Genomic DNA, 121,896 nt, shown 5'->3' with positions numbered 1-121,896 from the left:
GACAGTTTCTCTTCATTGTCAAAACGTTTGCCTACCCAAGGGTAAAACTTATGTTTATTTTCTTTTAAATGACAAACATATATCAAAATAATAAAAAATAATATTAAAATGTATTCTTAAAAAAAAGACTTCTGACAATCAGGTGATAGTTTGTCATTTAAATAAAATACATACTTCAAAGCGGTTGTAAGAGTTGATGATCACTTCATTAAGTGAAAAAGAAGTCCTGTGTTTTCTACTGCAGCTGGAAGATTCATGATTCACTTGGGTTAGTTTGTTCTTCATTAAGAATTCATAGGAATAAACAGAGTTCTAGCCAGAGTAGATAATCTTACTTCCTTCACCTCAGCATATCTCGTCTCCGAAATTGCTTCCACAGATCTCTGAGATGTTCACTGGTTACAGTCATCACACAAGAGTAATATTCCTTCCAACCATACCTTGGAGTCTCCTGTGAAAAGTAAAACATACAATTGGAAAGACATCGTTCACTAAATTCCTTAATACTACATTAAATTTTACTCCGATGTATACACACTAGATATATGCTTTAATATTAAAATCATGAAAGATCAAATACTTCTGTGGCTCAGAAGTACTTCTGTAAAATGAGGGTTATAAATCCACACACAGGTTAACTATTCAAAATGCATCCTCACCTCACAGCACACAGTTAGCATTCAACAAACAGCCTATGTATATTAAAAGCTGTAAGAAAGGATTTCCTCTTTATTCAGGTGTGTCCTGCTCTCTCTCTAGTTTCGTTTCTTGTTTCTCCGTGTTGACACTGTACTAAAAAATTTACCTCCAACACCATATGAGAAGCACAGAAAATTACTAATGTTCATGAAACTGAAGCATTGGCAAAAGCTAAATACAAAATAGGCGGATGATATGAAAGCTGCTTTATACTAGGTTACTTTAACCCTAAACTGCACTGTAGTTCATTTTAATAAGTGTCCACTGAGTCGAGAGGAATATTGTCCAAAGGCTGGCCTGAGAGATTCACTAGAATCTACGCTGTCTGCAGTTATCACCGGATCTCATTATTTCTTCAGCTAGTCTCAACCTCACAAGCGTATTTTGAGAGTAAGTACAGAAAGATGGAAAGGGGCTAAGTATTACATCAACTGGGGAAAGAGGCTAAGTAAGGAACAGGAATTGTAATTGTAGGTAAGTTAGAAGCATTTACAAGTAATTTTAAATTGTAATCCACCTTAGAAATTTAAGTCCAGTATCTGGAGGTAAATGGTTACAGTGCCAAGGTAGGAGATTGTCTGATAGCTTATTTTGTTGAACTGACTGAAAAAGTTAAAAATATTGCAACTGCAGAATATTAAAACCAACCACTAGACAGTGAAGCCTACATTTTATTTATTCTTGTTACTCATCTTGTTTAATTAAAAAGCATATAACATTATGCAGAAGATGTAAATATTCAGGAAACAATCTGATCCACAGCAGTACATAATCCAGACTTTAAATGAAATACTAGAAATGATACTTACATGAATGCATAATTTAGTTGAGATTTATGGTCAATCTCACGAAAAAAAAGCATTACTTGCAAAATGCATTGCATTATTTAAGAAAAGCACATTCAGTTGATTAACCAGTGCTTTGAGATATGCATTTATTTTTTATTTTATGAAACAGGTTCAGAGAAATGTTCAAGAAAATCAGTAAAATAAACTGAAGTACATTAACTGTTCATCTACTTATTTCTAATGTAGGCATTGTTGCTGTATCTACCCTCAGTGTACCAAATCCATAGAAAGAACATTTTGTCCACATACTCTGCAATGCTTTCACATTTCACTGGAACATTTTCCTCCCACTGTACCCAGGTATGTTATAAGGTTCTGTTCAATTTTAGGATCAAAAGTTAGGATCTGGGTTCTGTAATTTCCAGTTACTTTTGTAAGAGGAGTCAGTAAGGCGTGCCTATCATACATTTTCCACTTTATTTGCTTTAGAGCAGAGGTAAGCAACAGTCTCTTCAACTAGTAAGCAACAGCCTCTTCAGGTTTGTTTTTGTTTTTTTTTTTAAGTTATCTCTTATGATAGATATATTCAATTGCTGTATATTAGGCAAGAATGGAAATTAAAAGCTTTCAAAGTATTAACTACATGACACATCTTAATGTTGCTTGACTGCAATTTATTGTTGAAACATGACTAGCAATGAGGTTCTGAATCCATGCTTAAGTCTTTCATGTCTTTCTCAAAATGACATTTCCTTCTACAACCCAATCAGTCTCAAGACTATTACTTCCTAAATCTTTTAATCAGAAATTTAGAAGCCCCACAAAATGCAGAACATCTGTACAACTTCTTCTAATGCAAAAATCTTAAGATTTTCAAGAAATTACTGTGACTTACAACTTACTTTCTAGATTTACAATTGTGACATATAATATTTATTTTCAATACTTCAGAAGTGAAAAAAATTGGAATTATAGTTCAAGTATTTATTACAGGTTCTGAGCCACACAAATAGTTTAGCCAACAGTACTTTCTGATGGACTTGAATCCTTCCTGCATTTGGCCTCTAGCATCCATCTTCAGAAATTAACTCTGAAAAGGTTTTGTTAGAAATTTCCTAGATAACCCTTCCACAACGCATTCGAAGAAGAGCTCTCCTCTCAGCTCTGTTTGGCAGTTCTGTACTGACATATCTTTTCTGCCCTCCCTACAGTATACGCGAAGGAGTACCTGCCGATGCCAAGTCAGGCTGTGTGCCCTGCAGGGAGAGCAATGCAGAAAGACAAGCTCTCCCAGAACACTGCCAGCTGTTTGGACCACACAGAGCTTGTACAGTTGTTCCCCAAGGAGAGATTTTCATTATTTATTATAAGGGTATAACGTTTTTTACGCTGTGAAGTAAATTGCATTAGTGCAATTTAGAGAGACATAATGTACAGCATAATGTGCTGTTTATCCCTTTTCAAGGTGCAGATTCAAAGTACGGTATAATTTGTGGTACTTATGCCAAGTATCTTAATCTTTTTTATCAGAGTTCTATGTTTGCCACAGAAAGTATATCAAAGCACAGACAATGATCTGTACATTTATATTTGGAACCAAGTAAAATTAAGAGTTACTGTATTGCACCTAAGTTTAGGACATACATTTCACATACATCTATGTGTTTCTTTGTATATTAGACTGAAATTTAATTACCCAATTGAAATTGTTCAGTTTCACTAGGTCACCTCTGCACTATGTCAGTGGGGCTGCCTGTAGCCAGGTCAGTGCACCGAGAACTAACCTGGTTTCTCTGTACTGTCTCCCAGTGCGTTGTGGAGACATACTATCACTCGACGTTAAATTTTTTTATTGAGAATGACTATACAGAGTGAACAAAAATCTCCCTGTGTAATCTCCACTGTATTTTTTTACTCACTTTACTTCATCTCAACAGATTTAATTTATTGCCTGAGTTCAGATGTCTGTCAAGGTGTCCAGGTATATAAACTTGACGCTTTTACCACAGTCTTTCTTTTTGTCACCAAGCTAATTTTATTTGCCTCAATTATTTGACATTGAATTCTTTTCTGTCAAACTGCATTTTGAGCCAGTTGGTCACATACTCTTCACTGAAATTATCAGGAAAGCATCGTGACTGTGTAACATTTTGCCAGTTTTCCTGTAAAAGCTGTTCCCTATCTTGGAAAGTTTATGCCATACTTGATATGCAACTATAATATAAGCTGTGGCAGAATTAGTGGGGACAAAAAGACAAAGTAAGTACTCCTAATAGAATGATTTATAAAAGACATGGGAAAGGAAGAAAGGAAGAGCCAAAAGTTTCAAAGAGATTAAATTACATAAAATTAGTCTAAAGCCATGAATTTCTTCTTATGTGACTGGTGAGTTGGGATTACTGAAATGTTAACTATTTAATTAGTCGTTTACACTTCCCCTTAATCAGGTAGAGAAACCAGATGCTTTGTTAAGATCAAATTTCCTTTTCTGTTCTTCACATAATAATACAATGCTTCAGTATGTGGGTTATACTCATAAAGAGGAAGTATAATTAAAAAAATATTAATAGTTAAAATAAAAAAGAAATAATCTATGGATGCTAAATTTTAGAAGAGAAGAGTATATGCAGATCAAACAGAACTCTCATCTCCTTCCTAGGAGGACAAATCAGCTGCGTAAGCCTGGACGTGCCCCAAGCTATCTTTACTGCTGAATGTCAAAGAACGAGACTGTTCAAAAGATGTGATGCTTCACTGAAAAAAAAAACGGTATGAAGAATCCCGAAGAACATAATTTAGGATACATGACATGCTGTGCCACAGGAATAGATCAACAGTTTACATATATTCCCTCTACCTTACTGATCTTGCACAGAAGTCTACAAAAGAAAAACATCAGTGCAGCTGGTGGGCTCCCAGTCTGAGTAAACGGACCCACCTCTCATCCTTAGAGACTTAACATTTTCGACTGTGCTAGAAGCCAACCATCACCTCAAATAAACAAGGTACAAGAAACTTCTGCTTAGCATACCTACATTCCTATCCTGCTGTGCTGTTTCACAGTTAGGGAAGGAAGATTTAAACCAGCGCCCCAGCACGCTCACCGGCATACAAGTGCTCAGAGAGGTCTGTGATAGAAACAGGGAGGACCCAGAAGGCCAGATAGCAATATGTTGATGTATGGAGGCATCTGAGGATGTTACTTGTCAAGAAAACACAGCTTAATATTGTCCCTCAGAATTAAAAACAGGAGCATTAATTCTGGCCCAGGAGCATGAGGTATGCTGGCTACTCCATGGTGTCCACCCATACCAGACCACCGGCTACAGGGCTGTTTGTCATGGCATACACCTCTTTGTTCCTCCCCGCTGCAAAATAATACATCTGGGACATACCTTAGCTGTTAACAGCCTCTGCAGCAACTACTGCAAAGTCTGGAAATATAGACATGAAAAAAGGGCTGGACCAAAACCTTAAATTGCTGAGGAGCAAGGTCTTGCTTTATGTAAGAAGAGAAAAGTCCACTAATGCATTTCTGCTGTGTCCATTGTGTGACAAACAGTTTCACAATATGGCCACAGAATATGCACGCCTCAGTTTTTACACTGAAATCCACAATACAATCTAATTGTAAGAATGAATATTCATGTAGCGGATACTCAGAAACAGCCATAGTGGTCATGTGTGGGCACAGGTTCGATTTTTGAAAATTTCTGGTATAGCATTAATCAAGCCAAAACCACATTACTGTTTGCAAAAGTGTAACTGTATAAATCAAAGTAGAATCAAGTTACTAACAGTCTCTCAGGAAGAAAAAAATCTGCCTCTACAATCTGCACTGGTAAATAATTACTAGCTATAGGTACCTGCGGAATTACTTCAAAAGTGTCACAGGACAGACAGAAAACAGCAACAGAAACTATGAAAGAATACTTTTCCTTATTTCCAACACCGTACAAAATCACAGCTGACTTACAAAACAGTGACAGTGCGAGTCAATCATTGCCAACTCCAGAATAAAATCCTATTGCTTCAGTCAGAAACACAACGTGACGCTTTGAGCTACTACATTGCTTACAGTCAGATAACCTGTTCCTGAATTTTGGAACGGGAAACAAAGCAGCGACAGTTTAACACTCAGCCATTCCTGCAAGCATGCCAGCACACTCAGACTGGGTGGCTAACACATACCGTCATTTATCTGCTATAGAGTTCCTTCCTCACGCAGGATTTGAAAGTAGTATACCTCTGTATAGGTTTGTAGCCCTGTGGAGCAGAAGATGGAGAAGAGCGCAGATGCAGACAACACGTGAAGGCAGCCAGAGGTAAGCGTAAGACAACGGCATCATGAAAATACAAAAAAATGTCTTTAAGTGACGAATAGCTAGAAGATACAGTATAGTATGTGCTAGGTAAAATGTTTATAATTTAGTCATTAAGTTCCAAATCTTTCAGTTTAAAAATGGAATTTATAAAGGAAAGGGAATCTTCTTATATATTTTTCAATTAAAAAAAAAAGAAAGAAAGGAAATAACTACTTTAAACCAAACAGCAAGCAAAAATAAAGCTATTAATGTCTGAACATCGTAATAAGTTTAATGGCAATACTCTGACTGACCACTTGATGGCGGCTTAATATGCTAGTTTGTTTCAAACTACTAAAACCAAAAAAGGTTTCAGGTTGTAATACTATGTTCCAGAAAGAGAGAAATTTAATTTGATAAGCTCTTTAAGACATTTACTTTTCAAAAAAATATCTAAAATATATGTTAAATTGAGTATTTGTTATGTTCCTATAAGGGGTAGTACCCAACCTTCCTCAAGTTGCTAAGTTAAGCTTTTAAATAGGACAAAGCTGGTAGATACTGACTGACCTTTCAGAACTCCAGTTTTATTGGACTTGTGTAACTCTTTGCTCTTAAATATGTTTGCTTTAATCAGACAACGTAACTACAAAATGCTCTTTTCTAAAATACATGGTCCTAGTACCAAGTGCAGTGATGCCCTCGAGATTCTTCTGGGCAAACAGGTTAGTAAAATAACTTTTAAAAAAGCTGAATTACTAAGTACAAGATGTTAATTGTAAAATCGTACTTCAAATAACAGGCCTATTTTAAACTGTTATTTTTAGATGTTTTTAGAGTGATAATCAGAGACTATACTGATTTGGTCAGGCGAATTAATATTAAAATGAGGCATTTACACTTTATAAAACAGGCTCAAATCTCTTACGGCAAAAACTTCCATGTTGCTACAAAACACTACATACACAGAAGCTATAATGTTTTTTTATCTGTATAATAGACTGGACTAAATCTTAATATGGATTCAAAACATAGTTATTAACAAAGAAACGGTTAGAGATTTGTTAGTTTTGATTTAGCACAAGACAACATTTGAGCCCTCCACATTGTAGGAGCAAGAGGGTAAATTTTTACTTGTTCTGGCCACACTAAATACCGTGTAACTTCTAATGTACAAACAATAGGAAACAATTAATGACACTTTTCGCCAATTTGTTCTGAGCAAAACATTCTTATGTGTTTTCTTCTTTTCATTTTAAACCACGATTGGGGTGGGTGGGTGGGGGGTATTTATTAACTCTGCAAATATTTACAGATTTTTACTACTACCCACTCTTGGAAAAATCTGGTTTGTGGGACATGAAAACTTACTGGAAATTTTAATTCCCAAGTTTGGTACTGTAATTGTCTTGGGATACTAATGATTAGTGAAGAGAATGCATTTTTCTGAATAATTTAACAAGTCTGCATGTAGGCATGTCTGAATATAACTGAATTATTGGACCAAATCATGATTATCTGCTATGCAACCCAGGCGATACTGCATATCTGATTAAAATTAGACGTATCATTTATGAATGATGGTGCTATTCTTCTGAACATCCTTGGCTATTCTTTATAGTTCTTTTACAGTCCACTGGAATATTTTATAGTGGCCTAGGCAAAAGAAAGATACATGCATAAGACTGAATAGTGCTGGACGATACAGATTCTTAAAGATTATATGTGATTTCTGTCATGCATTTTGTGAAATAGAGACATGTAATACATTTACAAGAATTACTTAGTAAGCAGACTGTTTTCTGGTAAAATTAACATACACCGCACACTTACAATTAGTAAACAATTAAAACATATAGCTGAACATCTTGAAACAGTTATGAAACAATCATCATTCCCACACCATAATAAAAGGAATTGAGGACCAACAAGGAAATAAGTTTGTTACAAAGGTAGTGGTTTGAACGCATTCAATCATAGTATTACAAAATTAACAAGTAAACTATTAGACTCAACACCACTCACAGAAAGTTCTAAAATGGCATTTAGGAAGCTAACTAAAACCGACTAAAATTATAATACATACCGAAATGCGAATTTAGGAACCATAATAAAGTTTAAAATTTATGTCTAAGGGAGTACGTGGTCAGTAAGAACATAATTTTACATTGAGTTAAAAATGTTAACACCTGACCTATGAAGAAAATGGTGACTTTTATTGATCATACTTGGAAAAAAAATTTTTCTTCTACTATAAAATTCTCCTGTACCACACAGAACCTGAAGAGGGCAGCAAGGCCTATACATTCACCTAAAAGGCAAAGCATGATTTACAAGCTTGTTCGCTGTGAAAATTTTCTGCAAGTAATTTCCTGCCCTCTAGCTTCTCGTAATTTAAGATATTAGATGCAGGGTTAAATTATCAAAAGCAACTTTGAACTAGAATATAGCATTGTTCAGCACCACTTCACTTCACTTAACAGCTACCCTTGTTAAAATTCTTAATGCCAATTTATCAATCACACGATACAGAAGAAATGGCAGTATGCAGAGGATTTCTCCAATTCGGTTTGTGTACTATAAAGGTATGTTATGTCCTCTATGTATTACCTTCTAATAAAAACCCCAAGAATATAAGAAGAATTTATCTAACAAACTGCTTCAGGATTTCTATAAAATACATGTCTTTAAACATACTCACTGTCAGTTTACAACCTACTGGTGCTACAGGTGCTAAAGTAAGTAGTGGTAAGTAGTAAAGTCAACTAAGATAGCTATAAAAATTAGAATTCTTACCCTAAACCCTCGATTGAGTCTGTCTTTCATAATGCCGATAAATTCTTTATAACTCAACTGGTCATCTCTGTCGACATCAAAAATCTTGAACACTGTGTTCACCAAATGCGGTGAAAGTTTCACACCTGTGGCTACATACACAGCACGTTTGAATTCATCTGCATAAAGAGAACATCAGAAGAAAAAACAGAATACATGAATTTAACCCTACTTCATGGACAACATATTATGAAATACAAGTAAACTTTTAACTTGAGTTTTCACATTTAAACACTCAAAAAATAAAACTGAATATCAGGATTACATTTCACAGTTCTAAAACAAGTAGTTCTCAACTGATAAAGAATGATACTGTTTAATTAGTATCAATTATTTTACATAAAAGATAACATTTTATATACTATACTATGTGTAACAATAAAATTAGAAAATCATTCTATAATTAAACCTATGTTACATATATACTGATGGCATCTACTTAATTGACACGAAACAGAACCTAAGAAATAAAGCACAGAGAGAACAGTATACTCCTTTGGTAAGGCCAGATGAGGTAGGACTATGCAGGTGTTACTGTGTCAGACCCCTGAAGATGCTACTTGAGGAGAGCACACAAGTCTGACCACTTCACATATTCTTTACCCTGCACTTCCTAAGCATCTCAACTGCCGTATTAAGGATTTTAGTGAGTACATACCGGCCTAATTCTTTCAGCACCCACTTAGTGATTTGTTCAAAAATCTGTCTAATCCCTTTTTGGGCCTTCTTACACTGTTTCCTTCTACAACCTTTGTAGAAGGCCAGATTCCAGATGCCCACTGTGTAAAGAAATGCTTTTGTTTACTTTAAACTGATCTCTTACTGGTGTCATCAAGTGTCTTTTAACTCTTGTATTCTAGGATTTGGTGACAAATTATTCCGCATTCAGCTTATCCACCACTTGTATGACTTTGCAAAGCTTTATTGTATCTCTTATGATACGACCGAGCCTTCTCCTCTCAAAGCTGGAGTCCTAGCCTTTTTAGCCTTTTACCCGAGACATTAAAACTACAAACTAGGAATTACAAAACATTTTTGTACTTTTGTCAACAGTTCTGTGTCTTTATCAACTGAATTCCATAAATATGTAAAGACTTACCTTGACCTATGGAACGACTTGCAAAATTATACATTTGCATTGCAATCGTAAAGTCTTCTAGGTTGTTCAAGAATTGGAAAAATGATCTAAACTCATCAAATGTGATACCCTAAAAAAGAGAACAATATGCACCATAAGAATTATCAGTAGTGATGATAACTGAATAAATAAACCTTGCAGCTACATATGTTGACTTCATTTAAGAATAGATACTGCACTCATTTTAAAAAGCAGAGATTTTTACTGAAAGTCAATAAAGAATTGGAGTCTCCTGAGGAATCCAAGATGTCTTTCCTCTTTGCCACTGCAACGGATAGTAATTCTCACCCAAAAAGCAGACAAAAATATTGTTCCATTGCTTAAGGCAATCTTTTAAATTCCAGGATTATTATGATATAAAGTTAACACTGAGAATTAGTCTAGGTTTGTATGAATATTGGAATATGTTTACTACTGAAAATCTGCAAACCATTATTATATGCTCCATCCCTGGAGACGTTCAAGGCCAGGTTGGACGAGGCCCTGAGCAACCTGATCTAGTTGGAGATATCCCTGTTCCTTGCAGGGGGGTTGGAACTAGATGACCTTTGAAGGTCCCTTCCAGCCCTAACCATTCTATGATTCTATGATTCTATATATATTTGAGCATGTGTGCTCACACAAATACATTGAATGAATACATAAATACATGTTATGATATAACTTAAACTCTGTGCTTTAAAATATATCCAGATTTAGACACCAAATTTTCTTCAGCTGATACTCCTATGTACCAAGTATTGCAGAGTTTGTCCAGCTTTTAAAAAAATCCTCTGCATGTTGACCAGATTTCAGGATATCTTCTGTAAAAGGTTCTCTGAAACTGCTGTTAAAAGAGCTTGTTTTTTTCTTCTTTCCTTATGATATTTGTTCTGCTTTTCCCTCATTTTAGCTACAAATCAAAAGACCCAATCTTTTAGACTATCTCTAAATCAATTCTGAAAGAGACCTTAGACAGAGACTTTGAATTAAGCCAGGACGATTGCCTGTATCTCACTCTCCATGGTCTGTCCACCATTCTGAACACGGGATGGCATTCTTTGTCAAACCTTGGTCTTCCTAGCCTCCTTTAAGTATCATTCCTGGCTGTTCTTCTGCCTGCTTTTATCCTTTTATTCTGTTTAACTACTTCTCTCTGAAAAAAACCCTGAAGTTTCTGTTCAAACTAAAATCTTGACCTATGTCTCTCCTCAAAGACATACATATCATTATGGTATGGTAGAACACAAAAAACATACTGAAATAGGCTTGTGGCAGAGGAGAAAATGGCAGAGGTTGGATGTAAACCCATATGAAACAGCAAGTACTGTCATAAATGTGGTCATCAACATAACATTGTTAAAATAAAAGACTTTAATAGGCGTCCATCCACTTGAGATATAAACCTCTGCTTAAGTGATCCTACCTGACCTCTAGCTAAGAGTTACAAACTGTTTCAGTGGAGAGCTTGACCCATCTCCGTCATGAACTGCTCTACTCAACAAGCATATTTGTTCTCTGTTTCATCCTTTGCATTTGGGAGGAAACTCTCGTAGACACAAGCAGAACCACCTCTTTATTCTCCTTTAAATTTTTATCTTAAAAGTTTAATTTACTAATACTAACCAATGCTGTCTTCTTGTTTTATTGCATTTGACATCTAATAGTTTATGTCCAAGTTCTGTTTCTTGCACTCTGTTGAGACTGGAAACTCTCTGGGACTGTGTGGGAAAATGACTGAAATCGATGGGGAATGGGAGAACATTGTTCCCCAGAATTCAGCTAATATTAGAGCAGCTCTGACATGAAGCACAGCTCCTGCTCTCAGGAACAAACAAGGCCTCAATATCCTTGAAATGGGGAGGAGAGTGATACGAAGGTATCATGGCTCAGCCCTGTTATCGGGGACAAGAAACAACGAACAAGGCCCACGCAATACCCTTGAAATGGGGAGTAGAGTGGTACGGAGGTATCACGGCTCATCCCTGTTATCAGGGATGAGAGGTGCCTGGTAAAGATAACCATAAAAATGCCATTGAGGGAAGTGAATCACAACCGCTGCCTCAGCAGTGATGGCGAAATGGTGTCCTTCAGCTACTAAGTCACACCTCCACCCGCCTCCGAGCTGCGACCGCCCCTCAAACGAGAAATTTACACCAATCCTAGTAAAAGTTATGTATGACTAGAGTCACTCGAGCTCCACCTAAAAGATATGAAAAAAGTATAAAATAGCGGCAAACAAAGGGGATGTTAGGGAGAAGCCCCCCCATTGGAACGTCTGGGATCAGTCGACGGGCTGAACCTCTCTTCTCCCCCCCATAGGGATGCCTATTGGGTAAGAACTCTGTGTTATGTGCACTTACTTAATTACTTACTAACATCTTGCTAGCTATTTAGTATTATCACTGATCAGTAATCATTTTATATTATCACTGCAGTATTTCAATTAAAGTTGTTTTTGTAGTCAGTCACTATCACCGGCTATCCTTGAACCTGTATTCTGTCACAAATAAAATATATATGCATGTTTCCAGAAACTTTTGAATTATTATAAGGAGTTGGCCCATAGTATTACTAGTGACGATCCCTTAATAAGTGGGTGAATCACCCTCCAACCTACTGAGCTGCCAAGAGAAGGCAGGGGGAGTCAGACCCAAGGGTCTCGCCTAACTTGGGAGCTGGTATACTGGCCAAATTACCTCCTGTTTGTCTATTAGTGATGGATCCCACGATAAGTCAGACGAATCACCCTCCGACCTACTGAGCTGCCAAGAGAAGGCAGGGGGAGTCGGACCCAAGGGTCTCGCCCGACTTGGGAGCTAATAGACTGGTCTTTTGACCTCAAAACGTGACAGACTGGAATAATTTTGTCACATATTTGTGAAATACCTAGATTGGCGAAACTTCAGTCCCCAGCTAGGACCTTCAGGTACTATAGCAATAACAGAAAAAGGCCATCAAAGTCTTGAGCTGACATTGTTAGATTCACAAGGATTTTAAAAAAAAATCTTTAATTTGCACCAATTAGTCTGTAAACATTCTGAATGTGGAAGATACTGTAAGAGGTCAGGCTACTGCAAAAGTCGTGGCTCCTTCCATGTAACTAGACAGGAGATGATCAACTTAGATGGAAAGTAACCCTTGTGCAGGAAAGGCTGAGAACCACTGGTCTACAAACAAGTCTTTTTGGAGCTTCTGTGTTTCCAGTAGTGGTGAAAACTGCTGCCATGAGTTGACGCTGGAGATGAAGCAGGGAGATAAAGGAGCTACACCTGCAGTCCATGGCTAAACTGTTCATACTCCACAACATTTTAGCAATGAGAAAAATATCTGGGTTCATTTAAGCGTTCTACAATTTCTGCTGAAATCATCTGCAATCATCCATGTTTATTTCCTCTCAAGGAAAAACAGCAAAGGACAGACAAGAGGCAGAAGGGTAGGCAAAATAACACTCAAAGAGAGTTGAGTATACAGCATTCTACTGTCTCTCTCCTTTCCTAGGACCATATTTTGTTCAACCAGTAATCGTAATAACATTTCGTATTTGCCATACGTTTTGCATTTTGACATAGGAAATTGCCTACTTGTAGGTATTCCAGAATTTTCCTACTGGAAACTATTTATTTTCTATGTAAAAGAAAGCTAACTTTTTTATTTATTTGGACAGATTATATTTTGCTACAGCAAAGAAAACTGCTATATTAATGCACTAATGCTGTTAAAAATGTCTAGACTTTCTTAAGGAGCTGATATTTGTAGTAATTCAAGATACCAGTTTAAATGAATCACTGCTTGGCATCTAGTTAGTAAAAGGAGGAAAACATCCTCTGAGCAGGCAGCATGCCAGCTGAACATTTTAACGTGACTACAGTATGCCAAATGATCATCATGTTGCTTTAGAGGCTTCTACATACAGCGCCATGGAAGCAGCTGCCTAATGCTTTACAGGCTAGACTAATTTTTCTTCCAAATGGAATCCTCTGGTTTGTATTAGTATTGCAGCATACCACTAATAAAATAGAAAGTACATTTTATAATTTTCAAATTAAAATGTTACTACAAGTGTAAAAAAGTGCAAACATATGAACAATGCCTCCATGGCAATAAGAGGCAAAGTCCCGTTCTCAAAAGCCTGTGGTCAGCACGAGAAGTTACAGGGATTTACTTCTTCCACTGTACTGATAGCACATTTACCAAGCCACTGATATGGAGCTATGGAAAACGGCAATGTCTTGTTTTACTTAATGGAGGTATAGTGTACAACATACAGATATACGGCATTGGTTAAGTGCCAGGATATTCCCAGAACGCAGCATAAGCAAACCTGTAACTACGTGACACGGCTTTCTACATGGAAGTTTTCCTTAGCTGATAGTCCCACCACAGATCAAGAAGAGGAAACTACTGTGGAAGACTCGCTATCAGAACAGTGGCACTGGAAGACATAGATATGAACTTCAAAGAATACTTCCTTGTGTTTAAAAGAAAGTGTCTGTATTTATATTTACTTAATTAACTTCACCTTTGCCATTCAAAGACGTATTTCTCTATACCGACAACTGTCATTATTTCCATATATATGGAAATCTTCATTTCACCCTAAACAAAAAGCATCTGGGAACCATGCAAAAAGAGCTTTATACCATTTCTGTTGCACTGTCTTGGCTTTGAATATTGAAAGCTGCGCATATCTTTTAGAGTAGTTAGAACTGAGCACCTCAGTGTTTAGACTGGGAACTCAGACAGGGTCAGTAAGCAGGAATGCTGATTCCAATCTTACCGCTTCCCTTTTACACCTTAGCTGGTGCAAAAGAGCCAGCCCTGCTTTCCTTTTCCACTGCCCAGCTATATTTATCTCTTAGTAGACCTAAGTGCTGTACAACCACAGGAAGACTCAGATAATCCACATATTTGAACGGAAAACTGTTCATTTTTGGAGTGTGTTTCTATCAGGTCAGCTGACTGATCTTACTTACTCTGTAGACTGAAATGACAATATAATTTCTCAATTAAAACAAACAAACAAACTGTCCAATCCTATTTCTTTTCTTCACAAGCTCTGCTGTCAATGCTACTAAAATACATAGCTATTGAAAGAGTTAGATTAACAGGAAAGATTAATCTGATATCCTTCTGTAAACATGAACAGAAGGAGTATATCCAAAACATCCCTTACTTGAGGGGCTACTTTTAATGTTATCCTATTGATTACCATCGATGCATAGATGCCACTACATTTCTCTCAGATACACTTCTGACAACACATTTGTTGTTACACAAATGAAGGACTATCTATCTCATGACCTTTACTGTTTTTATTATATTTTCTGTCTCTTCAGGCCTTAATAAGAACTACATATCCATCAATAATTATATACAAGTGATCCACTAGTAAGACTATAAAACAAGTAGATAAAGGATGTAATGTTATTTCTGAAAAGGTGCTGTTCCAGTGACAGTGCAAAAGAGAAGTAAGAAAAAAAGGGCTTTTTAATGCCTCATTGCTAGAAAATTGTTGTTTTTCAAGTCTTATGTTTTTTGCTGTTTAAACTGAATTTTTATGTAATATAAAGCTTTATAGAATCATAGAATCATAGAATGGTTAGGGCTGGAAGGGACCTTCAAAGGTCATCTAGTCCAACCCCCCTGCAAGGAACAGGGATATCTCCAACTAGATCAGGTTGCTCAGGGCCTCGTCCAACCTGGCCTTGAACGTCTCCTGGGATGGAGCATCCACCACCTCTCTGGGCAACCTGTTCCAGTGTTCTACAACTCTCATGGTAAAAAATTTTTTCCTAATATCCAATCTGAATCTACCTCCCTCTATTTTAAAACCATTACCCCTTGTCCTATCACAACAGGCCCTCCTGAACAGCCTCTCCCCATCTTTCCTGTAGGCCCCCTTGAGGTACTGGAAGACCGCTATAAGGTCACCCCGGAGCCTCCTCTTCTCCAGGCTGAACAGCCCCAACTCTTTCAGCCTGTCCTCATAGGAAAGGTGCTCCAGCCCTCTGATCATCTTCGTGGCCCTCCTCTGGACCCTCTCCAACTGGTCCATGTCCTTCTTATGTTGGGGGCTCCAGAACTGGACGCAATACTCCAGGTGAGGTCTCACGAGGGCAGAGTAGAGGGGAAGAATCACCTCTCTCGACCTGCTGGCCACGCTCCTCTTGATGCAGCCCAGGATGCGGTTGGCCTTCTGGGCCGCAAGAGCACATTGCCGGCTCATATTGAGCTTCTCGTCCACCAGTACTCCCAAGTCCTTCTCCTCAGGGCTGCTCTCGATCCATTCACCACCCAGTCTGTATTTGTGCCTGGGATTGCCACAACCCAGATGTAGGACCTTGCATTTGGTTTCTGTAAATCCTACAGAACATAATTCTATGCTGCTTACTCTACTGCTTTTTATTCAGCAAGTAATCTGAAAAATATCAGACACACACCTTATGATCAAAATAAAATCCTGGTAATAATTAATTCAGTGACAGAATCTCATTCAGTCCAACAAGGCTACGTTTTCATCCTGATGACACTGGGATTGGATGCTGTGGCCCACTTTTGTCCTAGCTAAACAATTACCTTTTCTTCGGGAATCCTGCAGCGCATGTTTTCCAGGTAACTTGATGTATTTTCCACATTTGTATACCTCAAAAGAATATGGGCAAAGTCTTCCTCACTTATGGTGTTCATCCCATTAGAGTAGGAAAGGAATTCTATCTCTAGAACTTCAGTTTGTAGGTTATCCATAAATCTAAAACACAAACATAAATATGAAGAAATAGTAATATATTTCTACTATTCATATCCTTAAAAGACTCATAGAACATACAGACAAATAGCATTATACAAATTAGTTCTCTTTTTGTAGCACCGATGGTAAATTTGGTAAATCTCTTATCTATGTTGACATATTTTCTAATCAACACAACAATCTTAACTCAAAGATGAAGTGTTTTAGTAAGGATTAAAATTACTTAATACTTAAATTTCTAATTTACTTCTAGCTTGTATTTCCTTAATTTTCTTCTTCAGTGGGTCACTGATCTTTATTTTTATATGCTAGACTGAAAATTCAATCATGGTACTAAATGAATTCCCCAAATTTATTCCCCATATAGTTACTTACAGATTGCGATTAAACCTTACCTTTCTCTTTTTAACAAACTATGTATGATGAGCTCTTGCAGTCTCTCAATCAAAACTTTTTAATACTTCACTATTCTTGTGATATTTCTATAAACTCTTCCCAACTTAACAACATATTTAATATATTCTGGACACTAAAACTGGATAAAGTATAAACCCAGCTACATATAAAAAGGAAATACAACTTCCCCAATTCTGCTTGATGTCTTAGTTACACAACCAAGGATGAAATTAGCTCACTGGCCACAGTACTGCACTGAGAGCTCATGTTCATCTGACTGTCAACCACAATCTGTAACACTTCCCTGTTACAGGTTCCCAAAAGTTCCCATCCTGTAGACATTGTCTGCAACACTCCTTCCTAATACATAACTTAACTTCTAAGAACTATGAGGATCTCAAATCAAAAGAATGTCTAGGCAACAGTGTAAGCACAAGGTAAACATACAGTAATATTTCTCTCACCAGTCCATACTTCAATGATTTTCTGAGCTGGTAAAGTAGTGTTGAATAAAACTTGATGGATCCCTTTTTCATTAATATGTCTACTAGGATTTGACCTCTTTAGCATTCACAACACCTTACAGCAAGAGATGGACATTTTAACTAGGTGCCTTTTGAAAAAGTACCTTCTTTTCTGGTTCTTGTTTTGAACTCACATCATGATTTCACTTGATGACATGGTTTTTATATTATGTGAAACACTAAATACTCTTCATGACATACATAATTTTAAGACAAAATATTTTCCAAACATCTGAGTGATTAGAACGCATAAAAGCAATAGGTATTGGGAGTATTTACTGAGGAAACAATAACCAAACACTGTATCTCTTTTAATCACACAGAACATACAGTTTTGTGGCTCTGTTTTTATGGCACTCTCTCTGTATTTTAAAATTCTATTTTAACTGGCATAATAATTAAGACAATAGCTTCCACTGTTTTTTTCAGTGTGCCTACATGGTATCTTCAGAAAAATCTTTACATTTGAGTATGTCCCTAAGAGCAAAGATATACACGAAAAATTTTTTTTAAAGCACTGACAAACAAGGTTAAAAAATAAAAATAATTCAAAACCAAGAAAAAAGCTCCTACATACCAGTAAGGACAGGGTTGGGGTTTAACCCCTCCATCTCAAACCAACTACACACCCAAAAGTGCTAACAAAATTTGCAAATGCAGCAGCAATAGTACAGGACTTTTTATTGTTGATCCATTTACTCCTTTATTTTGCTCTTTGTATATATAATACACACGAAGGTAATTTAAATTTCATATACATGTCTGCATAAACTGTGTGTATAGTAATATAATACACATTAATTAAACAAGCATGCAAGGATTTTTTTACAAGGAATTAATACAGTTGAGACTCACCTATAAAAATCTTCAAAGTTCAGTTCAGCTTTTCCTTTCTTGCCGAAAAAGTGTACAAGCAGTGTAGTATCTGACAGTGAACTTGAAATATCATCGGCACGCTTAAATATTAGAAGAAAAAAAATTAAAGGCCATGATCGGATCAATTACAGAAGTATAATCTGTGAATTCCTATCATCACAATAGACGTTTCTATTAAAAGACTTTGTGTTTAATGTTCACAGTTTTAAAAAGCATTACAATCCATTAAATTAATTTAGTCATGCAATTTTCACATGAAATAGCATTAGGCTGTTAATTGCATTTAGTAGAAAAGACTTAAAACAACAATATAATATAATGGAAGCTGCAATGAAGGAGGAAAAAGCATGAAAAATAAAACCAGAAACTCTTGTGGAAAAAAAATGGTTCTAGTCAGTTGAGGTAAACCATAAAAATAACTCCCTTTGTCCACAATCTCCTTTCGCTTCCACTATTCAACTACAAAGAAATTAAAGGATGTTACTTCATATACTCTTATTTTATATTTCAAAATTATTAAGTATGAGATTGTATTCCAAAACCACTCACATCAGTCAGGTCTACTTTATATGATTCTTTTCTCTAAGTAGCAGATGACTACGGTTTAATTGCCCAGATATATTTAAAACAAGAGAATTGTAAGAAAATTTGAAATCATGAAGTAATATTTTGACTCGTTCTCTTAAAGAACGTTCCTCATCTACCGAGTATGTGGTTTTTGCATCAGACAGGAGTCTTTGAACATATACTAACATGTTTTCCTTAATAACTAACTATAAACTTTGAAGGCACAGCATTAGAACAGTAAAACCAACTAATTTTGATCATTTCAAATAGCAAGAGTTGTAAATAGGAAGACAGGCATTATCTGCCATGGCAATACCCTTCTGCCATTAATGTGCATCTGCCAACATTTGAAATTAAAAATTTAGCCTCCTTGCTGCACCTGCCTAGGGAGAACCTTATGTCCGAGCTCTCATTTTTCTTACAAAGACAAGATCTTATGAAAAGCAATGAGTGGGAGCCAGTAATCTCTGCTCTTCCTAGGCAAGCTACCATCCATCAGCAACACCGTATTTTTGTTGAAGTGTGTCTGCCAACTCTACTGTTCAAATAAAAACAGAATACACAGTACAGAAATCTAGTAAGTATTTGGGAGATGCAACAGTACTAATTTATCACCATAATGACAGATTATAAACCTATAGGATTTACTGCAAATATAGAAAACGGTTTATACAGATCTATCAAGATCTGCATGCACACACCTGCAAGCTGCATCGAGTCCTTTAAGTCTGACTTTATTTCATAACTGAAGAGGCTATAAATTTGTAACAGATGGAGAAACTAAAGGAAAAAACTAGCAAGAAATTTTGAACAGTAGGCAGTAGTTCAGTATCGTGTACCAAGAAAAACCATTTTGTATCTACATTCTCTGAAATATACTGTATTAATTTCAAATTTACATACTGATTTGTGAAAAATGTAAAATGCAATATCCAGTAAGAGTATTTATGTATCAACAAGAAGGAACAACATGAGGCAGTAACAACACAAATCCTTTCTTTTCAACGTCCAAGAACTAAAGAAATGAGAGACTTCTCTGTACTTCAGTACAATCAGTTTAGGATTTTCAAGATTGTATTTCATGTACTCTACCTTCCTCTTTATTCTCACATTCTTCTCCAGGGAGAAGTAAGATGGCATAGTGTATATATAGGTAAGAGATATTTCATGTCCTTCAATTAAGACAGCTCTGCTCTTCAAGTGAGCAAACTAATTCAGAAAAGTAATCACTATTTGTCTTTTAATATTGTTATCCTCCACTACAGGACACAATATACTGAAATGCAGATACCCTGATTTCTTATGTCTTTTAAGCAATTAAATCCCTAAGCAGATTCAAACAATTTCCCTCAAGTACACTGAAAAGATATCAAATGTTAAATTACAGCCTTTCATCTTGCAAAAACATTTCAGAACCTTAGACTTAGGTTGCATTCACCCATATCTAAAGAACCATTTAAAAAAAATACAATCTGAAAGTCTTTTCACAATTCCCATTTGGTCAGCCTCACTAAATGAAAAAACCCCAAACAAAAACCTCAACCTAGAAACTCAACCCAGTATGCTTCTCTGCAGAGTTGCAGGCAACTGAAAACTACTCCTGTGCTCCTGCGTTGATAGCATTAAATAAATTCTCTCTTCAGGGGTAAGGATAAAAACGAAAGAGTTAGTAATTTAAAACTATTATTTGGTGTTTGTAATAAAATGAGTTTTGTATTTTAGATCAGTGAAAATTAACTTCTTTCCACATATACAAATGAGAGACTCTATTTTCATCTAATATGTTTTGCAGTCATTTAAACGAGAATAAAACCCTGCCTCGTTTCTCTTTACACTAACTGTAATACAAACCCAGGCAAAGAGACAAACAGGAGAGACAAGTGTTTCAGCCACGTTACTGGCTTGCTGCATAACCGCAACATCTTTTCCTCTCAATTTCCTATCCTGAAGAGCAGAAAATCTTTTTTTCTAATATTCTGCAAAATTAATTTCAAGCTTTTGATTAAAGAGGCTTGACTGAAAGTAAGTTCCACTCATGAGTGATGGTCCACTTGTAGCAACATATTCTGAGAATGAAGTATGCACATTATGTTTTGAATTAATAAGAGCTTTCTTACTGCAAGTCCTTGATTTTTCAATAGTGATAATAAATCTACTGATTTCCAGTTTCATTTAGTAATTTAAGAATAAACTCACAAACTGAATTCAGTGATAACCACCATACTCCAACAGGATGGTGTAGTTGCTAAATCAGGAATAGCAGCAACAGTACTGTAAACTGTCCTGGAAAGAAACTGGATGCGATGAATAACTTCCTTCCCCCCTAAAGAGGACTTGTAAATTGATTCCCACTACAATGAACCTTATTTACTCTCCTTTTCAACTTACACAAGGCCTTCTCAAAAGGCTATGAAACAACACAGACTCCAGTGTCACCTAGCCTTATGTCACTTTCTTAGTACAGATGGCTATAATATTATTTGGATGTGAGAGTACCTGGGAGAGATAAGAATATGGACAAAAGCCAGCTGGCTCAAACTTAACCCAAGTAAGATAAAGATGATTATGGTGAGAAGTGGGGAAACAGTCACTGGAGCAAAGGCAGGACATGATTTTTCTTCATAAAATGATTTACAAGTGAGCGGCGAGACTTTTTTGTACTTTTTACAGACAATTTAAATCAATGTTTAGTATAGCTGCTCTTAAGCTTCAATTACGTTGTAGTTACACATACTAGTCTGAGGCATCAGATGTAAAAAACATCTGCATTGGGAAATGCAGGTTCTACCTTCAGAGAAAAATCAAAGACCTTGTTTTGTTTAGCCTACGATATAAACTGAGGGCTATGAATGAGTTTATAAACACAACCATAAGTAAGAAGAAAAAGCCTTAGGAAAACGAAGAGACAACAGACTGGTATAAAGGGACCGTGAGTAAATTTAGCCTGGAAACTAGAAAAAGTCCATCCAAGTCCTTGGGTTATTCAATAGCTTCTGCAGAGGAACAGCAGGGACAAAACACTAATTACTTTTAATATTAAGCATACATTGCTTACAAAGCAAAGAAAAACATTGTTTTACCCTGGAGATCCATTTCAGTTCCTTGTTCATTTCTCATTATGATCCTGCTTATGAAGCATGGGACTTGAGACCAGAGAGTCAGTGGGGAGTTGCTCTATGTCCTTTAATGCCACAACCAGCAGAGAAATCACCCTCACTGTATGGGGCACAGAAAAGCCTAAATGATCTAGTTTTCTGACCCTCTTAAATGATCAATACAAATAAATGTCTTAATTATCTGTAAACAGTATCTGTTTATATTCGTATATCGGTATTCATATATTCGGTATCTGTAAACAGATAATTAAACAAGAATCTTATTAGAATTTAAAGAACTATGGAAATTAATTTGATGGCTTGGTGATATTGCCAGTCCTCCTTACTGATTGTGTTAATATTAAAAGATTGACTAATGTTTTGGTTACCTTAAAACATTCCTAGTTTGATCCACCAATTAAAATAATCTTTGCATGATACTGTTTTTGTGAAGATAAGCTCTGATAACTTACATTAAAAACACATTAAGGACCTAAAGATTAAAAGCTTAAAAAGCTGCAACTCTCATTAAAATTGTCATACAACTGGACCAAGCCTAAATGACAAAGGTTTCCTGAATTACTTCTCTAAACGTGAAATATTGTCACTATCAGTGTTAGAAAGTAAGGACTGAAGAGGACTTGATTTTCTCACTTTTTCAAAAAGTAACTTCGTTTTTACTTGGAAATGACAACTTTGAATTATCACACTGCATGGAAGCAAATCCATTTAATCTGAGAACTTCAGGTTCAAAAAAAAAAGTAATTAAAAGGAAGAAAAGAAACAAAGTGTACAAACAGGAAAACAATCAGAACAGAAACAAATAAAATGGCAGTCTGTTTACGGACCAGAGACAGAGGTTGTCTTATACCTCTGCAAGGTCGGAAAAGAGCACTTGGCTTGTGCTACGTCTCAAAGTATCCCAATAGCTTCTGGGGACAAGGTCCTCTCCTTCTGTTTTAAGAACCTGCAGAAGTTTCAAGAAGCACAATTGTTTGAATATCAAAGAATAATAAAACAACTGCTTACAGATTTTAAAGTCTTTTCCAGCTGATCTTCAAAAGCATGGCTTTTGCATCTACAGAGATAAATTTCTACCCAGTTACATGATATTTTGTAAATGAAAGGAACACTGGTCTATTACAGCTATTCGCCTATTACTCATAACTTGGCTGTGCCAAAAGTATCACCAGACTCCCAATTTCCCAAACAAAATAGAGAAAGCATAAGTTCAAAATATTTATTAAAACTACATGTGAAAATGTCCATATAAATTCAGTACTTTGCTATTGTTTTTTCTAACAATTCTGTTTTGCCAAAAAGATGTCAATTTATGTACTTAGGAAATTTGTTTTCTCATTGGTCAAAATATAAATATCACCATACAACTAGTTCTATAAAATTAATTTCATCCAATAATCATAATGACATCCTTCCATCAATAAAGAAATGCAAAAACCAAGCCCAATAAGTCCAACTTCAACTGTAACATCCTTATCAAGAAAACACTGTGCACGTCTGATGATCAAACTTACCTTCTTTAATCTGAAAAAAAGTGTTTAATCTCTCCAAGGAAAATATGCTTACCTTTTTGCTCTGAAATATTTCATTTTTGGAAGCCTGAAAAATCCTCCCTTATTAAAACAGGCCTTCCTTTAACTTGCAACTAGTCTTGGAAGATGTATGCATTTCTTTTTTTTTTCTCCCCAAAGAATCTAGTGGAGGTGATCCTAAAGACAGCAGAAGGCTATCTGAACTTGGTTAAGTTTTATTGCAAATTAATGAATTTTCCCCTTTCTCTCCACAAGTTAATCTAAACTAGGTCTCCTACTTTCACAGCTCCCCGCTCATGTCCATCTGGGCACACGGGACAAAGATAGAATAAGTTTAATTTCTCACTACAAATGAAAACAATTTTTTTTTTGTCTCAGCACATACTGTTCTCTGAGAAGATTTACGCTGATATGACTGCTGCACAATACATAAAATCACATTGTTATCATAAAAAATACCGTACGGAGTTGAAGGTTTATCATCTCTATGTATTACACAACACATTACGTTTAATGCTTCTACAAATTCTATTCTACAAGTACTTCCTCCACTAACCAATTCAACTCAGCTCTTTCTGTAAACTGTCATCAAAGAAACATGACAAACTACCAGGAATTATTCCAATGCTTAATGTATATAATATTTTTGTTTCCTTTTTGAAAAATTCTGGTTTTATCTTTCTTATATTATGGAGTAACAGTTCCTATGTTGCGGTCACAGTATTCTCATATAACTCCATTTAGTCCTAAAGTGCTAAACTCAGATAAATTTGTTTACTTCGGTATGTACAGAATTAGGTCCTCAGCAGTTTCTCTCGCACTTATTTATCCCTTTGATGTTTACTGGGTCATGTGAATGAACAACACCTCATTCTTTTATGCATACAATCTGTATTCACTGTATTTGTTCTCTTACTGAGGATTTACTTTAGCCAATGGAATTAGTACTTCGGGGCATGCACGTTTTATTTTCCTAACATGCATCTCATCATAATTAACATGTTCCGATTGGCATTTGTCCAGTGAAAGCACTCATGCAACACATGCTGAAGCAGTCCTAATACTGCAGTATGCACCAGAACAGGACTTGAAAAAATCAACCTATGCAAATGAAAAGACAAAAATACTTATGTAAAACATCATTGTATGCACTCTATGGCTTACAGATCTTGACACTTCTCAAAAAATTAAAACTTTCAAATGATGAAGTGAGGAGAAGGGCACAGCACTTTGGACTACCCCAGACATTTCAGGGCTGCATCTCCTTGGTCTTGAGTATCTTCAACTCCCCTGGACATCAACGGAAACTGAAAAGGCTGCTACACTTCTTGTTTCAGTAGGACAAAGAGAAACCCAAAATACTAGTTTTCTGTGGTGGGGTATTTGGTAGATACTGTGAATTCCTATACATCTGACTTTACTTTGTGCAGAGGTCTCCATTCAGGTAGCAGGAGGGCAGAAAAGGACGATGCGCACCTGGGCACCATTCTGATAAAGAGTTTGGATGTGGCTAGAGACTAGAAGGAGATTTTTTACTAAAGCTGAGAATTATTATATGAGTAAGAAAGCCTAACTAGTTTGGTTTCAGTTTAAACAGGAGACAGCACAAGGATATGGCAACCACTGCACAGCATCTTTCACTGATGTAAAATCCTGATCTACCAGCCTGATCTAAAATCCCTTGAATCTTAAGGCCTCCTATTTCCTACTACATTATTCTCGCAACATTGCAGCATCTAGATCATGTCACTGCACCTTTTCATTCAATTGCCCAAATTTTATGTGCTAACTTCACAGGAAAGAAATCTGTGCATTCCCATGAATTATTATATAAAGAAACAGACTTTAAAACTGGAATTTCACTAGTCATCTAATTCTTGTAGGTTCCCTCCCTTCACTTTGAATATCACAATAATCATACCAAAACAAGTTTAATTCTTCTATTTTAACAGCAAATCAGTCTTTTTTTTTACAATAGTTTTACTTCTGCTGTAAAACTCCTCAAAAATTATTGAAAATAAGTTTACTGTCATCTACATAATACAGGGACTATTTTCTCCAAAATTCTATTCTAGTTCTTATTTATTTGTTCTGTAAGTGAAGCAGAAAAATACAAATGCTCTCTTCTGGTTTCTTTTTTTTTGGGAGGGGAGGGGAACGCGGCGCAAAGAGGTGAAGGATTCATTTGACTAATTATTTCTTCACGTTTTACACGAGGGGAGAAGACAGACCTGGATCAAATGACTTATGCAGGATGACTTAATTTACATATGTTAATGAAAATAAGTCTATAATTTCTTAAGATATATTTTGTCCTTTCCCCTAAAAATACCGTTTCCTTCATTTTACAAAAATAGAGAAACCGTTTCTCCTGGTAGAATTGCCTGTTTCACAACACACACAACAAGCATGCACAACCTTTACGCAAGTAAAGATTCATCACATTTTTACTGATTAGCAAAAGTAATTTACTTGATGAAAAAGATAAATATAGTAAATTTCTTATAGCATATTATTTCATCTCACTGGTGAAGACTGCATAAATTGAAAATTAATTAACAGAGTACATACACTGTTAGTAGAAGTATGATATCCATAAAGTTGAAGACGCTGACATACAGCAAAAACGGGCCAAGCCAAGTATCACATGTCAGAATGAAGTCAAAAGGAAGGAGGAGGAGGGGGGAAAAGACAACAGAATAGGTTAAGACAAGCAAATCTTTCTTTTCTATATTATTAGAGTTTATTTGTTTGCTTTTAAAATGACAGTGAAGAAAAAATGGTTTATATTCAATCTCATTTTTCAAATTTTCAAAAGAGAAGTAAAGAGCTGCAGAGATTACTCTGAGGAGAAATGTTCCATGTTGTAATCTTTACTTTTTCCAAAAGCTCTTCCTTTGTGTCTAAGTTTCCTTTGTTAAGAATAAACAGTGTGTGATAGATTCAACAATTGACCTACAGTTTTGAAAAGCTGAGAAGGATAGGTCTTTCTGGATGGGAAGAAAAGGTCCCTTTTATGCTCAGCAAAGGCTTAAAAAGTATTAATTCTTGAAATTCAAACTTCCTATGGTTTCAGGGACAAAGATGTGAGATCAAGCATCTACGGTCCCAAAGGATAATGAGCACTATGAGAAGCTTTGCAGAGATGTCAAAATATTTCTTACAATAAGGAATTTTTGGCATAAATACACAAATGAACCTTTTTTTTTCTGCTGTGGGCTTGACCAAGATCTGATTTTAACAGTAAAAGAAGTTCCTGCTACTGCTGCCATCCTCCAGACAAACTACCACAGACTTGTCTATTTCTGACTTACCTTTCTTACGCATATAAGAAATGCAAATTTGACATTATATAAGAATGAGTATTCAATATTCTGCAAAAATCTATTCGGATAATATAAACAACTAAAAACATTTTGCATTATTATTATTATTATTATTATTATTATTATTATTATTATTATTATTATTATTATTATTTCACAGCCTTACAGAGGGCTGGAACACCTCTGCTATGAAGACAGGCTGAGAGAGTTGGGACTGTTCAGCCTGGAGAAGAGAAGGCTCTGGAGCAATCTTATAGCAGCCTTCCAGTACCTAAAGGGGGCCTACAGGAAAGCTGGAGAGGGGCTTTTTACAAGGGCATGTAGTGATAGGACAAGGGGCAATGGATTTAAACTGAAAGAGGGCAGATTTAGATTAGATATAAGGAAGAAATTTTTCACTCAGAGGGTGGTGAGGTACTGGAACAGGTTGCCCAGAGAAGTTGTAGATGCCCCATCCCTGGAAGTGTTCAAGGCCAGGTTGGATGAGGCTTTGGGCAACCTGGTGTAGTGGAGGGTGTCACTGCCCATGGCAGGGGGGTTGGAACTAGATGATCTTTGAGGTCCCTTCCAACTCTAACCATTCTATGGTTCTGTGATACTACTCTAACAATAACACTGGGTCATTACTATTCACTTTTTCCTAGATTTATAGATTCCAAATGGAATCAATGCTACTGTCATAATATGTGATACAATATTTAAACATTAATTTTTCCTTTCTATAGACCACTTAACTATTTTTTTTCAACAGCTGCAGTTTAGGTTAAACACTTTTTTTCTATATATAAAGTAATGCATACTCTTTTAATGATACAAGTGTATTGTTTAAAAAAAAATTGGAAGTGATTAGTGAAATATATACACACACAATTTTGTCCTGCATCAAAGAAAACAAACCAACTACAAACTGCAACTGTTTTTAATTTTTCTCACCAGCATTGCACGTTTTTCTTCGTCTCCTTTTCTTTCTCTCTTCTCATTTTTTTTCCTGAAAATCTCTTGCAGCTAAAAAAAAAGAAGTCTTTTCGTTCTTACTTAGTTTTCAGGCTATTTCACATGCATAACAATCATTCATTGTGAGCAACACTGCAAACAGTATTAAAATGTAGTTCTTTACTAAAATATCAGTTTCAATGATGCTTTATTGTTTCAATGATGCTTTATTGTTCATATTCATGCCTTCATGTTCCTTCTGTGACCTTAACCATCACATTAAAGGGAAAAAGGAAATATTTTTTCCACAAAGTAAGGCTAATAATTCTATTTGGCAGCACAATACTAAGAACATCCTATTTAGCTTTACATTTTAGCCAATCCAGCCTATACAAAAATGGGGAGTTCCAGCCTTTTTCACCACCTCAAGGCACATCCTTTCTTGCAGGGTACTAATTAGTATCTGTGTGGCTATGTGGTCAGCTGGATCAATCTTTTTTTCATACTGTTACCTTCCAACCACATCAGTTCATACTCCTGCTGGCGCAAGGGAGGGGTAGAAACACCTGGTGGGGGTGAAACATTCCCCTTTATCAGCAACAAACTACTATTCAAGAGTAATTTATCAAGTACCCTTTTTTTTTTCCCCCAAGTCTGTTCAAAGAATACCTTCAGGTCTTGTAAAATACCGCTTTCACAACTTTCACTACATTAAGAGCTTTAAACATGACTTCTGAGAAAACCTCAAATACAAGATTTAAAACATACAGATTCTTGAGCATATTTATTTTTGGAAATTATAAAGTCTTCAGAGTAAGAACAGGTCTGTACTTATCTTTTTTGTAAGTATCTGTTTTATATATATTTTTTTATTTATAGTAATATTTATTAATATTCCAAAACCATTAGAAAAAAGTGTCACTGTTATTTTTCACAGCAAGAGAGAGCAGTATGAACTATGATGCCATCTACATCTCTACACTGATCTTCAGTTTTTCAAAAATTGCATGTGAAAATATTGTGCTGCAACTTGTAGCATTTGGTAATATCAAAGTGGGCTGGAAAAAGAATAAACACTATGGCTGACAAATTTGTCCAATCTAGTATATGGTATTTTCAGAACCAAATATCATGGCATTCAGACACAATTGTGTCAGTCACTTCAGAGACCTGATTTTACCTACTAGAAGCCTGATAAAAACCTGATACTGTAATGACATGCACAGAGAACTCCCTGGGGATCAGAATGGGAAAGACAGAACGTGTGTGATAAATTTTGCAAGTAAATTTTCCAAATTTAATTTCAGAATACCATATTTCAGAGAAGGCAGATGACTAAGACAAAGGGATCAGCAAACTCTACTGTTAAAGTATAACAACATTGGAATAAATGAACACAGTCTAGCAATTAAATAGCAAATTCATTTATAGATAACGTTTTACGAATTTCCAAAATTGACTACTGTGTTCTGGAATTGCCTATAAGGCAAATACAGACCAGAATATCGTGTGTTTCACTGTATCTATTTTTGAGTACAGGATCAATTCACAAACCTTGGTATGTTTTTTCTAATTTTTAAAAATCTACAGGCATAAATTACTGTAACCTATGCTGACAAGAAGAGTCATGATAGGACATCTAGCTGGACGGCCTAGAGTACTACGCAGTTTGCAACCCAATACTAGGGAAAGAAGAAAGGTAAATGAAGAGAGAAAAGTAGAAAGAAAATACCTTGTGAAAAGTAAAGTGACAAGGCATCAAAAGGGAGAGAAGAGTGGCAGTAACTGAAAAATCGAAAAAGACTGGTAAAAAGCAAGGCATCCTTGGATGTATTTCCCCTGCCACAGAGGCAAAGGGAGTAGGTTTCTGTTGCATTCATCATTAAAGCACTTGCTAAACTGGAAATGGATCTTTTGTTCAGAGGGAGTGCTATAGGATACCAGTGAGTAGAAAAGTGAATGCAAAAAGGATCTAGGAGTACTTTCATAGGAACATTGTTTGAAATAAGATAATGAGACTGACTGCTGAAAGCAGTGAAAACAAGATCTCCTGCAACAAGGGAAAATAATCCCTCTGTTCTCTGACCTCACCCTTATGACATAAGCAAAGAGGAAAGCACAAACACCATGGAATTAGTTTACAAAAACGCTAAAGCTGTTATCAGAAAAATTAAGTATTTTTCAACTCTTCACTACACGTACTCTTCAATAATCACATAGGTGATCCCTACATCAATCTCTTCAAGGTCTCTTTATTTGCAAAACTGAATAGTATTAGCAATACTTCCAATTTTATGATAGATGACTGTAATCAGTGGAGAAGCATTTTGCAAATGCTGGATATAGTTCAGCTGGAACATTTACAGTCTCCTGCTTCCAGGCAAACAGGAGATGAAGCATAACCAAGCAAGGTGAGTATAGATGCCAAATGTATGTTCTGGGGCCAGGTCTATCACAGCTGCAGGATCACTGACTCAACTTTTATTTTCGTTATGTACTTTTACTTAAACTGGCATTATCTATCTGCCTACCTACCTATCTATTTTAGTCCTTCTCACTTCAGATCTAGCATTCTGACTTATGGGTTTTGATCTAATTTTTGAAGGGTAGTAATCAAGCAGACTTAGGGTCAGGTTTAATCTATACAAATTTGTTAAATACAATAATTGGTGGAGAACAGTGTATCTAATGTTTGAAAATTCTCCTTTTTTTCTTCTATCCACCATGTCTGGTAACAGGAAAAGAATAAGAAGGAAAACTTTTTATCAGGGACCATGACAGAGAACAAATAAAAAGCAGCACGTGAAGAAGACTATAAAAGCATAGTTAGAAAGAAAGGTGCAATATCCATAGTTAAATGTTGTCCTTGCTTCCTGCCTTATACTCTTATTTGATTTCATTTGAAGCATCAGTTTCTGAAAGACAAAGCTTCCTGCTTCAATTTCCTCCCACTTAGCAGTTGCGTTGGACGTTGTCGATCTATTCCACCACATTCTGTTTTATGAAATCATGAAAGACTTTTTTTTTCCTGTTTCTTTTTTCCTCCTTCTTCTATTTTTCTTTTGACTAATTAATCCAATCTTTGCTGGCTTCTTCCCCTAACCGTAGGAGATGCAAATATAAGAATGTGAACATTTAATATCAGAATACAAAAATGATGTCACAATTTGCAAGTGGTGACAGCTTCAAAAATAAATGAGACCTGTCCTGCTTAAGCTATGCTACCAGAAAACAAGTCCCCCAGATCTCAGATATCACTCACTTGGTTGTGTATCAGTTCTTTGAAAAGAAGAACTGAGGAAAGTTCAGTGAAGAAGAATTCACAGAACTTCTTTTTTCAAGCAATAAACTGAGTAATGCTCTAGTCTGAAAAATACTGTAACTCAGATTTGTAATGTAACAAAATCTTTGATGCAACAAAACTACTGCCAAGTTCTAGGTGTCCCATCAACTGTTCCAAAGCACATGAAAATTACTCAGCTCAAAGTCAATTTTGCTATCAGGAATATTCTCCTTAACAAGAAATCACTGAACCCCAACTCAGAAAACTGCTTCAGCATATTGATTTCATGGGCTGAACTAGATATATGTACAGTACATTTTATTTCGTTACAAATCTTGTCCAAAACAGATGATAGTGTTACATTATGTCGGTCAATATTTTCAGGTCATCTGGGATTATAAGATGACTGACTGACAAAATGAAGTGGTCTCCCAGGAAAAGATTCTTTCACAAGCCCCTCCATCATTATGGCAATTAAGTAATTCTGTTGACCATTGATATAGCCATATTGCTTTAACGGCCTAATTATCTGTGAAGGCAGCAGCAATTAAAAAGATCCAGAATAAAAACTGGACTTAAGATTCAAATATCGTTATATAAAACACACCCATGCACTGCAGTAAGGAGATATTATTTACACTACATTTACTATTTACATTAAATAAGGCAAATAAACAACTATAGTCAGTGAAGAATAGCTCGCGTTCTCATGATTATTGACATCATCATGAGTCTCAATTTAGACAAAAAAATGAATTTCAAGATTACATCAAAATATTCAAAGACTGAAAATATACGTACCACTAAGAATTCCTTTTTGTCCACCATCTCATTGCCATCAGTATCAAACATGTTGAAAGCGATTCTAAAACCTGCATGAGGCTCTGTCAAAAAAAACCCCTGCTATTCAATCATTTATTTGCTTGGAAAGAAAGCAAATACAAAACTGTAAGAAGTTATTTGGTTTCTGTTTATAAAAGCCATATCCTCAACTAATTTAAATTAGTACATTTGTATATACAGTAAATGCAAATCATAACATCTGTAAAACAATTTTATCCATCTTATGAAAACAGAAGGCATGCTAACAAATTCATAGGTTAGGGGAAACAGACAGTAGAAATAGAACGTAAAATATCCAAGAAAAATATCTCACAGTAATGGCTGGTTGGGTAGTTAAAAGTGTTTGTTCATAACTAGAGTCCTTTTTATGTTAAAGCCCACAAATTTGTAGAAAATAAATTTTCCTTGAAAACACAGTGTTCTAAAAGACATTTTTAAAAGTTTTGCAAAAAAGGTAGAGGATGCAGCTATGATGAAAACAAATGATGTGTTGAAGGAAACTCAGAATTTTCTTGTTTATATGCTTAGAGTCACTGAAATCAGGTTAGAATTTCAAATTATTTCTGAAACATGGAGACTCTGAAGCTAACTGTAGAAGAAGCCTTTAGGCGACATTTTGGTGATACTCAATGATTTGCAACATGAACGAATTATGGACAAAAGGTAGTCCAGATAACAAAGAAATGATGGAGGAATATCCACTGATCCAGCAGTTAGGGACTGTAAAGGTCCAGGGTCAAATTCCTGCTCCGATTCACAATAAGAATCCAAACCATATCTGGAAAAAAAACTAATGAATCCAACAAAAATGTTTTAATTACATACAAAGAAAAGACAAAATAAAACACTTCGCTCCTTCCCAAGAAACACCCCTTAAAATATCAAAACAAAGTCTCTATCAGGCTTAGTTTACTCTAGCTATAAGTTCTTCAACTTTGTTTTTATGAGTGGTAGAAGAATTCAATTTATTCAATTTTGTTAATGTTTCCTAACAAACATTTACTCTAATTTGACAGATTTTATAGTTTATCATTGTCTCATTGATGTCACCCATTATGCATGAATAGGTAAAACAAACTAGTAATAATGTTTATCTTTCTCTACTCCCTCTATCCAATGTCCTTTATGAACTTCGGTAAATTCAGCTAGAAATTTTGTAGGAATTTCCAAGAAGAAAATAAAGTTAAGCTCTTAACTGGGGTTTAGGTGAAGTGTATGGCTCAACTTTCTCAACAGTCAGTAAAAGGTGTTCTAGATAATAAAGCACTTAAATAAAACATAACACAAGATTCCAGGAGGATGGGAGAGGTTCAAATGGACATGATACATTTTCTTCCGTATTGGGATATACAGGAAAGCAGAAAAAAAAAACAGAGTATTGTAACGTAGAGTAACACATTTAGAGCTTTGAAATTTGTAAGGAAGTTTTGTTTGGGTTTTTTTTTTTCTCCAAAACCACTTACTTGTTAAAATACATAAGAGGAATAAATATTCTGTGTAAGATATCACACCTGAAGACAAAAAAAAAGAAAAAAAAGGTTATGTCATATTAGTTTCACCTTGTCTTCACATCCTAAACCTGGAAACATGAAATCTATGTGTAAGGAGAATTTTTGTACATTTGCATATGCATATTCGTATTTGTGTGCATGTGACTGTATTCAACCTGGTCAATGAGTTATTTGTCTAAAACACTGATCTGTGGGGTATTTTTTTTTGTTCGGGTTTGGTTTTGAGTATTTTAGGGGAGGAATACAATAAATATGGCAAATAAACAACTACAGTCAGTGGAGAATGGCTCATTAAACAGAAGCTGGCTAGATTCTTAGAAGCTAATATAAACGATTTATTCAATTTTCTTTCTGAAAATCTCACCAATAATTCATGACAACACTCTCTAACAGTATGAGAACGTTAATAGTGCTCCCTCCTGATACATACCATTTGAATACAATTCTTAACTTTAATATGTGCTTTGTAAGTGCATGTCCTATATTAATTGAAAACTTGGCCTCATGTTACTTATGAAAGCATAGATTTGGGCTTTTGAGTTGTCTTTATATGCACATTTTCATAATCACCACCTGAAATTTATATTAAAACTCTTTCTAAACAAATGTGTAAATTTTGTTAAATATTTTTAAAGCCTGTTAAGAGACATTTGTACTGTCTCTTCTTCTACATTCAGAAGATCTGTAAGGAATATATTCTAAGCTTTTCATCTTTTGTTACATGTCAAAAGGCAATAATGGCGTGGAATGGTACTTCCTTTTCTCTTCAGAAGTGATTGAAGCAAAATTTAAACCAGCGCTGAAGCCAATATCCAGGATAGTGTGTCTGGTACCCTAAGCTGTATTTCTGCTTTACTAGCTCTGGGGTGAAGAGATAACCTTGTAGAATGCCCTTAGTACCACAGAAGAGAAGCATCTTATAGTTCAGTAAGAACTGAAAACAATGACTCGCAGCTCTCCCAAAGGCCCTTAGCTCTAATAATCTCCAAGGCTAAACTAGCAAAACTGGTTCCTGATTTCTGACCAACTGATTTTGTCTGTCCTGCAAAACCAAAAATGTTAAGCCAGTCCACAGTGTTAGACTGTTTCAAAAGAGTTAAAAAAAAATACTTAGATGACTAAGAGTAAAGATGTCTATCAGCTGTGATTTCCAAAAGTTGCTGGCTGTCTCCTTGATTTCAGTCCAAGTCAGGTGCAAAAGTTTTCCTAACAACAGCTACATCTTTGGATGTTTAAATACCCTTAAAAATCTGACTTAACTGAGTATGTGACAAATTGTGTGAATAGTAATCTCTTTTTTTTTTCACTGAAAACCTATAAAATTAAAACTCAAACATTGTATCATCCATTTAGATGTTATATTTATTGAATACATTTAACATCAACACTTCTAACACTGCCAAAGTAAGAAACTTTGGCATTTTCTACTAATATTTACAGCACAAAAAGTTCTAAATTAATTATGTCCTGAAATAATACTCAAGAGAACTTTCTCTCCTCTTGAATAGCTGAAATATGAAAATCTCAACTGTATTTCTCTTAGATACCACTGTCCAAATGCCTCCCCAAACATTCTGCCATACAATACTTGTCCCTAAGAGCCAATTGTCCTTAAAGCGGAGAAGAATGTCTCCCATCCTCAAAAATAAAAGTAAAAAATAGCTAACCACAGAGATCTTCACAGATATTCCATAGACTGGAATGTTAATACAATACAGAAGACCGATAGTTAACTAAATTGTCTTTGGAACCTAATCACACACTAGAAAGAATCACTAAACCCCTTAACCTTTACTAGCTGAAATGCTGCCCTACCAATGTCCACTTCACTCATTAAAAAAAAAAAGTATTTTCCCATCTTCTGATTCAAGAGAAAATTTAAGTCTCTAGAACTAAGATTTTACTACTGCTAGTAGATCTAGTTAGGAAGGCTACTAAGTATTTTTAATATCACCCCTACTCTTTTCCTCAATTTACACATGGCTACACACCAAAGATTAGCAAAGATTAAATGCAGGCATTTAAGTAAATAAATAAAGCTCTATGCTTTATCTTCTTGATTTTATACAGCAGCTTGCAGAAATTAGTTTTCAAAGGCCTAGTTGAATCTGTTTTGACAAGTAGCTATCAAGAAATCAGATACCTCAAAGGTTCTCATGCAGTGATGCAACATGTTCTTTAATAGCCAGTCAATAAGCGTAAATATGTATTTTTGTTTGTTTGATGACACCTTCTTTGTTGTAAAATGGAGGAAGGAAGTGCAATTGTCAAGTGGTCTGTCACAGGTATGAAGACAGCAATACAAAAGGCCTTGAAAGCTTTCTTTCCTGTTGTTTGTACTGGTATATTGTAGCTGTAGACAGATATTTCTGGTTGATTGCTCTGAGTGTTATGGGAGAGAGGCTCTGAAATTATGATTGAAGAGAAAGAAAAGCTTACACCAAGATCAGAAAGAAGAGATGGAGCTCACTCAAGGGTAAAACAAAAATAAGACTTAAGGACAACTAGTATAAACCTATGTACCTCATCTGATTTAAATGAATCTATAGCAAAATAAATGGACATAGGCCTTTGTTACTTGCTCCGTATCAAAATGTGCATGTTTTAAAGAAAACGAGTAAACTAATCTTGGAGTATGCATGTCATGTACTAAATAAGCACTAAATCAGAATGAAGGAGACATGAATTCAATTCCCACCCCATGTCACTGGCTTACTGAATGACCTTATCAGTCTTAAGACTCATCATCTCTTCTTATATTATCTATAAAATAACAGAACTCACTTTTTTGTAAAGCATGTCAAAAAGCTGTGTAAGTGCTGAAGTTTATTACCAATTTTACCAACTTATTCTGCCAGTTTTGAGTCCTCTTAATTCCATCAACTTCTGTAGAATTTCACTGGCAGAAAACTGCAATAAGATATTGCTGAATCAAGACTGCCATTAAGACAAATTGAACTTGAATCATTCAAACATTAGCTTAACATACTCTGAGATACCAATTCCCTTGCAGAGGCTAGCTGTAAGATGGCATGATTAAAACACTGTAGAGACTAAAGGGAACATTTTCCTCCGTAAAATGGAAACAAACACTTTTTATCTGCTTGAAGATGTGACTCAGATTAAAGTACATTACTTCAGTAACAACAGATTATTACAAGCAATAATTTGGTTCAGGAAAATAAATTCTTATCCCCTACCTTTCTCATTAAGATTACGGAAAAGTTTGGATGACCCTTTCCAAACTGGTGGCGTCTCCATAAGGATCTGATTCAGTTCCTAAAAAAAAAAAAGATTTGGAAAAGACAAAAGATATATATCTAAATATTTAATGAAGTAGTTATCAGATTATGAGTAAATGCTAGGAAATCAAGACAAAAGACAAGGAACTGCATGCAAATCTACCAGTTAATTTAACTTCAGTCTACCACAGTGACTTTGGAATTACTCAAGCACATATATAAATTTTGCACACATGATTAATCCAAGAATTGCTCATCTGAGTAAATCTCCATGAATACTAAGTGTTTGCAGAGTTGAAGAGAGACATGTAACATATTTTTTGCTGAAATTACTCACCATGCCCATATTCACTGAAGCCAAGGATAAGTCCCCCTGGATTTCAGTAAGGTTTTCATACAAACTCCAAGCAATTGTTCTTTTAAAACACTCAACCTGAACTAAAGCAAACTTCACCCATGAATATGAATGTACTTAAAACACAGGGATACAGACAGAGTCCTCTTGCAGTTATACAAATGTAAAAAAAATAAAATGTAAGAGGCACTTCAACATCACAAATGGTAGAGAGTGGCATGAGTATTTCAGGTAGCTTTGGATACACCTGTTACATTGAGGCACTAGTGAAATTCAGTCAGATACGGGCTGAGGAAGGAATCGACAGAGGCTTGAGAAAGTCAGTAAATCCAACATAACAGGCACAGCTGCTCAAGTATCTTTGAGCTTCTGAGTCTAAGTTTCATTCAACTGTGTCTGAAGTGGCAAAAAGAAGAAATTAAAGCGTTTGGGGTGTTTTTTCTAATAAGGATAAACTCTACTTTCTGTTGTGACCCCAAGATTACATCATGTAAGAAAGTAACTGGAGCCAGATCTATGGTTATAAGATAGCACAGGAATTATTGCCCACCTGCTTTGAAAGGGATCGCCACTTTTTAGCATCTGCAACAAAAGACAAAGTTATGAATGTACAGAATTCAGTTATGCCAATGTGGTGTCATAAAAAATAAAGTGCATCTATACTGTGTTTTCTAGCCAAAGAAGAAATATTTTCCCTGCTTTGCACCAGGCTAATCTTTAACCTAGTTCCAAAAATTCTCTTTATGTTATTAAAAAAACAGTTAGCTTAATACATACCTAAACTCCTAACTTTAAAGAACCAATTCAGATGTACAGTTTTAAATCCAGCTCCACTTCAGTGAGAGAAAAGACTTTCTACCTCCAAAATACACCACTAAAACACTAAACAGGAAATAGAGGGCATTCATGCTAACCTGTGGTATCAATATTCTGAAACAATTATATAGAATCAGTGGTATTACAATGCAGATTGTAGGGAGACCTGGATTCTGGCCCCTGCTTCAGGGACCACTCATACTTTTTAAAGCCAATACAGAAAAAAATCCTTGAAACTCCACCAGATGCTAAGATTCTTTTCAGCTATTCCTAATAACTCAGATTGATGTTCCCTTTTACAGCATTTGACAGGCTCAATTTTTTTAAGTAATTTTAACAGAGGAGCTGAAGAGGGCCTCCAGTTCAGAGCTGGAACTGCTCGTTAACACTGCAAACTGATGATGAGTAAGACTGAACAGTTGCTTTCTTCCTAACACCTTACTTGACAGACTCCAGGAGCAGAAAGAGATACTGGCATTCAACAACAATTGTTCACATCCATCCAGGGATTCAAAACTTGAGATTTGTCACCACCCTCTCCAGACAGATTTGCACAGATTCAATATTAAGATAAAGCACTGTGAATATCAGAATTCACAAAGGTACAAACATGTTATGTGTTCATAACATTTTGGTTGGTAAAGGCTCATTTTTATAGAGCAAAAGACCGTGTGGTATTAGAAATCCCTTTCTCATTATGAACTTCATGCTCCGTTAAATAATTGTGATGATACAGAAGCTACTCACTGTGGTCTTTCATGAATTCATGGTTAGAAACTCACCGAAATTCTAGTTTTACATCTTGGTAAAGGTTAGCACTAAGGCTGTCCGCAAATCCCACTCCAACTATGGTGGAGTTGTATCAAGCAACATCATAACATGAGTTAACAGATTTTCACATACTTTTTAGTTTAACTTTTTAATGTCAATTCAAGTCTTGACTCAGAATACTAAATAAAATCCAACAAAAGAGCCTTTTTCCATACAAATTGATATAAGCTTATGCCTACCAGAAAAACAAAACAAAAACAAAAACAGAGGAATAAATATATCTAACTTTCCAATCAGATAATTTCCCAATCTCATATATATTAAATAGATTTTCTTTCTAGATGACCAAGTGACTATTTATGTGTGTATACATACTTTCTACAGCTCAGCATTAGGCTAAAATTACTATTCTTAGAGCTAAAGGGAACAAAATATATTTCCTCTTAATTGGCTAAATATATAAACATATATTCAGATTATAAAAATGTATCAAGCATGATTCTTAAAAAGATTGTATTTTCCCAAATGAAAGTCTGCACCATAAAGGCAGAAGCAGTAAGTTAACTATAGCATTTTTTTCATATTTTTCATCATAACTGCCTGGTTTTAAAAGTTACGTTTTATAAAAGAAAATATATTCTTACCATATTAGTTAGTGTTTAATCAAAAAAGGAAGTGAACACCCTCTTGACTTTTGTAGAGTTTACAGGATTTCCAAAGTAAATAAATCACAATAGACACATTCACTCCATCACAAATCTCATTCAGGTCTAGTATTATTAGCTTTTCTATAAAGCAGGCCTAAAGAGCTACTATTAATACTCTTCAAAGGGCATTTTTGCTTTTTGACAAAACTCAAGACCTTTCTATTCTTCATCCATAAAATACCCTGAGTGTTCTTTTTTTTTCTCCAAAACAGATATTCTAGTAGGTCTGTCTGAATGGACCCAATTATTTACAACTTGTAACTTACAAAATGATCCGAAAATACAAAATATGATGTTTAGCACATATTACTTTGTTCAGAAAAATACTTTCCTTAAACTGACTATCTTCAACAGAGCAAGACAGAAAATTAAGACTTGCCCAAACAGACAAAGCAGTATGTGGCCAAAGCTGCAGTAAAACGTAGTCAGAGATCAGAAGGTGGAAGTGGTAATACCTGCAGGTCATCTACTTCATCTACTACTACCTACCTGCCAGCTTTCTGTCAAAACATCCCGGACAATATGACTTCCACTATAATGAAGACATCCACTTCTACTCGGTTACAGCCTCTTACAGTATCCCTTAAAATAATTATTTCAGTCATGTAATTCCTAATACCATACCAGTCTATAAAACTAAAGGACATCCAGGTTAGTTTTGCTTTCAGTCTCAGAGATGAACTGGATGCATGGGAAGGATTTTGATACAAACAAAGTTTGCTACACTGAGCTCGGAAGGGTGCCTGACCGTTCAACTCCAGATCTCTTCTCCTTTAGCATGAGGAGAGCTGAATGTCCTTGTGAGCTTAACACTTTTTGGTTTCGTGCTGGTTTTTTTTTTGTTTTAAAATCTGAATACTTTCAGTGAGAGAGGAAAAAGCATGAATGTCATTAGCATGGAAAAATCTTAACAGGGAACCATACATAAAGCGTGTTCAGACCAGTCAAACTGTCATAAAATGGAGGTAAAATTAACTGGTTTTTAACTGATCTCCGGTATATGGCACAAATGCTTCAAGATCATACATGCTGAAACCCAATTCCACAGTAACAAAAAAAAAGGAAGACTTGGAGATCTGGGCAGAGAAAATAGATATAAAGTGCTAATGTGTATTTGTATTAGCTTCTGTGATAAGGAATCTGCTTCCTCTCTTTTAACTGCAGAGCAAAAAAGAAAACGAAGATTTGCTTTCTGGTAAGAGTTTCAAAGTTTTACAAGTTTTCACCATCTAATCTCTGTCTTCTGCCTTCACTGTTATAATGAGATCAAATCTTTATTCAAAAGTTATAGAAGTTTTGATCACTGATGTGCCATGGCTGAATTGTGATCTTGTTTGATTACTGTTAAGAGAACAAAGGGGGAAAACGTAACATATGCACAGAGCCTTAAGCTCTCTTCTGATTGTTTTAGCTACTTCTGACTGTTCTCTATATTAGCTTTGTGATGTACATGTTAGGAAGAAAGACCTAAGGTGAGTTATTATACATGTCACACCTGAGCAAAGATACACTTTCCCCAGAAGTTGTGTGCTGCTACCAATGCACTGCAAGCCTGAGGGCCAGGAAATCAAAATGGATCAGAAATGCATTGTAATATTTCACCTTACTATTTAGTCACTCTTTGATACTTAAAGCAAAAATGTTAAAATAAGTGAACTAAAGTTGATAGTTTATTTTTCATTAATTTAATTAACACATAGTGTTAACTCTCTGGCAACTTTTAAGTGTGGAAAGTGGATCCCCTGGGGGACTGAAACTCTTACTCAGAGCACGTTATCTGGAAAGCCATGATACGGTTATAAAATCTCTGTAGGGCAAAAAAAAACCCAACACGATAGCAGATGACAATTTAAGATGGCAAAATTTGCAAAACAATGTTATACTAAATTACTTAGCAAACTTATATCTTGCCTGCCTCTTTACACAGAAAGTACACAGAGGAGGAGGTAAGAGTTTCACAGCAGCACTAGCCTGCTCAGAAAGAAACCAGAGCTGTAACCATGTCAATGCAAACAGTACAAATTAACTTCTTGTCTTTCAGGCCTGTTGAGCTGTCTGTGACCTCTAAGACAAGAATGTTTAAATGTTTAACTAATGATTATACAGATATCTACATATGCACCTGGACATCATTAAAAATAAAATTCAGTACCTTTTTACCACAATCAGAAACCGAAGTAGTAATCAAAAGCAAATGGAAAAATAGCATACACCACTGGCATTTTCCCTAGCAATTTTATCAATATAAAACTCCTGCTTACGTTTGGGTTCATCATTTGTGACAGCCTGAATGAAGTCATATGGAGTCATATATAGCTGTCCTTCAAATTCTAAACTGGCAAACCTACGAAACCGTTGCTCCCGAGGAGTTGCATAAAGGTGTAAATCTTCAAGGTCTGATCTGTTTTCTGTAACCTTCAAAGACAGAAGGAAACAATTTTAATGTATGAAAAAAGTTTTGGTTTACAATTGCCACTGCCATTCACCATAAAGAAACTGTAAATGTAAAGGTGATCATTCGTAGTCAAATGCATCCAAATATTTTTGTATGGTAAGAGCTGAAACTACAATCAGGATTTCACTGCTATCATCTTCAGTCTTCTACAATTTTAGCAATAAATCTTTACGCATTGAAATTGTTGACACTACTCAAGCTCGGGGGGAAAAAAAAAGAGAACTTAGGCCCTTGAATCACAGAAAAGAGGGGCAACTTTAACTCAAGGAAGCCCACGTAACTTCAGCAGTAAGACTTCAAACAACTCTGCTAAAATTATTTCAGTCATCTGACATTTGCAGAAGAGAATGGAATAACAGTTTGGTTTATATTGCTTCCTAGTGTACAGTGCAGCCGTTGACAATAACAGGCAAGATACCTCCATAATATACTCGCGTGTAAATCTTCTACAGATATGCTATTTCAAGTGTTCAATGCAATTAAAGCTACCATACTTGGGCATAATTATTCCTCCAGAGTTACAGAAGTGCTATAAGGCATTAAGTTCACACTTCATGAGAGCGTATAGATGTCAGGAGTTTCTGGTACATTTCTTTACCATACATTTGACTTACGTGTAAATTTAGTAGCACAAAACTGTAAGTGCACCTCTTTGTGTTACACTGTCAAACCTTGTAACAGAAAATAATATGCTACCTCTATCTGAAAACTTTTTTTAACCCATAACAAGGCAATCTTCTCTGTGGAATCATTATCTTGGAAAAAATATAAGTATCTTTCTTTCAGAGATGAAAAAAACAAGCCCAAATTGTTTCATAAAAGGATGAGCAACAATATAGCTAACTTCTCCCAGTGTGATAAAATAGGAATGTAGCATCTTATCAATGAAATATCCCAAGCTGCCGTTGTCCTCAGTATTCTTGTAATTTCACACAGTATCCCTAAAATTCTTCAGGTGTCAAACCAAGGAAAGGCAACAAGTAGCAAATCATTTAACTAATGTCTATGTTTTCTTTTAACAACTAGTAAAATAGTCAAATATGTTTTGTTTTTCAGAGAGTCATCTAAACACAGAGAAGTTGGGAGATGTCTGCAGTTGCTGTCTGCTAAGAGGTAACAGTCCTCAGCTACAAATAGAAATCGGTTTCCAAAACCTTTTTAAGAATAGGTTTCAGATTTCAGCAATTAGAAGCAAAGGCACGTTTATATTGGGCAGTCAAAAATCTGGGCTCGCTTTCCTTCTGCTTTCCAAGCAACGTTCTTAAAAAATAAAACATTAATAAGACTACTGAAGTAGTAATAAACAAAGTAGTAACAACAAAATTTTATGGCCTCAGTTGTGGCTAAGAGATTAAATTCCGTTTGTAAAATAGACACATCAAAAATGAAAGTCTCTAGAAAAGATCAAACACTTTCTATTTGGAAAAAAAAACCCAAATCAAAAAATCACATATATAATCACAATGTAACAGAAAACTTGCAATTTCTTGATTTTATATATGAGAGTCAGTACTTCAATAACTTATCTAGGACATTTTAAACAGCCTTCTAGAAGGAAAAAAGACTATTGACTGCATAGTTCTTCTTCTGGACTGTCTCTAGTCTGTTTGAAATTATTGCTTCTATTGTGTGTATGAATGTGAAAATGTTTCATTTCAATGGAAAAAACTGTCACAGAATGTAAGAGTAATAGAAATACAATTATTTAATTTTCAGTAGACTGCTCTACATACAAATATTCTGCCTGAGAAGCAGTTTAAATCTAGTCTTTGTGGTTTTTATCACTTTCAAATGATTACCAAATTAAATATGGGGAGAAAAAAACAAAATCTAACAGCCAGACCTACAAACTCACCTTAGAATGACAGGAAGAAGCTGAATTCTCTTCTGACATACCCACACGCAAGCCAAAATATTTCTGTCCTATCTCACTGTTTGAGTACTACAGTCTTACTGATCCTTCAGCAGTCCAGTGGCATTCAAGCTATGCCTTCATGTGGGACTTACACGACTCAATTGTTTTGGTAGAGCTCATAGCAACATCTATCTTACTTTTGATACCCATTATTTTATCACTATTACAAACATGCTTTTGAATACAACCAGGTTGTAAGCAAGAGTAATAAAGCAGTATTTCTGCAAAGTCAATTTTCAGAAACGAAACTGCTTCAAGGTCATATTAAACATGTAGTATGTATAATCAATTGTCATCAGTCAAAATCTATCATACACAATCAGGTGAATAATGTTGACAATATATCACTCAAGAAATACCATCTTAGTTTTGATCATTGTTAGTATTTGGAGAGCATGTTGAGATTCTTTGCTCTCTCAAGAAATTCACACTGTCTCAGGTACTACTGCTTAATATTTCGTGTGAGAGACTTAGAACAGCATTTGCTAAATTCTCAGACACATATTTCGACATTATCTGAAGTGCTCTATGCTACTATAAAATAACATACCACAAACATAAAGTTTTCAAGACATGTTTAAATTTAACTCATGCCAGTACTTAGGTCTCCAAAACCTCAATTTCTGCCTCATTTTAGTCAATCTACAGATTCCTTCTAATTATATAGCAATGCCAATATTTCACCCTTTGGCTTAAAGTCATTGGAAGCTGTTATGAACCAGCCTGCCACCAAAAAGAGCAGTACCTTCCTAAAGGCTCAATATCCTGCATGCCCTTGCTCTGGCACTTTATGTTCATTTTTCCAAGCATCACACTGGATAAGGGAACTGGTCTGACTGAGAACTTTTGAGATTGGTGGTGTTATTTTCTGGATCTATCCCACCAGAACAGTTGTTTCAAAACCTAGGCCACAGGAACTTGCAGCTTATGGAAAAGAAAGTATGACCTCTGCCAGCAGCAAGCTCCAGCTATTCCAAGTTAAAGTGATGGGACAACTGCAGGTTTAAGCATAATTTTATTCTAAGGAATAAAAATACCACTTTATTTTGAACTTTGTGGCTTTACCTGAAAGAATCATAGAATCATAGAATGGTTAGGGTTGGAAGGGACCTCAAAGATCATCTAGTTCCAACCCCCCTGCCATAGGCAGGGAAACCCTCCACTACACCAGGTTGCCCAAAGCCTCATCCAACCTGGCCTTGAACACTTCCAGGGATGGGGCATCTACAACTTCTCTGGGCAACCTGTTCCAGTGCCTCACCACCCTCTGAGTGAAAAATTTCTTCCTTATATCTAATCTAAATCTGCCCTCTTTCAGTTTAAAGCCATTGCCCCTCGTCCAATCACTACACGCCCTTGTAAAAAGTCCCTCTCCAGCTTTCCTGTAGGCCCCCTTTAAGTACTGGAAAGCTGCGATAAGATCACCCCGGAGCCTTCTCTTTTCCAGGCTGAAGAGCCCCAAGAAAACAAGTTGTTTCTGCTACTGATCCAACATGAATTCAAACAAATGTACAAACGTGTAATAGATCACTGGTCCATACACTAACTGTCCAAATAAAAGCAAAGTTTGGCTGCAGAAGACTCCAGGCACATGCCTTAGCAAACTGACAAACAAAACCATCTTTGGGAATAATATTATTTTTCACCCAAATTTCTTGTTCAGAGCTTTCCTTCTATTACTGTTTATCTATCTATGTAACATACAGCAACTTTAAGTCTCTTGCATAAAAGCTGTTAACTGTTAGGAACTAATCAATATGCTAATTAAAAGCCAAGTCATTCTAAAGTATGATCTCAATTCGCACCTCTTCATTTAAGAAATTTGTCTCAACATGTAACTATGAAGTGTCTCCAGTTTTCCACCCCATTAGCAGATCATAATCCAGTGAGGCAAGTATGAGAATCCTGGTGACACCAATTGCTGTCAATTGATTTATTTCATATTTATGCCCAGGTTAGGCAATCTTATAGTAGCAGCATTAATATCACATCCATGAACAACACACAGAAAGTAGATGTTGCAAACCCCAGGGAAGGTACGGTTGGTGAAGGAGTGAACAGGATTCAATAAGATCCCAATTTCTATTTGAAGTTTCAAGAGCTTATCCAGACTAAATCTCTCTGTAATTATCAACAACCTTCAATAACTTTCATGAAAGTACATCACTTTGACAAACAAAAGAGGGGAGATTTCTTCATGCTTCTGTTTACTAATCCTTGTGCCAATCCTGCCTATTAATTACTATGATCTTGTATCATGTTATGGTTCTCCATCTTTTAAAAACCGGACATGGCCATTTCATTCAAGCAGGATGTCATTAATCTCCCAATAGCAGTATTATCTTAATTTTAGGTGTAGCCGGTTAGGTCTGATTTGCCTGCATATGTACACCAAACCATTTTGTTATTAGAACTTTTAGGGGGAAAAAAAGCCCCACAGCCGAAACCAAGAATCTAGCTGGTAGCCAGAACTTCCATCCTTCCAACTTCACAACTCATAAAGTAAATAAAGAGAGGCAAGACCGAAGCTCATCAGCACTCACAAACAAAATACCATCTTTTCCAAAATCTAAGTGTTAAAAGTTGTAAACAAACAGCTTGTGGTTAATATCCTCCTGTCCTTCCTCCCTCAAACTCTGGTACCTTGCTGCTCCGTATTTCACCTCCCACCCTCTGTCCTCCTGTGCCATACCTATGTAGAAGGACTGCAGAGGGAACACAGTACCTTTTTTGGGGTGCTGCTATGCATGGTTTTGGCTTCCACGTGCCTTCTGTAGAACCAAAAACATAGACTGTGTGGCTCTTCTAAGCTCAGTTTAAACCAGCTGAGGAAAGAAAATTATCTTGGCCTATTTTGTTGCTGTTCTCTAACACAGAAATCTATATATACATACCTAATTCTCACACAGAGGAGACATTTCAATGAACCTTCTAAAATGGATTAAATGGATTCAGTACTTACATGCAAACCACCACCAGGCAAAGGAAACAGAGGGAAACATTCCCCATAAGAAAGTCCATTTTAATATCAGCTTATCAAAATGATGTAAGTAAAAATTAAATTGAAGACAAAATAGTAATTTGGCAGAGTACTTCTCTGAAAGGAGAGCTTCACTCTTCAGTTACGTGTGGTTCCATTGTAAATCTATGCTACAAACATATTACAAATAGCCTAAAATATCTGGAAAAGGCCTTAAAAGTTTAAAATTTATTATGTAAATGAAAATATGATGATAATGCTCTCCCACTAACGTATTTCAAGGACTTAATATAATTCCTAAAAACTATTTTCTAGAAGTACTGCATTTACAGAGGGTGATTTACAATAATACCACCATGTGTTTCTCAGAGTAGCAGTCCTTCAGATGAAGGTCTTTGTTTTGGACACTCAACATTTTTAAGTCAATCACCTTTGATAGCATTCCTTGCAGAAACTCTATTAGAATGATACTCCTCTGTATTTTCTCCTTCTATTCACAGCAAAAACTTGAGTGAAGAAAATCTACGCTTTCTATCAAGCAAAATTAGTGTTCAAAACCCATTCCCATCTTGGATGGGAATCTTTCCCATCATGACCTTTCATGATCTTTCATGTACTGCATCTATCGATGGAGGCAAGTCAAAATGCCCTGAAAGTCTGGTGCTTTCACCAAGGTTTTCATGTATTACTCAAACTTCCTTGAAGTATGGGTTAATCTCCATTTCTGGTCCCATGTTTGCCTTGCTAGCTCTCTTATCTCAGAGATACGGTCTGTCTGAATTTGGTATAACATGAATTAACCAGTATGGCCTTCCACTGAAATCCATATAGTAACTCTACATTGTCATAAGATGGCTCAACACGGGACACGAGCTCACAGAGTGACATTAAAGTAACTAACATTTTGCAGTAGTTATGACCCCAAACGACCTGAAAATATCAATACATGGTAACGATACGGCTCAAGTCCAGTGGAAGTAAAGTGCAGAAGACAAAACATGACATCATTACCCTTTCTATTAAAAAACAGGAAAGAAACGTTCCTTGACAAATGTTAGTCTTGTAGCACATAAGTCAGTAATCAGAAGTTCTATTCTGTGGCAAAAGGTCTAGTTTTCCAATAGCGACAAGCTTAAATGCCAGATACAGGATTTTTCACTTAAAAATTAGAAAAATTGATGCCTTCCAGTTCATAAAGCTCTGCAGAAATAACTCGCAAGAATCAATTCTCAAAACCCAGAACAGTACTCCAACTCACAGATTCTGAGGATATCTACAAATAATGCAAGATATTTAACAAAACAAATAGGTAAAAACGTACATGCTGTGTGTGCATGCATATGAGAGAAAAAGCTCCAACAGTACCACACAAAAAACCACAACTTTGCTGTGTTCCAAGTCAAATCAGTGTTCTCTTGCTTGTTCCAACTGAGAGAAAGGTGAGACCATTTTAGCTAAAGAAGCCAACATTTACTACTAAAAGTACCTTTTGCTTGCAGTCAAAAATATGTTCAGTTACAGTAGTTTAATCTTTAACTAATTTATTTCAAGTGAGTGAGTTTCTTTGAATTTTTGCTTGCAAAGTAATCTGTCTTCCATCAATGAGAATCTGTGCAAATTATTAAAATAAAAAGGTTTTCAAAGCAATGCTGTTCCTTACTTCCTTCGTTTATATTTGACTTCAGGCTCATTTAATACGCTCCCATGTAGATAAAAGTAGCACAATTTTGTTTTCATGCTGGGTGGCCAAAAGGTTAAACGTCAAGTTCCCCGTGTGGGAAAATCCCAAAGTAGACAATACTGTTTTGATGCTTACTGAAGTTATATGTCTAGCAGACTACTTAGATGTAGCACAGCCAACAATTCTGTTAGTTGATCCTGCTTCACTGAGATAAGGACATTATTATATTAAAATATTTACAAGTATAGGAAGCTGGAATGTGTTTAAAATGCTGTAAAAAGGGCCCTGTTCAAATACAATTCTGTCACAGGAAATCCTTGGGGTAACAATGTTTACCTGTAAGCACAGCTATTTCAGAAAGCCTCTAAAATAAGTATTGTGCTAAAATATTCTCCATCAGTTCTTCTTACATTAGTTTCACACGGAAGTTACTTAACCTCCAGCAGTTCTTCAAGAGGCGCCAGGTAGTGTGTACATCCTGCTGTCCGTGTCCACATGCTTCACTGTAAGCAAGACTAAAACACACTAGTGGCTGCACCTGTCTGTCTCAAACACGTATCATCCTTTTTTAACATCTTGAGGAACACAGAATTAATGCTGAGAGATAAATCTCCCTTTCCCTTCAGCACGGCTCTCACTACAGCTGTCTGGCAAGCAGTGTCCTTCTCAGGATGATGACACTGAGGAGCTTCAGATGTCAACAGCCAAAGAGCAAACCATCTTCTAACATACGGCAATTGACCTATGATGTGAAATGCACAAGGCTTATGAAAAAAGGTTAGCTACAAGCGGTTCTTGTAAAAATGATCCTTCACACACCTCTTAAAACGGTATCCTCTTTGCGCACGCAGGAGAGTCTCCTCCCTAGGGCAGTTTGCCTTATTTTTTTGGGTTAAAGTCGTGTTCTTCATTTCACAGAGTTGGAAATACATGATGTAATCCACTTAGAAATGTGCTGCTACAAATAAACTTGACCTTTTGAGTATTTTCACAAAGAAAGAGTTTGACAGTACTGCTAAGGTACTAGGAAAAAAAACTCTGGAAATATCCGAAGTATGCATCTTCCTTCTCCTGGAAATGAGCATGCCTTCAAGAAACGTGAGAAAGGACATATTCTGTGTCTGTCTCTCCCTGCCCCCCTTCTCATCTGTAAATCACCTCTGAAGGAAGTGATTCTCACAGAATATTTCGTAAAAATAAATAGAGACCTGGAGTTCATTACCTTTATGGAACGACAACATGGTTCCAGAAAAGATCTCTTTGGAGTACAAAGAGGCATCATTGGCATCTCCAAGACCATTTTAATAAGCTTTACAAATGACACTGGAATTTTGGAAGAAAGGAACATGGAAACAAGGAACTAGAAGACCAATATTAATTCCTCTTAGGAATTCTGACACTGGATTATGTTCTTCTAAAATTACTACATTTCTCTGAAAAAAATACATAATACACAGCTGTTCTGACAAGATAAATACTTCGTAACAGGTATGCTGGATCAGGGCTTTTCTTGGGTCAATGCTGTTCTCAGTTGTCAGTATCTGTATCAAAGTAACAGTTATTTCAAAGAGTTCGCTCCAGGTAATCATGTATAAACCTCTGGTCCTCAGGACTGGAACTATTCTAAGAAAGCATGTGCAAAAAGGGAACCCTGTGGGGAGCTTATCTTCATGCCGCTTCTGTAACAAATCTCTCTCTCTACCAGAACACCTCCAATGATATGCTTGGTCAAGCAATGAGCAAGATCTCATGTACTGTCCACATGAGATCTGTCTGTTCAAAAAGTTTGTCACACCACTGACCCCATGTTGGTGACACATGCTTACATATCACAGCTTACTTGACTTCTAGCAAACAGCAACCTCTTATTCACCTGTACATACAAATTCACAAAGCTATTGCTCATCAGGTTTCATACTGTAAGAGTTTCACAAAACAGGGAGAAAGATCTACAGACTATTCTGACACTCTGTTTCTCTAGGAGACTCAAACACAGGGATTTTTTTCAGTTACTCTCAAATGATGTACCACATTTCTGAAGAGGCAAAGAATGGGAAAGTGCCCCATGAACATCTGTGTAACCATCAGTGTTCACTCTGCAATCTAAAAGCTCTTTTAAAATGTATTGGTTCCATAAATACTAGAGCATCAGTAAATACTCGATGTCAGCAGTAGGACAAAGCAACTTATTATCAAGGTATATATGATTATCTTATATTCTAAAGTATTCCACCACTACTACCAAGCATTTTTCGGACTCAGTGATAGCATCCAAAGAAAAGTAACCTATATGGATATTAATTGGGCCCAGCACAACTCTCAAGATACTTTCACAGGCGACATGAACATTGCCTGGAAGCAGGTGATCTGCAAGGAGAAAGCTGTTCTTTAAAAGTCAACACATAAGCTAGGTTAACCCCCCTTTTTTAGTATTTAGGGGTATCAGAAATCTCTTCTGCTGTCTGCTGGAGCTGCACAGATGAAACAAGGCTATTCTGCTTACTACATTTTTACAAAAATTCATCTTGAGAAATAAGGAAGACAGGAATTTAAGACTAGATGTGTACTGGTTTTGGCTGGGATAGTTAACTTTCCTCACAGTAGTTGTTACACTGCCAGGTTTTGGATTTGTGACCAAAACAGTGTTGATAACACAGGGATGTTTCAGCTATCGCTGAGCAGTGCTTGCATACCATGAAGGCTTATTCTGCTTCTCATATTGTCCCACCAGTGAGTAGGCTGGGAGTGCACAAGAAGTTGGGCGGGGGCACAGCCAGGACAGCTGACTTCAGCTGACCAAAGGGATATCCCACAACAGACGATATCATGCTCAGCAATAAAAGCTTTGGGGAAGAACGAGGAAGGCATGGGACATTCGGAGTTAAGGTGTTTGCTTTCCAAAGTCACTGTTACATGTGATGGAGCCCTGCTTTCCTGTAGACGGCTGAACACCTGCCTGTTGATGGGAAGTAGTGAATGAATTCCTTATTTTGCTTTGTTTGCTCATGCAGCTTTTGCTTTACCTATTCAACTGTCTTTATCTCAACCCATGAGTTTTCTCACTTTTACTCTTCCAATTCCCTCCCCCATCCCACTGCGGGGAGATGAGCGAGTGACTGTGGGGATGGCCGGCCAGGGTTAAATTCCAACAATATGGATGAGACAGTCATAGCTATCTTGAATACTCTTGAAAACTTCAAATATCTGAATATTTTACATTGTGACACTTTTCAGTTATAAATTTACTACGTGTTAACCATAAAATAAGAAAATAACCATAAATAAGAAAATAACCATAAAATAAGAAATATTTAGGTTGGATGTTAGAAAGCATTTCTTCTCTGAAAGGGTTGTCAGCCAATGGAACAGGCTGCCCAGGGAGGTGGTTGAGTCCCCATCCCTGGATGTATTTAAGAATAGGGTGGATGATCTACTTCGGGATATGGTTTAATGGGGATTAGGGACGGTTGGACTGGATGATCTCTAAGGTCTTTTCCAACCTAGAAATCTATGAAATCTATGAAATTATCCATCATCAACTAATGTTTCAGAATGGATTTTTTGAATAGAACCAAAAACTATGGGAGGAGATAGATTTTGTTTTGCTTACATTAGAACATTTTAAAATTTTTTAACAAACTCCAGCACTTCCATGTTTTAAAGGAAAGGACTTCAGCTTTTGCAAGGGCTGCTCACTGTAGTTTCAGGACTGTTTTTTTTTTAATGGTTGTTCTGTTAAAAGGCAAACCCTCACCCAAAAATACTTATTTTATTAGCGAAGTCCCTCAAAATTTCAACCTGCTATATGGTCATTCAGGTCAGAGCCCCAGGAGTGAGACAAGAAACATTCAGTGTAACTGCTTCTAACAGCTGCTATAGATCCCTAAGCAAGACATTGACAGCAGACACACCACTTCTTGCTTTCAAGTGATCCAAGTAAACAGCATCTGGCAAAAGCATCCTGCTAGAGGGAAGGTTAAGAAAGAAGCACACAAACGGAAATATTAGGATGAAGTAGAAAAGTTTGGATTGGATGGAAGGAGAAAAAAAAAATGTTGGATGATTTGGTGGAATGAAAAGCAGACCGATACTGGAAGTGAAATGGGGAGCTTGGGAAATAGGAAAGTGTGGGAAGGACAAATCCTAGAAAGCCCCAGAAAATGGTATCAGACTTTGTGCATCAGAAATAAACGAGAAACTTTTTTGACACCTCCTTGACCTTCCAAAAGCAGCTGGAGAGGACCCCAAGACACTTGAGCTTCACCATGCTTTGCTGGTCAGTATGTGATACAATCGCAAAAACCTCCCAGCAAAATGTGCATCACACTTCCATCAAACTCATCTATAGAGAAACCACAGGTTACCATTCTCCAGCCATTACTCTAAACACACTCTGCAGCAGGCCCAAGACCTGCAACCTGGATCCTAATGACACTGACACTTATATGACCTTGCATGATAGAATTTTCTACTTCAAACATTATTACTTTTTTTTTAACTGTTAAACACTATTAAGGTTGCTCAGCTCAGCACTTAAAATCAGGAATTAAAAAAGTTAGCCACTCCAGCAACATTAATTTAGCCTTCTAATAAAGGATGTTACAATACAATGCCATTGCAAAATACCATAAACAACATTCAATGCAATTTGAACACAGTATTTGCATCCTTTTTTTCCCTGGAAGACACCTCTGGAGGTGTTTTAGAAACCTGTAATGAAAGAGTTGGTGCTCATCACAGGTCTAGAGGCCAATCATAAATGCAGTACAGACCGCAGGTGGAGCTCCTGGTCAAACTACTCTTGGTAGCTCACCAGCTAGATCCAGTATCAAACTATGGTCTTTCCCCACTGCCATACAAGCCCTTCTGCAGCACAACAGTCAATAATATATATAAAAAGCACAGGAACCCACTACCTCAGACCAAAAATTCCACAGCTATTTGATCTTCATTTTTGGGGGGCTTCAATTGACAGGATATTTTTCCAGGAATACTGAGCGCTCAGATCTGCAATTTGAAATCAATGAGACCACTTGTTCAAAAATAAAAAGCTGCAACATAACGTTGTATTCCGAGATGTCAGTCTGTGCATTTAGTCTGGCGACACAAAATGAGCGGACATATTTCAAGTTAATCTTCCAAATTTTCTGCTATGCAAACGGAGAATCAAATTAATCAGAGTCATCTTGTACATACGAGCATTAAAACAAGCACGTTAATTTTTTTATTCGCCTTTTTTCCCCTAGTGTCTGTCTTCAAAAAACAGTGTGTGTATACACAGAAGATACATTTTATACATTTCTTTATTTTACACTGGTTCAAATATAACCTTAATTCTGACTTTGTAACCTCAACGCTTTTATAGTGACGTATGTGAAAACTCATAATTACACATCACACTAAATGTATTGAATTTTCAAGGGTGCAGCAGCCATATTTCCCTCAAAAGAAGACTGAGAATTAACACCGGATAAGTAAAACAATGTAAAGTTCTGTTAAACAACACAGCATGAAAGGCTGAAAGAGTTCGTCTTTGGTCCTCTGTGCCCATAGTAACACACTCAAGATAACAAGTGCATGAATAATTAAAAATGCCTGGCTCAACCTCCATTCAGATAGTATGCTGACAACAGAATCTGCCTTTCGGCTAACAACTAAGGGCAAAAGGGCTAACAACATTCATACTTAAGCCAAAGGCCTCCATTATAAAAATGTAAATCCTCTTCCCAAATACATTATAAGATAAACTTGATCTACAGAAAGCAGGCTGTTTGCTGATTTCCAGTCTCAGCAGATACTATACTGACAAATTGCCTAATCACGGCTCTTGATATTTTTAAAAACGCCTGATGTTTTAATGAAAAAGCCCTGTCATCACCATATGTTACATACAGCACCGTGCAGGAGTTTCTGCCTATCACAGGAAACTTCATTTTCCAGGTTCACATCAACTGTTTCTTGTTACCTATGGTCAGTCAACCCACGTTTTCGTTGAATGAGTCCAACTGAAGCGTTACTTATTGGCACCGAGCACTACGCTATCACTTCTTACGAAGCTCCGCACAAACCTTTCACTCTACAAAGACAAATACATTAAAAACATAATTGTCCTAAATATGAAGAAGACAAACACAGGTTCTGCGCTACCAGTAGTGGTTCCATTTGCAAAATTATATTTTCTATGACAGAAAGATTTGATGGGGACAGCTCCGGAGGCGCAAAGCAGAGCAAGGCGCACTCGGTTTGGCACCTCGAGGCGCGCGAAGGCGTGCCAGCGCCCGCTGCCTACCGCGACGCTCCAGCGGCAGCTCTTCTGGAGCTCCGCACCGAGCACGGGTGACAAGCTCCTGCCTCCGCCCTCGTCTCCCGGGGGACCTGCCCGCCTCCCAGCCCGGGGACCGGCTCCACCCGGGGTCACCTCTGCGCGACAGCCCGGGCAGCGGCTCCGCCGCCGCCAGCCGCCGCCTCGCACAGACGTTTCCACGGCGAAAGGGCGGGGAACGACGTTCCTACATCCCCGCCGACTGCGGCGGGTTCCCCGGGCAGCTGGCAGCGCCCGGCGGGACCCCGGCACGCCGAGCCGCCCCGGAGCGCGGCCGCGGTGAGGAGGCGAGAGGCCGCCGGGCTGTCGGGCGGAAGGGGCGCGGCGCGCACACACCTACCGTCTCCTTGGCAGCGGCCGCCACGGGGATGGGGAGCAGCGCTCGGGCCCCGCCCGGCTCGGCGGCCGCCGGCTCCCGGGAGGGCTCCCGCCGCCGCTCGGACAGCCGGTACCCCACGTAGCCGGCGAGAGCTACCCCCGCCGCCCAGCCCAGCTCCCGCCGCCACCGCCTCGGCCCCGCCGCCCCGGCCCCGCCGCCGGCCCACAGCCGCCGCGCCGGCTGCGCGCCGGGCGCGGGGCCCAAGCGGCGGCGCCACCGCAGGAGGGTGCGCAGGGCGGCCATGGCCGCCGCTCCGGCCCAGCGACAGGCGGACGGAGCCCCCGGCGCCGCCGGCAGAAGCCTCGCGAGAAGCGGGGAAGGGGTGGGGAAGCGAGAGGCCCCCTCCAGTCCCCGCCCCGCGCCACCTGCCCCGCTGCGCCGCTACCGCCGGTCAGCCCGCGGCGACGGCTCTGCCGCCCGCCTGGCGGGTCCCCCCGCCTGCCCTCGCAGCCCACCGGCGAGGCCGAAGGCACCGGCTCCCGCCCGGGTTGCGGCAGGCGGCGCCCCGGGGCGCGCCCGGCTCTCGGGGCAGGCAGCCGCGGTACCTTTCAGCCTGCGGCGGGCTGCGGCCCCGTGCGCCGAGATGCGGGGCGCTTCGACCGACTAAGGAGAACGGGCGCGAATCCGAATCCGTGCGGTTTGGGCCAAAGTGCCCGGGAAGGGTCATGCGTGGAAACCGCCGCGAATGGAGACAAGAGTTCCGCAGCTCGGGGCGCGGAGCCCGTGCCGTGCGTGCTCGGTAACGCGCCCCAGAGCCTGACCCCGTGTCTTCCGGGGCTTGCGCCCACCACCCAGCAGTGCGTCTTTGCAGACACCCAGAAGCGCTAGCTTCGGCAAAGGAAGAGCTTCCGACCGTACCTCGTTTGCCGTGGAACCCTGAGGGCTGGAGGTGGCTGCAGCATCGAGATTGTTCGCTGTTTTACTGCCAAGGCTTTATCAGAAGCATCCAGTGATCCTAGTTATGAGAATGAAGACTGCTGCGACTCCATCAGTCTCGTAAAACCTAGTAATGTCCCAACGTGTTTCCAAAGCTTTGAAAACTTGATGCGTACCCCATACATGGCTGAAACTAAAAGCATGATCGTTTCAGATAAACTGAAATTAATCAGTGTCGCCTGTGATACTAACATTTAGCATATTAAATCATTGGGTTTAAAATTTATTGAAAGCTGGCAAATAATCTGGTGGGGTATTCCATAATTTTTTGAACTGTGCTGTAAAGTGTCTGTAGGAAGCACTTAGCCCCACGAGGAACAGTTTTTACAAGCGAAGTGTGAAACAGCTGAACAACTTAGTAACACAGAGTAATGCTGTCCTTTACTATTCTTAGGCTGGTCTAGATAACATTCCTTCTGTTTGGTTGCTTACTGCATTGTTGTCTTGGGACCCAATTTAAATACTTAATTCCCTAAATAACAGTAGGCTGGAAATTTCGGCCTTCCCCAGGTCCACCTGACTGGAGGGACCTCCAATACCTCTCTCTTCACCTCAGGTTCGCAGAAAAGGGAGATTCTCCTGGCCTGTATTTCAAGCGTATTTTCTGTTCATTTCAGAGTGACCCCAGACTACAGCATCTCCCACGCTTTTAATGTCCATGTGTTATGAGGCCGCCTCATCAGGAAACCACAGGCACTTGCCATGTCAGCAGCCACTCTTCTGATAAATGTTCTTGGCTGCAGGCAGCCTCCTTAGCATAACCAAGCACTAGTTAAAGACCAGTTGTTAAAGATGAGCTTGTTCTTTCATCCCTACCTGGTGCTGATGGACAATAGGCCTTGTCCAGCATTTCATATTAGGGCGTTCTCCGTGGTACAATCTGCGTTGCCGCCTATGCTACCTCGAAACTTCACAAACTGCACACAAGCATTTCAAGCCACAGCACACCTTATGGCATTTTTTGCAATGGTCAGGTGCAGCCTCACTCTTTTTCTTCTTTATATAAATATGTTTTCCCAAGTTTCAGCCAGTTTTACTTCCCTCCCCCCCAGTCTTTGATGGCCTCGTATACTATTATGAACAAGATTTCAGAAAATAAACTATAACTCATTTTAATGGGTTTAAGACACTCTCATGCATTTTCAGTTTCTAAAAAACATTTCAATGGTTACGATATTGTGTCAAGGGAGAACTGTGGCCATGTTTGTCAACCAACAGTCTGACAGATCATACAACTGTAACCATGGCCAAGGCTGAATTACCTCAGAGCTATGTCTGCAAAGGCAGGTATCCAGGGTGAATGATAGAGTTACTGCATTTCTTTCAATATTTTAGAATACCATAAGCCAATTCATCCCTCAAGTAATTCCCTTGACTTCATAATTCCCATCTGTTAAAAACTAACTTCTTTTTGTTAATTTTTTTATGTCTACTGCTTTATTTCTAAGTATGCTATATGTATGTTTCCCAAGTGAAAGTCCTGTCTCCAAGTCTAAGCTACATCTCTGTACTAAATAATGAAAGGCCAATATAAAGGCCAATATTTAGGCATCAAGACGATAATAGTTTCAGACGCTTAGCATGACTGAAACTCAAGTATTTCTCCTGCAGTTACATGACTAAGCATCCAATCTGGAAAATTTTGTAGAACGTGGCTCTTGGATCTTTTCAGTTCTAGTTGCCTCATTAGGAGACATAATTCCCAAGTACAATTACCTTTTTAAAATAGAATAGTTTTTTTTCCATTTGATTGGAAAAGAAACCACTTTTAGTCAATGTAGTGTCCCAAAGTAAACCTGTTTGCTAGATGACTCATCAGTCACCTAAACTGTAGACATGAACCAGGAGTTATCTCCCTGTTTACATTATTTCCCTGAAAATGGTGAGCCGCATGTTACTAACTTTTCAATAACACCTTTAGGCTAATCTTTTTTTTACTTCAAAATACCCAATACACATCTGTAACTTCTTACACCTGGATATGTTAGTCGGAACTTCCCTGGTGAGGTGTTTGCTTAGGAACAAAAGCACAGTTTATTTGTGCAGCAAATCAAAAACCATAAGCTGTCTGCACATCTTATGTGTGCAGATTCAGAAACCATATAATTTAAGTAAATCAAGGTGGTTTTTATCCAATGATCCACTTACAGAACTAATAGAAAAGCTGCCAAATGAGGCACTTGAATGTTAATGTATATGGTAAAGGTTCACTCTCACTGGATGTAACTGGATGTAAACGTGCTCACTATATAGCTTTTCCGTGCTATTCTGCTTATACAGGATTTATTCATGTGTATCCACACAAACACGGACAATAAAGTCATGCATCTTGAAAAACCCCATGAATTTCTGTCTTCGTTTAAAGAAACAAAACAAAAAATGAAGGTGCAAAAAACGTAGAACTTCTTTTCCATAGGAAAATGGGGGTTTTTTCAGCATTACTTTTCTCATGTCTGAGTTTTTGTAAATAGGTAGATATATTTATGTATACATGTATGTATACATGCGTACATACCTGTAACTGTATCAGTTCAGAAGAAAAAGTTCTGAATGCTTTCAGAGGTATTGCGTTGTCTATGTATTGTCTCTGTATTGCGTTTAAAAGGCTTTAGATCATCAGATTACGACCTGATTTGTACATGGAGCCTTGAAAAGGATTCTGTTCTTTTCTTCCTAGTAAATCCTGCACAAGCATACATCTTGTTTTACTCAGACTTGCGGTGCTCTGAAAGGCTCTCACTGTAAGTTCTGCATGTTCTGCTTGTCTTGTTGAAAGCAGCCAGCCATGTTTTCTTGTCCAAATCTAGGAAGAATCTGGAAGTGACCATGATACACAGGTATCTCCAGGTGGACATATTCCTTTATGTTCTACTTGATGTTTTCCGTTCCATCTCATGTTCGCTTTCTTACATGTTCATGACCCCCTGCCTTCATTCTCCTAGCCAATATTTTATTACATCATTAAAAGTTTTATGACTGGCACAGCACTGTTGTAAGGGAGTTCTAAAATTAATAAAGGTGCAATAAATTGGAGGACATCAAGTTTTATAGCTAACAACTTTTTTTAACTAACCTGATAGATATATAGATCTTTCTCTATGTATATATACGTATGTATATATAGACTATCTAGCAAAGATTTCAGTCCATTGCTTTCTCTGCTCCCTTGGTCACCTCCAGGTTTTGCCTATTACAACATGCTATTTTTAAGAAATATACAGTAATTATATTGTCTACAGAAGCCGTAACTGCATGCTATGGAAATAAAAACTCGACCACATACGTATTTGTTCAACGACACTGAAAGTGTGGTCTATAGGAAGTATATGTAGAGTTGATTAGATTGTACTGTATACTTTAAGTTGAATTATGTGCTCTTGTAAAAACACTCTTCAAAATTATTTAACTTCCCATGGTATAGTCTCAGAAGGTGCAAAAAAAAAAATCTTTAGTGTTATCTTTTCCTGTCACATGACTAGTGCAAACACACAAAAAAAATCTTATCTATTTGTTTCTTTTCTGGTACTTTATAAAACAGCATAACCGGTTTAGTGCCCAGACATTAAAGACTCCACTCGGAAAAGTTCGACGTTATATATTCCACTCTACTTCAAATGTTTCCATTATATAACAGGAAAGATTTAGCCATAAGGGTCTTCCAGTGTGTGATGGCTGAGGATTTTTTAAAAAAAAAACAAACCCTACTCTACTGGGGACAGTGGTGCCCTCTAACCAAAAGACCTCTCTACTGTTCATAGGACTCGGAAAGTACTGCTTACACCCGGCAGCGTTATCCATACTGGAGCATCTTTAGGCTTAGAAGAACGTGACTCCTCCATTTAGCTGTACCATCCTAGTCCATGTCCTGCAACTTAGCAGCTGTGATGAACAGTTTGATCTTGACCTACCAGTCATGGCAATAAAACTACTTGATGCGTGTTTCAAACGCTTTAGGTGTATATGAGTGATCAGCGTACAGGCTACTTGAGAAATAGGTGCCATATAGATTATTCAACTTTGATCTATTTCTTTGATTTAGCACTGCAATTAAGTAGATTTGGTTCAAAGAGGAAGCTCATTGGTTGATGTTTTACACTGATGTGATAATGTTTACACAGATGTGCTTTGAAATCTCGATTATGGTGGATTTTTAGGTCTCACCACATGACAGGTTCTTGTTATCTGAAAGGTAAAATAATATAACATCTATCTGTAACTGCCTTCAGAGCAGGTCCGCCTGTGCTCTCTTCTGAGGTGATTTATCTGATCATTGTATTTAGCCTTAGTTTTTTCAGTTTTAAATCCCTCCACAGTAAATCACTTGCTTTAAAGCAGCCTTTTTGTAATTCAGGTGCACACAGGGGCAGTACTTAGGACTGCAATGATGAAAAGGTGTAGCATTACCTGCTTTAAAGCACCTGCCAATTAATTAGCCCTATACTCTCCATAGCAAATAAAGCTAAGCAGTCAAATCCATTTGATCTCTCAGATTTAGACTGTGACTGAAAAGACCATGGAGCAAGACGGGAGAACTAATCTTTCATGATTCTCTGCAACTTTTTTGTTTAAATGAAACCTTAAACCGCCAAGCGATTCTCTCGAACTTTTGAAAGAACCTACTACGAATGATCTTTGCGTGTCGTACTCTAATACTGTGTTTTAACATTGGCAAGGAACTGCATTGCGTATCTCGAACGCTAAGATGGGTCATGTAGTTTGAGCCCTAAAATTCTTAGATGTTAACAGAAAAAGCAGCAAAGAAGGCACAAGTCAAGCCCTTAGTTTTAATATATCGTTGTTTTACCATTGCTAATAACGAACACGTGTTCCACCAATACATTTGCATACGTGAACCATTCTACTTTGAGGATGAAAAAAATGCATATGCTCATCTGGAACAGGACAGCAAAGTCCTAAATTGATTCAAAGCGCTGTAGAAAGACAACAGAAATCTTCCAGTAGATGATGTTATTGCTAATTCGTGATGTTCACAGACTTTGATTAGGGGCCCAATGCAAAACACCAAAGAAGATGGATTAAATAAGCCATCTCTGACTCTTTCTTTCTTCATCTCTGCAGGTTTTGAAAATATTTATCCCAAACCAGGGGCCTGCCCATTTATGTTTTCAAGACGTTGTGTCGATATCCAAGCACTATAGATCAGTCTCATGTCACGTTAATGATAAATTAAATGTGAGGGAGAATTTGCAGAGGGGAAAACACCTCCCTGAGTATGCCAATTTCTTTAGAAATTCCCCTCCTTGTAGCTGAAGCGATAAAAGGGAAGGGTAATGCATGTACATTTTATTAGCGCTTTAGAAACTGGGAGTAAAACTGTCAGATCTTTGTGTTTTTTTTTTTCTTTCATGTGTGTCTGGGCAGGTCTAACCCTCAGGTAACGCCCTTTCTCCTTCTTCCCTCCTGCCTCTCCTTGCACCTGTCCACGTAATGCTCCGGCACCCTGGGCCCGGGCCCCTCTCCCGCCCGCCGCCCGCCGCCCGCTGCCCGCTCCGCGCAGGGGCTGCGCCCCCCCCCCCCCCCCCTCCGCCGCGTGTGCGCGCCGCCGGTGAGCGGCTGCGTGCGGCGGGGCGCGGGAGGCGCGCCAGGAGCTGCCTCCCGCCGTCATCTCAGATCAGAGGAAGGTGCGGGGAGAGGGGGAGCCGGTTTACAATTTCAAACGCAGCCTCCCCGCAGAGGGCTTCATTAGCATATGTCAGGGGGACCGCCGTATATATATATACACGCGGGGCGTATAAACACCACCCCGCCGCCTGGCTCACACCGGCACGGCTCGGCTCGGCTCAGCACGGCTTGTCTCGGCTCGGCTCTGCCGGCTCCCCATGCTTGGGGCCCCGCCGCGCACCCCCACATGCCCGCCGGGAGAGGCCGGCAGCCGCTCTCCGCCGCCGCGCCCTAGCCCGCTCGCCCCGCGCCCCTATGGCTCCGCTGGCCGAGGTGGGGGGCTTCTTGGGCGGCCTGGACGGCCTGGGGCAGCCGGTGGGCGCCCACTTCCTGCTGCCGCCCGCCGGGGAGCGCCCGGCGCTGCTCGGGGACCGCCGGGTCCCGGCGGAGCGGGCGGCCCGCGGCGGCGCGGCGGCGGCGGCAGCAGCGGCAGCGGCGGACCTGGCCCACTTGCAGGGCATCCTGCGGCGGCGGCAGCTGTACTGCCGCACCGGCTTCCACCTGCAGATCCTGCCCGACGGCAGCGTGCGCGGCACCCGCCAGGACCACAGCCTCTTCGGTAGGCGGCGGCGGCACGGCCCGCGGGCGTGCTGTCGCGTGTGTGCGTGCGCGGATGTGCGTGTGCAGGTGTGTATGTGAGTCCGTGTGCCGTGTGCGCAGCCGGGCCGTGCTCTGGGGAGGGAGGTGCGGCGCCCGGGGCGCCGGGGCGGGTGGACGAGCTCTCAGCACCGGCGTCACCCTCCGGCGTTAAACCGTGGGGGCTGCGCCAGGGGGAGGGCTGCGCGCCCCGCGCAGGGCTGCGCGCCCCGCGCGAGGCGGGCGCGCGTGCCGGGCTCGGCCTGCGCTGGAGGGCCGTGAGCGCGTGCGGACGCCCGCAGGTTCAGGGGGCGAGGCTGAAAGTCAGACCGATCCTTTTTGTGTTCGCTCCCTGCACCGGAGCTTCTTCGGTCTCTGCAGAATGACGCAGAGCGCGGAGTTGGGCGCGTTGACCCTCCGACTGCGCGAGACCGCTTTGTTTGGCAGGACAACTCAGAGGGTGGTGAGGCACTGGAACAGGTTGCCCAGAGAAGTTGTGGATGCCCCATCCCTGGAAGTGTTCAAGGCCAGGCTTTGAGCAACCTGGTGTAGTGGAGGGTGTCCCTGCCCATGGAAGGGGGGTTGGAACTAGATGATCTTTGAGGTCCCTTCCAACCCTAACCATTCTATGATTCTATGACAGAAAGCTGAAGGAGAGGGACCTCAACTGCCTCTTCGCTCAAATACTTAAAATACATCCCCATCTGCTTTCTATGTTCATAAATCAAAAGAAGGTGAAGACAACCCCAAAATGTAAAAGTTTCCTGTCATATGAGACTAAATCCTAAATGGCAGTCGTAGGCACTGGACGTCTGAACAAACCTGCCGTTGTCAGCTACGTGTGAGTTTTTGTGTGTATTGATTTAGCAGTCGTAAAAAGGTGATTAAAGGGTTTCCTATCATCCTCCCCATAGTCAAAACAATCTGCTGGAATGTCTCTTAATTGCTTTTATAACACATGGATGTTTTCAGAAGTAAAAGAGCGGTAGTCAAATAGACAGTTCTTCTCAGAAGGAAGATTTCCTACAGCGTGTAAACATGAAATAAATCTTTGCTTTGAAAGGAAAAAAAAAGAAAGTTAGCCCCAGATCAAACATTTAGTAGGCTTTTTAGAAATGTTCTTCCTTTATTCTACCACTATTCTCAGCAGGTTTGTCTGATGTGGTTACTTTGTGGCTTGAATCACCTGCTTATTATAGTTTTGGAAAAGGGTGGCTTTGAAAATGATACCAGAAAGACAAAATACCTCCACCTCTTTTTATGGGACTTTGTGCTTTAGGAACTGGAAAACTAGGGTGATTTACATGCAATAGGGTTTTTACTGCTTATTCTTTGTAAAGGAATTATTTTCTTTGCTGCTTGGTAATACAAATAAGAAACCTGCCAAAGCTCAATTAAAATTCAAAACATTTTAAATTATTGTATAGTCCAGACAGTCCATCTGTCTGAGAGTGATAAATGGTCCTGAAAGAGAAAGAGGGATCATAAATACAGGAAATAGACAAAAAGTCATAATCAAAATCAAATGCAGTATTTAAAACCACTTATGTTAGATTCAGATTTTTCTTTAAATGTTTTGTGGTTTTGCTGTGGCACAGCAAAATCTTAGGTACGATTCTAGAACGACTTCTTTTTGAGGCTTTGTTTACATTGTTAACAACTTCCAAAAAGCCAGTTCACACATTCCCTTTCTTTCATGTTTTATATGTACTGTAATCTGTGCATATCAATTGGTTAAATATGTTGGCATACCCTTGCCAAATTCAGGCTTCAAATAGTGCCTCATCTCCCAAATACTTTATATTATTAATATGTATTACATTTTTGGGCAAATGTAATATAAATAATGCTATCGTTCAAACATTAGCAAATAAGCAGCGTATTTCGTGCACATAAAAAGCCTGCACTGAAGACAGCAAGTTGCGTCAAGAGGTGTGGGCCCCTACTCTAGATAAGATGTCTGGCAAATACTCTTTTTTTTCCCCTGTGGGTAGATTCAGTTATATAAAATTCCCATCTGTACTTTGATTTCCATTCAAATGTTCTAATAATGGATGTGTTTTTTTAAGATAATGCTATAGAGAAAGTAAAGTATATTTTCAGGTAATTCAAACCTATCTTCCAAAGTTTGAATAGGCAGTTTAGCAAATAGTGTGTAATCGTTACAGATTGCAACTGCATAGTACTGAAGGCTTTAGCCTCAGTGCTGAATAAAACCCTTTCATATTCAACATGAAAAAAAAAGTTTCTTAAATGGTGTAGGATTCTTGTTCCTAGATGAGGCTTCTCAGACTGCTTTCCTGTCAATGTTGTACACATTTCCATATAGCATTTCAAATTTCAGAGAAACTATGCCACATTTATTATAATATGCACATTTTCTACTTGTTTTCAGTTGCATTTTGGATGCCATGTTGTATGCTTACCAGTTGAATTAAAGCAATCTCTTTTTTTTTTTTTCCCCCCAGGTATCCTTGAATTCATCAGTGTGGCAGTGGGACTGGTCAGTATTAGAGGCGTGGACAGTGGCCTTTACCTCGGAATGAATGAGAAAGGAGAACTCTATGGCTCTGTAAGTACCACTCTCATGTCAGCTCATACATGTTGAGATTTTGATTCACTTCTTAGCACTATGCAAGCCTCTCAAGTAGCTTGCTGAGGTCATCTTTGTTTTTGAAACACTAACATCTTTTCCTGTTGAAATGTGTAATATATTTTTAAAGTATACGGTACAGCCTTGGATACTAAAGATTTGATGGGAAAAGTTTCTCTGTCCCAAATGAAGAGAAATGAAAAGAAGCATTTGTCTTAAATCATGACAAAAAAAGCTAAATTAAACCAGCTATTCAAACAGCATTTAATATGCCTATCTAATTTTCTTTTGGTCGATACTGCAAATGTATCATAGTGCATACTCTTATCATCAAAAGCATTGAATGCAACTGACAAAAAGTTAAAAGGATGGTTAAGGAACAAATAAACAGCAATTAAGACAGTACCCTGACTGGCTTTATGTATAACTTAATGCTCCTTTACAAATCAGCAGGTGGTATTTCCAGGTACCCATTTTTTCACATGAAAGCATTATTTCAAATGCTAGGAAAAGGAGGATAAAACCATATGTCACAGTTAAGTACCACTGTTATTTGAAAAGTCCGAATAGTGCAAGAGTACTGGCAGTATCTGTAGATCTTGTTTGGAATATTTGCATTTAAGAATGAAAATAAGCTTATACTCCTTACAGTTGATTTGTATCTGTTGAATAACTTCAACATATGACCATAAAATATAATCTTTGATTTTTCCAATACTAGCAGGGTAATAACAGTCTTAGACTCTTCTTTCAAGTCTTTAAAGCTCTTGAGATAGAATATTCTCTTTCTCCAGGTCCTTTGGTTGTGGTTAGTCCTGTTTAAAATGTGAGAAGTGGTGCACGCCACAATGAACACATGGAAATACCTTTCTGATCTGTTACATTGCACCTCAGTCCCTCCACCAAATCTCATTTCTAGAATGGTAGAGACCCCAAGACAGAACTCTACATAATATAGTTCCTCTAGGTCAGGTGAATTTTAGTTAAGTCATAAATAATTAATGCCTTCTTAGAGAGAGAGTTGTCTAATTCATGTTTATATCCAAAATTGTGTATGTACAGGTCCATTTTTCAAAAGAATAAAGATTAAAGCAGGCTTCCAAACTCAGTGTCAGGTCTCTTCTTGAGTTTGATTTGTTGACAGTTAAATGAACAGTAAGGCTGCACAAAGCCTAAAACCATTTTGTTTATTTTTATCATATTTTTTTCATGTGTGTTCAGGTAACTGGTGACAGCTTGACTTATTTTTCTTTGCTTTTTCTGTCTGCAGGAGAAACTAACTTCTGAATGCATCTTCAGGGAACAGTTTGAGGAAAACTGGTACAACACTTACTCGTCCAATGTGTACAAACACGGAGATTCGGGGCGGCGATACTTTGTAGCACTTAATAAAGACGGTACTCCCAGAGACGGGGCAAGGTCCAAAAGACACCAAAAATTCACACACTTCTTGCCCCGGCCTGTGGATCCAGAAAGAGTTCCAGAACTGTACAAAGATGTGTTAGGATACAGCTGAGGAAGGAGGCAACGTTGGAAAAAACCCTATACTGGAGCTGTTGCCCCTGCTTTCATGGCAGTACCAGCGTGAGGAACCTGCAGACGTCTAGGATGCTGGATTGGAAGAAGCTACTTTGTGATAGGCAAGCCTCTGTTTTCTAACCTTTGGATTTAGGAGACAAAGCCTTAAAGCTGAGAGTGGACCAGCCTCCTTCAAACTTGCTGAACTGTTTGGTAGCCAGTAACCAGAGGGAAGTTGGCGTGTGACTTTTTAAAAAATAACAAACTCTTGGCAATTTTGTCTGGATTATCTATGGTCTGTAAATTAGCAAAGAACTACCTATGTCAGGTGGATGAGACAACAGCTGGAAGAAATGGACTGCAAAATAGTAATAAATCTTGAGAACTGTATATGAAGTTTTAGTGACTTCATTTTAGTGATGGACCTTAGATGTTGATGCATCATAGTCAGAGCTGGAACTTTTCTTCAGGATGGACCTATTTATATATCTCCAGATAGCATATATTTATTTTATATATTTATTTATTAAAGAGTTTATTTTTTACTGGGATATGAAGAGAATACAAACCCTTAACCCCAATGAGAGATCATTTACAGTGCCAATATTTTCTCTGAGTAGTGTCACGATACAGAAATGACGTTACACTGCAGTGCATCCAAAACCTGAACATTTGTATTTCATTGTTTATCAGTTACAGATAAGGTTATATTTTATGCACATACTATTGCCTTGTGACTACCCTTATTTTGGAAAGAGTGGGTTTTGGGTTTTTTTGACCTATTAGAGTGCCTTACAGATCTGTTTTGAATTCAAATGCACATTTAAAAAGGGAATTAAAAATTCATAGAATCATAGAATCATAGAATGGTTAGGGCTGGAAGGGACCTTCAAAGGTCATCTAGTCCAACCCCCCTGCAAGGAACAGGGATATCTCCAACTAGATCAGGTTGCTGATAAAAAATAATAAAATTATTTCATTTTATTTTGTTTACTGTCATTTTTAAATTGAGAGTTTCTCAGCACACTATATGTAATGTTTCAAATCTGGAACAATTGTGAAGAGTATATTGCAGTTACCTTGAAAAAAAGAAGTAGTATTAGCTCTTGAAATCTTGATTCAAATCACAGCATGCTTGACCTTTTTTTTTGCCAAATGGTTCCTACTATCTTTACTAACATCAAATAACTGTTCTCTGTATTACTTAAAATTTGCATCGCTATGTAAGATATTTTGATTGTATTCCCTATCAATATGTTTAAGGGGATAAAGTATCAAAGTAAGAAGTTTCTGATATTGCTGACTGAAAAGCTTCTGTAAGTGAAGGTTATCTCTCCACTGAGTAGAGAAGAGCCTAAGGGGACTACTTTCTTACATAATTCCTGCTTTAGGGAATAATCTCAGCATAAGTTCATGTGTGAAGACTGTCAGGTTAAAGATGAACTGTGTCTCTATCCTAGTTACAGCCATACAGCAGGTAGATCACACTAATTTACACTAATTTAATTCTGGATCGTCAGTTATGAAGCACAAACTCCTCTGCGTATTGACTAATGGAGAAGTCTCTGCTCTCTGGAAGAATACTAAGGGTTAATGACAGACCTGATATGATTTAGAACCAAACCTGATGAAGCTTGGTGTCAGATGATTGCCACCTCCACAGGAAAGATCGGTCCAGGAAACGGACTGCAGGAAAGGCAGCTCAGGAGAGGGCAGCAATATTTATACTGTATCAGAGGTGGTCTCTCACTTCAGGTGCCAACGCTCCCAGCGGGCTCCAGCTCAAGATAACTCACTTGAGTTCAGTTTTGTGGAAGCACATGTGGTTCAAGTACTGCACATGCGTCATTTATATCAAATCAAGGTATTAATGCAAAGCATTTTACAGTATATAACATACTTGTTAGAACCCTCATTGTACCAGAAATTCTTCTAATCTCTAATGAGAAGTGAATGAGCACAGATTATTATTTAGCTGTGGACAAAATCATTTTACTTCCTGTCAAGTAGAAATTGAATGCAGATACACAAAAAGGTGTTTCAACTCTTTGTGGCTAGCAATATGTAACTTGCTAAGGTTAAAGGCTTCATTAAAATTTTCTGAGAAGCAGGAAGGGGAAGATCTACAGTGCACTGAATACAGTTTAGTGAAATAACATAATGCACTTCAAATTACCATAAAATAATGATTTTATGGGTGACACTGAGTCCCATTAGTAATAGATCAATAACTGAAGACAAAAGTATATGCTTTAAATAGATTTTTTTTTCCTTCTGCGTGTTAAAAAGTTATTTATTCTATATAAGTTGTGTAAAAAAACCAGTGGCTGCTGCTCAGGACATAATTCCCACGCATTTCTGGCAAACACGCTCAGTGTTTAAATCATACCAATAGAAGAGTTATGTCTCTTTGGATTAGCAGTTTACGGTTAATCCAACTACCTCATAAGTAGTTTGAAGATCGCAAGGGCTATAATCATCTTTGTTATTATTATTGTGCATCTTTTTTCATAGATATGATACAGTGCAGAATAGTAACTGAGGATAGCTTGAAGTGGTGAATAATCAGCTGAAACTTCTGGATCCAAACACCTAGCCAACATATAGATGAAGAAGATGAGTGATGCATACTTGTCATTTGCTTGCCCCATTCCCATTTTAGATATATGCCAACAATCCTTGAACAAAATGTAATGGAGAAGGTATAGTGGTGATGAATGACTCTACAAAACCTCCAGAGCATTGAAAAGCTGTCATGGCCTCCTTTTTTAGTTCTGGTGTATTTTCATTGAAGAAAGGTAGCTGCATTTTCCCATTTCATTTTGCTTGCAGCACTTGTTTGCTCTCTGTTACATTCTGTCCATCATGATCTTCAGATGGAGTTAATGTTTTTCTAGTTTGAAAATGACAGATGCAAAAGCAACACCTCAAAATAGCTATTTTCATATGTCATTAGACTAATAGCTTTAGTTGTCAGTGGTTGTTTTTTTTTTATGTGGTTTTCACTCTCACTTCAGAAAGCCCAACTGGATAGAGAGGGAGAGGTTGGTTCTGTTTAATGACTACAATTAATGATCTAGTTTACCACTCATTACATTTTGCATAACACTATCAATATGAAAGCTGACGGCTGCTCTAATATCATGGAGACGCTAATCTGAAGGAGGTGACATTGTTCAAGGTTCAGAGGAAATCTCTGAAGGCAGAGAAAATGTCACATCTCAAAATAAATCCCTGTATGATTTGCTGCCCTATTTTTACCTCTCCTTTTTTCAGGGAAGAGAACCATTCAATGCAGTTATGCAGTTCGTATAGCAGTATATACCACTTTCTGCCTCCCACTGATTCTCCTAGTAGCTGTAAAACTTGGCCCTTTGGTCTCAGAGCTGGCTGGAATTCGAGTGCTCCGTGCCAGTTCCATATTTCTTCACGTATTTTGTTTTCTGCTGCTCTCTTTTCCAGGTTGTGTCAGAAGAAATATACCAGCCATTCAGGAGATTTTCCGAAGTGCAGGAGTAACCTTGACTTCTGAGCATATTTGAAGCGAAATTGTTGCTTTTATTCATCTTTGTGCTCTTGGTCAGAATGCAGAAGGTAGAATTTTTAACACACTGTTGCCACAACAAAGGCCATAAATATGTTGCTGAAGAGAGAAAGAAAACATTCTGAAGTTGTTATATACCATCAAAACACTAATCAGGAAAGTTTGGTTTATGGCATTAGTTTTGACTGATTTTTTGATATGAAGTTTTGCAGCGCTTTTGTCAATGCTGTCTGTGTAGATTCTTAAGAGTCAGAGATTCATGGGCAGGAAACCAGAAAGGTGTAAAAGCTTCTCAGGTGGAACATATTTAACCATGACATCTTTCTGAATAACTTGTGCGCAAATAGGAAGGAAAAAAAAAAAACACAACAGGGAAGAGGTCAAACAGTTACTTCTATTGCCAGTTGGAGACATATTAAGTTTCAAACAGAAATTGATTGGCAGCTTGCCAAAATAGCTATTTCATCTGCAACATGATCAGACACTAGAACCATTCTGGAACTTCAGGAAAAAGAGGAAATACTGAATTAAAGCAGTGGTGACAGTAGCTCACTGTATTTCGAACATATCCAAAATGCTATTGGAATTGTTCTCGTATTATAGCAAATCTCTAATGAATGCAATTCGTAGAGAAAGGAGTAAGAGTGTTAGAAAGGCAGTCTTTTGAAAGTGAGCTTAATAAAAATCTTTCTGTGGTACAGTTCTGGTTTCTATAGTTTGTCTAATTATAGGAAAATCATGCTTTATTCATACTTAAAATATCACAAACCACATATTATTACTTTCATGGATATCTTCAAGTTATGAGTGTTACTTGATTTATGAGTAGAGCCCAAGTTAAGTCACATTTGTCTCCCAAATGTCATCTCTTTTTATCTATATATCTACCCTAGCATACATTTATGAAAGATGCTTTTCAAATTAGTTACAAGTTTTTCTTTTGTTCCTGGCAATAACAGTCTTAATGCTTGACTGTTTCAGAGAACGTTTGTGTCTTCGGTATTCATGCAAGGTCTTTCATCCATCTCTAATGCCAGTGGCTGTAAGGTGCCACAGACATGAACGTGGGTCTCAAGGTGGGTAGATTTGCCTTAGGGTGGTTTCATCTGTATGTGGCTGAGATATCAGAAGGTGGTAATAGGAACTATGCTTACACCTAACAGTTTTTAACAGTTGACCCCTCCTGTGCTGTAGCTTCTGGGTAGGAGCATGAAGTAATATTAGCTACCAAGTCATCAATATCCAGATAATGCTAATTCAATGTCTCCTATTTTGCTGGAACCAGAAATTACCATTTCCTTTTCTAGTAGAAGTATGGATGGAAGCCAGTTGGCTGGAGCTTGACATGAACATGATGGAGGTGAAATGATAGGAAGGGGAATATTCTCAGGACTTTTTGCAAACTCTGAGAAGATTTTCATGATTAGTAAGTCTTCCTTATCAAAGAGCCTACCAATCAGGTGGGTTATCAGGTTTTGAACTCTAGCCAGAAACAGCTGGACAAAGACTGTGTCTTCATCTCTCAGATTTAGTACTACTTTGGTCATCTACTCTTTCTGAAAAGCAGCATAATCCAACGAGAGCATGAAAAGTCAGAACTGCATTCTGCTTTTGTTCTGCCTTTTCCTCTAGCTATTGAACCTTAGGACCATCTATTAAAGTCTTTATATCTCAATTTCACCACCTACAAGGGGACAATATCTCTAATTAATCATTAAGCTAAACAAATGCAGAAAATCTTATAACACACATAACTGTGTGAATTTGTAGAGAAATTTAACCTGCCACAGAATGGGCCTATTAAAATGTTCTATACCTTTGGTAACTTTTAACATGAAGATATGGATGCATTCTTGCAGCCTACTGTATCCTAGATATTATTTAGAGTGGGTTTTGATTTTCAAAATGTCAAATGGTAGGTTTTCATGTTCAGGAAACTCCTTGTCATGGTTCTACAAAGCCATGCTGTGTTGCTGGCCCTCCAGTCAAACCTTCAGAACTGTAGTTCTTAACAGATAGATCAGAGGCTTCTCTTTTTTTTAGGTTTAGGGATCTGGATACCTGTTTTATTCTTACTGATCTTTTTCCAGCTAATCCAAAGGAATTGCTACTCTTGCTACAGTCATTCCTCTTTGAACAAACAGACAGTAGATTTTTGCTATAGGAAGATTACTTGTCCAAACTTTCCATAGTAAGCTAGAATTCAGTACTTAACAGTCACCAAATGGTCAGCCAATGCTCTTAATTCTATGCTATTATTTTTATGTATAGAAAAGAAACTGCCAAACACTAAACCCTAACCCCTGTGTGGCTTAATACCTAGTCACTCACACCTTCTCTTTTAGGTCATGGTGCCATGGGTATCTCTTCCAAAACCATAAAGTCTCCTGAGGTGAGTTTTGAGCTTTGTGATTGCTGAACACTATAAGGTGCAGTACGAAACTGTCTCGTGCACTGTGAAATTGTCTCATGTGACTAGAAATGTCTCATGGCTGTATTCAAATACCATTGCAAGTCTCACATTGCATTTGATTTATTACTAAAAATTCGGTCCAAGATATGAGCATTTGTGTAGTTGTGGTTTTGTGGCTTATAACCTCAGTTAACTCCTCAAGTTTACCGTAATGAGGAGGTAAATTCTTTTATCTAGGAATGTGTCCTAGAATCTTAACTATGTAAAGTGTTCTCCATTCTGATGATGGTGCTAGGCAAACAACTGCAATAATGAATATGTAGATGTTTCTGTAGGTTTTCTTCATGGCATATGTACCTTAAAAAGCCCAATTCATCTCATTCTAGGTTATTAGCAGAGTTCGCCGTAAGCCATTCTATCTGCTCTGTTGTCAATTTTCCATATACCAAGTCTGTATTTTTTTGATGCTCTTACCTCCTCTCACCTTCTTTAGGTCACTCTTTAGGATGCATTTCCTATCCCTGAGCATTTCTGAAAACAGATCACTTGCAGCTCATCAATGCTCCTTCCAAGACTGTCACAAGAGAGCAAAAATAAGATACATCTCATAAACAGGTATTGCCTATATTTTTTTGACGTTTTGTTCTTGTTGCTTTGGGGAATTAGGCACTGCATTCAGAGTCAAAAAACAAACCTATCTTGGCTGTGCAGTGTACTAGCCCTTGCTACCTTTCCATATTTAGGCAGCGCCTTGACAGTGTTTTAAATGAAAAGGTGACAGATGATGAATGACACATAGCACTCTCATATGTTTTCATATGAAAAAAAAAGAGGTACTATTGTTTCAAAACAGCAAAACTCTTTTATCTCTTGAAGAAACTTCAGTAGTTCTGTGAAAGATTTGGTTGTTTAAAACGTTGGTGAGTGTGCCCATATGTTTTCATATGATTCTTTTATGATGCTGGCCAGCAGTGATGAAATTAGCATGTTTTGATCTATATACAAGTTGTTCATAATGAACTTGAAAGGAGTAGTTAGGAAAATCCAAGTGCTGAAACATTTAAGATATACTTTCTGGTCTCACTTTTGTGTGATTGTCAGCCAGGGACTATCATGATCAAGGTAGCTTGCCAATTGCCTGCCACGGATACAATATTTATTGCTGCAGTGGGGATTTCCTATCAGAGATCTGAAGACAGACTTTTATACATTGTTTCTCCTAGGTAACCTATTCAAATCAGCAGAAGAGATCTGATAGTAAAGGAAAAATAATCAAAAGATATATATTTTTGATGTTTGGGTTTATTTGAACTTCATTTTTTTGTTCAGGTTTTCCTTCAGATAGCTGAAAAAAAAGACAAGGAAATTGGCTGGTGTTCTGCTTTTCTATATAAAATTCATAGCTGTGTAATGATATTAAAATTAATGTATTTTGCTACCGACTTATGAGGTGTAACATTTATTTTTCATGCTTCCAGAAAGTAAGCACATAAAGTTTAACAGGAAATTAATCTCTTTTATGTCTGTTGGAAATATATAGGAATACTCAGCTAATCAAATCATGATTGGCTAACATTTCTGCTTCTCTTTTTCTAAGACAGAATTAGACAGTGGTCCAAAGCACTGAGAATGGCAGGATGGGGTTAACATAGTATGAACAATTCCCAGTCTCACGTCCCTGACTATTTGCACAAACTATGTTCTCCATGCGGTTGATTCCCTCCAAAATTTCATCTGTCAGTCATCAATTCTTTTATACACATAGCCTCCTATCTTCCCTTCACAAGCCACATTCAGCTTCGTGAGGAAATCAAGTCTTCCCAATTACCCTCACATTTTAAAAAATGTGAACTCCTTGATCAACCAGTATCTCCTGTTTCATTAGAGACAGCTGGACTTTTCTGACGAAGATGATGCCACAGATGCTTGTATTGTTTAGTGTTTACTGTCAGAGGCAGCTCTGGATTTTGAACGGCTGCCCGAGCTTTTGCAAAGAAGCATCTCTTGTTGCTCCCAAGGAGAAGATTGTCTTGCCTCCCAAGACATGCCAAATCCCTCACCCAGTGTGGCTACCTTGGCCTACAGCACTGACGCCGGCGTGTTTCTGTGTGAAGAGGTGCAGCCGAGGCCGATGAAGGAGCAAAGTTAGGCAGTGCAGATGAGTGCCTGAGCACAAGCCATGCTCCGGGGGATATGTGTGACAGCAAAGGCGTGTGTGCAGGGAGGGGAGGCAACAGCAGTCTGACATCAAACTGCTTTGCTAGCATTTAGCCCTTGGTCATAGAGCTGGGAAGCAGGATCAGAAACTGTCTGGTCTGATGCAAATCTCATGGCTGTCTATCCTTAAAAGGCAGATGCACCTTCTGCTTTTAAAAATGTTCAGGAGAATTACACACCACTTCCCATTTCCTCTGAACTATGGCACCCGAGGCCTCTTGTGGTCCAGGTTTTCATATCCCTAAGTGTTCTGTATTTTACTTGCCAGCTAAATGGTCAAACAAGGGTGATTACTGGCAAGCATAGTGGTGGTATTTTTCTTACCCTCTACAAACTGTATGAGGAGCATGAATGTATTTGATAGGGAATGCTGATCAAACTATAATTTTACAGTAATTTTTTTTTTTTTTTTTTTGTCACCAATGACTGATGATACAAAAACCTGAAGACTTTGGACTATCTATTCTGTCCTGGTCTGACACATTCACTCAAAGACAAAACATACGATTAGAGTTTTGTGCTCGTATTCACCTCTGTAGTTTTTCCATGTCTACAATTAGCACTTAAAATTTCCTATATCCCTTAGATAACTCTGTAGCACATTAATACTTTTCTAGTATTGAAAAAAAAATATTATGTTCCAAGAAATTATTTTTTTTAATTTGAAACAGTAATATATTAGCAAACATAGATGTGAGAATGTTATGTTTCAAATCTGAGTTAATATCTGATTGTGTCCAATGAGAAGACAAATTTTGCCGGAAGGTATTTCAACGTGAAGGCATGATAGGACACATACTGCAGAGTCATTAGCAAGTGCTTCAGCTTCATCGGGAACTCTAGCCACCTATGATGCATCTTACGGAACTCCTAAAATATGATCTGCAATATCTATTTGCTACAAAAACAATGCAACAACAACAACAACAATAATGATAATAACGATCCTGTGTTTAATTTTTAAAGACCTCAGTTTAAAAGTTACAGTTCTGCTTGCTAGAGTAAAGCTATCAAGGAAAAAAAAGCCCTGTTCCTAGCCATGTAGATGAGAAAAAGTGGGAAAAGATTGGAAAACAATATTTTTTTCCATATATTATCATTGCTAAGATAACTATTTTCTTCTTTTGCCTGTATTCTTTCCTTCTATTTTTAGTGGTGCTATGTCATCCGAACACATTGCATGTAGTCTTCCTGCTCCCAAGTGCCCGATGATAACATCAATTTGCTGCTTTCCAATTTCCTGGAACTGAGTAACTTGCTGATAAAGTGAAGCAGAAAATTAAATTAAGAGAATCCTATATTCTTAATGAAGTTTGGAAAGAAAATTAGGGGGCAAATAATCATGCCATTTTAAATATGGCAAAAACCAAGACAGGGCACCGAAGAGACTTTTCTATCAGAGACACAAACTTGTGGCCAAATCTGTGATATGATTATACTGGTGTACAACGCTGCGAATTAAAAAAAATTTTACACAGATGAGAAAATCCAGTCAGCTCTGATAGGGTGCAAAGACAACAACTAGCCTCAAGTAGGGCTTTGCAACACATCCCCTGTAATTCTGCAGCCTCAGAACTCCACCTTTCACAGAAATGCTTTCCTAGCCTTCAGGGTAAATGCCAGTAAAGGACATGGCATTTTGATTGCATGCTTTTCCAGAAGAATAGGTGGAATTATAAAGAACCAAAGATTCTTAAAATGCTTGTCACACCAGACATTATTTGAAAAATAGAAATCTCTCAAGGAATATTGTAAGACAAAAGCAGCGCACTGCCTGAGACTTCTGTACATTGAAGGAAAGTACAACACTAGGGAGGGTGCTGTCTCTTATCAGGCACCTGCAGTACCAGTTCTGTGACTTTGAAAAATACAACCAAAAGAAACAGTACATCAGTAACCTTGTTGGCAGCATGTGCATTGTGAAGATGGAGAGATGTAAAACTCTGGGGATTATTTTTCCCAGTAAAATTTCTGCTGCTATTGGAACAGCTGATGATAAAGAAATGCTGAAGAGGAATTAGGGTATTTCTTTACTATCATTTTCTTCCAGCAAGACTGAAACCCTATTGATTCACGAAAAGTATAAAAGTAGATCTGCACAAATGGAATGGCAAAAAATGCTGAAAACACTTTGTAGGTGGAAATTGGGTTTGTATGTTTCAGTGGCATAATTCATTCATTCTCAGAAAAAAAAAAAGACATCGTCTGGAGTATGTGGCGCTAGAGAACAATCTGAATCATGAAGAGAAGCATATACATAGCATGAATAATTTTTATTAGTTGTTTTCCCTATGAACAGCGCTACCAGGTCGGACCAGAGGGTCTGTCAGTCAATCTCAATGTCCTATCTAATGGCCAATGCCAGATGTGAAGGGCAGAAGATAGGACCAGGACAAGCATATCGTGATATTTCCCAAGCACAATTCTTTCATCTTCCAACTCCTTGCAACTCAGGGATTTCCTGAATCATAGGCAATGCCTTTCTTTGTATTTAAATGTTTGTTTTTATATTCTCTTTGTCTTCCACGAATTTGTCTAAACTTCTCTGAGCTTATGTAAACTTTTAACACCTAAAACTGCTTATGTCAATGACTTCCTCAATGTAATTACACATTCAGTGACAAAATCTGTCTTTCTCTCTTTCCTTCTCTCTTTCTTTCTCTCTTTCTCTCTCTATTTGTCTCATACCTTGTATGGATACATTTGAACATCCTTACTGCCAGTTCCTAATTTCTTTTTCTTCTTTTTGTCATTGATGATGAAACTGGCTACAAAATTCAAGAAATAGGCACATCGTGGGTATGCAGTAGTGTGAGAATGTTTTTTGCTTTTGTTCTAAGAAGGAATTAATGTAAACAAAGCCCTATCATTTTCTTTGGTTGTTTTTTCTGGACTGCTCCTGAGAACTATGCTGAGTTCTATTTTCATGGAACTATCTGTTCTAACACTGGAATCTTTTTTCTGAGTCTTAATAGCCAGTTCAGAGTCCACTACTGTGTAAGACAGCTTTTTCCATGTGCTTTTTTTTGGATTGAATTTCGTATATTATTTCAATTACCTGGTCACAAGGCAAAAAAAATACCCTTCTGCACCTTTTTGCAAACGGCTTTTATATCTAATAACTCTTTTCCAAGCAAAACAATTCTACTCAGTTGACTGTAATGGAAGTCTGGCTTTCATAATATCAGGATAGTACTTTTTTTTCACTGATTCAAAATAAACCAATGTATTCAAGGGAAGCTGTCTGGGTCTTCTTCAGTAATATGAATTGTCATGTATGAAGCTTTCAAGGTCTAAGGAATGCATTTTAGCCTGCTGCAAATAAGTTGTAAATAATAAGTTGTAGTCTAGGGCAGAGTTCTTGTGCTTTTTATTAGTGTGAGAGCTATTAAGTGATTGCATTTCAAGACAAGATTCTTCTTCAGAACCAGCAAGTTCATTGGCCAGCCCCACAAATCCATTCCAGGACTGGCTGCATTGGTAAACTTAAAATTGTAAATACAGAAGAATATGAAGCTTAACTAGATATTTAGAACATATTTGATTTACTTCACTACCAGTCATACCAATTACTTTAATGTCATCTTTCTTAGATTTAGTGTCCCTTAATGCAGAGTTCTTTTTTCTATTTTAATTCTACTTCTTTCTCCTTGATAGATACATCAAGGGAGGAAAGGAGTATAAAGGAATCAGGAAAGAAAGAAAGTCCTTAGATATGCTTTCAGTTCTAGAAAAATAAGATTTCCTGAAAAATAAGATAGCAAGTCTTTGCATTATGGAGAAGCACAAATCAGATTTTAGTATAGGAAATGGGCAATGTAGATATCTGTGATACAAGAGGAATAATTCTCTAATGATTCTTGGCATTGTAAAGGCTCTTTCTACTGAGGAAAACATATTAAAGTAGTTCCAAACTTTTATCTGGAGCTGACTTGATTCTCAGCTGGCCTAAGGATCAAAAAGATATAAAGATTATTTGAAGCCATCATTCCTCTCAACACATTGATTTCGGCAACACAAATTTCTTGACTAGACCCTAGGAGTTAAAGATGACAGTAAATAGTATCTTATTGATTGAAAGTTATAACTTTTTGGCAAGAAGAATAATATCTTGATTCAGTTATCAACACTTTGCATTTAATTTAAGATACACTTCCAGATGTTAGATTTGAACATTCCAAAATGTAAATTTGTCTTCAGAAACAGATTAGATTTATCACCTAACATAAAATCAACTGCTTATCTTGGTGAATATGAAACACAAATCTATAAAATAATAAAACGTTTGTTTTGAATGTTACACTGCCATCTAATGAGATAACTGTAAATTACATGAAAATATTCCATGGTTTTGTCATCTGGTTTTGGAAGTAGATGGTATAAGGCAAGATACGACTTCAATATTAATAGCATTTATAATAATAGGAAAATAGGACCTTAATTAATCAAGAGAGTTATGCTAATAATATAGTTAACTGATTATATGGCAAACGGCTGGAAAAAAGCTCATCTTACAGATGATATTTAAATAAAACTGTGAACTGAATGTATACAGCGAGTAAGGTTTTCTCTGAAGACATGAAGAAAAAAATAAATTACATACAATTTGATTTCGCATGTCATAATAGATTTTTTTTTTCTGGCTGTCAGACAATCCTAAATACAGTGTTTACTGTGCCAGAGGTTGTTTTCACCAACTAGTGCACTTAAGTACCAAGAGGAGTTTTGGGGATGAAGGTGCAGGGAGTAGAGGCACCTGGGCTCTGTTCGCAGCTATGCAGTGTGGTTCTTGAATGAACTTGATAAGTCACTAAGGGAAAATCCTGCCCTACACCTGTCTGCATAAAAGTACTCAGACACAGCAGCGCTGCGATGTGGATGCTCAGACAGGATGAGGGGATCCCCTGAGGGCTCGTAGCACTTCATTTTCTGGGACTGTTGGAGGCCAGCTGAGATTCAGTCCTGTTTGGATTTCCCCTGTAGTGGTGGTTCTGGGGGTCTTACTGAGCTCCTAAGTAGCTTGGTGGCAGCTGTAGGTGTAGGGCTGAGTGTCTCAGCAAGGAGAGACGGCACACGAGTCCGCTCTGTGCTGTGTTACGATCTTACTGTGGATATGTGCTTGGCATGGAGAGAGCCTGTGCCTTTGGGCTGCTTTTCAGGTCTGCCAGGAGCAGCTGAAGGTCTGAGCACAGGTATCTTGTGTAACCACACAAGTGGCAAGTGGGTTCTCAGTCTGAGTTTAGTTTCTAATTAGGTAGTCAGGTAAAAAAAAACCCTACTCCTGGTCCACTTCCTACTGTGGCAAAGCTAATCTGAAGTAACCCTGCTAGTTGTCATGTTTGTGTAACAAATACCATCTTGAAAAACATTTATAGATGTCAAAACACTTCACTAAAGACAAACAAACAACATCACTGATATGTCTATTAATTCGCTACAGTGTTTTGTACTGCAGAGTGTAAACGTTAATATTTATTTTACAGTCTCAGTTGTTATTATGCTAACATGGCCAAATGCTAGTTGGCTATATTGTGATAATAAAGACTTTGATTTTTCACCAGTGATGTTGTGGTCATCCTGCAACTGAAACTTGACTTAAACAAAAGGGGGAAAGGTGACAAGTCGTATAGTCTCACCAATCACCAAGTCCGAGATCTGACTTTTCAGAGAATGAGAGCATCTTGTTGATTTTATGGAACACAAAGATCTTCACACAGGGAAGATCAAAGGGCTGCGTTGCGTTTCAATACATAACTTTATGGGACAGATGGAATCCACTCAGAGAGACCCATAACACTCAGGGCCAGATTATCAAAAGTTTCAGACACTAAAACCTATTAGTGTGTTCAAACCTTTATTCCAACACTGTCAGCACTTTTTAGCTCTGTTTAAAGCGTCAATCTACAATTTAACACTGCAAAGGTTCAAATGGAGGTTAAAAGGATGGACTGAAGGCGGTGGCAAGTAAAAAGAAATTTTGTTTGCCATTTCTTTGTTTCTACACAGATATTCTCAAACTTTTAGGGATATAATTTTGTTTCGCAAGGAAGAAACGAATATTCTTGTGACGCAAACAGAAACTTGAAACATCTTTGGTCAGGTAATACACATTAAAATTGAGCATGTCCTTGCCTCTGATATGCTGGAGCATGAAAAATACTTTTTGCTTTATCACTGTTGAAAACATTTCAGGAGTTTCTATCAAACCAGTCAAATACACTCCTGAAGAAAGGAGGCGTGAAGTCATCATCTTAATAGCAGTCTCCCAAGATTTCTTAAGCTCCCACATTTTCCCATGTTTTACTTGGTAATAGTTTGACTTTTAGCGCCCTGGTAAACTCATCCCTTTTGCGGGGGCTCTAACTGGGATTCCTGCTTTGAGTCCCAACATGCCAGCTCTCTGCTCTGGAGTTACCCTTGAGCAAGTTTTAACTCTGGGCATTTAGTTCCTTGACCACACTGGCAGATCTTGTAAGTAGATGGTTTTGCTCTGCTACCCTTTCAAAGGAATGACATCTTGTTTTGTATCTCCTTTAGGTAATGTAACCTATGGGGACCCTTTTCCAGATCCCCAACATTGTGCACGATCTGATTTTATGGAGAAGAGACACAAAGTTGAAGTTGGCTAAGACTGATTTTGCAAAGGGTCTAAAACTTCTCCCTGTTTTATTTTAACTGGCACAAGATTGTACAAATCCAGATCACGTAATAACAACCACATGGGTGTCCAGCCTCAGTTTCCTTATCGCTTTTGAACACTCTTAAAGCCCTATTTAGATATCTTAATGAAACCTGTCATCCTCTGCTCTTCATTCATTTGGCCTATTTTCTGGAATAGTCAGCCTTTCTCAAATTGCGATTAACAAACCCTCTGTATTTAGGACTTTCTGTGAGTTGCTTCCTGAGCCACATCAAGTGATGACAATTGATCACCAGGCTATTTATTGCTTAATTTATTCCCTCTGAGGTCCAGGCTTGAAAAATAGGTTACCTTAAATGATAGCTAGCTCTTCATCTAACTGAAGTGTCATCTATCTAAATGATGAAGCTCTTCATCTAACTGAATGAGTAAAAGTTTAAGAGCTCTTGCTGAGGAGTTCTGTAGATTTTTCTTTCTCATATGGAGGCAAAGATGAAAAAAATGCAAATAAGCCTCACATTCAAACCAAGTGGAATTCCTGGTATCAGATGGGATCGCCTATTTTTAAACATGAAAAATTTCTGTTAATCCATCCAGGAAAATGAGAGCTCCTGCTACTGCTTAATTGGTGTGATCATACCTTGGTATAGCTGAGATGTGGGGGAAATGCATAGTTTGCACAGCTGTAGCTATACTGAATCGAGTTCATCCTTTCCACCTTGACCCTGCTTTCTGCTATAAGAAGCACAACTATCTCCTATATGCAATATCTCATGTTATTCCAGTATACAATTATGGGGTTTGGATTTATTTAGAACTTTCCAACCAATAATAGAAGACACTAGAAGATCTTTCCTACATGGAATCATGAAGAAAGCAGCAAGCAACATCAACTTAGAATTATGTATTAGCTGCCAGTTGCACAAGTTTCCATGGTTAGGCAAACTGCTTTTATCCACAATGGCAATTAGTCTGTGTGGATTATGTTAAAAGTGACTGAGGACCTAATAATGTGACCTCCATATTTAGTATTAATTATGACAGAGGAAGAACTGTCAAATATTCTTCTTTTTGAAGGGCTGAAAAATGAGTGTATGAACTGCTGTGACATGGGCCCCTGTTTCTGTGTTTGTGACATTACACATAAGTCCTCTGCATATGAGCATGAATACTCAGTGCTTATGGACTGCAAAAGCTGACCCAGTAGACACCTGGGCTCAGCTTTGGCTGGCTAGCCTTTAATCATATCACTGGAGATTCCAAAAAGTGGGGAGAAAGATAAGACCACCTATGTTTTTTTAGCAGCATATGCCTGATCAGATGTAACAACGTGATGGCACAAACATTTTGGTAGGCACAGAAAACAGTTCTACACAGCCTGTGTAAAATTTTTCTGTAATTTTGTAGCCATAAATAGTCCTTCCCAGTATTATTAAAAATCTGTCAAGCTACATAACCTTTTAATACCAATACAATAGTCATTTGATACATTTTGTCAAGAAGGCAGAATATAGTCTCTATTTTAAAACTATGCTTTAACATCTCTTTGATTGCATCATTTTATCAGAATCTGCTCCTGTTTTAAGTAAGGAATTTGAGAAAAGGAAGGGGTTAAAAACTGCACTGTCAAGCAGGTGTGTTGGTTAGCAAAGGCTTTAGCTTAGTTCTTGGCCCTCACGCAGTGCAGGTGTTGAACATCAGCATTTTCATTCTGTTTGATATCTAGGCTTTTGTGTTTGTCATCTGGGGACTTTTACACTAAATTGGTAGGAAAACCCCCCTTGCTTTGTTGTTTGGCAGAATAGGATAAAACAGAATTTATTTCTTATTGGTCTTAAGTTTAAAAAGACTACCACAGCTACGCCTGTCAATCTAAGAGGTGGATGGTTTTTTTAACTTGTTAGTTTCTATTAATGTGCATCTTCCCCTACAAAACCACAGCAAGCTGACAAATAATGAAATCTTCAATTACTGTTAAATAATCAGAACAATGTGACAAACAAAATGTATGCATTTAATGCCTACAGTACATGTCTGAGCTTATACAAAATTATGTAAAATATTGGCTGAAAAATCTGATTGATGTGCTGGCAAAATGGAGAACACTTCTGCTTTACCATAAAAATTCATTTTTAATTGAATTATGTACGTAGTATTATGAAAGATATAAAAAGCTCATGTAACTTTAAAATACCCTACATACACAGAACACATTTTATATATGAATATGCAGATTTAAATGATCTTGTTCCTTTAGACCAGCAGAGGTTGTATGCCTTCAGTGTCAATAGAATCTTCACAGTAATTTCTTTTTCCCATCTAAGTAACTCTTAAGACATACAAAAGCCTACCACTGCCTCTTTCGGCTCTATCTTCTGTGAACTGATGAACAAGTATAATGAAGGCCTTCTGAATAATTATGAAACTTATGCAGCCACTCGTTTTGTCCCTTCCTATTAAGACTGTGAAACTAATTTTGAACATCTGGTCTCTCATACGGTTGGTCATGACCGGCTTTATTTCACACGGAGACTAGGCAGGGTAGAAAATTGAAGTAAGTTTAAGACATGTTTACTTTCCCTCAGGGACTTGCTTGAAATTGCTTGAACTAGTCTGATAATTAGAATTGTTAAAAAGAAAATACAATCCCTTTCATTTGTTTCTAAACCCATTTCTATAAAAAAAAAAAAAAAGATCTTATTTGTATTTCAATTATTGGTTTGTTGGTGGAAAAGGTTTTCAGGAGAGCATCCTGGTATTCCTGGGTGACATAGCAGTATGAAAAGTGAGAAACTGGTTCACTTTGTCTCAAACACTTCGAGTAAAGGTGTCATCCTCTCTCTATGATAAATAGGGAATCTTCTTTTTCTGAGTGATTTCTAGATAACTGATTAACTTTGACCTTAGACATATATCAACAGTTTTTCGGAGTGTTAAGTAGTAGTTATACTGTCCTACATTTTATCAGCGAGAAGAGAACAGTGATATTTTGCTGCCAGGTATTCTGATCTTAAGCACCCAGGTACATTCTCCTTCTTGAATAGTCAAGTAATGCTTGTAGTAATATAGCGCAAGGTATTGGAACTAATCCACACAACTGGTTTTGCCTTCTTTTTAACTCATCATATGCTGTTTCAAATGAATTCAAAGATCACACTCTGAAAGTACGGCTGTGTTTGACAATAATAGACTAGAAATTTATGGCATCAGTGTGTTTTAAGCTGTTACTGTAAAACATAGGAGGATATTCTTATGCAAGGTCATTTTCTACAATTTCCTCTCTGTGTCACTGAGCTGAATTGAAAACTATGTCATATATCTTACTGGAAATCCATAAAGCAATGTATGTGCTACTTGCAAACAATTCTATGGTCTTGATAAATCATCACAACAAAAGCTACTGTGTATATGGAAGATTTTATCAGCTGTGTCATAAGCTCAAAGCACTTAGAGGGGTTAAACTTGACTTTCTGTCATTTTATTGTGACATTTACTGCATTATCTCATCATGCCAATATTTTGCTTGGATGGGGAGAGAGGAAATTTTATTTCTGATTTATTTCTCTATTTAAATCTTTTTAGCAGTTACTGTAATTCTGTGTTTTCATAACACACTTCACAGCTTAAGTGAAGATGCATTTTATCATCAAATCAACGATGCTGAAATGATCACTCTTTAAACCAGAGAAATTATCTTGATACATCAGAGCCTGCCTAGAACCCATCTAGATGTCACTGGTACTTCATTATTCATTTTGGTAATGCTAACCAGCTGCCAGTTTAATGTCTGCCATTGGAGTCCATTTGGGAATCCTCCCTCTCCTCAGATAATCAGGCAAGTTTAACAATTGTTCTATATTAGCAAACTGTTTTATTGCCCTGTGGAACTTAAACTGAAAGTTGCAAATGTTGTGCTTTGAATCTCTTTCATGTCTGAACATGACTGACACAGAATGACTTCATTAACTTTCAGTAAAGTGCATTAGAAAAACCTGAAGATTGAGCTCAGGTGCCAAAAGGGGAGTACTGTTTTACCTTATTATTAGAGTAGCCCTGGTTTCTGTGTTGATAGACACCAATATTTCTATTAGACCATTAATTAACTCTTCTCAAGATTATTTTGGTCAAAAAAATTCTAAAGTTATTCTGTTAAATATTTTTGCTCATGAACATTTAGGAATATTTTCTGATTTGCTGAAGTTGAGAAAAAACTAAGACAGACATTCCGGATTTAAAGACTGGAAAAAATTCAGTATTTAAAAATAATAGGAAATTCAGGATCAGAAGACAGCAGAAAGTAAATTTTGCGTAGTTTCTAAAGTGCTCTGAGGGCTAGTAATACAATCCACAGTTTATCCATGTAGGAAAACAATAAATAAATATGTTAAAGTACAACAATAATAGTTTTTAAACATTATTTCTACAAACAGAAATGTTGTCAAATTCATAGCTTTAATAAAAAGCAAATCTTGAAGAATAGGAATAAGAACCCTCTCAGAGGTATCCAAATGCATGGTTATCATTCCCTAATCCTCAGAATCTACTTTCTTCCTTCCCACTTCCCCCAGCAACATCCTGAAATCAGTCATAAACTTTAAAACAACTTGATTCATGATCCATTAAAATTCATCTCACTAGTGATGAGGGAAAAAAAAAAAAAGCAGATTAATGCTTTTAGTTACTGTGCCTAAAAATGAAGGTGGCTGCTGCAGTTTGTTCTCAGGATGTCAATAAAACATATGTCTTTTCAAAAACAGGGAACATAATACTGTTTGTACAAGTACTCATGATGATGCATAAACCAGCTGTGAATATCTGCAGATGAGACTGACTCACCTGCTACCCATCCCTCCTGCTATAAAAATCTTTGCATATGCATTTTGTACATCTCCATGACTTCGAGTTCTTGTGTGATTTGGTAGATGGTTTTTGAGATGAAATCTGAGGTAGATTAATCTGTTTTTAATAAGTGTTGTATTGAAATTAAGCTAATAAAGGGACACTCAGTGTGACCAAGTGTTTTTCCACATTATAGATTGCCTAGAAGTAAGATCAATTGAGAACATAAAATTCAAGCAAAAGCAGTTTCTGTTTAACAGAGCTAATACTGAGAACACGCTATAAAAACTGTTTGCCTTTATGTATGTGTAGCTTTGCTTCAGACTACATTTCTATAAATGGAAACCTCAGTTTTCTGGCTTTGCAAAAGACAGTCGCTATTCTTTTTCTGACAGCTGCCATGATGCTATACAAATCAGTGAGATACTATTATCTATGGCTACAGGTCATACAAGAGGAATTAAATAATAAAACCAAGGAAATAAATGGAGAAGTAAAGGAAAGCTACACAGTAACTAAAGGATTAATGAAGAAAAAACAATAAATAGGATTTGTTTAAAAATTCCCCCAAACAAATTATTTGATTCAGCTTGCTAAAAGAAGAATGTAACTGGTTTTCCCAAAGCCAAGAATGAGCTACTACAACAGAGAATGATTTTCTGCCTTCATGACAAAGTACTGGTTTTGTGGTCATTGATATAAAATCTGTAACCTACTAGATTATCTGACTAAACCAAGTTTTACTTGGTTCAGGTGCAGAAATATCATTCCATTTTGTCAGATCGGCCAGAGCATACAATACAGTTGGATTCATGTACTTAACATTGTTGCAACATAACAAATATCCAATCTGGCTTACAGCATGAAGCACACAGGCGTGTGATACCTGGGTTCATCATAAAGTCTCTCAGGAGAAATTTAACTTTTCAAACTTTTAAATCAGCCTGAGAGAATGAATTTAAATGCTTCGGCCTTCTGTGTTACAATGTAGCAACATTTCTGATTCGGTTGATGGAGCCCTAAACGTGGACTCATATTTGCATTGAACTCCAGGGTTAAAACAGCTGCTGGGTTCTATGAATCAATAGATGTCTCAACAAGAAAAGAATCAAATTGACTTATTTTTAGGATGGTGAGTTCATCTGCTATGTACAGAAGTAGTAGTGCGTCAGTCATGCTGCTGAAAGAAGAAAGCTAGTGAAGATGATGAGAATTACAGCTAGTTTTAAACTTCATTAGAGAATATGTATTCTCTTTTTTCCTATTTTCAACTTGAATAAAGCTTAACTTCATATTCAGAAGGGATCCAGTTTTGTTTAATTATGAAGAATGTAGTGAAATAATGTTTTAATTAAGTTTTTGCACAGCGAGGTGCAACATGTATATTTTATTGACATCAGTCAAATCACTGGCTGGATTTTCAGCACATGTTTATATTATATCTGTCTTGGCTGGAGAGCTACTTCAGTGCCAGTAACCAAGTGATGTGGATGGAATGAAAAAAATAGTTTACTCCAGGCTTCCTGTGTATACTCTGATATTTGTGACAAAGACAACACTGGCAAAGTATTTCAAAGCCAAGAAAAAGCTCAGAAAGTTTATCTGGATTCCATTGGACTGAGAAGATCAAAGATAAAATGGTAAGAAAACAGGAGGGTAATGAGGAACTGACAGAATTTCAGCTATCTAAGAATGTTGGTGAGCAGCAGGTTTCCCAGTGTCTTACAGTCTGTTAGGTTTTGCAATTCCTTCATCTAACCTCATGGAGAAGAAATACACACAACATGTGATTACAGTATAAATGAAGCAGTGACAGGTTACTTCAGCTATACATGAGTTTTTCTGAACCATTTTTTTTAGAAATAAACAGGTTTTGCTTACAATGTTAATATTAATTTTAATAATTTAAAAAATTATTTCCATTTGCTATCCCTATGCAAAACTCATAAGCGCTTCTCTATTCTAACATGACATTTGAAATAGTAAGTCTGAAAATTTCAGTCAGAAAAGAAGGACAGACAGGAATGAACATTTCCTACTCAACCTTATTTCATCCTCTTGTGCATATGTGTTATGATATAATCTTTACACAATCACATACAGTTTTTCTCCCAGGACACCTCTGGTTTATAGAGTGAATAGTAGTTATCCAACATTTCTTTTTATCCTGTTCACTATGCGGTTTAGCCTCAGGCCTTATTTATGTTACATCATCCAAAATCTTGACTGACTGAAAAATTATTAATTTCTTTTCTTGGGAATTTCTCTGGTTCTGTTATCACACCAGCTATTTGCTTCATGGCTGCTCCTAAACCTATCTTTGTTATCCCTTTGAAAGTGTATTATTGGTGTCTCATTTTTGCAGCTATGGAACTCAAGTGCAAAGAGATTAAGGCCAAATTTACTCTGTCCATTTTTGGATGCCAGAGCTGAGACATGAATAATGACTTTTTTAAGAATACTCCATTTTTTTGAAAGCAGTTTGTACACAGTTGCAATGCTCACTAACTTTATTTGCAGTCTCTCACAAATATTAGATGTCTCATTGAGTATGTAACCGCATTATATGAAACTTAAGTGGATCCAAGTTCGTCAATGCTCTTTCTTTTCCTGAAATGCCATCTCTTTTAGTTCACACTTTCTAATAATTCCTAAAAGAAGCTAGTTTTTCCCCATGTTCCTCCTCTGTATGTGTCTTTCCCAGCACACTGGCTCCTCTGCATCTTTCTGAACTCCAAATGTTTGTGTTCTCTATAGCCTGTTCTATTGCCCCTGTATTTCCCTAACTCTTCAACTCTTCAACTCCTTCCTCATTTTCCTCTTCCTGCAAATACTCTCAAACTTGCAACCTACGTCTCCACGCTTGTCACTCTTCTGCATTCAAGGTAGGTAGTTTCCTCTTCCTTTGCACTGTGTGAGCGCCAGCTGAAAGGTATTTGAGGATAGGAGAAACTGACATTTTGCTTTCAGCTCCAGGGTCCTGTGTCACTTAATTTAGCAAATAGCTGGCTGGAGCAATCATAAAGAAGTCCTATTTCATGCTTGTATCTTTGGGCAACAGTATGCTTAGTACAGCTGGAATCATGGAAACCTTGACTGACCATGTGTAAACAGAAGTCTTTGAAAGGCTTATAATTCAACCACTGTATGGTGAATTTTTCAGAGGCAGAAAATAGGGCATCTCACATCAGGGTCACTGCCTAAACAATTTTTACATTTCTGCTCTTGAAGATACAAGCATGGAGCTTTTCAGTGCAAGAATTTTTGAGACTGTCAAGTGCCAAAATCTCACTCTTAGAAAAGGCCGCCCTGTTGTAGCCAAAATCTTCCTCAAACAGTTCATCCTGAGAAAGACAAATGAAAGTCTGACAAGAGATATAAAGTGGCTTCAAATCCAAACCTAACAGTGAGCGATACCTCAGATGACAGTTTTATGATACTAGTAGAATATAATAATTCTTTTTTATTACATGTGCTCAGTCTTGATCACAGCAATTAGTACATTTTAACCAGTTATGGAGCTTTGCAGTCAAAGAATTCAAGAAACTTTTTCAGTATAAATTAAAAAATGTTTCACCGAAATAATTTCTTAGATCCATAGTACAGTTATCTGAAACAAGCAATAATGTCATTATTATTATCATTACAATGAACTTTTCATTTTCTTATCCTGTTGTTCTGATCATTATAAATTCTTCTCTTCTGTCTGGCTTTGGCATACAAAATCAAACTTGGCATCAAAATGGCCTTTTCCCCTCCTTGCTATTGCTTTTGGCTCTGGTGTTCTTGTCTTTTTCTTTCCCTCCTCTCCTGACTCTTTCTAGTTCTTAGTGTCTTCCGCCACTAAAAGTAATTTATATTTTAATTAATATCTAGGATTAGGTGAGGTGATAAGGAGTAGAATGAGTCAGAAACCGAACTTCCAGGAATCTGTCAATTAGTAGATGTAAAGATGTTCTGATGAGCAGAAGCCAAACAAAATGAAAGGTTTTGCATTATTATTTTACTAGTAATATCAAATAGCTTTAAAAATTTGAACTTCTGGTGTTTGGTCACTGTTGACCTTCCCTCAATACACATTAGTGTTATTATATGCTTGTCATATGGTTATAAGAAACAGCTAAATGATAGTTTTCAAATCAGACTTTCTCTGAAAGTACTAATTTACACTGATGTAAAGGTGTTAAGAGTATAATGCATTATGTGTATATTTTGGAGTAATAGATCCACATTTGCAAAGGCCAAGTCTTCTTGGCTTTGGTTGCATACAAGGAGTTCACATTCAGCATAAATAAAAAATAATATTTAGTTGAAAATAACCTTCCAGCAAGAAATGAACTAACTGAAAATGCAGCAAAATATAAATACTTGGAAAGAAATTGAGAACAACATGGTAACAAATCCATTGCTTTGAGACAGATGACAAGACTTTTTTATATTACATGGGAATGATAAAACCAAATCGTATGAGATGAAAAAAATAGACAACGCTCATTAACTGACATTGTTTGAAGCATTTTGATATAATTGGTTAACTTTTGACACAGGTGGAGAAGTACGCGTAGATGAGGGTGGAAGTAACACTTCCAAACAAGCAGAGGCACAAAGGAATTTGAGATGATATCCCTAATGAAACCCAGAGCTGCAGCACTGTGAGAAAATTAAAGCTTGGGCCAAGAATCAAAGAGAAACTCAAAATGCCTCAGAAGGCTTTTTATAGTCTAGGATCAAGGAGGTTTCAGCTTTTAGTGTGCAAAGGGCTAATAATGAGCTGCTAATCTATGTGCAGCATTTATATTGTTTTCCTTGTCGTTTCTAACAGTCTTCCAAAGCCTCCAAGTAAGGGTTCGCATGCTGGAAATCAGATGTGGCTATGAGTCCAGTGCATATAACACCATGTTGGCTTATGTGATGTACAGGAGGATGTGGAATGCTTTTAGGACTGTCTAAAGGTTAAAGACCTTAAATGCTGCTACTCACTTCAGTCACATTCTAGAAATAGAGAGTAAACAGAGAACAGAACAGAAGCACCTGGAGCGTGTTTGCCCTACAATGAGACTTTACCAAGTGGCTAAACAGACCCCAGATCTGTAGAATTTGCTTTTGACTTTGTCCTAAATATTTAAACAAACTTCCAAAATAGCCAAGATGGTAGAATTCAGGGAACTTTAAAAGGTAATTTGGAATTCAATGTTTTTGTTTGTGCATATCTGGATAACGTATTATGACAAAAGTTTCTGGTTCATATGTATTTTAAATATTTTCATATATTTCAGTCCAATAGATACTCTTTATATCCTTAAATACACAAATTTCTCTAAAATAAGTTGAAGCTTTGACCTGAACAAAACCAGTATTTTCCTGTTTGTTTCTATGGCACAGGACTCTGTCTCTAGCTTTAAGTTTTTATAGTAACTCTCAAAGCTAAGCAAAAACTTTTATTCAATAATTAGTTTCTGCTTATAAATTTCCTACAGCTAGACTAAATATAGTCAATGTATTTGCAATTATAAAACATATGTTGATTTCTTCACTACATAATTTGAAATTATGTAGCATCTAATCTCCTAAAACATTGTGGTATTTACCTTGCACTATAACACACAATATACACACACACACATACAGTGGCTATGAGATATGTGAAATGTATATATGAGAAGTAATTTGTGTAGGTATAATTTATGCTACTAATATCACCCTAGTTCTGCAATTCAGTAACATACTTCCATTCCCTCACAGAGCCATGACAGTTTTCAAGGGTAGAAACCATCCATCTGCAGTCCTTGTAAAAAACAGAAATAGCACACTTAACTTTTAATTATAATACTTGCTATGTATGTGCAGCTAAAAGCATCTGGTAAATGAGCACAGAAAACTCTTACATTACTGTAAACACAGACTTGGTTGTGAATTTCAAGGCTCATAATCATACTTTTGAACTTGTTTTCCAAGGATGAACTGTGCAGTTCTTTTGAGTTCAAATGATACTAAGTGCCTAAATATCACCTTATGTTATTGTTATCACCTTAACTTACATCATTGGTGTTATTATGAAGCTCAGTGCTGAATTTTCTGAAGAATCTCTGCTGGTAGAGTGTAATATAGAGGAAAAAGCTATGAGAAGTGGGAAATAGTCATTTGGATTATGAATCTGCAGGATAAATATAAGACCCAGTACAATAAGTTTTCAGTGTCAGTTTTTCAGCCCACAGGTGCTTGCCTTGTCAGTTCTGAAGGCAGAGGCCTCAGTTATACAACTTAACATTGTTAATTTCTATCTAGTGGTTTTTGTGGTCAATCACTTCAGATTACTCTTGGCAGTCATTTTGGTTTATACACAAAAAACCCCTTGGGATTTCTTTGTGGCACTTCAATGAGATTTACATATCCACATAAAATGATAACATCAAAAAATTAAAATATTATCCAATTTGTTCATCAGCCTGCTTTGTACGTAAATGACTGCAAACATAATATATGTATGCATTTGTGGGTAAATAATATTGTGTTGGAAGACCCTAATATCTTTCAAATAGAATAATCAATTTTCAGACCAAATTTGACACTGGGATAGAGGTGTACAAGATCTATGAATTTTCATGAAAACAGGTTACCAGGTAGAAAAGGGAGGGGCTACATTAATTCCCCTCCTACGGGAGAAAAAAAAAAAAAAAGTGTTCTGTTCACAGACATTAAAGAAGGCGTATTGGAGGGGGAAGGAGATGCAGAGCTGGGAAGGGAGGGAGAGAGGTAGGAAGTGAATGAGAAAGTAGGAAGAGAATGAGAAAGTAGGAAGAGAATGAGAAAGTAAGAGAGGCTGTGAACATTTTGCTTTCTTGAGAATTCATGAGTCACGATATGTTAACTTATTAGGCACCAAAAAATCTGGTGGGAGGGAGTAACCTTGACTGAGAACTGGATTCCCTACTATTTAAAGAGCATGAATATTCTTTTTCAGACCATGAAAGTGTATATGCTCTCTCCACGTGGCTTCTCTGATTTCTCAGAATGATTGAGCTCACATTTATTTTAATTCAGTTTAAATGTCAATCAATCTTGAAACACAAATTCACTAGAAACATTCAGACAGGTATATGAATTTCTAATGCCTTTCACACTTGTCAAGTCATTCCATCTTAACCTGGCTTGTAAATTTTTTTTGCTAGGTAAGCTGCTTTCTAAATTTTGTTTCTGTAGACAACACATGTAACAAGGCACCTAAATAATTTCACATACTTTGTGATACATCATGTTGGCACGGTGAGAGTCCTCATCTTCTATTCATTAATTAAACTGCTATCTAAGAATTTTCTGAATATTTATGTGATTTAGGTAGTGTGATACATAGACTCTGTAGTGTGGTAATAAACTGGGACCAATTTCTAGTTGGCTTGATGGAGCAATGTGATAGTGGTAGACAATGACCTCTTCAAAACAGAACCTGTTAAAGCATGGACTATGCTTATATCTCAGCTGGAAACAGCATCAGAAGCATAGATACTAAAGGAATAATACTTCCAGAAAAATGCTCTGGAAACAAAAGAAAAGCATGCTGTCATTGGTGACTTGAGAACAAATAAACATAAAATGATACTACCTAAAGGGTATTTGAAATTGTTTAGGGTCTCCCATTTCCTAGGCTCTGAAGAAATTTGGGGTAAGACAGACAGATTTGAAGATGTGATTGTCCTAAAATGTGTTTGCTATTAAATGCTTTTCAAAGACTGTTTATTACACATAGTGCTTAAGCACTAAAAAAAGTTGATGCCACGGAGTGGGAAATATGGAAAATTTCATCACATAAATAGTGAGTCAAGGTAAGGGCAAGAAAGATGTGAGTCACGGTCACTTTAGTGATGATCTGCTCCTTTTGAAGCAATAAAAACAGCCCCCTAAATCCCTTTGAATTGTGGAAAAGGAGAAAAACAGAATCTCAGACTTGATTTATAACTAAAAGTTAAAACTGTTGCATTCATGTACAAATCTTCCCCTGTATTAGGATGCTCAATTATGCTAATAATCACAATAGTGAAGAATTAGAGAGAAGAAAGTGCTATCTTGTCATGTTCTATTAACAAAAGCAAGAGTATGTGCTCAGTTTGCTACTGAAAAGACAAGCCACTCATTTGGCACTGTGCTAGTTCTTTATTTCTGGGGTAAGGAAGAGGTCAACTAATTGTCCTACTTTATGTCACACAGCATGTTTTTGGTGCAAAAGGAATTAACTTCCTTCAAAAGTACATGTTAGGTAATATTCTTGCATACAGCAATCCTTTGTAGAACTAGGAATACAAAGGAATGAGAGGTTTTCATCGCATTGTAAAAGTATGTGCTACCTGAGTAGGAAATGCAGTTTTTAAATTAGTAGTTGTGCTTTAACCTGGCTGGCAACTAAAAGCTGCACAGCTGCTCGCTCACTCTCCCACACCTCTGGGGAACGAGGAAGAGAATTAAAAGGGGAAAGGAAAGGACTCTCATGGATTGAGTTAAGAACAATATAACAATAACAACAACAACAATAATAAATTGATAATGATTAAATAATAATAGTATATGAGCATATGTATATCATAATATATACAAACAGGTGATGCACAGTATAATTGCTCACCACTCGGTGACTAACGTCTGTTCTGTCTCAGCAGGGTCCAAGGGTGCTCTAAAATGCAGCAGTTGTGGCACAGAACTGCTGCAAACAACCACCAGTCTTACAGCCTCTGCCTCACCTTCCCTCCTGCGCAGCACCCTTATCTCTGCCTGCTACCATGTCCTCTACAACATATACTAAAGGGAGCAGGTAACATAGGCACCACACACCGCCCAGTGCGAGAGGTTTTGGTTTTATCAGCTGTAGTACCAGAATAGTTCCATGGATAAGGAATAATAATTCCGTGGCTAATCTGTGATCTTACTCTTACTGTGAGTGGGTAGACACTCAGAGCTGTTAAAGAGTATGGTATATTCCTATATCATAAGTATTATATGCTGATGATTAAACATGTAAAAAATGCCTTAACCTTGATATGCAGAATATGCCCCTCAGGATAAAATAACTTAAATTAAAATCTACAAAACTCAGTATTGTAAATAGTTATTCAATGTTTAGGGAAAAAAACCCCACAGAACAAATTTTCACTTTACTCTCTGATTGAGTGGGATAAGTGCACATAGCTTCCGCAATTATGTTTTCTTGTACCTATGTAATAATTTCCATTTTGCATCTGCTACTTACTTCCCATCTCTCCACACAGCAGTGCTCTTGACAGTCAGTGTTCATTCAGGAGAAAGAAACTCTGACCTGAAAGTAATAAAACTTTTTAACTCTCTGAGCTGTGTTCCCTGTTTGATGTCTCATTTTTAAACACATTCAATAGCCAGGTAGTCAAAACTATACATAAATTCCTTCCATATTAGCAGACTTAATTTAGAACTGCTAATAGGACTAGGTTCTGATGTTTTTAGTAGGTGAAAATGAAATAAATCTGAAGTGAAGTTGTAGCTTCAAGAATGGAGATGTAGAAAATACCAGATAAACACAAAGAGGTGGTTGTGCACTAATGGCCGACATGCCTAATTTTCAATTGCTTGTTCCTTTGTATTGCCCAAATGAATAATGCCATGAAAGGAAAACCGCAGAGGAATCATATTTTGCAAAGATACCATCGTAACACTTATTAAGTGACTATTGATGAGCTTTAACTTATTTCTTAAAAACGTACCTTTTTAAAGGGCACCTACTTATTTTTTTAATAATCCCAAGAGCAGGCATATTTACCCCCAAAATAGGAGGTGAATATACTTATTTCTTGCTTGCAAAACACATTCATGGATTTGTTTTGATTAAAAAGACAGTGCAGCAAGTGGGAATGTTCTTCTTGACAGAGTAAGGAATCTGCTGCCTTTTGTAAACAGCATGTTACATGGTTTGTAAGCAGATGTTTACATGGTCTTTAATACTATAATGACAATAAATATTGCAAATAGCAGTGCAAATGGCAGGATACAGGATTTCCTGAGCTGTTCTACTAGTAGGGGGTCTGTGGGCAAGTGTGACAAATATCACAGTTTTATTCCCCTCTGCTTCTGACAATTGAAAAAAATCAGTTTTCAAGTTAAATGGCTTGAATTATTATTATTTTATTATTTTTTTTTTTTTTTTTTTAATGAAGGAAGGATAATCAAGGTTGTTTCTAGTGTCATAATGAAATCTCCTGAGAAACTCAGCTTGTAAAAACCCAGGCAAGACTTGGAAATGTTTCCTACCTAAAACTTCTCCATTGAAACAGATGGATGGGCAAGCCCTATAATTGAAATAACTTCTTGCCCTCTAGAGAGAGGGTGATTCCTACAGGTCAAAACCGAGGTTACTGGTAGGTCAGCTGAGACAGCCATTACTGCAGCTATCTGCACAGTGTTTAGGCTTTAAGTAAACCAGAGATGTTATAATGTGGAACTGCTGGTTCTTGGTTGAGTTTCCTAAGGTCATTAAGAAAAAGACAGGTTATTAAGCCTGAAATCATTGAGGAAAAACATCAGTCTCTAAGCAGACCTCGTAGCTATTTCAGTAAAACTGTTTTTGATACTTTTCTAGTTACAGTATAACAAACTTGTTTAGACACCAGCACAGTTCACAGGCAGCATTTAACTGCTTTCTTGACCCAGTTGCTGTTATTTTTGTATCTATTATATCTCAACTGATATTTTCATTAGCGTACTGTAGTATCGCAAAAGTGACACTTTTCACATATGAAATTAATTTATTAAAAGCACTAATATTTACATTATGATAAGAATAAATGGCCACTAAAATCAAAGTAGGATTGGTTGACTAGAACTTCTACATATGTTGTACAGTCTATTGTGAATGCTTTTCAAAACCAAAGCTAACACTTTCTTTCCATGTATTTTAAAAACTGAAAATATATTCATTCAATGAATATGTTTGGCATACCCTCTTTCAGTAAAATTCTTTGCAATATGATGTTATAAAGGGAGTTGAAAATTGGATAAAATTGTGGATTTTTGTTTTGATTTCAAGCTTAGCTGTGAACAACAGCCAATAAAATTATTTGTAATGTGTAACAGCTACATATTAGCTGTTTTCAATGGTCTTCTGCTAGAAATTAATCTGTTGTAAGTTCTGAGAACTTAGTACTTTTTTTTTTTTTTTTTTTTTTTTTTACATGAAAAGTGGTCACACCTTAACTTCAGATAACATAGACACACTACCTGCCTTCTGAATTTCATGAAAGGGAACCCAAGAATACTTCCAGACAGGAGCTGCAGTACACTCTAAACAATGCCTGATCTGGACATTTGGGGAATCATAGCTCCAGGATAAATGGCAGCATGCCCCAGCATGTAAGTAAAGATTCAGCCTGGAAGAAGAATGTGGATCTGTAAGTTTACTCTGAAGTTTAACTTACCTCAGCGCTCAATACTTTCCTAACTCAGACAGATCTATGCTCCAGTTATCATGTGTTTTGGCTAACAAAACAAAGTGTTTTGCCGCTTTCCAAAGCTGGCTTTTCTATTTTGATGCATTATCAGAACTCTATTTTATACAGCAAGTGTTAGCTTCAGCTGACTTGAGCTGATTGCTTGTTTATTATATATCACAGGAATTGCTGTCAAGAAAATACAAAATAACAATCATCAAGAACCAATAATACTATCAGGACCCTTGAAACATCCTCTTTGGTTTCCAGCTGTTTTAAGGTTAAGCTGCAGAACTGCCTGTGTCTTGTTAAGGGAACCTGCAATTCCTTGGTGGGGAACAGCTTTCTGACTATTAGTTGCTCTCTCTTTCCTTCATCAGATAAACTGGTCTGAAACACAGCCCTTTTCTTTTCACAGATGTCTCTGCTTTCCCCTCTCAAGAGTTTCTGCACAGCACAGGCCTATTTTTCATACTAGAAGAATAGAAACTTTGACTTGTTTTGTTTTATAACGATCCATAGAACAGACCCAAGGGGAAAGGAGGTAAAATATCTACAAAATTAATTTAAAAAGTACAGAAAAATAATCTTAATTCAAAAATATGCAAATAAAAAGATGAAAGGTCTCAGTTAATTTCTACTATTTCTGCTTTTATCTCAGAAGTCACTGGAAATTTTTCAGGAAAGTCACAGTTTTATGCTCAGGAAATCTACTGTAGACTTTCTCATTAAAATGTCATGTCTCTGTCTTTCCACCCTTCCCTCCTCTCTTCCCATCCCTCATTGTGCCAATTACATCCTTGACATTGGAGTAAACTTTTCTCACTTAGAAGAACTATCATCTCTACTGAAGTAGGTAAAAACAAATCTCTTAATCACAAGGTTAATAAAAATGCGTTTCTTGGGAAAATACTGAGATGAATTGTTCTCAGTAGTGCCACTCTTTTGAATCAGATTATGATACATGTTCTCTTCTAGATATATATCTCACCTCTGGTTGTATGCGTTTAATAAAAGTACTAGAGTTGGAAATTTTGATTGTCCTTCATTAACACCACTATGACTTCGCTGATGCACACACATCATATTCCATTTCTATGGCATGAGGTCACTTTTCCAGTAAATTCTCTTTTGTTGTCAAATCAGTATTTTCTATGAACATAGAGAAAATGCAAAGGAGATATACTGAGGAATGCACATATTAGGTAGTAGAAAATTAAAAAGTTTCGTTTTAAAAAGTCTCTCAAACGATGTAATAATGTCTAGACCAAAGCAAATTTGTCAAGATTCTTGGATTTTCCCCAACTTCAAAACAAAAGGAAACAAACCAAAACAGACTTATCCAACATATAAAACTTTCTGTACTTTATGTTTATCCAGAGTAATTCACAAGCTGTAACTGGACTGTTGCAGAACAATATCTCATCTTGTGTTACAGTATTACATCTATAACACAACTGTAATGTTACAATAGAAAGTCATAAAATTACTCCATTATAATTTTGTAAGTCTATGTTTCTTTCTCATGGATTAAATTATGTTTGTTCTTTCGGGTGATCAGCCAAATACATGCGGTAAGGTGAATATATACGCTTCCATAGCACTCTCCAGAGCCACACAGGGAACTCCATAGGCAAGCTCTGGTGAGTCTCTGTTATAAGAATCTGAATGTCTTTTAAAAAGAGTTTCATCAAGAATATTTCATCAGTTCAGTTATGATCCAGATTTGTTCCAGCTGTATTACTTATTATATTAGGATTATCAGTCCTTTGTTATATTCATATACAAATATAAAAATTAGACATTACATTTCCTGGGATAAAAGGATCATTCTGACTACACAAACAATGAATGTTGGTTTGATTTGAAAAAGAACCCAACTTAACAGGGAAACTGAGAAATCTGAATGCTAGTATATAGTCAAGAAGTCACCTCACCTGTGAAATCATATTTTAGCATAAAACATCAAAGAAAGATTCTCTCAAGATCTGGTACATAATATGTATGGGCTAAGAGCAACATATTCCTCAGGATCTTTCAGTGGAAGTCTGGTACATTGGGGCATTTTTAAAACTGTTTTCATTAATTTCACCAATAAAAAACCCAAACAAACCCTGTTCTTAATGGCTGCCATCACTAATAACTTGCAAAAAAATGAAGCCATTATAAGCCTTCAGAAAGGTACATATCATATCTCTTGAATTTTTGTTAGCACACAGTTTTTAAACTGTTGTTTCTGCACCACAGAGAGCCATGAAATTAATCAAGAAAAGTAAGTTTACATCTGTCAGAGAGTTTATGTATTCCATCTAGCATTTCAATGAAAAAAATAGAGGGCTACACTTCTGCCTCCCCGCTCTCTAAAAGTGAAAACAATGCATATTAAAAGGTATATGAAACATTGGAACAGGTTGCCCAGAGAAGTTGTGGATGCCCCATCCCTGGAAGTGTTCAAGGCCAGGTTGGATGAGGTTTTGAGCAGCCTGATCTAGTGGAAGGTGTCCCTGCTCAGGGCAAGGGATTGGAACTAGGTGATCTTTAAGGTCCCCTTCCGACCCAAATCATTCTACGATTCTATATTAGTACTATTAGTTCTGATTTAGCAAAGTGCTTTGTGTGTATGTATCAAATTACTGAAACAGAAGAGTATGCAGGAGTCTCATTTGGGTATCCAAACACTTAGTCACACGGAATTAGAGGACACATGAAACATACATATGTACTTTAACCCATATGATTCATTTCCTCCCTCTTAAAACTAGATTATTCTGTTCCTCAGGCTCCTAAGATATTGTATCATGAAGATTTGAAACAGCAGGAAAAATTTTGAGGTTCTCAGATAGGATATGCTGTGCATATGCAAACTAGTATTAAATAAATTATTAGAAAACCCACTACAGTATTACTTTCAAAAATTAAGAACAAGTAATATATTCACAAGAGTAGTATAAATTATATGAACGTACGTTGATAGGGTTGCTTTGATAGATCATTTTACTGAAGTTACAAAAGACACCAAACAAAAAGTATTTGGTTAAATTTGTTTCTAGCACAATTGCCCTGAAATTAGTGGTTTGTTTATAGATGTAGAGCCAGATTCCATGTTGATAGAAACCCTGTACGAGTCTTTTGAAGTCACTGGGACTATTTGAATGCAAGTTAGCACGGAGCTTGAACTAGACGTAGTTTTGTGCATAGGGTTATCAGGGGTGACAGTCAGACACTGCTTATGAACTGTGAAAATACTACACCTGGAGGACATATAGAGAATTGCAACATTTTTTTTATAACAACTGATAGCTTGTGAAAAATCTCTAAGCTACTTCTAGAACTTCTGTTGAGTTAATAATATCTTTGTAATAATTGAGTTTTTTATTGATATATTGTTTAACTGTTTCTTTAATAAAAAATATTAACTGTAGCCATGAAACTATTATCCAAAAGAAAAAGAATCTTTGAGGAAACTGCTCGGCCTCTGGTAAAAGGAAACTGGGTCGAATACACAGTACGAGATAGAGACAGTAGAAATAATGGTTGTTTGAAAAGAGACAAAGTATAGTTCTATTTTATTGTTCTGTTAAATACAGTGTTGACTAAGTCTACATAGATTCCATACTCTTTTTAAAACTGAATGGCATGCCACTGATTTAATGTCACTTGCTGTTCTTCAGAAAGTGCTGAATATGACATTCCTTCAGCATAAATTTTCCCAAACTAAGTAACAAGCATAGAAAGATATAATGAGATCCTATGACACTGACAAATTAGAAAAAACAATTCATGTCTGTATAAATATTCATATCTGTACAAATGAAGCACAAAGTTGGTTCTCTCACCAGAACGAAAGTTTTTTGAAGGCTGCCTTCATGTGAGGTCTGGGCAGATGGATCACTAGGAGAAATGAAAAGAAATAATTAAGAGAGTAAAAAATTCCTGTTAGTGAAAAAATTCTTCTATCATACTGTAACAATGGACTTCAATACGCAGGAGGAGGTCCTAGCCGCGTGACGCACGGCGAAGGTTCAGCATTGACGGCCCCGCGGTTTGGCTTTGGGGCGATCTCCACGCTGAGGGCTGGGCAGCAGCGTGCATGTACCTGCCAGCCTGCCCTGCCCTGCCTCTCCTCTGAGGATTTCAGGGAGCACCTTCACTGCCCGAGCAGGTAAAGTTTCTAAGTTGCAATAATTCGAGAGACTCTGTTCATTTAAGTGTGTGAAAATTATATGTAAACACCAGTAGAATAACAGAGTAGCATAAATCATTTTACAATCAAAGGAAGTTAATGTAAACCTTGTGACTTGGTTCACAAATGGCATTCCTTTTGAATGGGAATAACAGGTTACCTGTCTTTTGTTAGGTTGTATAAGCCCTACTCATTTCCTGGTGAAACAAAAGATCAGCCCAGAAAACGGAATCATCACAACTGACCTTCACTTTTTCCTGTGAAAGCTCCCACGGATTTTGGTAAGTGAAATACAGAGGCAGGTTTTTTTTTAATTATACGTACAGATTTGCAAACCAAAGGAAAGAGAAGTAAAAGTTGCACATAAAAATCAGTATTTTGAACAGAACTAGACAGGAAACACTAGTGACTTTGTCCCTGAAGTTTAGAAACATGGAAAAATGCAGAATAAATTTCCTTGAACGAGTACTAGATTTCAGCTCTGAATGTAGACAATTAGCTTTGGAGCCTCTTCTTGTATGCTCATGTTCATGAATGTTTTCCTATCCCAGAGGAACATTCATGAATCTAGATTCAACTAGAAGTTGTAATGTGAAATCTGTAGAAATACCACTAGATGATAAAAGAAAAGGCAGCTTTTCTCTTTACTGCAGCATTAACATTGCCTTTTTTTTTTTTTGTACTTTCAACCATATGCCAATATCCATTGCCAATGCATGAAAGCTCAGGCTCACAAGGATAGCGGCACTATCTTCCACTGTGTTTTATGCAGCATCTTCATCAGAGGTCAGAATAAATTTACTGAACTGTGCTCAGTCTTGAACTAATAGAGATCAGAATGATCAGAATACATCCTGTGTTGTATTCAATAACCAATGCAAACATAGCACCATATGGGCTACTATGAAGAAAATTAACTTAATCCTAGCCAGATCCAGTACAGTCCTCAGCCAAGTCTCATGGGAAAATTAAATCATAGAAGGACTCAATTTTCTACACAAATATTGTCTTGCATAATTAAAAATCTGCTCAAGAACCACTAAATACTTCTCATGGGCACATTCTTTGGAACGAGAGGAAAATCAATTTGTTCGCAGATCTCTGGAGAATTATTTCAAATCCATGGCTGCTTTTGTATTTGTAATGTTGGAATTTGAATGAAAGATGAAATTTGAAGTAACAGGTGATCTTCACTTACTTAGATACTCTCATATCTAGAGTGATCACAGATTATGTGTCAGACAGTAATTTTATTTTATATTTGAGTTTAGTGACAAAAACATTGATTCAAGTGAAGGCTAATCTCTGAGATGCTTGAAAAATGATTGTCTGTCGTTCTAAATCTGAAGTATTTGGTAATTTGTAAACCAGAGACTTCTCCACATAGATTTCAAAACATATTCATGGGCATGGCAAGGAAATATTCTCTGTAGAAGTTATTCTATAAATATCCACTCTTTTATATTCTCTTCAACCAGCTGTTATGGATCACTTTTAGAGAGGAAAGTGGATTAGATAGTTACTCTGGTTTGATCTAGTGAGGCCGTATCTTTTGAAAGCAGAAATGTGGAGAAACATCTTCAGATAAATTAGAGATGACATTGTTACTTCTTTACTGTCCTATATGAATCTGTTATTATTGTTGTTATGAATTGTGCAAAGTTGGAGAAGGTCAATGGCAAAGTGAGAAAACATTAAAGCACATTGGCACTGCAAAATGAAACATGATGCAAAGACCTCTAGGTAAGCAAAAATATACTGCTGAAACCTTACTAAAAATACTTATCCATGTGGCAATAGTATGTGTAAAAATATCACCAAAAACCAGAGAGAATGAGAAAGCCTCGTACAACTTGGTAGGAAAGTTAGTTTCCAATGGCAATAATACAGTAGATTATAAACTGTAATCTTAATAAATAAACTCTTTAATTCTGTCTTGCATCTGCGAACTTATTGCACAAAAAATGGAGTAGGAGATCTTAGGCTGAAAAATCCCCAAATAAGTATAACGGGTTACTCTAGTTGGTTCCTCTGGTAGACTTTCCTGAGCTTAGAAAAATAAAGCAGCTTTCTTTCTTTATATTATTACCGCAGTAACAAAAGTGATGCCATTTTCTGAAGTGTTTGTGAGCGAAGGCTGTTTTTACATCTTTGTGTTTTGCAAGAAGGCTTAACACTTCTTTTATGGCAAGAGTTAAATTACGTAGTAGAGGTATGCTATCTTTTTGGCTACCTTTTACCTACACCAATTTGACCTTTAACTCTCCAGGTGTTTCTCTGAAAAGAAACCACTAGGGGTTGGGTGAGCACAGTCACTGGGAATCTTATTGTGAAGCCAAACAGAGCCAAAAGAAACTCAAGGATTTAAGAGAACTTCTACCCGACAGGGCCTCACAGAGATCAAAGAAGGATGGTTAGCCAGTTAGAAAATATAGCAGCTCAAGCTAAAGCCCCGGTGGTGAAAAACCGTTGAGATGTGCAAAATTTACCTGCCAACATTTGAAATGGAGGCAAATTACAAGTTGATAGGGTTACAGAAAAACTTGTTAACCTCAAAACTCTTCCACTGACAATCTTCACTAGATTTACATATATTTCTCTTCAAAGGAAGGCAGTCTGCAAGGTGGTCTGTAATACTAAAGCTTAGCCAAATGATAAGCATTTCAGTAGTATTCCCCTTTCTTGTAAGCCGCTTCTTGTAGAAAAGTGATTGCTCATGAATGTTGAAGAAGCAAATAAGGTGAAAAGTTAGTCCAGAAGGTTGTAAGTGATTTAAAAGCCTGGTTTGTTAGTAAAGTGAATAAAAGAAACTAAGTGGTCAGCATATATTGTGTCCTCTCTGTATTGAGTATAGAAATAGAACTTTTTCTTTGAAGACTTTCAAGGTACAGAGATTGATGTACACAGCTCTGAATGCTTCTGAGCCTTTTAGCCTAGAAGGCTATAAAGTGTCACCTGAAGATTGAAAAACATAGAATGATGTTCATATGGCTGTGCCTGTGACAAGTGGAACATGCTTTTACCTAACCAGAAATATGCTCAAATTACAGATTTAGCACAAATGATCACAGAGAAAGTTAGAAAATGTGGTCAGGGTACAAACAGTCAAAAGCCAACCTTTCTCTCCTTTCTACTTCTTTCTTGGGCTGAAATGTGACATTTTCTTTCTGTAAATTGAAGTCATACTAATGTTTATCTTTCTTGATCTTTTTATAACTGAAAGCTTCTAAGGATGTAAGAATAGTCTAATGAAAGTGGCATTCCTGCAGAGCATACATAATCAAGTTCCAATGTCCCTGTTTTCTCTGGTTTTAACTTTATATAGACAAAAATCATAAATATTGCAGTCTAAAGTTGTCACTGTCTCTCCAGGGGGATTATTCTTAGAATTATATTCCTACTATGACAGATGTTCTAACTTGTCTAGAAATTAGGGATTATGGTTCTTAATAAATATAAATAAGTATCTTTTTTCCTCAGCATTTTTCCTCAGTACAGTGAAACAATATTTGAAAAAAACCCTGTACCTTGAATTTAAAAATATGCCTATTTTCTAGCTGAAGTTAATATTCTGAAGTACCTAGCCTTGACCTTTATCTATTTGATAACCATCTTGCCAAATGTTTTTGAATGCCGTGTTAGGCTATAAGGATGAATCACAAAAGGATGTTACTAGAAGCACTTGTGAAGCACAAAAGATGTGAGCTAAAACTCAGGGAGAATAGAGGTAACAGTAAGGTTGTTAAAATTTTGACTGTATAAATACTATATTGAAATGACCGATAACATAAACACAGTTTCAGAGTACTTAAAATTTCCATCACATCAAACTGAGTCTCAGTGTGAAGGGTGAAAAAAAAAAATCACAGGTCATAACGGAAATGTGTTTAGGTGTGTATAATGGAGAAAATTTTACGGCTGACTTGCTGCCCCAATTCCTAGCATATTGTGTGTTATAAAGAGAATCCCTTTAATCTGTTTGCATTTCTTCTTCTCTCTTTGTTTTTTAAAAGAAATACACACCTGTGTCATGCAGTTGCCTAGACAGTCACAGGGGTAACTTTTTCAGTGCATTTCACTACTGTAGAGAGATAGCTAAATAGCTGAATGTTTGCACAGACATCAGTGTCCTTTAATTGTTACTGAGCACCAGAATTGCGAGGACTTGCAGCAGTTAGTGGACGAGAATGAATTTCTGTGGCAAATCAGTAAATTTAAAAAGTATATAGCTAAAATCAGAAAATTAGTCTAGTATATGTCCTAATTCTGGTCCTTTTGCTAAGGAATGTTATTGAAGTGTAACATTCGTCCTTGGAAAACCGTCTTCCAACAATGATTTAGTGGCAAATGTAGGCAGATGCTTGCAAAAGAACTAATTCAAACACAGATTTGGTATGTGTTATATATTTTTCATCTCATTCCTGTTGTATTTGATTTCAGATTGGAAGCTGATATTTGTGTTTACCTGAACAAAGTTAGTCACTTGTTGGTAATTCAAACCTTTGCAGAAGAAGAGCTAAACTAATTTGGCACTTTGGATGCAAACAGAAATTTCTCTGATTGCGAGTTAAATTTAAAGCAATGTCTCAATCCTCCTCTCAAATGAAATTAACTAGTAACTAATGAACAGCACTGAAAAACAGTTTCAACATGTCAAGAGATAAAAAGCGAGCTGAAAAATTTGTTTGGAAATGTGTGTCCATTTTAGAAGTGCAAAGTGTTGAATCTGTTTTGGAGAATTCAATTGTTGAAAGACAAGAGTAATGTAAAATATTAGTCAAAAATAAAGAGTTACTCATCCTCAGTCTCTGTAACAATAAACTGTGGAAATTTCCTGAAATTTTCATCAGCTACTTTTCTGTATGTATGGAGCACTCATTAAATTTCTTGGACTAATTAATGGGTTTGGTGAACAGAGCTTTCTTTCAGACATCACAGTCAACGGTGACTTGCTTATTAAAATATACTACAAGCAACTTAGCAAATCACAAGAGCAATTCCTGTAACCATCACTGATGGGTTTACAAGTAGTTTTAAAACCATTTTGTTATATTGCCTGACTATTTATTCTGACATTCAATATCTAAGTAAGTATAGAAAGATAATGAAGGTTTTATTTGCATTTCTTTGCAGTCTGAGAATACAAGTTCATTGTAATAATAACTTTTCACTAAAACCATCCTGAAGAATCCCCAAATGTCCATTTACTATCTGCTGATCTTCCAAACAGAACATTTCTATTTTTTCCTTATTACTAGCTACGTTTTCCCATTTCCCACCTTCCTCTTTACAGTAGTTTCAAAAGTGTACAACTTTGGAGTTTGCTGTGTGTGTTAATACCAATAAATTTATTGGAGTCATGTGTTCATAGGATGAATTAGTTCAGTTTACTGATCTGACAGTAAACCAATCTTTTTTCCAGTTGTTTAGTTTTCTGTTAGATCAGTTGGTTGAGCTGAGACATTCTTGAAGCCACACAGTCGTTAACACAAAGGAATGGGCTAGAGCACATAAGTGGAGGCAGAGATGAGGAGCAGAGGTGCGCTTTTTGGTGACCATTAGATTGGATTTCACCTAGTCTGAAACCACACTCTGTGACAACAAAATTACAAGTAAAAAAATTGCTTCTCTCATACCTCACATCACAGACTTGATGTGTTCAGCAGTCTTTTGAACACAGATGTAAATTTGCTGCTCCTAATCAGCAGAAGATAAACTTATCTTTCTACATCTTATTAACTAGACTTGTAGTGTAAATAGTATGCTCCAGATCTGACAGTCTAACCAGTCTGCTTTTCACCTTACAGATATATAACAGTCAAGTACAAAGAGGAAAGACACTTCTTCCATTAGGAGCTGTTTCATCAATTCAGATGACAGATTACAAAAGAATAACTATCAGGTAAGATTACGGAAAAGCCTGTGCTTACTGGAAGTTTCCTCCTAAATTCTATTAACAGATGATTGGGTTTTTGCAAAGGTAGAAGAGAATTTTTCTCCCAGCTACAGTTTCCATGTATGACTATGGCTGATCTTGCCAGCTCTATATTTTCAATATTTTAATAAACCTTACTAAATCCATGATCTGAAATATGTCATGTGAGAATTAATTAGAATGGTTAGATAAAGTTAGTATTATATGAGTTAAAAGATAAATCCACTAATTGATATAGCAAACCTTCTGAGCACCTGTAAGTCAGACATCAAAAGTGAGGAAATCCAACAATAAGCAGTTTGCGAGCTGGGGCAAACAGCAGCCAAGTTTGCACAGATAATTAGTTTTTTTTTTGGAAAAAGACTGGAAAAGAGATATGCTGCAAGCAAAAACCTTGTGCCTGTAGCTACCTGATAACACTAGGGTAACACAGGAATGTTTTTCACTGGAACTGTATTTTATTGGAATGTACCACAGAGGACTCCTTAGCAGGGTTTGAGTGGCTACTGCCTTTCTAAGCATTTTTATCAATATAGCACTTGCAAGAACCATTTATCAGTTCACAGAACTGTGGAAGCTTTATAAGTTATATCTGTATTTGCTGGTAAATGAAGTTAAATTATCATACATTCAGAAAGCATCTTTCAAAAGTGTATTCATGGTAATCACATTTTATAGCTCTCTAGCTTGTCAAGATGAACATATATCAAATACTAAATGCTGCTATCTAATGACCTCTACCTGCCCTTCTGTTTTTCATGTGATTGAGGTCAAGATGAGCACACTGCTGTTCTGTACTGATAGCTTTACACACCATGCATTGCACCATCTTCTGGTACAAGATGGACAAATCAGTGATGAACAGGTCTTTATGATCAGCCAGCAGCTAAGAAATGCATGTAATAACCTTTAAGAGCACCTCCTGTTCTCTTAAGAGCTTAATATCATATTCAGAATACATTCACTAAATATGATTTGTTTCACCCTATTTAGGAGCTCAATTGATAGCTCATATTTAACCAGAACTTATATGACAAGTGGTTTTGCATGCAATGCCCTTTAATTCAGAGCATACACACCTGCATGGGTGGAGCTCAGTAGGGTGTAAATGAGATAAAGAGCTTTAAGCTACTTTCATAGCATAAGCTGCTCCTAGCCTCTGCAGCTTCTGTAAAATGGCAGTGGTCTGAGTACTTCCAGAACATCTGCAGTGCTTTATACTAGGTGTATCTCTCATTTGTGTGCTTTGAGTTTCCTCAGCATGGAAGCTATCCCTAGACTTTTGAGATCTGTGTTTCAGGTTTACACAGCAACTCTATAGTGATGCTTGTGCAATGAGAACCATGGTCTGACAAGGCTTTGAGGTGAGTGTGCATAGATCTTTGCTTTATAGTGAATTCCTGATTTTAAAAGCCTCTGAGTTTTTCTTTAGAGGATCCAGCTTTTATTAAAATAAGAACAAGAATAGTTGGTTCTTTCAGTAGAAAGAGACAGCCAGATAGAGTAGAAACAAAGGTGGCTTACCCTTAACTCTCGTCCTGATAACTGTATTTTTGACAGGTGACGGGTTTTTGCACCAGCCAGTTTGGTGACGTTTTCAGTTTTATTGACTGCTGTGCAACACCTTTTGCTGCCCAGCAAGTACCCTTGATCTAGTAAGGCCTATTTGTTGTCTGCTTCTCTCGCACTATGTCTGTATTGACAAGCAGTGAAACAGAATAGAAACAGATCTGGAAAGAAAACCAGTTGATTTTGAGGATCCAGCACAATGCTGTGCATGTTTTGGAGGTTTTGTTTCAGACTAGATCTAGTCTGGTCCCTTGGTCTGCGTGCCTAGTAGTGGTTGGAGCACCCTGACCCAGGTTTATGTTAACATTAACAAGATGCACATCTCCTGGTTTAATTTCACCTAAAGGCATCCATTTTGTGTAGTCTGAGGCAACTCTGCTGTGCAAATCAAACCGTGTTAACTGAGGAATATTATTATTATATTCCCAATCCAAGCAAAAATGCCAATACAGACTCCCTGTCAGTTTTTGCATAAATTACAGATTCTCATCTCCTTGATCTAACTCTTATTTATTCATCTACTATACCTGTGCTTTGACATTTTCTCTCCTTGGAGAATGAAGAAAGTTGCTCCTCAGAGTAGAGAAATCTGTCTCTTGCTAGAGGGTCCTGCCTAACTTGTGAAATCTTCTTGTAGGTCTGAACATGTAGCTGAGAATATAAAAAAATCAATCAGAAATGTGTTTCATGGGGAATTTCTTCAACAGCCAATTGATTTGCCTTCATAATTTTTTTTTGTTTTTTTTTTTTTTTTTAACTTAATGTGAGATAGAGGTGATGAGGCAGCCCCTTTCTGGAATGAGATAGATTGATAGATTAAAAAAGTATATGAAATAGGCAAAAATAATTCTGAAGAACTTTCCTCTAGCAATTCAGGACAATCAACCAAGGGAAACTCACAGGCTGGGGATTTCTCATAAGCAACCAGAATAAATAAAAGCCAGCTGAATAGTGGTTTGGAAATAACCTGGATATTGTTGTTGAAATAAACAAGTGTGGGGATAGCTCAAGCAAAATAAAACCATTCTGTTTACTGTTATGTTTGTAAAGAGTCTGTGTTTGGCTTAGACAGTTCATGCTATTTAAAAATATTTCCAAATCTTTATAAAGTGTTTTCAATCTTTAGTGTATCTGAAGATCTTAAATACAAAGTTGCAATTTTTCTTAGCCTTCACAAGGAAAGTTTCATTCAGTAAAAGTCTCCCATAAAGAAAAAAAAACTCTTCAGCCAGCCTGGAGAGAAGCTCATTGTATCGCCTTATACGTTTTGTTCTGGGCACCTGAGCAGGGAACAATGCACCACTTTTCAGGAGAACAAAAGATTCCTTCATTGCCCAAACGCTGGGAAAGATGACAGCTGCAAAATCGGAGCCTCAGAGGACAGGTAGCTTGCACGAGTCCTAATAGGAAATGGACTATTCATGCAGACTTTAATGTCTACTTCAAACTGAAGTAAGATTAGCCTCCTTTAAACACATGTACATGTTTAATGGTAACCCTAGATGATCATGGTTGTGAGAGATCAAGTGCAAAAGTAGAGAAAACAATGCGTCATACATCAGTGTATATGAGAAAACTTCTCAAGTTTTAATATACTAAAAATATAAATGACAATTCTTTTTGTATGTGAATTTGTGCTTTTTTTTGCCACTATCTCAAGCAAATGCTATTAAACAAAGGATATTAACAGCAGGTCAGCATATTTTAATACCTTAATTCTAGACCTTGTGTAATTTAAAACTAAGACTTAGGACAAATATTATTAATTGACTGAAGTTTACATTTATGCTCTCATGTTAAATGAAAGCTCGTAATTTATTTTTTTTTTTTTTTGGTCAGAAATATGTTATTAGCTTGTAACTGTATTTCAGGTTCCCTGACAGTTATAGTGGAAGAAGGTCACATAAAGGCATGGTGAATGACAACTAGGCACTAACTTCCAATACTAGGAGAGTTCAAAGGCGGGAGCCTGACTTTTGCACCTGCCATTCACCGCAGATGTAGGCAGATTTGCTATTGTTTTGCTCTCCTTATGTCCATGAGTCATGCAAACTTTATAGTAAATATAATGATTGTGTGAAAAATACTGATGGCTATTCCTGCTCAGTTATATTATTTTTTCCAGGAGTTTTCAACTGTAATTTGAAGCTGAAGTTTGAATCTGTAGGAAGGTTTTTCAGGAAAATGCATGAAACCAGATTATGACAGATTCTGTAAATTTGTAACAACTTCTGTTAAGGTGGTGGTTTTATGCTAGATTTACACAGATTTAACTATAAATATGTGCCTCCTCATTAAAAGCTTTTTCTTTTATTGGCAAAACCCAAAGAGATTTAGAAAATTAATTCACAAATTCGCATTCCTTTTTTTCATATTTTCTAAGGGGTACACACATAGCTTCTGTGATAGGTGACTATTAAATTCACAGTATCCTTGCCAAGGAAGAAGTAGTTGAGATGAACTGTCACGCTCGCCTTCTCAGTTCCTGCCTGCTGGTATGGGCGTTTTTATACACACTGATTCACTTTAGACTTCAATTGTTGCAAAGGGAGTTGTTTTCACATGTATAAAACAGGTGGGACATGGAAGAGCCATCAGTTTTGCAGCTGTCATCATGGAGCTGGGCTTCTTGTGTATAGGCAGTGTTGCAACACCTTATGAAAGGGGATTAAACTGGAGGAAGGAATGGATAGAGAAGAAATAAAATATTTCAACAGCTCCAAAGGCAGGCAAAAGTAAATCTGTACAATGTACATGAATTGCAGTGGTGTTCTTCAAATTCAAGCATCTAAATTCATGTTGTCCCCACCTACTCTTACCATGCTATAATTTCTGATGGAGAAATGATGATGATATCTACTGCAAAACTACGTGATTTTCTTAGAGTTTCTTTCAGCAGTCCTTTGTGCTTCATCATTTCTTCTGCCTTACAACAGTCCCATGTCATAAATTTCGTAGAGCAGGGACTGTCATTCATTCTTAACTGCCCCCTGCCCCACAGTGAGAGATCTAGTACATATTTGTATGCAAAAAATAATTGTGCCATTGAATGCTCCTCAAAGGACTGTAGGTACTGAAGAACTTGTATGACATTATGAATTTTTAAATTTAGCAATGATTCTAGCATAAAGTAATTCTGAATACTTATATTTTAAAGGCATTTGTTTACATTTACTTATGAATCTTGTCTGTCTCTGCTGCCCATGGGAAATATCCTTGAATTACAATATATATAATGTCACCATTCCTCTGAATGATGATACATACAGAATTCAAAATGTTATCACCTAGAAATAGCCGAAAGAGCCACGGCAACAACAGCAAACAGTCAGGAGCAGTCCATCTGTGCTTGCAGATGACTCCTGTGAGTCATAGCATGTACATTACATGCTATCAGGCCTTTATATTAGCTGTGAAACTGAAGCATCTCAAAATACTTCAGTCCATATAATAACAAATTTTAGAGGCCAGTGTTTAGGGCTTCTGCTTGCTCACTGTTTTGTTGCATATGGGCTAAACTGGGAATTTTGTATTTCTTAATGTGTGTTATTAATTTTAAGTCCATAATGCCCTGTTCTTAATTATGAGTTTTCTAGTATTGTTTTTATACCTTTTCTGGCAGGCACTTGACAAATGTGAAATACTAAAGGCGATCTCAATTTCAAGGAAATTGTAAAGTAGATTGTTTAGATTTATGCAGTTTGAAGTAGAAAGAGTGATAATGGTTGAACAGAAGGAACGGTGCAATGGTAGGAAACATCAGCTTGGAGTAATTTTTTTTTTTTTTTGAGGGGCAAGTAGAGTTGTAATTAAGTAAAATAAATGAGAAAAAAATGAATATGGAATGGAAGGAAACAGAGTAGAGCACTAGAAGATGAAAAGGTATGGAGTGAAGTTGAAAAGAGGCTGTTAAAGAGGGAGAGACCAGATAGTCAACGCAGTGAGTAAAAGTCCTGTCCAAACTGCAGATGGTCCTCTATCACGTAGTCCAAGTCAAGCTGTTCCTGCTGTTACTCTTTTGAACAGCCTGAGTCTCAACGGCTTGACCTGATTTTTTTTTTTTTTTTTTTAAATTTTTGCTGTGTGCTGTTTTCTCTGTTATGAGTGATGGAGGAGTTTTATCTGCAGACACTTCAGCTTAAAAGGAATGAGGTGTTGACAGGCTGCTCTTTGTGTGTGGTCCTCTTGCTCTGGCGTTCAGTTGGCTATTTGATCTGGCAGGGCATGATGCAAGAGTTGTCTGTTTTCTAGGCTGTGGAGAAGGATGGGATGCTCCCAGTGCTGGTAGACCTGGACGGTTACTACTAGTCTATCTTTTATTGGTAGACCTGTAGGAAGGATGTGTGAACGGCCAGATGGCTTTGCATGGTTGCTGAGTTAATGCATTTACAAAGTACCTGAAAGTCGAGTCTATGGTTTGTATTCCATCCGTTTATCAAAATGCATTTTATAAAAATGGAGGAAGGAGTGAAAGCTGACTGAAAGACCACAAGACTTTCTTCTAGGTGTGTTTCCTTAGCAACTTTACTCTGCAGTACAGTGATTCTTCAGACCTTAATCTTTGTTAGTTCACAAACTGCCTCATTAGAAGCTGTAAATCTTGTCCTGAGCATAAAATTATCAGTGTCTTCTCCTTGTAGACCCAGATAAGAAATATAATTGTGTTCTAGTGAGAGAGAGAACGTACTTCCATGAAACTTAATGTTTCATAGAACTCATCTGTAACTGGCAACTTTTTTTTTATGTGTAAAACTGGTAAGTTGTTTACAAAAAAGAATACCATAAAATACCTGTGAGAAAACGGCAGTATTTTATGGAAGTAAGAAGGAGTATGAAGAAAGTAAGGCCTTTTTAGCTGGTTTCAGCAATTTCCTAATTCCTCTCTTTATTAATGCAGCTCTAAATCTTATATCGTTGCTTACCAGTGATGCTTCGTGAGCAGGGACAAAAAGGAGAGGAAATTAATTAGTACTTCTCTTGCTGTCTATGTTTGTAACCCAAACATATCTTCTGGGAGAGTGTCAAAAAGTCTGCCTCTACGTCTTCTGTTAATAGTGAGTGAATAGCAGGAGAAGGCATCTTCTTGACAATTGCCTACTTGGTAAATGGTGTAGGTGGTGGACCTTTTGATGAAGAGCGTCAAAGACCATTCTTGGTCTCTAACAACATATCATAGTAAGTAAGATTTTGACATAGGGATGGTTAATCCAAGCACAAGTACAGGTTGGGCGGAGAATAGGTTGAGAGCAGCCCTGAGGAAAAGGACTTGGGAGTGCTGGTGGATGAGAAGCTCAACATGAGCTGGCAATGGGCACTGGCAGCCCAGAAAGCCAACCGTATCCTGGGCTGCATCCAAAGAAGCACGGCCAGCAGATTGAGGGAGGTGATTCTGCCCCTCTACTCTGCTCTCATGAGACCCCACCTGGAATACTGCATTCAGCTCTGGAGTCCCCAACACAAGAAGGACATGGAGCTGCTGGAATGAGTCCAGAGGAGGGCCATGAAGATGATTCAAGGGCTGGAACACCTCTGCTATGAGGACAGGCTGAGAGAGTTGGGGCTGTTCAGCCTGGAGAAGAGAAGGCTCTGGGATGAAATTATTGCAGCCTTCCAGTACTTAAAGGGGGCCCACAAGAAACCTGGAGAGGGACTTTTTACAAGGGCGTGTAGTGATAGGACAAGGGCCAATGGCTTTAAACTGAAAGAGGGCAGATTTAGATTAGATATAAGGAAGAAATTTTTCACTCAGAGGGTGGTGAGGCAGTGGACCAGGTTGCCCAGAGAAGTTGTGGATGCCCCATCCTTGGAAGTGTTCAAGGCCAGGTTGGATGAGGCTTTGAGCAACCTGGTGTAGTGGAGGATTTCCCTGCCCATGTCAGGGGGTTTGGAAGTAGATGATCTTTGAGGTCGCTTCCAACCCTAACCATTCTATGATTCTATAATATGAAAGGCCAAGGCATCTATTTTCTTGGGAAAAAAGCGCTTATTTTGTCCACTCTTTGTTTCCTTTAAGATCTTGGGTTAGTTTGAATGTGAATCCAATAATTCCAAATTTTAAGTCAAATCGGATATCAGATGGTATTAAATATTCTACCATTTAAAAAAACCCTCAGAACTAGTTTTGTTCTGATATATCCTGTTTATGGCTGGGATAGAGCCAATTTTCTTCTTAATAGGTGGTAAAGTGCCGTGTTTTTGGATTTAGTATGAGAACAATACTCATACTACACTAACGTTTATGGTTGTTGCTAAGCAGTCATGGACTTTCAGTTTCCCGTGCTATACCAGGTGTACCAGAAGATGGGAGGGAGCATAGCCAGGACAGCTGACCCAAACTGGCAATGGGATATTCTGTACCATGTGACATCATGCTTAGTATATAAACTGAGGGAGCTGGCTGGGAGAAGCAGCACAAGTGCTCGGGAACAGGCTGGGCATCAGTCAGCAGGTGGTGATCAGTTGTATTTTGTATCACTTGTTTTGTACATTCTTCTATTACCATTGTTGTTATTATTATTGTGGTTGTTATAATTATTATTTTCTCCCTGTCCTATTAAACGGTCTTTATCTCAACCTACAAGTTGTTGTTTTTTTTTCTGATTCCTGTCCCCATCCCACTGGAGGTGAGGGGTGAGTGAGTGGCTGCGTGGTCCTTAGTGATTAGGGTTAAACCATGACATAATATTTAGCTTTGATATAGCCTATCTTAGCAAGGATCCCAAAAATCTTTCCAAAACTGAAGCTTTGAAATGTTCTTATTCAAGATCAGAGTGTCTGAAGCCTCTATCAGACTACACTCTTATTTCAGTAGTATTGTTTGTATATGAATTTGGACAAGTTCACCCTCTAAATTGCTGGAAGTTAATGGGCTAAGTTTAGAAAGAAAGAGAATCCCGAAGAGATCTCCCAGGGACAATTCTTGTCTGCCATGAAGTCAATATGTTTTTTTTTTTTTAACTTGAAATTCAGTGCTATCAAAATATAATATTGTAGAACGATTAGTCTGATAAGGAGACTAGGCTTTAAGTGGGGTACTTCCTTTTCACTTGTTTTCAACTTTCTAAAATGTGTTATAAGTATTATGGAAAATCTAGTATCCCAGGGAATTTATTATCTAATAGACTGGAGAGTATCACTGCTTGCCTTGAGAACAGAAGTGATAGCAGGTAAAGGCTGCTGCCACATCCTATGGGTCAGTGGCTTTATCACTGTGGTTAGTGCCGTTTCACTGGGGCAAGGAGGAGCTTTGCTATCTCAGGAGAAGGCACTTCCATCCCTCCGGGGGTGGAAGCGGCAGTGCCTGTCAGGGTAGGATTGGAGCCAGTTGCTTAGGGAATTGTGATCACCCTGTATTTTCAGATCTGCACGATATCTGTTCTGTGTTTGACATGCGGTCTCTGTCGTGATAAATGTATTTCACATAATTTATAGTATTTTGTAGCAAAGGTCCATCAATTATCTCTATGTTACAAGCTTCTTAAAAAATTACTTCTTTACATTAGCCCTTTCAAAACAGGAGTAAATGGTCTACTGAGAAAGCATGACTTTCTTGTAGCTTTTCTAAGAGGAAGAATAAACCTTTCTCTTTCATAGATTCTTTTCCATTTCCATAACATGTAATTACATTACAGAGCTAAGAAAAGAGGAATAGTGGGCCTGCATTATGTTCAATTTCACACTTAAGTATGTAGTCATCATCACATAGAGCTTTTCTGTTGTGGCTTATACAATCAGGAATGTAGGGATTACACAGAGTATATCGTGTACATTGTACTACTTCCTGACAGTCTAAAATATCACAGAGCACAATAGTAGTGCCTCTCTCAAAATGACTGCTGACTTTCTTTTGTCAAACCCATGAAGATAAATCACATAAGCTTCTTAAAGTTGGAATAATAATCTTTGGTGATTAAAACAGCTGATGAAAGCTTTAGAAGTTGGCTTGTTTCCACATACTGATTTCCTGTCATTCCAGGTAATGTTGTTTGGTCAGTTACTGGCAAAGTTTCCTTCTCAGGACCCTGCTTTTGTTGATTCTTTGAAATAACAAGTCTCAACATATCAAATTTAATGAACCTATTAGCTATGTTCAATCCCTCCTTAGATGTTAATAGTTCCCTGCAATGTCAAATTTAGTTTTTAAGTCAACAAAATGTCAATTTCTTGCAACATTCTTAAAGACAAAATAATTCTCTCTGAGATTTAAAGCCAGAACTTTACAGTAAACCTGCATTTTTTCAATACCGTTTGTTGTCTATGATGAAGCCCAACAGCATTATTAGTCTCATTCTTATTTCTACAGCATTATTTTCAGACTTACACTTTTTAACACAAAGAATAGAAATTAGTATTGAGGTTAATGTTGCAGAGTTAACATTGGTTAGGCCCATGGATTTAACTATAGCTATACACCATAACAAATCTGGACATTTTATATAAATTTCAGAAAAACAGAGGAAAATAGTGATTTTAACACGAAACATGAAAAAGAACCTCTTTGGATTAGTCCTTGTACTATTTATTTTCGTTTCTGTTTATTTTACCTTGTGCCTCTCATTCTGAATTGTCGAGTATTAGAATAATTTTATTTGACAAAAAATTAGTTGTAACTGTTATAAGACTTGGGAAAAAACATAGGTGATTTCTGACTAGCATTTAGGATTTTAAAATAAATTAATTAAACCTAGAATTCTGTTAAAATAATACTCCGTTAATAGTTTTTGTATTTAGGCCACCTCTCTTGCAAGGAGAGTTAATGATGTTGAGCTTTATACAAAGTATCTGTTTCAGGATGGTAGCTTTAGATTACCACAGATAGGTTTCAGAGTTATCATATTAGATGAATAGAGCAATTCACACATTTCCAAATTTTTTTCATACTCTCTGTGGACTCCAGTGAATGTGCATCTGTCTTGACCACGCTTGTTTTGATTATTTTTTTTGCTGGTGGAGGCAGATTTTGTAGGTGCAGAACTGCAAAATATTTGCTTTATGGGCCTTAGTTTACAGCTTTCCAATTGTGACTAGGTTTCTGAAGCTAGACTAATTTCTAGATTTTTTCCTACTAGTTTATGTCCAGACTTAGCTCTTCTAAAGTCATCTTCCTATTTTTTAGAATGTTCTTGTGCCAGAATGCCCCGTTATACCTTATTGTATTATGAAGGTATTTATTTGTTTGCATTCGTATTTTTTCTGCCTCTACTGAACCTTTAAATGATCATGTTTTTTCAGAATTGTTCAAAATGGAATACATTTTCTGTCCAGTGGATTTTCTGTGTTAATTTCTATATCTATAGACAGACATTCATTGAAAGCTTCAATTCTGTAAACTAAACTTCTGCAACAGCATTCTTGTACTTGTACAAATTATTTTATAATTACTCTATCACATACAATATTTGCAAGTCAAAATTTGTACATTATCAGCTACAATTGTACGCACGTGAACATAAGAATGCAAAAAATTATTATCAGGAAAATGACCGATAAGCAGATTTTACAGTAAATGTCTTTCTTAAAGACTTTATTCAATTTGCAGGGATTCCTTGGGTGGTATTCAGTAAATCAGGACCAAGGGATGTTACCACTCACATAGAGGGATTATTAGGAAGCTATAAATAAAAGCTCTTTCCTTCAGCCTCATATATACTCATCCGTTTTCAGATTTCCCAATCATGTCAGTAGAATTAATAGATTACAGATGGATAGGTTTCTGTTTTTAAGAAGTGCTGCAAAACACCAAGGGAGAAGGAGGTAATATTTTTCTGTTGGCAACTCCTGAAATGAAATTTAATGTAGGTATGGCAATACAAGCCACTGAAAGGAACTATGTTCTTCAATATTTGGACTTCATATCTAGGATGTATGAGGGCCCTTTTGTGGATTGGAAGCTGGAGTTAAATCAATTTCATTTTAGAGGGAGGGAATTCAGTAGTCTATATAACACTCACACCGTAACACAATACAGTACTTGTCATAGTATGGCTCCATTTTAACATGATCCCAAAGCTTTTGCTTCTTCTATTTCTTCAGAAATGCAGCTAGAATTTTTAAAACAGACGGAACCTTCCAGGCTATTTTTGGATTTTTTTCTGAAATAAGTAAATGTGGATTATTCCTCAGTTGAGCCACAATTCCTCAATTGTGGTGGCAAAATTATACTCCCATGCAGTGGAGTTGTGCTGGTGCTCTTGTTTCAGGTTATGGAGTGCTACAGTGGCAAACAGCTGTCCTAAGATATATTAAGGCAGATAGATGGTGTATTTATTATATTTTTGGTGTTATTTACATACCTTGTGTGATATCAGACAAAGAGGTTTGACTTTAGTTCTGGTGTCCTCACCATGAGAGAGACATAGATTTGTTGGAGCATGTTCAGAGGAGGGCCACAAAGATGATCCAGGGGCTGGAGCACCTCTGCTATGAGGACAGGTTGCGGGAGCTGGGATTGTTCAGCCTTGAAAAGAGAAAACTTAGGGGGGACCTAATAGCTGCCTTCCAATACCTGACGGGAACCTACAGGAAGGCTGCGAGGGACTTTTTACAAGACTGTCCACTGATAGGACAAGGGGAAATGGGTTTAGGTTGAAGGAGAACAGATTTAGATTAGATTTTAGGAAGAAATTCTTCAGTACGAGGGTGGTGAGACTTTGGAATAAGTTGCCCAGAGAAGTTGTGGATGCCCCCTCCCTGGAGGTGTTCAAGGCCAGGTTGGACGGAGCCTTGAGTAGCCTGGTCTAGTTGAGAGGCGTCCCTGCCCATGACAGGGAGGTTGGATTAGATGATCTCTGAGGTCCCTTCCAGCCTATGGCATTCAATGATTCTATGACTCAGATGATCTTGAGTTTTGGATGGTTTTGTTCTGTTTGCACATGTAGCAGCTGCTTTTTGGGCTAGATTCTTACTTGTCCTGAACTTTAGTGTCATTTTTCTGAAGCAAAGGGAATGATAAAGCTAAAAAATCCTGAATAATGCTGACACTCATAAACGTAACTAGAATTTGTTTGACTAAAATGTCGTATTGAAAATTTCAGCCCTTCAAGCTTGTGCCTGTTATGTCGCGCTGTTTACTGACCAGGTAATCCAAGATGCTGTTGTAGCAACGTAAATGACTGCTGTACCCTACATAGGACGACAAAGGCAGCAGAGAATCAGAGATTTTGGCTTTTCCACCTGCAAAACCTAACCAACAATTATTCCCCCACCTTAGAGGGGGATCCAAGTGTTACACTAAATGTGTTACACCCAACTAACTAAGTGTTACACCCAGCTAAATGCTGAGTTGGGTGAGCTAGTGCCTCACCTTCCTATTAAGTGTGGAAGCAAAAGACAGATGTTAGTAGATGATCTAACAGTTCCATATGTATGTAAAGTCAACAGCAATGACAGTGTGCATTAAGGACAGGAGAATGAGATCAGTTGTCCTGAAATATGATAGTGGAAGAAGAAATATAATTAATTTATCTGTTTATATAGCTGAGCTCCTAACAAAACTAGGATGATGATGTATGTTAATGAAGTCAACTGGATTTTTTCTTTAGGCATCTTTAGATGCCTGATACTTTCTTGATTTGTTTCTATATATTTCAAATGTAAGCATAAAATTTTGGGAATCTTTTTTGAAACAAACAATTCAGATTACACTTTTAAGAAAATCTTTTTCAACTTTTAATAGTTATGATCCAAGTAAGATTTTAATTATGGTTACTAAATGTGTTTCAATAAGCAATAGGACTTGGGTGTGAAAAGATAGGACATAACTTAATTTTAGAAGTCAGCACTTAAGATTAACTTATCTTGATGTTAAAATCCTACCTGTATATCTGTATCTTGAGATACAGCTTCAGCTGGCACATTTCAGGCTGCCTTTGAAATGAATTGTCCTGCTGTTCTCCCTACTTTAAGCTGCACATGCCTGTCCCTTTCTACTTGCAGTTAGAGGATGTTTGAAACCTATTTTTTTTTTGTTATTGCTGTTTTAAGGTTAACTTTCTGATGAATTAGTGAGATGACTTGACACATATTGCCTGATTGCCTTGTACTGCCGTAAGGACGGCAGCAGGAATATGCCTACATGGTCATTGCAAGGAGCACTGTACACCTTCTGCTTACAGACTGAAAGGAGACTACCAAAGTTGAAGAAGAAGTAATAACAAAAGAGTTTACATTACTTTGCTTGGTAAATACACTAATCTATTTAAAGTAAATTCTTATTCAGTAAACATCAGGTTCTAAATAAGGGATATCTGTTCAAATAAAGCTGATCACTCATCCTGTGTTTTAATTTTCATGACAGGTAGAGTCAGTTTAACAGGAACTTGTAGGTTGAACTCACTCAGCTCAAGACAGAGCTTGGAGGCTAGGTGCTTATTTTTAAGTTAGAGCTGCTAATTGAGCAAATCCTTGAATGTGTAAGTTCACACTCAGAACTTTGGCCATTGATGCAGTTTTACTTTCAAGGGCATGAAAAAGTAATAGCAGATCTGACATTTAGCTGCAAAAGCTAACGGCAATGCCAGGAATACTGATTTGAGTCTGAAAAGGTTTAACAGGGCCTTGGTTAATTGAACTGACTGTTTTGAGTTGCTTCTATTTGAGTGATTTAAAATACACTTCACTGCCACTTATTGTAGCTTTGTGCTGGTCAGACCCATCTGTTCCATGCACACCCTTTAAAATATGTCATTTACCAGAAGTAAATCTATTTTACAACTGTCATCTTTCAAGTAACTTAGAAAGAGACTGTAGACTGCAATTCAACTTTATTATGCTATCATCCTCAGCATT

The 121,896-nt window shown here is 37.3% G+C and overlaps 2 protein-coding genes across 3 annotated transcripts; one reads left to right on the top strand and one right to left on the bottom strand.

Moving 5' to 3' along the window:
* Window positions 1-340: 340 nt before the first annotated feature.
* MICU3 (mitochondrial calcium uptake 3) lies at window positions 341-55,267 on the bottom strand. Of its 2 annotated transcripts, none has more exons than XM_086611737.1 (14): window positions 54,986-55,267; window positions 41,554-41,707; window positions 37,549-37,580; window positions 36,602-36,680; window positions 33,354-33,401; window positions 31,849-31,931; window positions 27,765-27,836; window positions 26,077-26,115; window positions 22,824-22,919; window positions 18,270-18,370; window positions 16,323-16,494; window positions 9,726-9,834; window positions 8,588-8,745; window positions 341-451 (listed from the first exon to the last, which is right to left on the bottom strand). In XM_086611737.1, exons 1-14 carry the CDS (start codon window positions 55,265-55,267, stop codon window positions 341-343), a joined length of 1,536 nt encoding a protein of 511 aa, XP_086467863.1. The 2 variants fall into 2 exon arrangements, with proteins under 2 accessions (XP_086467863.1, XP_086467864.1); XM_086611738.1 differs by lacking the exon at window positions 341-451 and adding an exon at window positions 5,685-5,753.
* A 6,630-nt stretch (window positions 55,268-61,897) lies between these two features.
* On the top strand, window positions 61,898-66,327 carry FGF20 (fibroblast growth factor 20). Its single transcript, XM_086612067.1, has 3 exons — window positions 61,898-62,201; window positions 64,687-64,790; window positions 66,082-66,327. The coding sequence occupies exons 1-3, from the start codon at window positions 61,898-61,900 to the stop codon at window positions 66,325-66,327; spliced, it is 654 nt and encodes a 217-aa protein (XP_086468193.1).
* Window positions 66,328-121,896: the final 55,569 nt, after the last annotated feature.

This window comes from Tauraco erythrolophus, chromosome 5, assembly GCF_009769465.1.
Source record: "Tauraco erythrolophus isolate bTauEry1 chromosome 5, bTauEry1.pri, whole genome shotgun sequence".
NCBI lineage: Eukaryota > Metazoa > Chordata > Aves > Musophagiformes > Musophagidae > Tauraco > Tauraco erythrolophus.
This window is presented reverse-complemented; position numbering and strand designations above follow the sequence as displayed.

Coding starts and splice junctions, on each gene's coding strand:
- MICU3 (XM_086611737.1), bottom strand. CDS start 55,267: ATGGCCGCCCTGCGCACCCTCCTGCGGTGGCGCCGCCGCTTGGGCCCC. Junction 37,581..41,553: donor CACAAATGATGAACCCAAAC/GTAAGCAGGAGT, acceptor CTTTTGTTGCAG/ATGCTAAAAAGTGGCGATCC. Junction 8,746..9,725: donor AAGTCGTTCCATAGGTCAAG/GTAAGTCTTTAC, acceptor CTCTTTATGCAG/ATGAATTCAAACGTGCTGTG.
- FGF20 (XM_086612067.1), top strand. CDS start 61,898: ATGGCTCCGCTGGCCGAGGTGGGGGGCTTCTTGGGCGGCCTGGACGGC. Junction 62,202..64,686: donor CCAGGACCACAGCCTCTTCG/GTAGGCGGCGGC, acceptor TTTTCCCCCCAG/GTATCCTTGAATTCATCAGT. Junction 64,791..66,081: donor AAGGAGAACTCTATGGCTCT/GTAAGTACCACT, acceptor TTCTGTCTGCAG/GAGAAACTAACTTCTGAATG.